The sequence below is a fragment of the Crassostrea angulata genome, chromosome 7 (genome assembly GCF_025612915.1).
Source record: "Crassostrea angulata isolate pt1a10 chromosome 7, ASM2561291v2, whole genome shotgun sequence".
Classification (NCBI taxonomy): domain Eukaryota; kingdom Metazoa; phylum Mollusca; class Bivalvia; order Ostreida; family Ostreidae; genus Magallana; species Magallana angulata.
In genome coordinates this window covers 53,514,674-53,658,852 of record NC_069117.1, presented here as the reverse complement: position 1 = coordinate 53,658,852, position 144,179 = coordinate 53,514,674, and the positions used below count along the sequence as shown (strand labels likewise).

At 32.3% G+C, this 144,179-nt stretch overlaps 8 protein-coding genes, 1 long non-coding RNA gene and 5 pseudogenes across 11 annotated transcripts; 6 read left to right on the top strand and 8 right to left on the bottom strand.

Annotated features, from left to right (window-relative positions):
- Positions 1-3,904: 3,904 nt before the first annotated feature.
- On the top strand, positions 3,905-6,128 carry LOC128192836 (uncharacterized). Of its 2 annotated transcripts, none has more exons than XM_052865820.1 (2): positions 3,905-4,078; positions 4,833-6,128. In XM_052865820.1, exon 2 carries the CDS (start codon positions 5,346-5,348, stop codon positions 6,036-6,038), a length of 693 nt encoding a protein of 230 aa, XP_052721780.1. In that variant the 5' UTR covers positions 3,905-4,078; positions 4,833-5,345; the 3' UTR covers positions 6,039-6,128. The 2 variants fall into 2 exon arrangements, with proteins under 2 accessions (XP_052721780.1, XP_052721779.1); XM_052865819.1 differs by lacking the exon at positions 3,905-4,078 and adding an exon at positions 4,485-4,681.
- A 1,118-nt stretch (positions 6,129-7,246) lies between these two features.
- On the bottom strand, positions 7,247-13,752 carry LOC128192837 (uncharacterized). The gene is made up of 4 exons (XM_052865821.1): positions 13,537-13,752; positions 13,272-13,369; positions 12,503-12,900; positions 7,247-9,962 (listed from the first exon to the last, which is right to left on the bottom strand). Exons 1-4 carry the CDS (start codon positions 13,655-13,657, stop codon positions 8,210-8,212), a joined length of 2,370 nt encoding a protein of 789 aa, XP_052721781.1. The 5' UTR covers positions 13,658-13,752; the 3' UTR covers positions 7,247-8,209.
- A 5,306-nt stretch (positions 13,753-19,058) lies between these two features.
- Positions 19,059-23,088, bottom strand: LOC128192833 (mesotocin receptor-like). 2 transcript variants are annotated; one of them, XM_052865817.1, is made up of 9 exons: positions 22,928-23,086; positions 22,151-22,283; positions 21,620-21,726; positions 21,130-21,226; positions 20,898-21,031; positions 20,454-20,565; positions 19,843-19,998; positions 19,568-19,739; positions 19,059-19,321 (listed from the first exon to the last, which is right to left on the bottom strand). In XM_052865817.1, exons 1-9 carry the CDS (start codon positions 23,018-23,020, stop codon positions 19,279-19,281), a joined length of 1,047 nt encoding a protein of 348 aa, XP_052721777.1. In that variant the 5' UTR covers positions 23,021-23,086; the 3' UTR covers positions 19,059-19,278. The 2 variants fall into 2 exon arrangements, with proteins under 2 accessions (XP_052721777.1, XP_052721778.1); XM_052865818.1 differs by lacking the exon at positions 20,898-21,031 and having other exon boundaries at positions 21,137-21,226; positions 22,928-23,088.
- Positions 23,089-35,098: 12,010 nt separating this feature from the next.
- Positions 35,099-36,043, top strand: LOC128191402 (C-C chemokine receptor type 8-like). The gene has a single exon (XM_052863463.1). It carries the CDS (start codon positions 35,099-35,101, stop codon positions 36,041-36,043), a length of 945 nt encoding a protein of 314 aa, XP_052719423.1.
- Positions 36,044-52,805: 16,762 nt separating this feature from the next.
- On the top strand, positions 52,806-53,957 carry LOC128192834 (somatostatin receptor type 2-like; annotated as a pseudogene).
- A 4,698-nt stretch (positions 53,958-58,655) lies between these two features.
- On the bottom strand, positions 58,656-67,031 carry LOC128192832 (mesotocin receptor-like). Its single transcript, XM_052865816.1, has 9 exons — positions 66,891-67,031; positions 65,790-65,922; positions 65,157-65,263; positions 64,831-64,927; positions 63,990-64,123; positions 63,682-63,790; positions 61,931-62,089; positions 61,637-61,808; positions 58,656-60,894 (listed from the first exon to the last, which is right to left on the bottom strand). The coding sequence occupies exons 1-9, from the start codon at positions 66,957-66,959 to the stop codon at positions 60,828-60,830; spliced, it is 1,047 nt and encodes a 348-aa protein (XP_052721776.1). The 5' UTR covers positions 66,960-67,031; the 3' UTR covers positions 58,656-60,827.
- Positions 67,032-86,700: 19,669 nt separating this feature from the next.
- Positions 86,701-90,116, bottom strand: LOC128192838 (uncharacterized). The gene is made up of 3 exons (XR_008244566.1): positions 89,812-90,116; positions 89,320-89,417; positions 86,701-88,928 (listed from the first exon to the last, which is right to left on the bottom strand). It is a non-coding gene; the product is annotated as an uncharacterized LOC128192838 (long non-coding RNA).
- A 2,963-nt stretch (positions 90,117-93,079) lies between these two features.
- On the bottom strand, positions 93,080-97,111 carry LOC128192831 (mesotocin receptor-like). Its single transcript, XM_052865815.1, has 9 exons — positions 96,959-97,111; positions 96,197-96,329; positions 95,665-95,771; positions 95,176-95,272; positions 94,944-95,077; positions 94,500-94,611; positions 93,904-94,059; positions 93,630-93,801; positions 93,080-93,377 (listed from the first exon to the last, which is right to left on the bottom strand). The coding sequence occupies exons 1-9, from the start codon at positions 97,049-97,051 to the stop codon at positions 93,335-93,337; spliced, it is 1,047 nt and encodes a 348-aa protein (XP_052721775.1). The 5' UTR covers positions 97,052-97,111; the 3' UTR covers positions 93,080-93,334.
- Positions 97,112-101,489: 4,378 nt separating this feature from the next.
- On the top strand, positions 101,490-102,737 carry LOC128191560 (type-1 angiotensin II receptor B-like; annotated as a pseudogene).
- A 3,037-nt stretch (positions 102,738-105,774) lies between these two features.
- LOC128156187 (uncharacterized) lies at positions 105,775-108,889 on the top strand (annotated as a pseudogene).
- Positions 108,890-113,882: 4,993 nt separating this feature from the next.
- Positions 113,883-116,558, top strand: LOC128156983 (trace amine-associated receptor 8-like; annotated as a pseudogene).
- Positions 116,559-128,292: 11,734 nt separating this feature from the next.
- On the bottom strand, positions 128,293-129,817 carry LOC128156329 (uncharacterized). Its single transcript, XM_052818428.1, has one exon. The coding sequence runs from the start codon at positions 129,356-129,358 to the stop codon at positions 128,357-128,359; it is 1,002 nt and encodes a 333-aa protein (XP_052674388.1). The 5' UTR covers positions 129,359-129,817; the 3' UTR covers positions 128,293-128,356.
- A 1,963-nt stretch (positions 129,818-131,780) lies between these two features.
- Positions 131,781-133,984, bottom strand: LOC128156330 (uncharacterized; annotated as a pseudogene).
- An 8,492-nt stretch (positions 133,985-142,476) lies between these two features.
- Positions 142,477-143,641, bottom strand: LOC128155522 (caprin-2-like). Its single transcript, XM_052817275.1, has 2 exons — positions 143,249-143,641; positions 142,477-142,969 (listed from the first exon to the last, which is right to left on the bottom strand). Exons 1-2 carry the CDS (start codon positions 143,613-143,615, stop codon positions 142,518-142,520), a joined length of 819 nt encoding a protein of 272 aa, XP_052673235.1. The 5' UTR covers positions 143,616-143,641; the 3' UTR covers positions 142,477-142,517.
- Between the last annotated feature and the right edge of the window lie 538 nt (positions 143,642-144,179).

Sequence of the window (144,179 nt, the reverse complement as noted above, 5' to 3'; positions counted from 1 at the left end):
TAAACGTACAAAAACACCATGTCATCACGTATTAAAATATTGCTTACATAATGTTACATACTTAAAAAGAGGAAATATTTATCAAATCTGATTCAGGTAAAATTATTTATAAAAATTCTGAGTTTTGAATGAACTTATTATCAATTCTTTTTGAATAATTCAAACTGCAAATCGTCTAACCTATTGAATTAACTGTACTTTTTGCAATCGTTTTATTTTTTATGGAATTAATTTGTAAATCACATGAAGCACTGTCTTTATTGGCCACATCTGAATACAAAAAAGACTTAACCTTAATTTTATTAATGTAGCAGTATTTTCTTTATGTTAGAAATAATACTGGTACTCCTGTGGCTCGGGTTCTATTCAATTTATTGGTTTCTAGTATAAATATGAACGATGAAAAATGTCAACAATAGTAATAAAATTCATTATAACAACAATCATATTATAATAATACAACGGCATTTCATAGAATTACACTTGAATTCATTTCTTGACAAAAGTTGACAATAGTACATTAAGCAAATACAAAGAACTACAAGAGTTTTTCCCCTTGCAACAAACCGATATACTTTTGTAGACTGATTTATGTTTTGGAAACTATGCGAGGAGTGGATGCATTTGAAATACTTTGAAATACAAATGACATTTGAAATAAAATCTATTTTTTTTTGGTAATATTAAAAAGACTTTGTATGAAGTGTTTACACTTTTGATTCTTATAATAATGCAATACATTTTTGCAAATAGTTCTAATATATGTTCTCAAATTGATGTTCAGTGAAAAAAGTAGAAAATATCATTAAAACGGAATATCTGCTAAAAATACATATTTTGTTAAAAAAAAAACCCTTAAGATTTTCAGAGTTCGATAGGCATTGGCAAAAATTGTGACTTAATTGAATGACAAATCATAATATAGATAGAAATGTCAGACTTGGAAGGTATTATGATATATAAGTACCCCCATCCTATTTATGAATCTGCTTGCTGCGAGTATTTCTATCTAATGTTTTATCTCTTTCTCACTATAAAGCTTATCATCCTTTCACAAGTAGGGTACATGTGTACATGTACGTGTGAGGGGACTGCACGTGTAGTATATTTTATGTGACAGAGTGGTTTTACGTTATATTTATTTAATTAAATATAAAAAAGCACCATCACATTAAAAAGCACCAGCTTCATATAAAAAAGCACCATCGACATATAATGAAACACAATCTTTGCATAAAAAGCAACATCTTCACATAATAAATCACCATTTAAATATAATAAAGTACCATCCTCACATAAAAAAGCACCAACCTCAAATAATAAAGCACCATCTTCTAATGAAATAGCCACATAAGGCAGAAATGGCGTTCCATACTGTCGTATTGAGTGTTACGATATTCATTCAATTGATCCTCGAGAACTTATTTCGAACATGCCCACACCTGGTAGGTGCATTCGCTAACTTGAAGGTTTTACTTTGGAAAGTCTCCTCCTCTACATGGGGAGTAGCCAGCGTACCAATCTGTATAAAAAGATGAAGCAGAAAGACAGCCTCCAAATGACTATTCTTTTATATAGATACAACATTTTAATGTGACATTTTAACAATAAATATCAATTGCAATGAAGTTTATCAACATATATTTACATTCCACATACTTTTTGCTTGTATAGTGTGTTCAAAGCTACGACAGTTATAACACTGTAATACACACAGGGTACTCAAATGTTAAAATGACGAGTTTTTTTAAAACGTCACAAACGTTGAACGCTGTAAACTGCAACATCACAAGCGAAAATGAAAGTTCACGCTGTTACTGTGGCTCTTCCATTAATATGAAATTACGCTTAGGATAACATAGGAATTTTAAGGTATAAATCAAATTTGCAGACAAGGCAAGAGGTTAAAAAATGTGAATATAAGCATTAAATCGTGATTTTTGAAAGTATACAGTCTCATAACTGCAGCGATGTGTGCATACAAATTTTCCTAACGCGCTTACTCGCGGTACTCAATTTGTATGCAAACACCGCTGCAGTTATGAAAATGTTTACTTTAAAAAATCACGATTCAATGCTATATTATATTTATTACAAAAATTTCGAAATATCAGTTGAACCCCCTGAATCTATTAACTTTACTTTTGAGAATGCGCGCAAGTCGAGTAATTTATCTTACCTGTATAAAAAGAGGAGACAGAAAGACATCTTCTGGATGACAACTGGATAGCTGTGTTTCCCGCACCCCTATTTTATACGCACGGACACTGCGCTACAGTATTATCGTCCAAATAAAAAAAAACGCGATCAAGTCCATGCTTACGATCTGACGCACCTTGGTCAGTAGTAGGTTTATAGCATTTTATTTATACTTCTGACTTGGCGTCAACAGGCTCATCACAGGACTTAATTACATATTTCTCCTTAAGCAAAAACTATTATTCGTTATCTATATAACGCATATACTTCAACCAGTTTCTGAAGAATTTTTGTTTTGATTATACACTTAGTCTATTCACGGCACATAAACACAAATATGAACGTCATCACGCGTTTGGAACATATTTTTGTAAAATTGAATAAAACATCCAAGCTTACATAACTAATTTATCTTTTTGTTAATAAAAAGATTTTTCTCTACAGAGTTTCTTACATTTCATTTTTAGTAGTGGACTAAATAACATGTTTACATGGCTGTTCCATGTATGTTGCATACATGTATATAAGAGCGTTTATGATGGCTCTAAAGCGGGGATGCACAAATACTTCTTATGAATAAACATCAATATGAACATGAATATAATTATATCTATATAAACATTCAGTTACAGATCGCTTAGATCACTAAAGGTGGCAGGGGACAGTTCTAAGATACACTTCACTGTAGCCAGGGGATATGTGTCTTCGGAACTCTGTAACTAGACGCGAACGCGTGGTATTTAATATTCAATCAGTCTTGGTGTTTTATAGGACCAATGACATCCAAAAATAAGCATTCAATACTTTAAAATTTAATCCTTATTATTTTATGCAATATTTGTAAGGGAAACACATCTAATTGATATCTAATAATACAACTGGAATATTTTTTTATATAAATCATTATTCCTACCTTATATTATGACAATTTATAAATACATTAAATAAATAAATACATGAAAACACCAAAGATAAGCTTAAGACAGGAGAACACAAACAGTTTGTGTTTTTTCTATACATATATATATGTATTTTATCGTGTAGCGTACTTAGTTCAGTCCCCGTGGATTCGGATATTGTGGGTCACAGCACTTGCACGTAAGCGCTGAAAAGGAAGCTGATCATATAGTAGCATTGTTCATATGAACCCCCCTACAAAACAAAAAATTAAGGGTAGTTTATAGAACATGAAAAAAGACCACAAAACACGAGGTCATTGTATCCGGCCTCAAAAGGAACGCGGTCATGTTTACGTTATATTATCAAAATAACATGTACGTATGCGTTCTTACTCATGTTAACCCCATAATCAAATAAAACATGCTGCAGTTTATCATTTTTTTTATGAATTTATGGATATCGTACAAGAACAACATATACAATGACAAAACATGATAGGTTTAGATAAATGACATCAATTTAAAAACTTTTATTATCTTAGTTAATAATTAAAACAAGAGGTCCATGAGTCACATTGCTCACCTAAGCTTCTACCTTTGTTAGCCAAAGATTTACAACCCATTCCTCCTTTTCAAAACATATGTTCACTGGTGCCATTCGATTTCCCTCGCATTAAATTAGTCTATTAATTCCTCTGGTTTTATCATTGTCGCTATATCAAATTCAAAGTCCAATAACTCAATTTTACGAAAGCCGAGAAGGATCATTCGAGATTCGAGATTCGAAATACGAGATTCGAGATTCGAAATACGAGATTCGAAATTCGAGATTCAATATCTATATAAACCAATCAGAAAAAAAGGTTACAAACAAATCAAATCCAAAGAGAAACAAGATAACACATTCATCGCGTTTAATTGTTAATTGTAAACGATTGCATTTAATCTGTTTCAAGGTTAGACTTTGGAGTACAGACAAGGTAAGTCAAATACATTGCTCTCTATACTTTTAACTTTTCATTTACAGTGTATGTTCAGTCAACGTCATTGATGTATGGTTTTGTAAAATCTACCCCGTGTTCTATTACAATACATATATAATATTAAAATACGTAGCCATTGTTGTCTTTATCAAAGATATATTTAGGGAGCCTACTGGTCGAAATAAAGTTAAACATAGTCCATTTTGGTAAATAAATTGAACAACTAATTCGCGTATAGAAAACTCAGTTTAGCCAGGCGCACTCTCTGTGTGGTTATACTATTAACTATTATAATTCAAGCTGTAGTGTTTGTCTCTTTTATTACATAACCCCCTTACATTACATTAATCCATTTGCGCAACTCGTTGCGAAAGTGATACAGCATTGCCGCGGTTGACATATTCAACACTATTAATGTTGTCTTGAAGTTAATCAGGTAAATGTTTATTAAAGTATCGTTAATTGTAAAAAGTTATTTTATGTACGACTTAACAACATTGACTTCCGGTTGACTATTGTGAATCAAAAAGTGAAAGTAAACATATGAAGTAAACATGAAATCAACACCTTGATAATTTTTTGTTGGTTTATACCTTTAAGGTGAGAAACAAACCTATTGTAGTGATATATAGTATAACATGTCCATGATTTAATAACTATATGTATGTAGTTGCATGAAAGGATTATTTAAATGTACAACAGATCAACATCATGAACATGCTTATTGAAATGCTTACATTTATATTTTCAGGCCAATATGGTTTTGCCAAGATACACACCTGCTCTAAATCCTGAAATTTTATCAAAAAATGAGCTAATTAACAGATACTTTCGACAAGGATACACCAACAAGGAGATTTCACAACTGTTGTTAGCAGTTCATAGAATAAGAATAAGCGAACCACATTTGAAAAGAATGTTCAGAAACCAAGGTTTGAAGCGACGCACTGACAACATTGACATTTATAATACCATAAATGCAATTTTAGATGTTACAGAAAACAGCGGGCAATGTCTTGGGTACCGAACAATTTGGAAACGTTTGATTACCGACTGTGGTTTAGTAATTCAACGGGATAAAGTCATGGAACTTATGCGTGTAATAGACCCAGATGGAGTAGAAAGACGGAAACAGAAACGATTACTTAGGCGTCAGTACGCTGCACCTGGACCAAATTTTGTTTAGCATATCGACGGATATGATAAATTAAAACCGTTCGGGTTTGCTATTCATGGAGCAATAGATGGATTTTCCAGGAGAATTATGTGGCTTGAAGTGGGACCTAGCAACAACAGCCCTAAAATTGTTTCAAGATATTTTTTAGAAACCATACAACAGTTAGGAGGCTGTCCAAATATATGTAGATGTGATCTCGGAACAGAAAACAAGGAGCTGGAAGAAATACAAGTATTACTACACACCCTTAATGACCAGGAATATGAAAACTGTTTCATATACGGGAGAAGCACCTCTAATCAACGAATTGAGGCTTGGTGGAGCATTTTACGCCGACAAGCTGCAGACTGGTGGATCACATTTTTTAAAGATTTACGAGATGCAAACCTCTTCAATGATGGTGACCTTTTGCAGATCGACTGTTTAAGGTACTGCTTTATGGACCTTCTGCAAGAGGAATTACATCGAATCGTAATACAGTGGAACCAACACAGAATACAGGTCAAAAAACAATGCTGCAGTCCTAAAGGAAAACCTGATGTCTTATTCTTCACCCCAGAACCATATGGGGCTCGAGATTTTAAAGTCAATTGCAGTGCCGATGATATACGGAACTGTTTTGAAAACTTTGGTGCCGAGAGACCAATACATGGTTGTTCTACAGATTTTTTAGAACTGGCAAACTTGATTCTGCCAAATCATCAAAGACCATCAAATGTAAATGAAGCATGTAATCTGTATGCCCAGTTTATAACAATGTTCAATCAATATGATGGCTAGTTCCTGTCATAATGGCAAATTTATTTCTGTCATGTGAATATGCTTAAATTCTGATACTCCTGCAGACAATACTATTAAAAATAATTTTGAGATACTTTTCTTCTACTGAAAATGATGTACCATTTAGCAGTTGGGTGCGACTGAAATCCATCATATTAAAATAACTGATTATTGTCATTTCTACTAACTACATAATGTACACATCTTTTTTTCTGTGGTACATATAACTTGTTCTCATCATGTTTCCATTCCCAAGTTAATTCTTCCAACCCAATTACTTTATAGTATTCTATCCTGCCATGGACTCTTATGTGTAGGGAAACACCTTGACCCACAGTTGAAACCAAAATATATTAGTGCACCCCGTAACACAAATGAGATGATTAAGTGCGTCCAGACTTACCAATTTATTTAAAAATGATGATTTCTAGTCATAAAACTGAACTTAATAATAACTGAAATTCATCATTTTTAGAATAAGGGTAAACAACAGTCATAAATATTTGGAGTTTAAAATATAGAGTGACCTTGGAAAAATGAATGACTGTATTTCATCATTTTTTTTTATCAAATTGGTAAGCCTGTAAGTTAGTAGAAAGGACAATAATCAGTTATTTTTCAATGTGATGAATATCAGTCGCACCCCTGACTGTTTAGAATGTCGATTAAAAATTGCTTTTTTAAATAGCTTTAGAAACAAATTTTGTTTCATATGGGCAATTTGTGGATCTTGGGAAAGGGTGATGTTCTGACACCCTCACTCTTTCCTCAAATTAAAATTTTCATATCTACGTAGTAAATAATCTCACTGAAAAGGGTACATATACGTATCAAACCCTTCGGCAAACAAACGACTAGTAAATCCTAAGTTTCACTCAATCCCTCAGGGCTGGTAAAATTTACTTGATTAATGAAGATAGGCTAATTTGAGGGGCACACTCGATACATTTGCACAGTTAAACCTCAAACAGTGGTAGTGAAATTTACCATGGTAAATAATATATACTTAATTGTGACCTCACTATGTTCCAACTACGGTATTGGCTATATAAATGTATAAAAAAGTGTTGGAGGAAATAATCAAAAGATGTATTTAAAATGTTCTCTATTTCAATCAACAATTTATTGTAATCAAACATCATGCAAACTCTTGGAATGTGGATATAAACAAGAGGCCCAAGGGCTCTAACAGTCACCTGAGTATTTCAAAAAACATGATAAAAAATTAGCATGTTTTTAAAATAATTGCTGTAAGTTTTTTTTAAAATATTTGGTAACATTCAATGTCTAGTAGATGGACAATTGTGACTCATTGGAGTAAGTATGACCTGAAAAACATGTATGACATAAACAATAGGCAGTTTAAAGGTTTTGAGATTAACGCTGTAAATCTCAAAATTAAAACAGTATTTTACCCTAGGGTCATGAATTTCACCAATCAAGAACAGCTCTTTGCTAACTTAAACTATGCACTTAGTTTTCCTATTATATGCCCAGTATCAGTAGTAGAAAGGATGATCTTTAATTAAAGAGTAAAATCCATGTCCAAAAGAGCCCCATCCTAATAACAGAACGTCTGACCCTGGGTTCATGATTTAATTTAAACAATTTATCTGGATGTTCAAATGTTAAAGGTCAATGTATGTCAATAGAAGAAAAACAAATAGCAGTACATCCTTTGATTGACTCAGGTGACCTACAAAAACCATAAAACAAATAAAAATAAAAATTAAAGTAACTAAAAAAGACACAATGTCATACATAACTCATACAATGCTAAAAGAGATATCCAGTAAAACTTGCATATGCAGCTTTGTAAAAAAAAAAATTGCACCATTTTCTGTAGTGATGAATCAACATGTACCTCTAGTGATAGAAAATCTCAACATTTTAACATATTAAAGGTATTTTCCTCTCAAAAATACAAACAATTAAAGAGTTCACTGTAATGAAATTAAGTACTTTTGAAACTAAAAAAGAAGATTCATAGACAGTAGATGCCCTACTGGATTTTTGAAAATTTCTGTATTGCTGACATTTTTTACCCAAAGCAATAGACAAAGTTCTTGATATACAAATTATAACAAAGGAATTCATATATGATTCAAACGAATTATTTTCCAACATTTTCAGTTCCAAGATACTTTCCTTCCAATTTGAAAGGGGCACATTTATACTGAAGACACACATTTTAAAACATCTTCAGCTGTTGGGCGTAACAATTTGTCATAGTTTACACAGAGTTTTATAGAGGTCATGACTTCTTCTGGTACACCTATGACATTAACATTTGGGATGGGGGGCTCTTTTTCTGTCATCTTCTTCTTAATGGCATCCACTGTATCCACCACATCATCTACTGACCAAGTATCTTCCTCAGTTGCAAATTCAATCAAGGTAATACCAAGGGACCAAATGTCTGAGCTTATCCTAGTTTTTTCGTTGTGAATCAAACACTCTGGGGCCATGTATGACGGTGTTCCACAGGCATTTCCAATTTGGGTAGTGCACATACTGGCTGCTCTGGCTGATTTTATGCGGCTAACTCCTAAGTCACAAAGCTTGGTAGTATGACAAACCTTTTTAATCATGATATTGCTGGGTTTAATATCTTGGTGAATTACGGGAGGAACTAGAGCATGCAAATATGCCACACCTTGTACACATTGACTAAGAATGAACAATTTGTCCCCAGGTTTTATATCCATCAGCTGCCTTGTTTCTTGATCAAAAATAGCATCTTCCATATTACAACCATCAATGTATTCATGAACAAGATAAATTGTGGTTGGTGCTCTAGCTACAGCCAGGAATAGAACAATGTTTGGGTGACGGATCCTAGAGCTGATGTTTATCTCTTTTTCTACCATATCAAGCATTATACTTCGATTCCTTTTGGTAACAGTGAGTGTCTTTACTGCAACAACTGATCCTGCCCATTTGCCTTTGTACACAGTTCCAAATGCCCCAGATCCTAATGCAGTTGAATAGTCTATGTGTAGGTCATCAACCTTTACTTCAGGAGCAGCAAAACACAAATTCTCTTTGACACATGAAGAATTCTTCTTTTCTAAATCATCTGGCTTTCTCACCAAATCAGAGTTTTCAATTCTAACCTTCTTTGAAACAGGAAAGTCTTTTACTACAGCTAAATCAGTTGAATTAGAATATGAATTTGGTTTGACAGATTCTGCTGGTTCAACTGAAGTCTCACATCCATTTATCTCAATAGAAATGATTTTGATTGGTTTGGACTTTTGCTGAAGATCTGCATATGAAACCAGGCACGTATATGTTCCAGGTTCGTTGACAATGTACAAGCTACATTCCCCATTATTTACTGGAATGTCATCTCTAAACCATTGATACTCGACATTTTCATCTGCATTAGGAACAACTCCAAGCACACATTTATCCCCATCATAACCCCAGATCTCAATTGGTTCATGAAGAATGATTCCTTCCATGTTTTCAGTTTTGAGGGATGACGGGAATTGGACAGTCTTTTCTAAAATACCATTATGAGTAGATCTTTCAAACTTGCAATCCAAAAAACACTTTTGACCTATTCTGATCCTGCTTATGAAAAATCCATGCAAACATGGATTGTAGTCTTCATCTTCATCCACTTGCTCAGTAAATGACGAAATATTTTGGCACTCTAAAATTGAATGACATTTTATCAAGTTACTCTCGCTATCATAGTTCGAAGTATTTTCACGTGCATATTGAATACTGATAGCTTGTTTTTCACAGACAGCACCAGATAAATCAACGGGCACAAGATGACGCTGAACAGAAAGGGATGCCAGATCAAGCTCTTCTACTTTAGAATCCTGTTTTCTGTCCGTCTTTATTCTACCCAAGGTTTTCTTGTCTGAAATTTCAGGATCACTAATGTCACTGGAAATATCAACTGAGGACCCTTACCAAAATATAAGGCCTCTGGCAAACAGTTGCCGCAAATATGCAGAGAGGTTGCTGCAAATTTGCGACAAACAGTTGCAGCAAATTTGCGGCAAGTTCAGAATTCGTATGCAAATTAGCTTCTGGCAAACTGTTTGTTGCAAAGTTGCGGCAAGTTCAGAATTCGTATGCAAATTAGCTTCTTGGAAACTGTTTGCGGCAAAGTTGCGGCAAGTTCAGAATTCATATGCAAATTAGCTTCTGGCAAACTGTTTGCGGCAAATTTGCCGCAAGTTCAGAATTCGTATGCAAATTAGCTTCCGGCAAACTGTTTGCGGCAAATTTGCCGCAAGCTTACAGATAGACATAGCAACTTTAAGATATTACAACATAAGAAAAACAATTAATAAACACTAATAATCATTTAATAATGAGTTACTAATACATGTAGTATGCTTTTCAATCAATTAACAAATAACTTCTACTGGTGATTGACAAAGATGTTGTTTAACTTTAACAGTTGCAGCAAAATTAAAGATAAAGGACACAAGTAATTAACTTAAAATTTTACACATTTTATAAATTTCAAAAATAAACACAAAACTGATGAACAAACCATATTGAAATTTGACAAATAGTACTCAACCGATAGGTGATGATTTGTTGCTGCAGATCGATAAACTTGAATGCAGTTTGATCACAACATGCATGCACAGATGGACTTGTCAAAAGTTCACAATGAGCAAAGTTCAAACCATATACCATATTTTTCGGAAATTAGGTCGATACTTTTACCGGTAGTTCACAATTAAGCCCTGCACGGTCACTGGTCATGTTACAATTAATCACGGATTCTTTAAGGCATTCTCGATGTCTTTTTTATGACGGTCTCCTGTACGTGCTCTCCGATTTAATTTCACACATAAACAATATCACACAAATAGCCGAATATCACAATAATACCCACAAAGGAATGTTCAGACTTCAGCACTGTTGTTTATATGCTTTTCTACGTAAGTCTTACACAAATTCTGTCTTCACTCTTTTTTGGTTGCATCATTTGATCATAAAATCAGTGGGTTTTTTTTTTTTGCATGGTTTTCTTTAGGTCTGTGTAACCCAGTCACCAGGGCAGACACCTACTGGGAAGATAAATGGATTTCATATAAGCACAATTGTTTTCAGATTAAAACAAGTTAGCCTATCATATACTTACTCAATCTATAAATCTATATAAAGCTACAAATTTGCACTAGGCCTACTCTAACTCTGACTATGCGAGTAGAACATGAATTCTTTTATTTAAGTAATAAAAATGTAAATCATATAAAATGTACTTTTACACTATGTAATGATAATTTCCTAAATTTGGCGTTGTTTAAATAAATTTTAATCATTTGTTCATGCATCACAACGATGTCAATAACGAGCGTTTTGCTCGATTCGACACCCCGCATTGTCAAAGGGACGGCCTTATACTGTTAAACTCATTATAAAAGATCACAGTCTTTCGTTTTATATTCCAATAACTGTTTAAACTGCCATTCAACGAATATGTTTTCATTACTTCACTTACTTTTTCAAAAACGTGCTCATGATCATGCAGTGGCCTTGGGTGTTGAGACTCGATTCATTCACTTATATTCGTCCTCTGTTTAGCCGTGGATTTTCCAAAAGTAAACACTCCATTGACAATGTTTCTTTTACCTTGTGCACAGCCTTATTCCCTTATTTTCATTCACTTTACCATCTCGGTGATGGCAGACAACATGGCAGCATCGAATGTGAAAATTGGCGGCTAGCTATTGATCGACCAATCAGCGCGCGCGTAGCTTAACATTGAAACAAAAGTAAAAGTAGAAACAAACACTGAACAGCATAACGTTACGGAAAACTCTTCAATCTACATGATTCAACATCAAGCGGTTTATATACTCAAATCCAAGTTGACTGATATTTGAAGGTAGGAAAAAAGAATATAGCATAACAAAAGAACAGACAGGTTGGTGTTCACGTAATACGTGGGGTCTGGGGGGGGGGTTCATTATGAAGCATCATGCGATTAAAGTTGATCTTATTTTCGTAATAATAAACATTTTAATCGGGACTATCTTAGAATAAAACTTAAATCCAAAAATAGATTTAATTTTTCTCTATAGCCTACACAAATTATAAAAGCAATTCATTATAATTGACAGTCTTAAATTTGTGCTGAATGTGTATATATGAAATTGTATAAGTCTTATTTCTGGTAAAGCTTTGGCAAGCTCATGAAGTAAAAAAAAAACAGAGAAAAAAGAAGAAATGTTTGCGATAAACTTCTGGCAAATTTTTAGGTGTTTGCCAAAAGTTTGCCACTTCTAGCGAAGAAGCTGCAAACATAATTGGGTGTCTGGTAAACTTTTGGCAAAATATAAGAGGTTTACCAGAAGTTCGCTACTACTGGCAAAGATCGGCAAACAAGTTTTAAAGTTTTCTGGTAAACTAATCAGTTTGCCGAAAATTTGCGGCAAGTTTGCTGCAAGTTTGCCGCAAACAATTCATTTTGGTAAGGGGAGGTAATCCTCTCTTGAGTCATTAAGTAAAATGTACATCTTGAAAGATGGAGCCCATGTGCTTGCAAATATTTTCCAAAGCATTGGTTGTCATCTCCCTGTATGTCAAAATTCTTCAATATCTTTCCTGCATAATCACCCAAACTCAGCTCCATCTGATTAACATCTCCGTATTTACATTCTCCTGTGTGAAAAATGACTTCCTTTGAATGGTGAATAACAGCTCTAATATCAATATCTAGGGATGGCAGAGGAACTTCTCTAACACCTCCTCCATCTTTGTAAAAAACCTGCTTAAAACTACCAGTATCATTCTTGAAGTGTCGCCAACCCACACGTATTCTTGGGTTCCGATTCCGTGTATACTTTTCATATGAGGAGAATGTAGATTCAATCTTTCTCTGTAAATAAATAAAGGAAGATAATTGAGACTCAGATCAATGAATATGCAGTGGATATATCATATTACATTTGGGATTTTTTTGAGTTAGTATAATATATTATTGCCTAAAAGTAAGGCCAAAAAATGTATATGCATTGGTCCATGATCAGGCACTGCTGCTTAAAACAATTGCTGTTGCATTACCTTAATAAATTTTCTTTTTTTGAGGGGGTCTGGACCCCCTCCCAAAACTAAGCATGCAGCCACCTGATGCACAATATTTATGAAATATTTTGCATGAATTGATGACCAACTCATTAATTTTTGGGGCCTTATTATTATGTTAAGTACACATATTGCTAATGGTCAATGCAGATAACACAACATTACCTTCTGTGGTTGTGCGCATGCTTTTTTCTGATCTCTAATTTTTTTCATGATATTAGCAATTCCTTCCTCTCTCAGACTAGTATTTTCAGCTTCTTTTCCTTTTAAAGTAAAAAAAACCACAAATAACAAATAAAATTTACAACAAAAAAAAAATTCAAAGCAATATACATGTATTAACATTAGCTTAATATTACTTGTATTAATCTTTCATTAACATTAAAATTTTGATAAAATTAAATGTAAAAAATGATGAATAATAACATACCTTTGACTACATGAAATGTTCGTCTTTGTTTGAACCACCCCCCTTCTGGTGTAACAAATAATCCATTTTTGGATGGAATTATTATTTTTTCTTTTTCTGCGATGTTATCTGCATATGCCATTGACGTGGCTCCAGGGAAAGCTTGAGCTGAAGAAAATTATAGAATATACAAAGATTATATTACATACCTTAAAATTCATTTAATCACTTGTTACATTGTAATTAAGAAATATCATTGTAAACATGCATGACTCTAGAACTGCAAGAACTAATATGAACTGTTCACTTAATTAATAAGGCTGAGTATGAAATATATTATCTTTAATTTAATTGTCTAAAAAATGCTAACATCAGAAATTTCTAAAAAAAAAAAAAAAAAAAAAAAAAAAAAAAAAGGATCACTTGTCTGTCATTGCATGGCTTTAAAACTGTGAAGACAATATTGATATTCTCTGCATAATATGTCAGATATGAAATATAGGTGTATCTATTTTTTTTTCTTTCTCAAAGACGTTTGATGATGTTATCTTTTAGGATTTTATACATCTACATGACTATCTTGAATCATTATATGTATTAAATGCACTGCCCTATCGGACACTCTCCAATCTTTGGTAAAAGATTAATTTAGGCTGCTTCTATTCTATTTATCCCTCAGGATAAATCTTGAGCAAGCGTGGACTTGATATGTCCTAATAAGCACTGACTCAAGATCATTGTTGCTCTTTCAGGTGATGGTCCATGCAGCATGTATCTCATGTCTTACAGTATTTTAGTATAACTCTTACTCAATTATATACATGAAGTCAATTTTGTGCACATTATCCATTGATCATTGCATTATATCATTCTACAAAACTGTCCTACTTGGTTCATCCCTCACAGACCTTGATAGAGCTTACCTTATTCAGTAAATACATGAAATGACACCCACAAATTCAATTTCAATTAAGTTGGGATGTATTATTATTCATTAAATTTGAACCCTGATCCCGATGTATAATGGAAAAAATGCATACTCGCTCCTAGTTTTTCAGGAAATTCAGAATTATGATCAAATTGACAGTTAACATCACAGGCAGAGAGAGAGAGAGAGAGAGAGAGAGAGAGAGATGGGGCCTCAAATTTGGGACCAAAATAGAGTATGTGCAGATACAGAATTTTTTCGGGGGGGGGGGGGGGGGGGCTGTTTAAAGTTTAAACAATGCAGACATCCCTCAACATTCCAGAGCTGACCTGTCCTGGAATGACTGAAATATTTCTTTTTTCTTTGCGCATCATTACTTGTAGGTTAATCAGCATTTTTTCTATATTCCAAACAAAATGTTGAAACCTTTTTAATTGCTTAATATCCTCCATGCTAATGACTCCTTTGATGTTTTTCCACCATAATTTCATTTCAGACGGAACTTAATTGGGGCAGAGGCAATTCAAAAGGAAACTCGTAATACACACAACTCTTGTACAACAATCATAAAATAAAATAGCTATATATCGTGTAATATTTAAAGAACTATATAAATTGGATAAAGAAAACATTTCTAAGCAAAGGTTGATAAAAATTCAGAGTAAATTCAGAGTAAATAATCATGATTGAGGTAAATAACATATAAACCTCTATGGAACCTCTTTCACAGGTTAATTCCCAGACTTGGTGTGTAATGTATTGACATTTGGGAAGAGGGACTCCCCACAAACCCTGTGCAGCTGAAACCAACGTAGGGGTGTAATTTTCTAGGTCTCTCTTGGCCTTCATTAACCAATCAATTGAGTTTGCCAGGGGGGTTTCCTAGGCATACATGTATTGTTTGGTAATTATAAATATTTGAATTTTGCAGGGGGTTGGCTAGACCCTACCTAATACCCCTTTCAAGATCAACCATGAGACAGTACCGAGTATAAATTGAAATGATTTACAGCCACAAGACTAGTTATGTATTCATAATGTGCACCTTGTTCTAACCAGCTCACCAGCAGATTTAATTTGTACGGCGGTTTAGGTAACGTTTCCTACCCCCCCCCCCCCCTTTACACACACCAGCTATTAAATTTCAATATACGGCATACACTTACTTATAACTTAGAATTAAGGATATATTGTGGTTGGGGTTCTACGAAAAGAATCAAAGATCTACTACGGGAAAAAAGTACAGCATGACAAGGTCGTAACACGTGCAGAAATTTCAAGTGCGCCAAGTAATTCTGGCAAATAGAAATGAGAACGTAAATTTGGGTAGGACCATCTTCACACATGCGATGGTGCATTTTGACTTACCTAGTTCATCTAGGCAAAATGTGTTCTGCCTTATGATAAAGCTGTATTCTTTGAGTCCATCTGTGATACTTATTTTATGAGGTTCCATGACTTTTATTTAAGGCGATCAATTTGCCGACGTTATAAGATACGGCATTTGATTGGATAATGCTTATACCTTCTGTTTGAAAACATTTCATTGGTTGGTACAGTTATTGAATCTCGAATCTCGAATTTCGAATCTCGTATTTCGAATCTCGTATTTCGAATCTCGAATCTCGAATGATCCTTCTCGGCTTTCGTACAATTTTGTTTACGACAACTAACACATTATCGCCGACAAATGACGTTTTTTCCTATCTAATGGCTATTGACAAAAGCAAGTTTATCATCTTGTGTATATGAGTTAGAAATCATAGCCTGTGTGTTAAGGTGCTTGAGTGAACACAGAAATAAAATTCAGAAATTGATCAAACATTTTTTTCTGTTGAAAATTGTGCTTTAAGGATGAAATAAAATTTTCCGAATTTTTTTGTGTCCATTTACTACGTTCGTTAGTAAAAAAAAAAAATGGAATTTTTGATTTCATCTTTTATGTACCTAATCTTTCATATATGTACCCTTTTATGATCTCCTCTCATCCGAGATAAAACAATCACATGAATAGTTTAAGTTTAAACAATATCTTATTTTATTATTTCAAATTGACATAGGATCGGACAGCAGGCATGGCCTATTTTTCCCTCTCTCTACAAACAAGATCAAGATATCGTTGTGAAATCAAATTGATAATACAAGTATGCTGCATGGGAAAAAATGTTTAAACAAAAGATGCATAGACAGCAAAAATCAAAGGATTAAAACGGAAAAATGCAATAAAAAAATAATAAAAAGAAGAAAAAATACACACGAAAAAACAAAAAACAAAGACAAAAAAAAAAAACCAACAACAAACAAACAAAAAAACCCCCAAAAAACAAAACACAAAAACAACAACTTAAGTAATGAAATAAATCTGCAATACAATCCACAGACTTATCTTATGCTAATCAAATACAGTTACATATCAATATTTTAATATTCTTATAACATCAAATATTTTTATTAACAGTTAACTTATATTGATAAGTACCATATAATAGAATTTCTACGGATATTGCTGTGACATAATTGTATATAGTACATAACATTTCACCCCTATCTATGGCATATTTTTGACATGAAAGAAAAAAATGTCCAGTATCTTCGTGTGAATTACCACAATACTGACAAGATGGGTCTTCATTCAAGAAATCTTCATATAAGTGTGCACTTAATTAAGTTACTTGCTTTGTTTCTGAGTTGACAGTGTATTATATTTTCCCTTCTGGTTCCATGGTCAAACAGTTTGTTTTTCTTTGGAAGATTTTTGTTGAGCTTTGATTTAAATTAGGCAACTGAAAAACAATCTTTAATGCCTTGTGGCAATTCATTCCAAGCTTTGATAGTTGATGGAAGAAAGCTATTAAAGTATGGTGTTGTTCTTAAAATAGGAATTCTTTATGATAAAACATTATTATTTGTAGGGATAGACTGTTTACATTCAATCCCAGTAGACTTTAAAGGGGCATGGTCACGATTTTTGTTAAGAAATATTTTCTTGTTTTACATGTTTACAAAGCTTCAGTATGATACATATAATAGTCAACCACAGTTTGAGCATAAGTAGACGAGATATAAATGAGATGCAGAATGCAAAATTCCTTGTAATGTGAACAAATTCTTGGAATTGTTTATTAATGTTCTAACTGATTCGTAGATAGAAAAGTCAGCTTAATAAAAAGTTTTTACCGGTATATTGAATTAATGTTAACAAAAACAAGGAACTAGCATTGTTTACATATCAAAGAATTGTGAGCACTGTGTTTTGCTTATAACTCTAATGCTAACACTAAAATGTTGATCGATCATTAGAAATGCATTACCAAAGCATTGTAAACAATAGATGAAAAAAAAAAAAAGAAAATTCTACCAAAAACGTGACCATGCCCCTTTAAGCTCCATATCCCACATTTGAAAGTCTTTAAAATACACGAGCACAATTAGGTACATTTTTCTCCTGCAGTTGGTCAATGTATTCTGTCAAATCTATATAATTAAAATGTAAAAGGAGAAAAATATACCCAAATGCTCTAAAATATAACATTTTAAAAATTCAAAAGTCCACTTGGCCTTCCCCATTATATACTGATGTTGTTTATTTCGTGTAAATTCGATTAACCTTTCCCAATTTTACATGTCTACACTACGTTTGTCACGTAGCATCCCTATCGGTAAGGGTGTTTGATGCGAATTTATATGCCATTCATATTCATTTATGCTAATGCATTATTTGTAAGCTATATTTTCAACATATGATATTTCTGAACGCTAAATTTCCCCTTAACTGGTAAGATTTTGGCAATAAACAATTTCACGTGACTTGAGTTTTGCCCGACTTGCTTGATTTATTCATATTCATATCATTTTTTGGTACTAGAACCTGCTCAAGATTAGGGCCACAAACCAAAACGAAATTCACTGTTAGTGGGTCTACAAAATCACCAATAATGTGTCAATTATTAAAATATAAGATTTATCACTTTATTCACACTTATTTGACAAAAATATCAAAATCATGCTAGATTGTTATATAAGTATACGACAAAAAGGGGCCGGTGACATTTGTCTAGGGATATCATCCTTAATTTGCGCCAATGTATAAGAATTTGCGTTTGCGCTAAAATATGTATGCGCCAATTTTTCTCCTTTTACAGTTTTTGGATGAATTCTAAACTATTTCTTCGGTATTTGTGTTGAGTAAATTCGTTTGATTCAGTTAAACAAAGAGAACATACTTTCGAAAAGCGTTTACTGAATAAAATTAACATGTTACAATATATTTGATTGAAATGGCGTTGCTTATAAAACAATCAAACGTTCTTTTGTTTGAAAAGAAATGCTGTAAGTATAACATAATGATCACGCAGACGAATTTCAAATAAAGCTTTTTAACCAATGGATCAAGCCCACACATTTTCAGGATAGGTTTTCTCAACAGCTGTAGTCTCGTGAGCTACCTAAATAGTTTTATTATTGTTTAGATGATAAACTTAAATTTTTTCATCTGAGTGGTAATGAAAGGCAAATCATAATAAGAAATATTTAAATATATAAGTAGTTTAAGCGCATAATGTGAAAGCTATGTATTTTGTTTTAATTTGATTACTCAACAATTTTACGCAGGAAACTAACATTGATTTTACTTCCTGTTAACAGCCACACAACATGTTTTTTTTTAATATTAGCATGCATATGCCATTGGTGTGATTACAAATTTCAGTTTGTCATATCTGTCTCCTTCCACCTATGGAATAATGGTTGACAAGTAGAGGTCTACCGAAGAAAATACAGGTCAAAATTGGAATAGAGGATTATCACTACTCAGTTACCAGAAATATGTTGTCCTCTCATGTCATTCTCGTGGTGCAAAGACGTCTGTTTATTTTCTTCCTTTAATTATAAGATGAAACCATCAGGTTAGGTTTGCATATGTAATATGTGTGTTTTTAATAATCTAAACACAACAGTGTTTTTGTAACAGTTAAGGCAGCTTTTCAAAACATTTTTCAGTGTTTTTAAATTTAATTTGCTGACCAATGAAAAGTTAAGCATACACGTGTAGGTATTACAATTCTCAAATTTAAAAACATTCTATAGTTTCTATAGCTATAGAAAAGAGGAATGAATAACACTTACCTGAATTTCTTGAGTAATCGTGAACTGAATGCTAGATAAATGAGTGGGTTAACAACTGAGTTCAAAGGCAGTAGACCATTGATAAAAATGTTGACTGGAGTTGAGATATGTACTAGGCCATGAATAACTAGTAGGGTGACGATCATATATGGAGCCCAGCAACAAAAATATGCTGAAAAAAATTGCAAAAAATTTGAAAACGTAAAGACGTCGGCGTCTTATACTTTTCTTTTAGCAAACAATCGAAAACTCTAAATAGAATAAAATCAACTCACCTACAACTATCAGGAAAGTCATCTTGATGGTCTTCGTCTGAGATTTCGACAACGTTGGTTCTCTTTGTTCTGAACCCGAGGAATGACTATTTCTTCTTGAACTAAGCAAAGATAATTGACGTCTATTGGAAGATGGTATTTCAGTTGATTCAATTCCTGGAATCAGTTGAAAACAAAGATATGAAACACCATGTGTCAAGCATTAGTATTTTTAATGTACAAAAGGTTCCGAAACTTATCTTCATTATTTCCAATACTATAAAAATTTCTTAGGTTCATTTACGATTCATTAGGTTGTGGTTTCAATATACGTCTCTAATGAAAAAAGGTATGTGGAAATTCTGCATTGCAAAAGACATGAAAGAACACGGATAATAACGTTGAAAATTGTGCGGAGATAATCCGAGAGACTTCAGAATGATTAAAATTGTAAAATTGTCTATTATTCATATCCCTTAAACATTCCCTGTGAATTTTCCAATAGAAAAGATGGTAATTCATTAAATAAATCTTTAAATCTTTTTACCTATTCCCCATTCCGTTTCAGTTGTACTATTTGACAGATTTCTTTAGGTATATATATTGTCTTATTTGCATATTGGTTTCTTTACCTGTGTCTCTCCTTGACACCCTACAGATTATGACGGCAATTACAGAATAAGAGATCATCAGGATCATCGTTGGGATGATGAAGACGACAACGAAGATCGTATGAAAGTAAATCTACAAAATTATTATACAACTAAAGTATATTTTCCTAAGTGTACATTATCTACATGTATTAATGTAAATTCCATACGTATAAATACCTGACATGTTATTTTCACATGATTTTCCATTATATTGTCTCGTAAAACAAAACAAAATTTAACGCACATGCATTAGAGATATTAAGCAACACTATTACTCAGTATCACAATTTTTGTGTCTTTTACTTTAGTACTGAACTACTTCTAAAAAGATATGTTAAATAATTATTCCAGCTCATTTAATTTTACATTAAAATCTCAATGAATGTAAATTGCGTTTATACATGTTTATAATTAACAAAAAACCTTGTATTCAGTTTCATCGAGATCTACGTAACAGTCTTTGTACTCATCATCGTATTCAAATACAACAGGTCCCATTATGGACACAACAAATGCAGTCACCCAACATGACAAGCATTGCAGAATTGGATATTTCCCTGAAATCAAAATAACATTCTATTCAGTTTACAAATGGCGCGTGTTTAATTATTATATTAAGAAGTTTTTGTAAATAGGTGATGGTATGATATTTAACCTCTCACTCGCTGGCTTCCAAAAGGTCTTAGAAGTAGGTGCAAACGGTCCAAGCTCAAGGCAACCATAACTGTGATGGATCCAAAAATACCAACATTCTGTCATGAAAAAATAAAAGCAATTCGGTTTTTTTTAATTTGGGATGAGACGAAACGTTTAATATGATCATTTTTTTCTTTATTTTAAAATATTTTTAAACGGATTTGTTTATTTCATAATAATAGGTCGAACGTAATATGACCTTCAGGGACGCTGTGACCTAATTTAATAAATTTAGCTTTTCATCCTACATGAATCTTTTTCCTAAACCCTTTGTGCGTTATTTCCGTAGATAAACGGACTTCCGAAACGTTCATACGGTAGGACGGAACATAAGATTAGTCATCATAATCATATTTTTTAGCAATATCTCATCAGGAAATTTTTATCCTTTATAAATATTAAACTACAGATTTTATAATGAATTACTAACAAAGATAAACAAAACTCACCGCTAAATATTCTTGTAGTTTACAAAGTGTGTCCCCTCCATAAAAACGTCCATCATTACAGTGTCTCACAATGCGTGGCACAATATAAAATATTCCACAGAGTAAATCTGTTAATAAAATAGTCGGCTCTGTTTTATCCAGTTTTACAAACTTCTCGGTCCTATAATGTTTCTCTAACTATATGAAAACGCGATATACGAGAGATATCTGTCATTTTTTACATTTACTGGTATTTATGATACATCACAGAGCAATTACATTATAAAAACAGAAATCTAAGATAGCATTATGATTTAAATAAGTTAATATAATCGATTTCTAAGGAAATAAGCGATGGACAAATGAATGAATGAGGAATATATTTTTGACTTTTGATTTTTTATCTAAATGAAAATGAAATGAAACGAAAAGATCTAAGATAACCAAATGTTGATATAACTTATGAGTTATTGTTAAAACAAAATTGATTTTTGAAGAAATTCAAAGAAAAAAACGAATCAGTATAAAGCTGTTTCAATTGTTAAATCATACCTGCAACTGCTAGATTTATAAAGTAAAAACTCATCCTTGACTTTTGAGCTACATTGATAATCACTACAAGAACAGTACTGTTTCCCACCAGAGTAAGGATCAAAAGGACCACATCAAACACCAAGTTATGTATCTGAAATTATGAATTAATTTTAAAATATAAAAAATTATGCTTTAAGAGTTTAAAACAAAACATGCCTTTTTAAATGTGTTTATAAAACCTACTGTAAATTGTGTCAACCTGATAATGTTTTTAATATAAAATTGCTTACCATTCTATTTTTATAATATTCCATTATTAACTTATGACACAAAGTTGAGAAGAAAGTAAAATTTTGATGAGTATATATTAAGAAATTTCATTTAAATAATCATATAACTTATAATAAGTTTCATACAAAATAATGTACAATGAAACTTTTTTTCAAATATGATATCTCACGAAAATAAATATATTTTCTGTAACAGAAAAAGTGGTTTCAAATAATTATTTGCGATTTACAAACCCTGGTATTTATTATAAAAAACTTTTTCAATGATCATTGATTACATGAAAAAGCTTCTTCGATCCTTACCTGAACTCAATATATTTGAATCACATGAATGTTTTTGCATCTTAAGCATAGTGCTAATACTATCTATGTTTAACTGATGCTAGCAAAAAAAAAAAAAGAATCAGATGTATTATGAAATTTATGTTCTTGGGAAAAGGTATTATTTATCATAAAACCATTATGAACACAAGCTTAACAAAATTGTTAATTTTAATAAACCTACTAAGTCAGGCTTTTCCTCTTCTTGTGTCCAATTCCCCCTCCAATATGTCCAATTGTAATACTCCAACTCATAGTTGTACTCTTCATATTCCATCGTCCTCGTTATGTGATACTAGTACTGAGATATCAGGAACAAGGTAATACACGCTACGCCATCTGTTTCCTGTATCGATACATAAATATTCAATTGCAGACACCCCCCCTCTCTCTTTCTCTCTCTCTCTCTCTCTCTCTCTCTCTCTCTCTCTCTGAGATTATTTTAAATCTTATACACTTGAAATAAACAAAGTTCGTTTTTCATTTTGTTTCCTCTAATATTACTGAACGATAATTTAGATAAATAACAAGTGTTTTACAAAATAATGTGCTTCGGCAAAAGTTATTTACATATCAGTGAAACGTGCTTATGATAAAATAAAAGATTCTTTATCATATCTACTAAGTCATATTACAATTATGTTTATTCAAATGTAGATTGAACAATAATGCACATTATCAAGCAATGAATAAACATATAAAGATTACTAGCACTTACATGCTTTCATCATTAAACCATTCATTTTACTGATTTGAAAATGGTGAAGCAAATAAGCGAAGATTTCTTGCTTCTTTTAGCTTTGTACAACAACTATTCTGGGAAAAAATTTTCCACGAGCAAGTGCTCGTTTTATGAGTAAAACCCTGAATACTTAAATTGTGGTATAGAATGTGCTTTACACAACACTACAATCATTTAACATACTGACTGCTGTTCATGCTTAACAGATGTAACGCTTGGCTATTGTTAAGTTCTTAAACCCATTCTCTAATCAAAATACTGAAGAACTGACGGAAGTTGATTTTGTCGATGTTTATTTATTTCAAAATTAATGATATGTTATTTTGCATGACAAGTACATGTAGTTTCTATTTTGTATTTGAATTACGCACATTTTTATAATATGGAGTTTTGGACTTTTTCGACAAGAATGTCCCCATATGAATCATGTTGAAAAATATTTAAAGATAAAATTAATTCAATCAAACTATGTATCAGTAATAGAAATATTTCTCGAAAATTGTATGGATCCAAGCAATATTGAACGCAAGAGAGACTCTCTGCTTTTCGGAGATTTACGGAGACAGCCGAGCGTCGAGTTGAACAAGACTATATTGAACTCTGGCATAGGAATACATACGACTACAAAAAATATCTAAATTGTTCGTACCATTTAAATTCTGACTATTTTCAAGGTATTTTAAAATAAGTTTCCTTGAAAAACAATGGTTTAGCATACATTACATCGAATTTATCAATTATTTAAAAGAACTAAGTCTTGTCAGCAGCGATGATTTGTGCTGAGGTCCAAACACTGTTTTACTTTTGGTTTGTCCGAGTAACTGCATAGGAGAGTTGATTAGAATTAACTCCCAAAAAGCAACTCATTACGGGCCGCCAGAAGGCGGGCCGTTATTTGATACACATTTAGATATTGTAACTGCGTTTCTGTGGGGTAGTTTTGTTTTCATAGAATTCATTTCATGCTTAAATTCTTGAATTAAAAGTAAATTTGCATCTAGAAATATGTTTTATGCCTTTAAAAATTATTACATGCTTTTTGTTTTACTCGTAAATGAAAAGTAGGCCATAGACTGTCGTTTTAGGCGCGTTTTTATCGAGACTTTAACTCTATTCGGAAAATTTCGGAGTTTTTTTTATTACATCCAGATCTGTATTAGGGACATACTAAAGACCTGAAACACCAAAGACCTAAATGACATGAAATTTTATGCAAATGATATATTTGAATTTCTATATTCTGCATCAAAAAAAAAATTACTTTGTGCGTGTATTTGTTATATTTCCATGTGAAATGTGGTAGAAAAATATCATGAAATGACACCCATTCCAATTATTTACGCAAAAATATGAAAGACCTGAAAAACTGAAATGACTTGAAAATTTGAGCTGACCTGATTTATATTTTTTTTCTTTTGAGAACCTCATGCAATTAAATAACCATGGTTATCTTCATAAAATGAAGTGTAGATAAGATTTATAATTCCATTTAGGAGAAAAATTATCCTGTTTTTTAATTACCTTTAAAATTGTGCAGTTTCTACCGGAAGAGCATATCTGATATGTACCTTAAAAATAACCTATTTCTTTTTTATTATATGGTCCCTTGAAATCATATAAACAAATGGATTAAGTTTTGCAACAAGAAATAAAAATGGTTTGAAATACAGAATCTCCAAGAGAATAATGACTAGTTGAACTTTGTATTTGAATAATATACAAATCAATGCGCTCCCCATTACTTCATAATATGGCAATGGTCATACAATAACCGTTGGAAATACAGACACGAACTCGATTCTAAAAGATGATAGTAAAATATTAAACTTCAAAACGTGTTGCTCAAAATGTATTAAAATTTACCATAAAATTAGTGCAACCAACTCGTTATTTTTATTTTTGTGGTGTGTTTTTCATGTGTAAACAGCCATGATGATTCAAACAACAATTATATTTTTTGCGGCCTATTTGACGCTTGCGTCAATATGCATATGTTTTCTTGTTGTTACTTTAAAACATTTGATTGCTTATTTAGATCTATTCAACTATAGTCGGTGTCTTATTTCAAAATGACAATCAATAAACTTTACCGTTTTTTACCAGAAACGAAATGGAATTGTCTTCTTAAATGTAACTTGAATCATTTAGCAGACGTTATTTCTATTTGGTTTCTCTTTCCTATCTCTGTTAACGCTGTCAGGACAGCCGTCGCGTGTGCTTAGTCAAATACAACAAAGACTATTTTATGTACAATTTTATTTGAGATAAAATATGCATGTATATCATATTTTTGCATATGTTAATATTGCATTCGCATTTTTTGCCTCGTATTCACAATATGTCTTTATTGCTCCGAAAATATGCACGTCTTTATCATAAGGCCCTTCGGTTATTCCCATTGTCTATCATGCAAAATTGTTTTTTCTTTAAAACAGGATAAATGAGGGTTTTTATTTCGAGTCAAGCGTTGAATATATATTATACACCACACAGAATTATAGCTTTGTTACACTTTAACAATCTGTTTTGTTTGAGCGCTATTTGAACTTGGTTTATCTTAAATGGCTATAAAGGTTGAAGCAAGGATTTTAATGTTTTTATCATTGTTTTTTTTTGTGTTTATTTCTGCTAATACTATCAGGTTATATTCTCGCAAATACAATCATAGATAAGTTTCTGTCAGTTTCTAGAAACATACAAATTTAAAGAAGAATGATTGTTACCGTACTATTCATTATTTGTGTTGTTTCTTGTGTTCAATATTACAAACTCAATTCATAAGTATACACAATTCAATCAATAATATGCTTTACGCACATTTTACGACAAGATACATCAATATTAAACGGGTTTTCTGATCTATTCTTGCAAATTATACATCTGATGTATTTGGGGGGGGGGGGGGGTTCTTGCGCGTCTAAAGAATAGTCGTATGTGATGGAATAGTTAAATGAAAAATAAATCAGTAGGTATTGAATAAAAAGGGTCTTAACATTTCTTGCAAAGTAAAACGAAAATTGCATTGTATGTGAAGCAAAGCTAGTCTTGAAATAAAAACAGTGTATTATTCAAATAGAATGACAATCGTTCTGTATTATTTTAATCAACTATTAATTATAAAAAAAAAAGTTTTATTAGATTGGGTTAAAATGTCATGTCCTATAGCCAAAATGACATAAAAGTACTAAATGAACATATATGGTTTAATCCTAATATTAAAATTAATAACTAATCAATTTTTATTAAGAATTATTTCAACTGTGGTTATAAATTTATTAAAGATTTGATGACAGAAGAAGGCAATTTTGTAAGCCTTGAAACTCTTGAAAACTCAAATGTTAAGGCCAATTTTCTAGAATATAAGAGTTTGATAGGAGCAGTTTTTGAAAGATTAAAAGCCTCAAATAATAATAAGGTAGAATATGGACCATTTATTCCAAATTCCCTCAGTATTTTTTTACAAACAAAGCAAAGGATGTAAGGATATGTATTATGTACTCATCGATACCAAAAAAGAATCAATTTGTTTAGTAAAGAAGTGGACAGAAAGTGGATTTGCTTATACAGAAATAGAAAGAAATAATATTTTTGAACTCCCATTTAAAACCTCGAAAGAATCCAAATTTCAATGATTTTGCCAACAAATGAGTACCTTTTCAAACTCAATATAATTGATTCGCCAGCCTGCTCCTTCTGTAATCAAGATATAAAAAGTATAGAACATTTATTTGTGGACTGTTTTCATGTCAAAGAAATATGGCTCTACTTTGAAGAATCATTAAGTTGCAAGTTTAATTTTGAATAACATTTGATAAAAAAAAACTATACTTTTTGGTAAATTCAAAAACAGAAATACGTATCGACTTCAAAACATATTGATTCTTACAGTAAAACAATTTATTTTTGCCAGTAAATATAAGAATGTATCAAACCTCTCTACGCTCATGTTAAATCGAACTGTCACTGATAGAATATATATTGAGAAACTACTGTTGCTGAATAATTGTAAATCTGCTGAGTATGAAAAGTATTGGCAAATACTTGTGATTTGTTATAAAAGGTGTTTATAATTGTAAGCAAATGGTGTTTATAATTGTAAGCAAATAATGGCAAAAGAAAATATAAGTCTACTATTATGTATCCTCTTGCATATGTATGACTTTTTGATAGATAGTGTTCGCCTTTTTTTCCACCCTCTTTCACCCCCCCCCCCCCACCTCATAACTAAAAATATTCAAACTTTCATGGTTGATAAAAGAAAGTATTCGAGATTGTTTGTGCATATATATGTCTGTTTGTCGGTGTATACACTTGTCTGTACATGTGCATTTTTATCTTCACTATGTGACAGTGTCTATATTATACTTATATCTTAAATGAAGTGAATATGTGATGTGTATGCACTGTAAACTAAATATATAAGAAGATGTGAATAATTTGTATATGAATGTTTTGAATAAAAAAAATTATTATAAATAATTCTTTTATTGGTTGATTTTCAGTTCTGAGAACTATATAGAAATTACACCATTGTGTCAAAATTTGAAGTCGCTTAAAGCAATATGAGCTGTATTTTTAAAAAAATTTATTTTGCTGCAAAAACTTGCCAGTATGATGAGTCTGCATGTAACTTTAAGTTCTATGATAAAAAAAAAAAGATTTGAAAATATCATTATCTTTTGTCAGAAGAAATATTTCTCTTCGAAGGAATATATAGCAGGTCAATATTTGTACAGGACGACAATAATTCAATTTTACCTCAATTAATATTACGTATTAGGTTTGTTACTGACTGTTTACAGATTTTTGGGGTCAATAAAGTCCATAGAAGGCGAGGCGGAGCCAAAACAAAGGCACTTAATGGCTTTTCCCAAAAAATAGGTCTAACATAAATTTAAAAACCGCGATATTTTTAGTCTTTTTAGTAGTGAATAACATTTTCGTTACACAACATTTCAGCATGAAAATTGCAGGTCATATTGCTTTAAATATTCGGAATAGACAAAATTTGTTCTAAAATGTTACTTTTATTAACACCCTGATACTTTGATATTTCTTGTATGCATATGAAATAGCTAATTCCAAAAAAGTATCTTGTTCAAGGAACTCTTTTTAAAGAACTTATCAATAATATTCATTGTCTGAGTAATGCTTCTTTTCAATATGAAGATCCCCATGTAGTAGTCCAGTAACCATTTTGCTTACTTCTAGGTCATATCAAATGTTGATTAGTTTAATGCAGTAGGATTGTTGTGCTGTTTCTTTTGCATTTTTCTTTTTTTTCATCTTTTATAAAGTATTTTCTTACCTTTTCTTACTATATCCTATATTGAGGATAACAACCTCTTGAATTTGTTTTAAATTTATTCACGGAGATCATATAGCGAGTTACATTGTAAATTTTAAATCACTTTACGGAATTCATATTTTATTAAAATTGATCGGAGGGTCACGTGACACGGAACAGGGTGGACATACTATCCCAGCTCTCGTGTTTTTTGACAGTTTTTGCGAATATCCTTTTTTCTGTGGATTTACTATCAACCCAGATGACACAGGAGGGTATTTGGAATGTGTATATATGTTTTTGAATTTTTGTTCTTCAGTTTATTTGTGAATTTCATTCATTTATTTAACGGCTTACCTAGTGAACACTTGGTGAACACCCTTCACCACGCAAAATTCCCCGACTGTCTCGCCTACATTGTGCATTCAAATTCCGTCATGGGTGAACAGGTAGAGAACCGTACGATCAAACCGTTATACCTAAAGGTGCTCTGACGAGGGAAGGGTAACGGATTTTGATCTAATTGACTGTGTCGCGAAAGTTGTCGGTAATTCTTTACACTGTCTACAGCTCGACCGTAATGTATGGCGGGTTTACCTGCGGGATGTGGCAAGCCGGGAAAAGCTGCTGACCGAAGGGATTCATATCCAAAATGTGTCTATATCATTCTTTGATACTAACCCATATTCATCGGGCAATCATAATACCTCAGAAAAATCTCTAAAGATTCGGCTTTGTGGTCTACCCTTATCTGTAGACGATTCTGCTGTCCTCGAGCTACTTGAAAAGCTTGAAGTAAAGCCCACAAGCAAAATATTATATGAGAAAATACGTCACCCCATTACAAACAAGATGACAAGTGTGTTGAATGGAAATCGCTTTCTATACATTGAACCCTTGAAAGAAGGAAAGCATTTACCCAGAATCAATTACTGTGCCGGCTTGCGCTGCAAACTTTTTCATTTTGGTCAGCCAAAATTCCAGCGACAACTGACATGCACAAAATGTTGGCCACAGACCACACTATGAAATTTTGCAAAAATAACCCGCGCTGCAAAGTTTGCAAGCTAGAAGGGCACAAACCCGGGGATAAAACTTGCCCCTCTTACGAATCGCAAAACATCGTCATTGCATTCAATGGATAGGACAACATCCTATCCAATTTTTTTCCGTGTGAGCTTAACATGTATGGTTTCACGCACAAATCAGCAGAGCATGCTTTTCAGTATACGAAAGCGGTAAGATGTGGGGATCTGGACACGGCGAAAACGATCCTAGAGGCCAAGGATGCTTTATCTGCAAAACGATTGGGAGACAAAATACGGCCCAATGAACAGTGGGCCGACACAAGGGAGTCCGTCATGACGGAAATCATTGAAAACAAATGTGTACAGGTTCAAAGATTCAGGGAAAAGTTGAGATCGGTTAAGAACGACACTATCTTTGCTGAATTAACTTATAACGATACCTGGGGCACAGGACTGAACAAGGAGGCCACGGAAAATAAAAAATTGAGGCATGGCCAGGGAAAAATCTTCTTGGTGAGATCATCAGCAAGATAAGCAAAAAGAATCCGTAAACGGAAAAAGAGCGACCAATGGAGCAAGCCCAGCCAAAAACAACAGTCGAAAGTCAACACCAAACAAAGAGACATCGCGCAGATGCTTCGTGAATTACGCTACCAGTCGGAATCGGAGTCGATGTCGGGATTCGATGCCTCCACGGAGTCCGACTCAGACGAGTCAACTTCTGCTAAAAACAAGGGCTAATCGCACGTTGCTAAGGCCAGCAACTCGGTCAATCAGGACACGGACTGTTTCAGGACTTTGGTCATGATCTATGGACTGGATTAGTATGCACGGTATATATATCTGTATATTGCAACTCTCTAATTAAATGTACTTAATTAAGTAGTTGAATGGAAAAATTAGAAATTATTTCAGTTAACGTAAGGGGGTTAAATACCCCCGAAAAGCGGACAAAAATTTACTCTTGGTTAAAAGAAAGTAATACTGATATTGTTTTATTACAAGAAACACATTATATAGAAAAGAATGAAAACTTATACAACTATAACTGGAAAGGCGAATCTTTTCACGCTTTTAGCGACTCAGCTTTTAGCAAAGGTGTGTCCGTATTATTCAACGATAAAATTAAAACAAATAAAATGAATGTTAGAAAATCTATAGATGGGAGAAGAATTTTAATCAATCTTGAAATCGACAGTAAAATTTTTACATTGGTAAATATTTATGCTCCAAATGATGCAAATAAAAGATGTGAATTCTTTAAAAAGCTAAAAGTGTTTATATCAAAAAACTGTATAAATGATAATATTATATTATGCGGTGATTTCAACTGTAATATGTCTAACAATGCTGATAAAAGTTTACGCCATTTACAAGATTTGAAAGAATACTTTAATTTAGATGATATGTGGACAAAACTTAATCCGGAAAAGACAGGAAATACTTGGTGTGATGCAAAAAATGACCCTAAAAGCCGAATTGATTACATATTAATAACTCATTCTATTATATTCCAACAGATTTCAAGGTTGGGAGAATCCCGGGTACTCATTCAAATGGGATTCGAATGACAGATCACAGATTTCTAAAACTCTATTATGATATAGATAAAACAAAAAAGGGACCCGGATATTGGAAGCTAAATGTTTCTTATCTCGAAAATGGTAACTACAAAAAGGGAATAAGCGATATCGTTCATAACATAGATCCATCCTTAAGCCCACTTACTACGTGGGAATTAATTAAAAGAAATGTAAGAGAATTTTCCATTAAATTTGCAAAAACTGAGCAAAAATCATTTAAACAGAAAATAAAGACAATAGAACATGAAATAGGTGAATTAGAAAATGAACACGCTGACAGTTTCAATTACAAAAAACAAAAAACATTAGAAGCGGAATTAGATTCCTTGTACGATAAAAAAGCCAAAGGGGCTTAAATAAGATCTAAAATCAAATGGATAGAAGAAGGGGAGAAAAAATCTAAATATTTTTTGGGCCTAGAAAAACATAATCAGGCGTCAAATGTAATTAAAGAAATAAAATCAGAGGAAGGATTAAAAATAAACAAAACGAATGCAATATTGGGGGAAATGCTTATGTTCTATCAAAATTTTTATACAAGTAAAAATATTCCAATTGAAAATATTAATACATATCTGTCGGAAATAAGCGAAAATCCTACGCTAAATAACGATGATAGAAATTTTTTAGATAATTTTCCCTCATATGAAGAATGTAGAGAGGCAGTAAATAACATGAAAAAAGAGAAATCACCTGGTTTAGATGGCTTACTTTGTGAGTTTTATCAATGTTTTTGGGACATAATCGGTCCTTTTTTCTACAAAGCTCTTAATGAAATATTTCAAAGAGGTGAAATGGCTTACTCTCAAAGACTTTCTGTGATATCTTTAATTTACAAAAAAGGGGAAAAAGATAGCTTAAAAAATTACCGACCAATTAGTTTAACAAATACAGACTATAAAATCATTGCTTTCATTTTTGCAAAAAGATTACAAACAATATTAACTAAACTAATTAGCGAACAACAAACTGCATACATTAAAGGGCGGTATATCGGAGAAAACGCTCGATTAATTCTAGATGTTTTTGAATACTGTGAAACAGAAAATCTTGATGGCATATTACTCTTCTTGGACTTTGAAAAAGCATTCGATTCCGTGGAGTGGAATTTTTTGTTTAAGGTTCTAGAAAAATTTAACATTAGCAATAACTTCATAAAATGGGCCAATATACTTTATACCAATCCAATATTTAAGATGAAAAATAACGGCTGGTTGTCAAAAACATGCACAATGACTCGTGGAATAAGACAGGGTTGTCCGCTTTATGCCTTGCTATATCTTTTTGTAGCTGAATTTTAGCTATTAAGATAAACAGTAATCAGAACATAAAAGGAATAACAATAAACAACAATGAAATAAAAAACATTCAACATGCAGATGATCTAAGTATAACCCTAAGAGATGAAATGTCAATGAAACATGCTTTAGACGTGCTTAACGAATTTTGTAATCACGCTGGATCTAAAATAAACATAAACAAAACAGAATGTATTCTATTAGGTACTCTAAAAATCTTTATGACGAGCTCTATGCTATAAAAACTACAAACAAAGCAGTAAGATGTCTGGGAATCTTCATTGGTCACGATAAAGTAGAATGTTATAATAAGAACTGTATGAAAATTTATCATGACGTGGAAAAGCTTTTTGACTCTTGGAAAAGAAGAAAATTAACTTTATCTGGTAAATCATGCATTATTAACACACTTGCTTTATCCAAACTCACATACGTTGCTTCAATACTTAATTCTCCCGAAAATGACTTTATTAAAAAAATTCAACGCTTAATCTATAACTTTATTTGGGATAAAACCGAAAGAATTAAACGTAATACTTTAATAGGTAATGTTTAAAAAGGTGGGCTGGCAGTTGTTGATATTGAATGTAAAATAAAGGCATTAAAAGCCTCATGGGTTCCTCGGCTCTTAAAAAACAAAAACATTCTGTACAAAATTTTTGATTCTTACTGTAAACAAATAAACATAGATGTAAATTACGCATTACAATTTTCAGAAAAAAAGATAGAAAATATGCAAAAATTTGGAAAATTACAAATGTTTTATCAACAAGTGTTATGTTCATTCAATGAATGTAATCCTAAAACTTAGAAAATATTTCATCAATTAAAATTGTACAACAACCGATATGGAACAACTGCAATTTTTTGTATAAGGGAAACTCCTTATTTTTTTAAAAATTGGATTACATGTGGAATTCTATATGTAAACGACCTGCTAAATGATGAAGGAAATTTCAAGTCGCTTTCAGACTTCAAAGACTGCATAAATAATAAATCAAACTGGATATGTGAATTCAAGATTCTTTTCTCTGTTTTCAAGCCTTTATGTAGGAAATTTGATTTTTCAAATTGTAAGTTTACTAATATACAAAATAATAATTATTTTCATTTTTATTCAGGTTATGAGAATGTATTAGGGCAAAGATGTAGTTTTTTCTATGAGAATTTAGTAAATAAGAAGTTTACTAAACCTTGTTATCAGACTGTTTTACAAAAGGAATATGATATTGGTTCTGTTGATTGTAAATATATCTACAAATGTTAATTATCATATATTTCTGATAAACGTCTAGAAGATTTCAATTACAAAGTATTAAATAATATTCTTTGTAACAATGTTTATTTAAGTAAATGGAATAAAGAAATCCACAGTCAATGTAAAATATGCCAGGAGAATGAAAATACAAAGCATCTTATTTTTGAATGTGATAATGTAACAATGTTTATTTAAGTAAATGGAATAAAGAAATCCACAGTCAATGTAAAATATGCCAGGAGAATGAAAATACAAAGCATCTTATTTTTGAATGTGATAATGTACTTGAAATATGGAATGTTTTAAATGTTTACACTAAAATTGATATTAAGTGGAAACATGTACTTTTAGGTTTTTTTCATGAACAAAATAGAAAAATTGTATCACTGAATACCCTCATTTCATTTATAGCATACAAAATTTATAAATATAAGATGTATTGTCGGGTACATTCCTTATAAGAAACAAATTACAATATTTTGAACCATGTAAAGGTATCTACTGTATTCTATGCTTCTGTTTTAAAAAGTCACAATTCATTCGTAGACTATAGAATTTTCCAAAATTTTGTAAAATCAATTTAGAGCATATGTACATTCTATATTTTGTTGATGTTATCTCTGTTTATTATATTTGATGTAAAACTGATATAATGAATAAATCTATAAAAAAAAAAAAAAAAAAAAAAAAATGATCGGAGGGATGGGGGGGGGGGGGGGTATTATCAAACATTTATTATATGAGTGATATCCTCTGCATTTCGAGGCAAACCTGAGAATAAAAGAAGCTATTGTATAATCTTCCGACATTTCAAACTTGCGTTTTGAACTTTCCCATATATATATACTATCTCCTTTTTTACTGATAGCTAGACAGGAAGTATTGAATCGATTATCATTTTCCGCTAAGTCTAACGTTGCTCATTGTTCAATTGTTCAAGAAACCCTTCACATATGAAACTCCGTATATAACTTTAAAGAAAGGCAGGCGATTGAAAGTGAGTAGCATTTTGGTGATTTTGAATATGCTGATTTATAAATGAAAGTTTATTTATTTAAAATTCCATTCATATTACTTCTTTACCTTTAGGTATCTTTTTTTAAATTTGAAAACATTTGGAAAGACTCAGGTACATTTATTGCAAACATTGACCAAAAACATGTCTTTGAATACTACTGAAAACAACAGAACACCTCCAATAAATGCTTTGGATATTATGGTCGATGATGGAACCGACAATACAACAAGAAAGATTGAAGTTCTCTATAATGATGACCGAAGCTTTACTCATTTTCAATTTCAATTTTATCTGAATGACACGGCAATTGACGTTGTTGTCATGTACATATGTGTAGTAATTTTTTTCTTGGGGATCATCGGAAATATTGTCACCATGGCTAAAATCATATGTGATTCCAAATACCATACACCGACATTTGCCGCCATTGGATACCTGGCACTACCAGACTTCTTTTCTGTTATATCTTACAGTGGTTTTTATTTCACAAATGTCTTGTTTATTCGTAAACTATCAAAATATTTTATTCTCTTTGATAACTTGTTATATTTTAGTTCTTCTGGTCATATGTTACTACTTTCTTTTGTAAGATATTTAATCACTGTTCATCCATTACAGAGTAGACAGCATTTAACAGTACTAGCAGTGTCTTTTTGTTCACTTTCAGTGTGGGTTTTAAGCGCGCTAAATGTATGTGTATTTTATTACACTTTTATTTACATGTCCCTAAAGTTTAAATTTTGGTTTCAAATAAGTGTTAATATAATCGTTGTATTATTTTTTTGTGCTATCACAATTACGTTGCATGCTCGTAAAATAAAAAAAATAAAGAACTCTTTGTCAGTAACAAGACAGTCACAAACCAGAATGAATGTAGTTGTCACCGTAATAGCCATGATTTTTGTGCTATTGCACATTTTCATTATCACAAAAACAGTTTTAGAGATTTTGTTTAACGTTACAAGATTTATTTTTATAACATTTCGACAATGTATGGTACTGACGGGATTTTTGAACTATTCTTGCAACCCGTACATCTTTTTCATTTCATTTACTTTACTTTCGCGTTTCAGAAAAAAAATCTAATTTTAAATTTTTTAAATAGCACTAATGAAAATAGTAATAATAATAATCAAATCAGTACATGTTGAGTTGATTTTTAAATAAAACAAAAAAGGATATTATTATTTATTGAAAAATAGTGGCGCTAAGTAAGCAAAGAAGAGACGATCAACGGATAACCTAAATACTAAGTCAAGCACTTTCTTTTGAATTTTTTATTCTAGTATATAGCTTCTCATGTAGCAGGTTAATAACCATTCATCTTAACTATTATTAAGATTTTCTGTTTACGTAGTATTATGTATTGGAATATCTCAGCTTATCAACACCTGTCACCGGCCCCATCTTTGACGCTGTTTTAACAATTTACATTTGTATCTTTTTATCAGGTAATTTTTGACTTGATTCTGGTATTAATTATGGTACTGTTATTTTAACCTTTGGACTGTTTAGGTTCTAAACAGTACTATGGTATATACATGTTTTTTGCTTGATGAGGTAGTATTTCTTATAACTACATTTCTTTTTGTGTATGTATTGTGCATACATGTATTTATTTTGTTTTAGGAGTGTAGCATTGTTAGTTGGTTACATTCCTTTGTTTAAATATACTTTGTCATTTATTTCCTCAATAAATAACCATTCTAATTCCTGAAAAATGTGTTGTGTTAATGTGTCAACAAGTATATGTCAAACGGAGCATCACCCTATCAGTTATCCATAAAATTTATTCACTAAGCACAATATATCTTCTGCTTTGATTAACATATCCATTTAGAATATTCGATGACTTTGTTACGCATTTCTTTATATGCTTCTATTCTCTAAATAGATAATCACACATTTTTTCTTGCAATAGTGTTGAAGATAGCAAATTTTTATTTGATGCCTATTCACAAACTCTATTATGCAAATTAATATACGGGAAAAACATTTTTAAATATTCAGTCATTAAACCTAAGAGAAAACATTGGATTGCTTGATGAATATTCTGTGATACAAACGTGTTTGAGGTAATATTTAAGAAATAATCAACGTTATTTGGTGAACATGGTGTTATGAATAGCAATTGCTCTGTTGGCATATTTCATGATGCGCGCTAGCGCATCATGGAAAATATGCCAGCAGGGCAGTTCTAATTCATAACGCCATGTTCCTTAAATGATCGTTGTTTATTACTTTTATTTGCATGTTACCACTCGCAAATACCCTGTATTAGCCTAGACCTTGGCATTTAGCTATTGCATCAAAAAGAAACATCCAGACTGTAATGTATCTTTTTAATTTACATAGATTTGTTAACAGAATCAATGATATATTATAACAGTAATTCCCTTAAAATGTTCTTATAAGAAATGTTTTAATTAGATACATCAATTTTATGGAGTTGGAGAAAAACACATGAAGTATCGTATAGTGGTTTAAATCTATAACGTCATGGAAAAATATTTGCATATGCATTGTTCTTTCCCACTGAAAGTCCATATGGAGGAACTGCAATTATTTTTCTATAATCACAATTGCTCCGTCTGTATACAATGACGTCATAAAGGTGTGACGTCATATTCTTTTCCATGACGTTTAAGATTTAAACCACTATACGATACATCATGTGTTTTTTTCCAACACCATAAAATTGATGTATTTTTCATTAAAACCTGTCTCATAATAACATTTTAAAAGAATTACTGTTAAAACATGTCATTGATTCTGTTAACAAATCTATGTGAATTAAAAAGATACATTACAGTCTGAATGTTTATTTTTGATGCAATAGCTAAATGTCAAGGTCTAAGCTAATACAGGGTATTTGCGAGTGGTAGAATGCAAATATACGTAATAAACAACGATTATTTAGTAAACATGGCGTTATGAATAGCAACTGCTCTGCTGGCATATTTTCCATGATGCGCTAGCGCGCATCATGGAATATGCCAACAGAGCAATTGCTATCATTGATATCATAAAGAAATTTGATTGCAAAAGAAAAAAAACATACCTATTTTACAGTAAATTTACATTATTCTTAGTTTATAAGATTTGTTATTTATTTATTTATAAGTATAACAATAGTTCAATCTCAGACATAATGTTGTTGAATAATAAAGATTTTAATATAAATGTTCATTGCACTCTATCTCCTCTTTTAAAGTGATTGTAACGTACGTCAGTTCATCCCCTTTTTTGCAGTAGACATTTTTTCTTAATCTTACATTCAAAAATTGACCTATCATAGAGCCCCCCTCCTCCCATTGTTAAAAAAAAATATTTTTTATATCAATTTACACATAGAAAACCGACCTATCATGGAGTTGCCCCCTCCATTTAAAAAAAATATATATTTTTTTTAATTTACGCTTAAAAAAAATTTGCTTATCATATTATGCAAAAAAAAAACGTTGCCCCCCCCCCCCCACTTTGGGATTGGGAGCATGTAATAAATGAAAGTGAAAATAAAGAAACCATTGAACTGCTAAAGAGCTGAAGGATTAGAATTTTCATGATTTTGAGAATTATTCTTTCTTTCTTTTTGCTTGTAAAGATTTTTTGGATGAGGCTGCCATCCACCCAACCACCCTCCTTTAAAAAAACAATGCTACATGTACATTCCTGGAAATTAACGTTACCGTAATTATACTGAATAAAATAAATGTTAGCATTCATCCAAATGAGTGCAAGTAATAACTGTTTCCTACATCTGAAGAAATGTCCTCATTTTTTAAGCTTTGCAAGATTTTGAGAGAATTTTCAGCAGATTTACAATAGCTTCAATTAGAGTAATTTCCCCTTATTGTGACGTCAAAGTTCACGTTGGCTAAGTGTCATCTGACTTTTTAAAACTCTTCTGAGAAATTAAAGTACGCGAAGTATACTGTTTAATTTACTTAAAAAGCATGATGTTCTTAAAATTACACATCTTATAGGCATTCAGAAGTTGGAGTTCTATTCGCTTTTCGCTATTCACTATTCGAATAGCGAATAGAATTCTCTGGTCGGTTTGCTATTCAATTTACCGTAAACATACTAATAAACGTAAATTAAAAATTTTATATAAACTTCCATTTTTAATTGAAAAAACAGTTTTATAGTAAAAAATGTTACTTGTTGACCTGACCTGAACATTGACATAATGAACACGACCAGTAAGAGGCTTAGCTAGCCTGGCGAAAATAGGACATTTCGTATAATACAATTATAATGGGACATCTTTCAGGGGGCTGGCTAACACTTTGTATCCCATATCTGGGCCTTCATATTTGGTGGGAATTGGGCCCCGGGATAGACCAGTCGACCCTCATAAGGAATTGTGTTTAAACGACCATTAACAGGCTTACCTAGCCTGGCGAACATAGGAAATTTCGTATAATACAATTATAATGGGATATCTTTCAAGGGGCTGGCTCAAACCCTGTATCCCATATCTTGACTTTGACCTTCATATTTGGTGGAGATGGGGCCCTGGGATAAACCAGTCGACCGTCAAAAGGAATTGGGTTTACACGGCCATTAACAGGCTTAATTAGCCTGCCGAAAAATGCGACATTTCGTATAATACAGTTATAATGGGATTTCTTTCAAGGGGCTGGCTAACACTCTGTATCCCATTTTGGGCCTTCATATTTGGTGAGGATGGGGCTCCGGGACAGCCCAGTTGACCCTCAAATGGAATTGGGTTTACACGACCAGTATGAGGCTAAGCTAGCTTGGCGAAAAGTGCGACATTTCGTACAATACAGTTATGATTGGATTTCTTTCAAGGAGCTTGCTAACACCCTGGATCTCATATTTGGGCCTTCATATTTGGTGAGGATGGGGCCCGGGGACAGCCCGGTCGACCCTCAAAAGGAGTTAGGTTTACACGACCAGAAAGAGGCTTAGCTAGCCTGGCGAAAAATGCGACAGTTCGTACAATTTAGTTATAATGGGATTTGTTTCAGGGTCCTGGCTAACACTCTGTATCCCATATGATTGCGCCCATGAGAAAAGGGTGCTTATGGTATTTTTTCCACATTTTTAGATTTTTACAAAATTGAATTAAACATATCTCAAAGTTGTCAAATCTAAAATTTTATGGCTATACGCTAATTCTAAGTAGATTTTTTCCCATTTAGAGTGATGCTATTTCATAAGGAACATGACGACGTGTTTCACATACGCAACGTCAACAGTTTTTAAAGTAAAGGTCACAATCATTACTGTGAATTAGTCATTTAATAAACGTAAAATACAGCACTTTGTTATCAGAAACTTATCACATTTGTTACATATAGTTATATGTTTGCATCTATGTTATTCATTTTTTTTTAAAACAAAGGTTTGTTTTAATCATAAATACCCTGGTAAAATGTTTCTACTGACAGCGTAGTTGTCTGCCAGTGAAAAGCGATTTTTCCAACAAAAAAAAAGAAACGGCGGTTGTTTAGTTTCAGTTTCTTTTGGGATATCAACGAGAAACCATTAAGTGGAGTAATCTATGTGGACATATTTCATATACATAAACAATGTCGTTTCCATATAAACAATGAATAGCTAAAACAGATTAGTCGCTTTTTTTTTAAAAATAAACAACATTTACGATTTCGTGACATTATTAAATATGTCATCTTTTAGACTTGAACTTTGAAAACAATATCAGAAGTCCCGTATCGTACAATTGTGTTTCATGATCCATTGTACAATTTAACATGTAGTAGCAGCATTGAACTATTCTTTTGAAGTTTTAGAAATTGTTCCAGAAGTAACTAGATTTAACCTGTGCATTCACAGATAAACACAATTAAAAAAGTAGTTAATTCTACCTCTGCCGGGATAATGCCCTTTGCAACACCCTTTCTGTTCAAAAGATTTTTCCATTTGACTTCATGCAGAATTTATGGAAAAGAGTGCCCTTTCCCTGGATCGGATGATATTCACCCCCTTCCAATACTGATAAATTTCACATAATGCAAAATGGTTTTGTGTGTATGTGGAATATTTTTACTTTCGATTCGATCACTTCTAGACACATTTTTTTCAAACTACCGTGATTGTTTTTCTACAACATTTAAGCCCCCCCCCCCCACGTCCTTACACATTACACATTTTGGGCGTGCCCACACGTGAAAAACAACATCCGGACACTTATCATCCGTGTGTGACTATTCCACGGCAAATATGTAGGTTTAGTATTATAGAGAAAAAATGCAGTTTGCAGAGAATGATTCCGTGTTTTGAATGTATATTTCACCTTTAGATTTAGATAACTCTCAACCGTTCATTACCCATAACCCACAGCTTATGCATGCATTTAAATACACCGTCAGTGCGCTGTAATTAGTCTCTATGTATCCTACATTCCAAAATCATATGTATATCTTACACAATTAAATCCGTAAAATAATTTTATGAATCCACTCCATCGACTAAAATAAATGTGAAAATAAAACTCAGGTTCGGACGGGATCGTGAAACTGTCTGAATACTCAAGTTCTTCAGTAATGGTCAGAAGAAAATGTCCGTCATCAAGTTTTAAGATTTGTCTTGACGATTGCAAAGTTATTGATTTATTAATGCTAATTGAATTAAAAAATAACTCCCGATATAAAACATGAGTTAGGTTCAACGTTTTTAATATTAAACATGTTTTTTCGATCATGATTTATCGGTATTAAAGTAGAAAGTAGCGAGTCGATAACTTTAAATATGGTAGTACAAATATGTTTTAATTATGATGTCAAACATTTTTTGCAATAAATTATCACTATACTCTGTCCCAAGATATTTTGGATTCACGTTTGGCTTAATTGTTTAATATTTATAAATACCTCAGGATCCAAACGATGTTCATTCAAAAGTATGAAAAATTTCCAAGATTTCTCAGTCAAAACGCCCTTGTTAGCTTATCAGGTTTCAATACAATGCTAAAAAATGTGATGTCTACGGAGATTTTGCATTGCAGTAAGCCCGGATGATAACGTTGAAATATTGCGCGATGTATTCCGAGTGTATTCCGAATGGAGAAAAGATGTAAACATTCCCCATTATAAATCTCCGTAAGGAATTTTTTTTCGTTCCTGTGAATTTTTCCGAGTGAAAGATGATAATGTGTCAATGAAATTATCTTGGAAAATATCCCTTTCAACTATTTCAATTGCACTTCTTTCACAGGTAAGTGTATTTTTATTAAAAATCGTCCAAACGTGAATCCAAAATATCTTGGGACAGAGTATAAATACTCATGTTTGGAAAAATATTCCGAACTCTTGTTTCACCGTAGGTACCGGCAAGAAAACAGCTCCTCACTTTTTTAAGCATACTGCTTGCGTCGTCGTAAAGAATCTTTTTTTTTTTTTTAATTTCTATTTAGAAATCAGGTCAATGTATAATTAGGCTTGAGTTTACCTGTAATTATATAATAGGAATCACGTTGGTACTATTCCTGACTATTTTGTTGTTCTGGCTCTTTATTTAAATTCATAACTTGAAATAGGAAGTTTTAATTTTCAGAAAAGAATAAGAGTATGATTACATCATTTCTGAATCATTCGACTGTTTAAGACCTTTTAAACATATACAACAATATTAAAAACAAAATCGACGTAATAAGGACAAAATTACAAGCAAAATTTAAATATTAAAATAGCAATTTTCAATAAAAAAAATAGAAGAAATCGTCTGTTTAAAACGTCCTTTTTAACACAAACACGGCCGATAGGAACATTAAATGGTGTTTTGATTAAGTTGTACAATGAGTTTACTTAACTTCTTTGTTTTTATTTACATCCACCAAGTATGATTCCCTCTATTTCTGAAGAAAATTAATTGTAATTCAAATCTCTGTAGAAACTGACAGGACTGAAATCTACATTCGTTTATCGATTGGTCGAAACATTAATCGACTAGCTTTAGAAAAATCCTCGACTTCATGAAAGATTCATGATGATTTTAGACTCAACCTCCCATTTAAGATGACTTAGCGTTTCATTATTGAACGTATTGATGTACATTAACAATGATAAAGTTAATTTTACTTTTTTTTACGACCAATCCATTAATTTGTAAAAAGAAGGATGTAAATATAAACAATAAAATACTTTCATTGATGATTCATGTGGGTTATGACGGTAGCGATCATCACAGAAAAAAATTACATAACCCGCTAGGGCGTGTTATGTTAATTTTTATTTATTTATTTATTGCAATGTTGCCATCTTCACATCGTGCATTAATTACCAGAGAAAGCATTTCATTGTTTGATTTGCGCTTATTACACATTCCCACTTTTGCCCCTCCAATTCATTAAAAAACCAGGGGTGAATCATACTTGTAGCTCTATAGAAACGTACAGAGCTGAAATCCTCACGATCTATTTCTAGACATTAAATCAATCGGTCGAAAAAAATCGTGGGCAGAGATACAAATCATATGCGGGAAAAATAAGATTTAGCGCCTTTTCAACAAATTCCCATAGGGACTTCAAAGAAAATTGATAACATTGATAAAAAATTGAAGGAAATCGGGGTCGCTTTCTTTTTTTTATTTAAAAATAATTGATATACCTGTAAAACTTCATGCAGGAAATTTCATCAATTAAAACATATAGGGTAGAGATAATTAGACCTGGTCTCGTTAAGAACTAAAACAAGGAATTGAGTTTTTTATGGGAACATCAGATTCATTTTGTACATGTAAATGCAGCGTTCCTAACATTAAGATTGTGCAAGGATACACAAACATGTTATCTAAACTTAGGACATATTAAACAATACTAGTGTTTACCGGATCGGTGAGATGGGCGCAGAACTGCAGACTTTAATCTCTCTTATTAGTCCCCTACCGGTTTCACCTGAGGAGACTATAGCTTTTTTCTAAATAGATTTTTTTAATGTGATCTTTTCAGCTGGTTCAACCAGAAATTTTTCTAGTTACTGCATTTGTGTAATCTATCAGGAAGATATGTTTATTGTACGTGCAGCATACATTAAAAAGTCGTATATCGTTAAAACAATACCGGCAACGGTACTTGCCGAATAAAGACGATACAAGTACATGTATTTGTTAGGTTTTTTTTTTTTGTTGTTTTTTTTTTGCTTTCTTAATCCACGCACTTTAAGCGTAGATTCCTATTTCAACACGAGGAATAAATATCCGTGTCAAATCGCGAGAAGTGCATCTCGCGAATTTTACAATTCCGCTTTTATTTCTGGACATATGTATTAACCTACATTAAACGTGTACTATGATAAAAATTCGGCATCCGCGATTTTATGTTCTAGCGATTTGATGGAAAACTGCTGAATCGCGGAATTAATTAAGAACCTGCGTAAAATAAGGAATCAACAGTATGTGGTCTGAATAATAATTTCCTATCTTTGAAATAAGATTTTTTTTAATTCGATGTAATTGGTGTAAATATGTTAATGCGCTATAAAAAAAAAAAGGTGAGGCAGACACCTAAAATTGATAACAAAATATTTCTATAAATCTTCTCCAAATCATAGCCAAGTTGGAGCATTTAGCTCAGATCGGGAAAAACAAAACTGCATGTAGTTAATAAAATTTGTGTTCAAATGAAGTATGATAAGAGATGATATATAATGATGTGAAAATTAGATTTTAAAAAAGGTATAAAAACTAAAAGCGATGAAAATGACGCGTTATAAAATTTACGCTTTTCAGACGACGTTATGACGTAACGTCATATGTTTGTGACGTTATTTCTCTGTTTTGTAAAAAATGCCATAAGCAGCCTTTTCTCATGGGCGCAATCATATTTGGGCCTTCATATTTTGTGGGAATGGGGCCCTCAAAAGGAATTGGGTTTACACGACCTGTAAGAGGCTTAGCTAGCCTGGCGAAAATGCGACATTTATTATAATACAGTTATAATTGGATTTCTTTCAAGGGGCTGGCTCACACCCTGTATCCCATATTTGGTCCTTCATATTTGGTGGAGATTGGGTTTCGGGACGGCCCAGTCGACCATAAAAAGGAATCGGGTTTACACGGCCATTAACAGGCTTAGCTAGCCTGGCAACAATAGGAAATTTCGTATAAAACAATTATAATGGGATATCTTTCAAGGGGCTGACTAACACCCTGATTCCCAATTCTGGGCCTTCATATTTGGTGAGGATGGGATCCCGGGAGTCCAGAGGGCGTTTATGATTTTCGTCTGATTATTTCCATGGAAACCAGGAATAAAATAAAGACCGACATTGGTTGGAGAAAGAATGAAATTATCTTTAATAATGCAAATACATGTACTTCCAACAAGCTTGATCATCTCTTAACAGAAAATAAAATGCTTTGATTGATCGCTGGTTCGGGAAAAACTTTCTTTTGTTTTAGATACCATAAATCTGTAACTAATATATTTCTTTCCTAGTTGAAAATTACTATTTACCAATTAGCTATAAAAAGAATAAGGCTTGAAAAACGGAATTTGTACGAGTGTAAAATTAAACCTGGTAGTTGCCGAGACCTGAGCTTTTCCTTGACATAAATGCATTTAATGGACATTTCCCCAAAGATCAGGTTGTATTTCTGAGTTAATGATAAGTTTTTCATCATGTGATAAATCATTAAATTTTGTATGTATTGTGGGCGTTAAATACATGTATATGTAAATATACTTACATGTATTAAGCATATAGATGTACATGAGTGCTAATGTTTATATCTGTAACCTTTCAATCATAGATCTTTTGGATGTGTTAATTGTACATTATGAACGTTTATTATACAATATTCTGCTACCCCTTTGAGGACCCTTAATGATCAATAAAGAATTGAAATTTACAGCTTTCAAGAATTGTTGAATTATCATGATAAGTTATAACTTTGAAGACTTTTATAATTTATTTTAAAAAAAAGTATTTGCTTTTCAAGATATCGGATAATACTGGCACTCAGTTTCATAAGTGCCTGAAACATGTACATACAGTTTAGAACTCATGCAGACTAGGAATATACTCAATATAGCGAGGACAGCGGACCAGTGTTGACTGAAATGCACGCAAATGCTTTGGATTCCCAAGCGAGGTGGTAGTGGTTGTAGAAGAGACATAGATTTATAACATAAATATTGATTCAAACAAATAGTGCAACATTAATTAAAATCAAGGTATAAATATTTGCACACCAATTATTTTTCTTTAAAATATGTTTTGGTATGTACAACAGGGAGAGGGGATGGGGCTGGGGCTGTAGTCAAGCAACAACTTTCCTGGATTGTCTTTTTTTCTTCAAACAATAAATCTATATACACATAAATGCATACATGTACTATTCTTTTATAGTTATACAATATCTGACATTTTGCTGCCGGACTTAGGTTCACTTCTCTTAAATCTATTACAATTTTGCAAGTCGATAAAGAGTGGGAACCGTCCTCTTCAAATATGAAGGCCCAAATATGGGATACAGGGTGTTAGCCAGCCCCTAGAAGGAAATCCCATTATAACTGTATTGTACGAAATGTCGCACTTTTCGCCAGGCTAGCTAAGCCTCTTACTGGTCGTGTAAACCCAATTCCTTTTGAGGGTTTACTGGGCTGTCCCGGGGCCCCATCCTCACCAAATATGAAGGCCCAAATATGGGAAACAGGGTGTTAGCCAGCCCCTTAAAAGAAATCCCATTTTAACTGTATTGTACGAAATGTCGCACTTTTCGCCAGGCTAGCTAAGCCTCTTACTGGTCGCGATCATTATGTCAATTTCCAGGGTTGGTCAGCAAGTAATAATTTTTATTATAAAACTATTTTTTCAAATAAAAAGGGAAGTTATTTTGAAATTTTGAATTTACGCTTATTAGCATGTTTACGGTAATTTTGAATAGCGAACCGACCACAGAATTATATTCGCTTTTCGAATAGTGAATAGCGAAAAGCGAATAAAACTCCAACTTCTTAATGCCCATCTTATATGCTTCTCAAAAGTTTCACTTTGATTCTTGCGAGAACGTGGGGTTGGAAACCATTGGTACTATAAATTATAGGTCAAAATTTACTGACGCCGAAAAAGTCTAACGGATCAATGTGTAAACCTTTGTGACGTCACTCGATTATTTTTGAGAGTGTACTAAGGTGAACTGTATCATTGTATGTCGTATACATCGCTATTGTTTTTATTGTCTCGCTGGTTCTCGTGAGCGTGTGAGATGATAAAAATTGCAATGAATACAGGGAACTACTGGGACGATTAAAACAATGCATTAGTGGTCCGATTTACTGACGCAAAAAAGTCCATTGAATGAATGTGCAACTATAGTCCAAATTTTCTATTCACACGCTTTGCGGATAGAGCCCGCTTCCTGTATCATTGTATGTCGTGTACATCGTTATTATTTTATTGTCTTGCTGGTTCTCGTGAGAATGTGAAGTGATAAAAATTGCAATGATTACAGGGAACTACTGGGACGATTAAAACAATGCATTAGTGGTCCGATTTACTGACGCAAAAAAGTCCGTTGAATGAATGTTCAACTATAGTCCGAATTTTCTATTCACACGCCTTGCCGGTATAGCCCGCTTCGCGCCGGCACTGCGCGCCGGCGAGCTGCGCTCGCTGTTAATTCGACATTGTCACAAATATATATTCCTTTAAAATACGTTCTTTGTTCGTGGTTTATTTGAAAAATAAAAAGTTTGCCTTTGTAATTCGTGTGTTTATAAAGTAAGCTAGTATTGTAAAAAAAAAAATGTAATTTTTTTTTCTGCACAATCAACTACCCTCATAGCCAAAAAGCACCAAAGCAAGCATTTCACTGTAGATATTTACATACATATTTTTCAATCCTTTAATCATTTTCCATTAAAATTGCAATTGAGAAAAATATGTAAATTATTATTATTGTCAATAAAACTGTTACACAAGCGTAACATGCAATTTACAAGATATATGAAGGTTACCATGGTAAGGACAGATTCCTGCGCAGGGGTGTTAAGCAAGCATATGGAATCTGAGTTGCATGTAATTCCGTGAAATCACAAATCTTAATTATCATGTACATATTCAAATATCTAAGCAACGAAATGTAGATCAAAAACAAATAAAAAATACTGAAGACATTTTTTTTTCCAGAAACTAGTTTGTGTTACGTAGATTTACACATTGATGACGTCATGACTAAAAGTTGAATGTCGTGTGAATTTGATCGGAAAGCATTGTAAACATATTCAAAATATAACTAATCTAAGAACTCTAATAAAGTATTGTTGTGTGATTTATTGAGAATTGAACATAAGAATACTGGGGTAGATGTTAGTTTTATCAATTATTCGCTAAAAGGTATGTAAATTTGCTTTTATTTCTCAGCCAGGCTTTCCTCTGTCGTTGTTTACGATGTAAAAATCCGACCAGAACAACACTACCCCTTATATATTGAACTTGAAATTTTATACGTATCGTTAGTTTGATCAATGCTTATATTATAAAGTGCTGCTAGAATCCCATGTTGTGTGTTGAATTGATGCAATTTGCCGTTTTCCGTGGAAACTATATAAAAGTTGGGAAGGTTTTACTAGAACCGGATAAATAACTTTTTAATAAGGACAAACATAGGATTCTAGCAGCAATTTTGATTAAACTAAGATGTTTTGCTTTCACTTGGTAGGCTTATTTTATTTTGGAAACCGCAATGTAGTGTTGTTCTATCTAATTTTATGTTAAGGAATATACGTAAGCTATTTATAGTCGTCACGTGATAATGTACCAATGTGGCAGTAAAGTACTACCCGAATTTTTTGCACTGACATCTATTTTAAAGGATAATACTAAGTTTTTGATCTTATTCGAAATAATTATTTAATTTCACGATTTTGAATAGAACAGTCAAAATAAGACGCTAAATTGCCCATATGCTTCCTTAACACCCCCGCGTGGAAGACTGTGATCAGTCCGTGGAAGTCCGTAGAGTTCATGCTCTCAATAAAGTTATAGTCTCGATCTTTAATCATCTCAAGTCTTTGTTAAAAAAATTCTTAGCCACCAGTGTTACTTTGATAGTTACATAGCGATGTTACACATTATTGCGTAATATTGGATATTATCCACATCCAAATACGAGGGCTCGGGAAATCTGTGCTAACTTGTGAGTCTAGCTTGATTATATTTGAAACTCTGATTTTTTGCTGTTCTTTTAATGCCAAAATATCCAATCTTTAACCTTTATAATTTATAAACAGAAAATGTTTAATAACGTTCGAAAGCTATCAAAAACAAACAAAGAAATAAAGCCCCCAAAAATCCTAACGTAAACCCTCTTTTGGAGTTTGATCAAAAGATACAATGACAGTGGGTAGAGATGTACACATCAACTACTTGAGTAGGTTGTAATATGTTATTGTCCAATTTCCGTTCTGCATTTCAAACTTGTGATAAAGCACGGTTATATTATAGACTTTCAATTGATAATTGGTTCGTCTGTATTTAACATAAAACTCGGTAGATACCAGGTGAAAACGGACAGTTGATTGAAAGTGAATAGCACTTTGGTCATTTTAAATATCTTGATTTACAAATGAAATTACATTACTTTCAAAAATTGTAGTTACATGCATTCATTTGAAAAAAAGAGATTCAAAAAGGCTCAGAGTAATTCATCATAAGAAATGAAATAATGTTTCCTTATTTAACTGCAAATGTCACAACATTTTAAAAAGACGTGTAGCACCTTTAGTCTTTAATGGAAATAAAAATTTAATAATTGGAAGGAATGTTGTCCTTTACTAAGATGAAGTGTCCCACGTCCGGTTTAAATTTTGATATGCTCTCCTTGACACAACAATGACAGATGCTGTTTTGAACATTTATTTAGTGATATTTGTGGGGGTATCATCGGAAATATAATCGTCACGGCTAGAATCGTGTGTGATCCTAAATACCTGACACCGACATTCGCTGGCATTGGAGAACTGGCTCTAGCAGACTTCTTTTCTATAAGTTTTGTCCTTTTTATTTTAAAAATATCATATTTATTTTCGTAAATTATCAAACTCGTTCATTATAGTTGTTACTCTCTTTATTTTAGCTGCTCGTATATTATGTTGCTACTTTCTATTGAAAAATATATAATCACTGTTCATCCATTACAGAGCAGACAATATTTAACAATAACAGCAGTGTCTTTTGTTCACTGTCAATGTGAGTTTCAAGCGCTGTGGAGTTGGTTCTTCTTACAGTTACATAACTTTGATTTCGCAATTGTTTAAAGTGTTAATAGCATTGTTGTGGTACTTGTTACTGCCATCACAATATTGCGTTGCATACTCGGAAAAGTATAGCCATAAAGAACACTCTGTTTAAAGTATCAGACAATCGCATATCAGAACGAATCTAGCTGTCACCTTGATAACCATGATTTTTTTGTTTCATTTTATTCGGGCAATTAAATATATAATATAAAAATAATACCAATAACTAAGATAAAAATGAAAAAAAGCTATTCCAAACATTTTAAAGATGAGAAACTTAAGTGGGTTTACTTGAAAGGAATGCACTTCATTCATTTAAATGCACGATCTCTTTTACCTAAAATGTTATTTCATTTGTTTAATATAATAAAAGACTTTTTTGAGTACATACAAAGATCCCAAGAGTATTTTTTTTAAAAAAAAATTCTACAACAAGGTGCGGCTTTTACAGTGTTTTTTATTTGCTCTTGCAACTTATTCAGCTTGTTGATTTCATTAAGTTTTTTTAATGGAATAAAAGGTAGTCGTATTTGATAAAATATATAATTGAATTACCAGTCATTAAACTTCATAACTTTAAAGAAAAAGGTAAAGAAATATATAAATCTTCTTTTATTTCTTGCAGAATTAAACGAGAACTAAACACTGTGTAACGCAAAACAATTCAAGAGGACACGACCAATATATAAAACACACTAGTACATCAGAACGCTTTTCTAAATTATTTTTACTATGATAAAACATGTCAAAACATTTCACATTTTACAATTTAAATAGTCTTTAATATTTTTGCTGCACCATTGTTTATTTTCAATGTTTTGATGATATTCAATTTTAAACATTCTCTCTCTCTTCTTTCTCTCGCTCTTTCTCTCTCTCGCTCTCCGCAGAGGGGTTAAAGCAAATCTAGACGCTGCCATTTGATTCTTCTCCTGTACAACAGAGTGACATCAATTTATCGCGCAACTACTCCAACTAAAAACTTATTTCAAAGGGCAACTGGTCTTTTAAAAAAAGTGATACTGAATGCGGTTTCTCATTAAATGATACGAAATGTCAATATATGTAGACGAAGCTTCAGTCATATTGCTAAAAATGAATTCAGACTAGACCGTCATAGAAACTTAGCTGGTAGCCATGTGCCTTGTTTAAACAATTGTGGCATTTTAGTTCGAGGAAAAACAATAACATGTATGGCGATTGTGCTGGGTTTTTTTTATATAAGTTACCCTACTTTCGAACTTCTTTTGAAGTTACCCTAATGTTGAACCCGAAAAAATTTGACTAAGTTATACACAGTTATTGTTTAAATTGCTGCTTCCTTCATTTCACATTTATGTTAAAGCAAAGTTCTGTAGTCATTGTTTATTTTCTACTGATCAATGGACATTCTGTATTGAATTAATTACTAATTTCCGTTCGGATTGTAAGCAGCAAAATACGTTGGTTCATTGTTAAACGTTTAAGAAATCCTTTACATATAAAACTCCATATATAACTATACAGAAAGACAGGTGATTGAAAGTGAGTAGCATGTTGATGATTTTGAATATCTTGATTTATAAATGAAATTTTATTCATTTAAAATTGAATTTATATTTATTCTTTAAAGGCCGAACATTTTACAAACGCCCCCTTTTTTACCTGTACAAACTTCAAAATGATGCCGCTTGTCAATCAAGTTTGAAACAATAGCACCCAGTTTGATTGACGTGATCGTCCGAGCGTGATCTTGCCAGGTCCGTGGATTTCTGTTTACTAGCAATTAACAACGTTATCTTTGATATCTTCCGTCATGTATTAAAAAGGGGAAATAGAAAATTGATTTTTAAACATTACAAGTATTAAAATTGATTATGAAAAATAATTATTCAGTGATTGAAAATACGCACAATTTATATTTGAATTATGTTGAATGTGGGTGAACTAATAAATTCCACGAAAATGCAAGGACAGCTCCAAAACATATAAAATTTTCTTTTTACAACAAACGTACACTGTGATAGTGCTACTAAAGCTTTATTTACTGGTAATTCACTCAGTTGGAAGTTGGTGCATGTAGACGTCACTCCATGGAAAACGAACACCATTAATTGTCGACGTTTTATGGCTGTCTTTATATGCCACATTCTTCCTGATCGTACGGTTTTCTTATACTATTATAATTGTTAAAATTAACTTTTTAAACAATGTCAAGTGCTAAACACAATGTACTGAGTTATGCTTTTATAGCAGAATTAATTTACTGCATTTTTTCAATTGTGCTTTACACACGTGTGCTTAGAGAAAATTCGGACGACACATACCATTTCCGCGTATAAAATCGCTTCGTATGGTCATTAGAACAATAAGATATTTAAACTAAGACCAATTCTGACTAATTCTTTATTTCCTGTGTATTAATTTGCCTCCTGTGTATAGCGATTAGCAGCGTTCACGACCACAGGTAGACTTCAAGCCCCAGAGGCTTTCACACCTCTAATAATTAAGCCCCGCCCTCACCTGAGATTTACCACCCGGTAAAAATGTTCGGCCTTTAACTCTAGATATAATTTTTAACTGAAAACTTTCGGAAAGACTGAAGTTCATTCATCGAAAAATAGACCAAACAACATGTGTATAAATACAACCGAAAGCAGCAGAACACTTTCAATAGATGATTGGCATCTAATGGTCGATGATGGAACCAACAATACTACAAGAAGTAACAGTGTCCCTCATTTAAATGACGAACGATACACCCATTTTGAATTTCAATTTCTCCTGAATGACACGACAAATGATGTTGTTGTCATGTACATTTGCGTAGTTATTACTTTCTTGGGGATCATTGAAAATATTGTCACAATGGCTAAAATCATATGTGAATCCAAATACCATACACCTACATTCGCTGCCATTGGATACCTGGCACTAGCAGACTTCTATTCTCTTAGTTTTGTCGGTATTTATCATTTTACAAATATCTTATATTTTCGTAAATTATCAACGTTTTTTATGGTAGTTGATAACTGTCTTTATTTTAGTTGTTCTGGTCATACATGTATGTTGTTACTTTCTATTGTAAGATATCTAATCACTGTTCATCCATTACACAGCAGACAACATTTAACGGTACAAGCAGTGTCTTTTTGTTCAATGTCAGTGTGGGTTTTTAGCGCTCTATTTGGAGTTGTTTCATCTTATATTTACATTACTTTAAACGTTGATTTCGAGATTGTTTTAAGTGTTAATATCATTTTTGTGGTACTTGTTTCTGCCATCACAATTGTGTTGCATACTCGGAAAATTAAAGCCATAAAAAACTCTATGTCTGTTAAAAGTATCAGGCAATCAAAAACCAGAATGAATCTAGTTGTCACCGTGATAATCATGATTTTTGTGTTATTTCATTTGATTACTATCGTAAAAAACATATTTATGTACATACATTGTATGTACATAAAAATGTCGTGTCATTCAGGAGAAATTGAAATTCAAAATGGGTGTATGATACAAACATCAGAAGAGTACATTTTTTTCAAATTTCTACAACAAGGTGCGGCTTTGACAGTGTTTTTGAACTATTCTTCCAATCCATACATCTTGTTTATTTCATTAAGTTTTCTTGCGCGTTTGAAAAGAAGTCGCTTTTTATAAAATATATGATTAAATTATCTATCAGTAATCTTGATAACTTAAAAGAAATATGTAAAGAAAAATATGAACCTTCTATTATTTCCTTCAGAATTAAATGAGAAAAAAAAACACTGTAACGCAAAGCAATTCAAGAGGACACGACAATGGGCGGTGGAATGCGTAAAAAGAAGTCAATCTAAAACGGACAACTAATTTTTAGAACATACTAAAATACGGAACTGGTCAGCTTAAAACGTAAGCAATAGAACTTTTGCAAAATCAACAGACACCAATAAAAAACAAAAATTTACCGATGCAAAACGAACGTGCAAAGAGATATCAGGAGAAATTCTAATCTGAAAAAAACGTAATCTGAATTAGATCCACGCATGTGTTTTCTATAAAAAGAAACTTTACCCAGGGATAATTATAATCAGAATGTAAAATAGTTATAAAAACTTATTGCAAAATCCTGTAAGGACATTTTTATCTATGTATTGGTTGATTATTTAAAGGGACGGGCACGATTTGAGCTGAAAATTTCTAAAATCTATTTCTCCAAATTTAATGTCGACTAGAACTAGATACAACAGTTAGAATTACTAATTTTTCCTTGTATCTCTTGGCAGGTCATCTAGCGTTAATTCAGTGAATGACTGTTTGTTTTGCACTTGAAATTGTTTGTTTTGCATCGGTGTCTTTTGATTTTGCAAGAGTTAGTTTATTTTGATTTTAGCTGGTCTGTTTTGTATTAAAGATATTTTTATGAATTAGTTGTTCGTTTTGCATTAACTTTTTTACACTATAAACGGCCCATACACGACCAATGTATAAAACACTAGTACACCAAGCATATGCTTCTAAATTATTCTAACTTGATATTACATAACAAAACATTTTACATTCTTTACATTAGTTAATTTTTAGTTCTGAAATCTATTTATGAATGGAAACTGTGGCCGTATATTTTTTTTTTGAGAAGGTGAAGTAATTGGAATATGATAAAAATTCTAAAATATTACTGTAAACGTATTTTATTTAGTGGTACAATATTTGGCGGAAAATAATCTTTTCAGCAAGTTTGAGTGGATTTAATTTAGCTTATTTCTAAATGTACTTATTCTCATAAATATAAGTATGGCATTTGGCGATGAACTTGATTTAGTGAAAGCGGTTTCCCGCCAAAAACGTCAAAAGAGAGTACACAGCCAAATGTAAAACAATTCCAATATACTTCAACCGCACAACAATACCTTAAAAAATATTTTCTTTATGCATATAAAATGAATTAATTATATTCTCAAGGAATGTGTCTTTAATTTAGGATAGATTTCTTTCATCAATGCTGGAAAGTCTTATAGCAATATGCTTTCTTTGAAATAACAATTTGGCCTTTCTAGTAATCGCATTGACCGTCAATGTAATATTATGTATCGTATTATTTTAATGAAATTGATTCATAAAACCACAAAACAGTGTGGTGGTTGCATTGTTTTAAATAAACATTTAAAAACTTTACAGCTTTTTACGCATTTCTTGATTTGTTTTTATTGTTTTATAAACGGCTTCTTATTTTGTTAAGTGTACTTTATATTGCAAATGACAGCCTCTTATATTGTTTCCTATTTATTAACATTCACAAAATACATTTCGCGAGTCGATATGCAGTTAAAGTAAGATTTTACAATATTAATCATTAGACCCCACAAAAAGTATTCTGGATCGTATGGTAAATTATCTGTAATATAAACTAATGTGTAGTTATTAATTGAAAACATACAGTATTCCCAAAGTTAATCAGTCTTAATAACAAGTCCTTTTAAGGAAGTTGGCTCCTGAAATATTAGTAATGTCAATCATCCGAAAACCACTTGGATATAAAGATGAGGACGTAAAATGTTCATTTAGTTTTTAGAGACCCATGTCACATGGCATTTTTTGAAAATATAGGGCCCTAAACAGAACTGATAATTTTCCTCAAAATGTTTATAAAATTTGACGTGGAAATTGATTATTTTTATAAATCAAACAAATATTTATGGTTTTAACTATTATTTAGTTATGATTTTGATACAGCATGAAGTTGAACACATGTAATGACTATAAAAGTAAAATATAAGTCAAAGTTTAAAATTTTTTGCTTAACTGGTGGCTTCAAAGGTCAGTATTTAATGAACACAGCAGATGTTACAAAATTTTGGAGCATTCAAATTATAACACAAATTAAAAAAATTAGTAATGTCATCTTTCCAAAACTTTGCATACAAATAGATATAATATCTCATTTAAAAGTAAAACAGGTAGGTGTCACATCTAAAAAAAAGAATTGAGATATAGTATGAAATGACCTGATTTGAGGCCAAAATTGAAGTGATTTTTTCTGAACTTCTATAAAATAGAAGCTAAATATGCCAAAATATATCGATATAAATATCAAAATATTGTTTAAATATCTTTTTAGAACATCATGAATATATCGTAACACACAAACTGTCAAGAAGGTTTGTCTGCGCTGAAAATTAGGAAGCTAAAGTAACAGTAGTCTAAATCTAGTGAGTTATGAAAATTGTTCATTTCTTTCTTGAAAACCTTCCGCCACAAAAATATAGTCCTTTACTAAACTCTGTAAAAATTAAAAACAATTTTGTTCAATAAAGTTAATTTTGCATCGTGAAATATAAATATACTACTAGAATTAATATGTGATGCAGAATTTTCAGACTAGAGGTGACCCAAAATGGCTACCCAAAACCTAAGGAGCGAACCTCTTTAAAAGGAAACATTGATAACGAGATTTCTTGAGTAAATTATACATTTACTACAATATGAGCGAAATTTGTTTGTTTTTTAAATAGATATATTATTCTAACATAAACCATTTTACAAGAAAAAATGATTATTATATGTAAGTGTTAGATTTCTAAATTTGTGTAACGTCAACGGTTTAAATGAAATATCATACATGTATACGTGTTCCTAGAGTGAATTCCATAGCAAGTATTTTTTAACCATATCAACATCAATCCAAGCTTTCTTACATCAGATGTTAATTTTTCTATTCCCAAATTACATGTAGCTTCCCTATTCTTCATTTTATTACATTATATACATATACATGTATTAGATTTGTTACCGACATACCGGGTTAATGAATTTCATAGACGGCGACGCGAAACCGAGTCACTAATGACTTTGGCCGAGGGATACATTTCCATAGTTAGTCGACTCTGAAATTAATAAATCCTATATTTTCCCGTAGTCGGTCAGTAACAAGACAATAGGTGTTTTGCTTTCCTGGGAACTAACAAGTGTGCTAATCATTTACAAGAAGTGATGATATACGCAAATCCATGTACAAAGATTTTAACATATCGTCGATATTTTATATACATAGTACTTTTCAAAATCTCATTATCAATTTCCATCTTTTAACTAGTCTTCTGGTATCTTTGCTGTTCACTTTCAGTGTTTTGATGCTAATTTAATCTCTCTATTTCTTTCTTTCTCTCATACGCTGCGATTTTATTCCCCACCTGACATAGCAATTTGACATAATTTCATGAGGCAACTTCTACAAGTACAACTTATTTCAACGGACAATTGCATTTTTTAAAAAGTTTTTCTTAACATGGTTTCCAATTTAATGATATGAAAGATCAGGATAAGTAGAGGTAGGCGTAGCGTCGCTCATATGCCGAAAATAAATTTAACCAGCCGGACATCTTACTTAAATCTATAAATATACTAGCCCTTGATTTGTCACTTTATAACTATTGATACAGTTCGCTCATCTGCGTCATCTATAATTTACTCCAATAACTCTCTCTCTCTCTCTCTCTCTCTCTCTCTCTCAAATTAAGCCACGAGCGGTAATGTCTCAACTCCGCCTTCTACGATCTGATTGGACAAAGGTCAGTCAAAACATTACGTAAAAACTTTTCTAGAGTTAACGCCTATCAAACGCTTCTATGTACTTCGCTGTATATGGCATATTTGAATTTTTCGATATTTGCACCTTAGACGGGTGCAAAAATGCCAACTTGGCAATGGCATTTTATCCGGCACAGTGCTAAGTTCTTCTTAGTATATATGAACATTTGTTGAATCAATACAACTTTGTTAAGGATTTGCACCATTTATATATTTTACAGAACTTTTTTTTAAACTTAACAGACATTTTCGTCTTTGATATTAAGGAAATGTTACATGCTAAATTTAGAATAATTTTTATGTAATACTTTCTGATCTGACTAGGAGCTTAAAAGATGAGACAACACATGTATTGCGAATTTAGTCATTTTATTAAAAGACTAGAAATTAACAAATATAAGGGGAAATTATTTTTCATTAACTTGCATAAAATTTACGAAAAAAGTATAAATATATAAAACTTATAGTTCTACACAATAAAACAATACAAAGCGGTTATAATTTAAATTCAATATTAATAAGTTCAATAAGTCTCAGTCTGTATAAAATAATTTGATACAGCAAGTAGATCCAATGACAGCTGTTAAATTCGATTATCATTTTTTCTATTTATTCAATGTACGGTAAAAAATGAATGTGTTTAAGTTGTTATAACAGCGACGGACAATATTGAATATGCACTCGTGAAACAACACAAACCTTTTGATATTTTCGATACATTGTTCAGATGCATCAAACTGATAGCACCATTATCAGACAGTTGAACTATTTACTGTTGAAAACATTCTTCCGAAACATACACTTCATAGCACTGTTCAATAAGAAGACAATGTAAAAGGAGGCAAATATCTTTCGTCATTACGTCGAGGATATTTACAATCAGTCATGCATATTGAATATAATATTGATATAGGACATTATACACAAATTTATTCTAAAATCAAAATTAATTTTACAATTGAAAATACATCCACGTGGAATCTTACATCTATTTTGCACAAACAATCTCTCTTCCAAACCATAAAAATGGGCAAAGACATAAATGACACAGCCTTCTATTTATGCTAAAGACAATACACTGTAAAACAAATGCTAATCAAATAGAATATGAATCATAAGCCATATAGCAAACTGTGATTTCTACTCACTTCCATGTAAGTGATGAATCAATTAATCATGATTAACAAGCGAAATAATTTATCAAATAGTCTGCGAAAAAAATGCTGTCTTATCTTCTTTAATTTGTTATTTGTTCTGAAAGAAAAAATAAAACTAAACGCATAATCATTTTTTTTATTGGAAGTTTTCAAGGATTCAGATGTCCTTCAAATGTCAATATTTAACGTTGATTATGATCAGAAACGTTTAATTAATAGACACATCAAAATGCACACTTTTTATAAAAAAAAAAATTTACTTTAAAAAAAAGATCCTAGTATTGAATTGAAAAAATATCTTTGTAGTTACACATTGTTCTTAAAAAGTTAAATCCAGTGGAATAACTTTCGGGTATACAGTGGTTTTTTTTTCATTTTAAGTAGTCCTTTCGACATAAGTTATGGATTTTTGAAGACTGCAAAATATCAATGCCTCAATATTTTTACCATGCTTTATAGTCATTTACATTTCTGCCGTTTTGGTAATATATTGATTTTTTTATAAAGTCCATTTTGCACCAAATAGTTTGGATAACCAATAAGATCATTAACATTAGGTCACATAACGGTTGATTTGTAAAGACTAATATTTAAGCCAACATAATATACACATTGTCCAACCTCTAAAAGAGTTTCGTCACATGCGGATTAGATTAATATTTTGTAAAGTTATACCAAAGTTATCTGGAATAAGCGGGTTATATTTGAATGGACACTAAAGACAACAGTTCTTCACCATCCATCCTATATGATTTTTAAATAGTTCTTTACAAAGTAGTAAAATCAATGTTTAAAAAGCCCCCCTCCCTCCCTCCGCCAATTTTCCGAATATGTTAACTAAATTAGAATGAGCCAAGACTTTCATGATTAAACATTCTTCATTGTATAGTTGGGAGAGTCCCCCCTCCCTTCTTTTTTTTTTTTTTTACATTTGTATTGCTCTCAAAACGTCTTCAAACAGTTTAAATCAGTGTTAATGCTTCACAGATTTAAAAAAAAACAACATGCAATTATGCTTTTCACAAGGGTCATTATCAGATATTCAAGAAAAAAGGGTCGCTTACCAAAAAAAACGTACCAAGCAATACTGAATAGTACTACTGGTAAAAAAAAAGTAGGTCATACATTGTGTATAATGTCAGGGTGACGAGATAGTCATGTACTGTGTTAAAAGATATGTAGTCTTCCCGGAATACTGTGGATTACCACATATGCTCGTGAGCGATAAAACGGAAGCTGATGATACAGTGGCATAGAATATGCGACCTTGTAGAGAAGAAGTGACCAGAATGTTTACCGTCTTTTTTTACCACATGTTTACTAACAGTTATGGGCTCACTGTAAATGTATATCTACAAAAGTTGTTAAACAAAGCAACTTCCTTAAAAGATCCAATAAAAATGATACATGTCTCATTAATAATTCATGATTCGGAGCAGTTTTTGTTTAGACAATATTATAGTAATTTACTTCTCAGTCCATCTTTTTTATTTATTGTCCTCATCACCATATTTCTCATTAGCTAACACAAATGATATCAATATTGAAGAATAAATCAATTCTTTTTTATTTAAATAATAGCCATATAATCTTTAAAACAGCAAACCTTTTTACTATTAAGCAACATGGATTAAATGCAAATATGTTATATTGACTATGTAGCTATCCTTTTCATATGATATAAGCGGTATTTAGTGCGAATGTTACACGAGGCCTGCTAGATTAGAGCATAGATATAAATTACTAACTTAACATTAAAAGTCAAACAATTGAAAATTACCAAACATATATGGATACTCGCTATTTCAAAATCGAATTCGTCGTACCCATGCATCCTATTACAAAGACAGTGCACTGGTCAACAGGAAGAAAGCGGCCTTTTGAACAACCAAACCTTGATATGCACTCTTAGTTAGAGTCAGAGGTGAGTTCACATCTTCCAATTCTCGGTTCTTCTGGATGTTCTCGTGGTTGACAGACGTCTTGTCAATTTATTCCTAGATATAGTCGCAAAAATAAAATCCATTGCTACATTTTGATTGAAGCACATTTCATCTTAAAATAGTTTAAAGGGGCATGGTCACGATTTTAGTCAAATTTTATTTTTCTTATTTTATTACTTGCAATTCTTTATGAATGCATTTTTAATTATCAAATGAAATTTGGATGCCAGTCGTTGAGTTTTAAGCAAGATACAGGGCTCACAATTCTTCGTCATGTAAACAAGGCTCGTGCCCTGTTTTTGTTTACATAGGTTCAATATACCAGTAAAAATCTTTTTATAGCTGGTTTGTCTATCTTATTATTCAGTTTAAGCATAATTATACAGTTCCTAACGATTAACACAATTTTTAAGGTCTAAAACTGGAATTTTCACTTCAACACTCGAAATGTAAACAACACTTTGTAACTCGCTAATAACTCATCAAATGACACTCAAATTTTGGTTGCCTATAAAATGCCTTACTGAAGCATTGTAAACATTAAAATCGAAAAAAAAAATTTGACCAAAATCGTGACCTTGCCCCTTTAATGATAAAGGCAAAACAGTTAGTAAGTTATACTAACATTTTTTTTTAGAATGAAATCACAGCAATTTAACGTTGATTTGTTAAGTAAGTATCAAAACTGATAAAACTAATTTTAAGTTAAAAACTGCAATAGTCGTGTAACTATATATCAAAAATACGTTAAAACCTATTTTTGGTCATGCGAGCTAATAGTAGAAACGTCAATAACCTGAATCGCTTGAAAACACGAGAACTGAATGCTGCATAGATGAGTGGATTAACGACCGAGTTCAAAGGCAAGAGGCCATTGATGAATATGCTGACCGGATATGGGATGATTAAAATGTGGAATATGATGAGTAGGTTGACTATCATATAGGGTGCCCAGCAGCAGAAAAAAGCTGCAAAGAATAATATTATATAACGTATCAAACAAAATAAAACTGAAACTGCTAACTGATACTATTATTTCAAAACCATCATAAAAAACTAACGCTTTATTATAGAAAAGATTTCCACTAACCTATGACTATCACAAACGTCATCTTGATTGTCTTTATCTGTGATTTTGAAATTGTTGTATCTCTTTGTTCAGAGCCGGAGGAGTGACTACTTTGTCTTGAATTCAGCAAAGTAGAATGCTGATGGCCAGAAGATGGGTTTTCTTTTAATTGTATTCCACCTGTAGTTAATTAAATGCTCCAAATATATGAACAACGAACCGTTTGTTACATTGCCAGATACGACAGCTCAAACACAAGTTGTTACAAAGAATACACTGTGGGTAAACGAAGTTTTTTGTCTTCTGCTCTTGCTTTTTTCACGATTCTTATCACTTATTGTTAACTTTACTTATGACTTATTAAGGAAAAGTAAAGATTTGCTTATAAGGGTTTTAAGTGTGTTTTCATCGCGTGACAACAAGAAACTATATCAATAGTAATCTCTATACTATTTCAACTATATTGATTAAGAGATTATATTTGCATATCCAATGTCCTTTTCCACTGTAATTCCATACGGAGGAACTACAATTATTTCTCATAATCGCAATTGTTCTGTCTGTATATTATGACGTCATATACTTTTCCATGACGGTATAGATTTAAACCATTATACGATACATCATGTGTTTTTCTCCAACTCCATAAAGTTGATGTATATGATTAAAACATGTCTTATAATAAAATTTTAAAGGAATTACTGTTAAAACATATCATTGATTTTGTTAACAAATCTATGTGAATTAGATTAATACATTACAGTCTGAATGTTTATTTTTGATGCGATAGCAAAATGTAAAGGTCTAACGTTAGGCTAATACAGTGTATTTGCGAGTGGTTAATGCAAATATAAGTAAAAAAACTGCTCTCCTGGCATATTTTCCATGATGCGCTAGCGCGCACCATGGAATATGCCAACAGAGCAATTGCTATTCATAACGCCATGTTCACTAAATAACGTTGTTTATTTATTTAACAATTTAAGAAATTGTAAAGACTTCTTTATTAGCAATTATTTTTTACAATTAAACTTATTGTCATTAGTTAATTATTTGAATGATTTTTAACATGAACCGAAAAGTGCATCTAACACACTTTGTATCCCAAAATGGTGTATTAATATATTTGTACTGAATCATTATATTTTGAAAGATACAGCCTCATAAGTTCAGCGGTGTGTGCATACAATAGAGTAACGTGGGTTTGCGCGTTGTGAAAATTTGTTGCGCATATCGCTGCAGGTATGAGACTATCTTTTAAAGGAAATCATGATTTAATGTTTGGCTACTGTAACAGCTACAAACGTGAATCTTTATTTTCGCTTTTGATGTTGCAGTTTACAGCCTTTAACGATTGTGACGTCATGACAAAAGTCGTCATTTTAACTTTTGAGTACTCTCTGTGTTATATTGTGTTATAACTGCCGTAGCTGTCAACACACTTTACAAGCAAAAAATATGGGGAATGTATATATTTTCAATTTAATAATTCTACCTGGCAAGGAGGTGAACAAATTACATGTAAAATGTTAATTGTTTTTTTCACATCAACTCCTTTACAAGAACTGATTTATCTGAAAAGTTTACAAATCAAATTGTAAATGTTTTAAGGCCACGTTGACCGTTATCGAAATTGTGTTTTCTGGTTAATATGAAAACACAAGTGACAATGACACTTTAGGTTTTAACGACAAAGATGTTGATGAACATGTTTTAATCATTAGATTTGATAGTTTTTTTTCTTATTAAACAATTTGTTAATTATTTAGTACCTTCTCTCTTTGACACCCTCCAGATAATGTAGGCAATGACCGTATAACAGACTGTCAGGATCGTCGTTGGGATGATGAAGACGACAACGAAGATCGTAGTAAAGTAAATCTGTAAACGTAGAATAGTTTAGCGTTAGTCTCTGTGCAGCTTCAGGAAAATAATTATAACTATTACCCACATAATTATGATATTTTTAGTTGTGTTTATCCTTTAGTTTTGAAGCAATAACTTGCTGGTAATAATGAGGACTTGAATGTCGGTCGGTTAACAGAGACATTCTGGGTACATTATTATGCATAAAAGTTACCTTTAATTCGGTTCCGTCGAGCCATGGCATGCATGATTTGTATTCATGGTTGTATTCAAAAACAATAGGACCTGTTACAGACACAATAGCTGCAATCACCCAGCACAGGATACAAGGCATCATTGCACTTCTCCCTAAAATCACAATACAACGCTACCAATTATTTTAAAAAAGGTAGACAATATTTCTGTCTACAAAAACATATGAAAGAAATAAAGCTCTATTTGGACAACTGAAAATTATCAATCTGTACAATTTCAATTGTTGCGTGCTTCATTTCAGTTTGTATGGTGTCGTAGTATAATTCTATCAACTCATAGAACAAGAACACAATCGTTTCGTCTTTCCAATTTATCAAGTGTATTCAAATGCTTTTTAACATAAGTCAATGTCCATCAATCTGAGTATTTTAATTACAATTATATTTCATTCCGAATAAACGTATATTTCATAAAACCATTGAGCTTATTGGTGCTTTATTTTCTGTTTTAGTAACAAGATGGATTATTCTAGTGAAATGCAAATGCAACGGTTGGTAACATATAAAAGATATAATAATATTTATTGTAGCAATGAATCATGATTTTTTTAAAGTATACATTCTCATAACTGCAACAATGTGTGCAAACAAATTGAGTAACGCGCTTGTGAAGTTGCAGTTTACAGCCTTCAACGTCTGTGACGTCATAACAAAACTCGCAATTTACACCTTTGAGTACCCTATGGGCATAACAGTCTTATAACTGCCGTAGCTTTGAACGCATTTTACAAGCAGAAAATATGTGGGATGTACGAATTTTATTGTTTTGTATATATGTCAACAATAAGAGCAGTAAATCACCTCTAACTGCTAAACTCCCCAAAGGTCTGAGAACCAGGTAGAAACGATCCAAGCTCAAGGCAACCACAATCGTGTTCGAACCAAGAATACCAACATTCTGTTTATGAATATAATATAAAGAGTCAAAATTTGTCATATTGCGTCTTTATTTTGTTCTGAATAAAATACTATTTCATTTAAAAAAGATAATAATATCCGAAAAAATTCCATCAAAACTTCTCTAAAACGCATTATCATCATACCTGTTAAAATTAAATTCAATCTTAACAAATGATATTGGTTTAGCACTACGTTGTTGCTGAATATTAACCTGACAACAAACTCACCCCAAAATATTCTTGCATTTTACAAATTGTGTTTCCTCCATAAAACTGTCCATTATTGACGTGCACCACGATACGAGGGACAATGTAGTATAGTCCGCAAAGTAAATCTGAAAATAATATGTCGTATTGGTTTGCACCCAGTTTATACACCTCTATATGACTATATCTTCACTTACGAAAACTACAGAAGATTTTTTGTTATAAGACATTGAATGGTAAATGAGATCAACTGTATTTTTATTGAGAACTTGTTTCAATAGAAAATCATTCATCTGAAAATAATCGATTTTGTCATAATTTGACACAATAAATGTATCATTCAGAAAACAAACAAAGAATGTTATTGATTACAGAAATTATGAGGTGTCGGATTCTAACAAGAATACAAAATACGCAAATACATATATATATGCAGAACAATGCCATATTCTACCTTGTAAACGTTAAATCACAAAATAATATATGGTTCACTCGTGTCTGAAATTTTTATATGAGATAAAAATTGCTACAGACATCTGTGCGTTTTGAGATGTAAGACGTTTAAATGTATTTTGGTTTATTCAATTAAAGTTGTTAGGGAATAATATGGCTTCACGCATGTTTTGATGGTGTAATTTAGTTATGCTATATTACCTGCAACAGCCAAATTCTTTATGTACACGTTCATTCTTGACTTTTGACCGTCATTGATAATGACTACTAGAACTGAGATGTTTCCAACCAGAATCAAAGTCAGAAGAAACGCGTCAAAGACTAACGTATGCATCTGAAAAAGATAAAACATAGCGCGATATTATACAGCAACGATGAAGCTGCATTATTTTTACCTTGAAATATACAATCAAATACGTTACTTTAAAAAAAATGTTCACAGGATATTTGGTTTAATTAATTTATTAATAATTTATTGATAACATTGCTGTGCCTTTGTTAGTAAATAACAAATAAAGATGTAAATAATATAATCAATACTGAGTGTCATGGTATGTCACATAGAAAGAAATACAGTGGGTATTTTGTGTCCCAAAGTGCAATGAGAAATACAGACTTTCTTTTTGTAGCAAACGGATGCAAAGTCACCATCAAAAATAAGTGTGGTTTTATCAATATTCGTTGAATATCAATTTTCGTGGATTTCGTTTTTGAGTTCATCCGCGAAATTAAATGTTCATTGAAATGAAACTTCTATTATCCTTGAAACTGTGATTTTCACTTTATCCACGAAAATTGATACCCTTGAATATTAATGAAACCATAGTAATTACATTTTACGTAAATGTATTATACTGTTACATTTTATATGTGTCACATTAATCGATTAATAGTTCATCTTCATTGAATGAAATATTTTGATGTCATTTATAACAATTCTAGTCACAAATATGTATTATCATCTTTTTCATAAACATCATTTCCGATCTTTTGTAGCATCTCTTTAAAATCCGAATAAAATTTGGTCTTTAGAATCAAATCTTAAGGAAATTATATTTCTTAAGAATTATTCTCGAAACTGAATTTGCAAGTGTACAAAGAGAACCGAAGAGTCTACATTTTAAATTGTAGCATAGCTTATACTGAAGGACTGCACTACCCAAAGATGTTCTTCTGAACAAAATTTTGTTTCCGTTCTTTGGTAACATACATTTTTAAACTTAGAGATTATACCTCTGAAATTGTTAAAAGGACATTTCCTCAAAAAAAAATTTCAAGATAAAATGAAGAAAATAAACTCACTTCATAAGGATTATCTTCTACATATGTCCCATTATCATTCGTAGACATAACTTCCATGTCAGATGCCATGGTTTTTAATTAGGACACTCGTTATGTGTTAACCTCGCTGGCTGTGCTCCGTGTAATACCTAGTGAGTAAACATCTGACTGCATCCTTACACGTCTGATATTACGAAGGAACAGTTCAGTCATAATATTAACTACAGATGAGAAGACAAAAGTCGCTATTTTTGAACCTTTAGAAAAAGAAAGTTTTTTTTTCTCTTTCTGGGTTTGCCTTTCGTAGAAGAAATGCTATTTGGCAAATTTCCGCAACAGTTTTTATCGCGTTGCGAGGATATATTTATTTTTTAAAAATGTAAGAATTTTTTCACCAATAACTATCATTTCCTTTTTTTAAGATCAGCGAAGTATCTCAAACAAATGAATTTATAGATTTTGAAAACCGTACCAGCTTTTTGTCTAGGTCAAACAACGCAGAAAAATATATTTAACTAAAATACATCTTTAACGAAGATAAAATGTATGACTTTTCTATTTATGTTGAATTTAAAAAAAATGATATAAGTGGGTTTTTTGCATCATTTTTCCTGAATATCAAAGGCCCAGATTATATCGTGTTCAAAGATTAATTGAACAAGGAAAGAATTTTGATATTTTTTAAAATAAAAACTCGTTCTTTACTGACAGGTGCTTTATTTAGTGTTACAAAATATACAAAATTTTCTGTAAGTTGCTAGAGTTTCTGTAAAATATGTTCTTACATTACAGAATGTTTTGTCAAGTGATGCTTCACGCACGTAGCAAAGATAAGTAGCTCAATTCACCCCTTATTTCAAGAATACACCAACGTCAGTGCTCGAATTTTTGTAAATTATTATATATTTTATACAAAAGCCTTATTCAACATATTAAGCACATCAAAGAATGCTTTGGTCAAATGATGCATCACCACGTAGCAAAGATAAGTAGCTCAATTTCCCCCTTATTTCAAGAATACCCCAAGTTCAGTGCTCGAAAATATTTTTGTGAAATATTATATATTTTATACAAAAGCCTTAATCAACATATTATCAGGTTGCTTTACAGCTGTAGCTTTACTTAAGGCACGCTCATAACGATTATTTATAAAACGGCACAGTGCTATCATCGATAAGTTGCTTACATACTTTGATGGGTGTTAGGGAATGCCCAATAACATATGTTGTAAATTGCACAAAATATTGATTTTATATACAAAAACAAAATTTCAAAAACTTATTACAAAATGCATTAAAGTACGAAAGCGCATCAATTATATAATCAAATAAAAGTCAAATAGTTGATAAACAGCTTTGGAATCATACTGGTTGCACATACAGTTGTACTAGTAAAATTGTTTAGTTTCACTTTTTGAAAGATATGATGGTAAGAGAACTCTACATTAAAATATACAAAGGTTTGCATAGGTAACAATCATAAAGATATCGTAGTTAACGTTTAAATCAAATCGAAATATTTTAATTAAGAAATTAAAAGAAAAAAATTGCAAAGAATGCTTGAATATTACATAAAGTTAAATACAGGTCATTTACATTTTGCAGCTTATAAGTTTTTAACAAAAAAATCAATTTTATTTTAATTCATTTTCTACAAAAACTATTTTCGTATCAACAATAACAGAAATTTTAATTTGAGATTGACACTGTAAGTGAACTTACGGTTAACTTCACTTTTACAAAGCAACAGAACAGCAAATAAAATTATTTCTTTCAGTTTCCGTGCTTTCAGACAAGATACAGATAAACACAAAAAAGCTACATGAATGTTAGGCTATTTATAACATAAATTGAATTTTGCATTTTTTTTACAGAAATGGACAAATCAACCTCTTTTAGTAGCGCTGCTTATTTTGGCGGTTTTTTTAACAATTTTGTTGATTTCACGACAAAACCAAACGAGCATCTGAACATTGCGTATATAATTCGAACATCAAAAACCAAATTAAAAAATCATTTAAACATCTGTACAGTTTGAATCTAAACAAGATGATAGTCAATCAAAAACATCGTAGCGGAAAAAAACTTGTGTGAAATTGAGGCGACGGTATTTTATACTAGCTGTGTTGTGTGCACATCATGTTATAAACATTCTTACTTATGCAGATTTCTTACAATATATCAAAATAACATTTTTTCTTTATGTGCTTGTTTGGACAGTTGATGGCAATTAAATCGATCGATGTATAAAATAGTTTCTGATCGTTGACTCTATAGGAACTGTAATATGTACTTTGTTAACTTTTCATTAATTCATTGTTCCTTTCGTTCAGAGCTGATTCCAACATTTCCATCCCACCCGGAAAATTGTTTTTGTTTTTTTGAAAAGAATAGTCACAACACTCAACCCCATTATTCTTTATAAGCATATACCCAAATACGAATGTTGCCTCGAGCTTATTTAAATCACAAACTTCAAAAGCTAAAAGCTTAGTTAAACTTTGTGTAGTCTCTATAAGAAGGAGACAGACATTAAAAAAATAAACTTGGAAAGATGGCGACAACAATTACAAGAGCCGAAAAAACAGTTGTTAGAAAACCCAATTGAGCATTCTGCTTAGGAAAGTCAAAAATACATTTCTGGAACTAATTTGTGCCTTATTACAGTAAATTGGCGACCTTGATCCCAGGTAGGTATAATTCTAAAAAGTGTAATTTTCCTTTGTTATTCTCTAGACTCTAAAGGATATTAGCACAATATTTGTTTAGTTTAATAACAGGAAAATTTGACAAATACCCTACCTTGATCAAGCCGTGTACCTAGTAGGCCTATATCTTTAAGAAATATAATAAAAATAGAACAGTTTTTCTACAAAACCGTAATTGATTAAGGGGGCTGAATGGTCAACGAACTAACAATCAGATTACAACGAACAGGAGATCCTATTAGTCAGTTTTTCTTTTAAGAATAAACAAGATGCGATTTCTCAAAAGAAAAACTGAAGTCAAGTACTAGACTTTAGCGTAAGGTTTTTCTCAATTACAGTAAATGATTTTTTTCTCAAATTTCAGGAAATTCGTCTTTATGTATTTCTGAGGAAAAAAGTCCCGTTTTTACTCAGTTTGTGAAAAAAAACCCCTAAAATAACATCCGTCGCGGACGTAAGTCAAAACAAAAACTTTAAATTAATGCGAAATCCGTGTAGTTTGATTCATGCTGAAGAGAAGACAGCAGTACACTTGGAACTAATATTGAGTGTTTTGGGGGCCTACAGGATATAATATATATCATCTAACAAGCAAATTTTATTAGTTGTATTACATGTGTAAGTGCAGTTTGATGAGAGAATACTTGTTATCATGAAGAGATAAAGACAAACTGGTTACGTTGATGATGAAAGAAAAACCAAATGTTCTGTTCTTTGTGACGCTCAAATAGCGACCAGTTTCATTTAACTTCTTTCAAAAATGTGTATTAATGCAAGAAACTGGAAACATTTTGACCGCAATCATTTTCTTTATATATGATTAAACACCATTGAAAACTTATATACGAATTGAAAAGTAAGAGGTTTTAAGTAGTTAATTAGTTTATATTTCTATTACAACTGACACATTGGAGGACAAATATATCACTCGTTAAGTGCTAGCACAATCATACATAAAAAGTCAGCGTGAAATTATGGGCGTAATCGGGTCTAATAATTGAATTAATTACATTCTGATTTATTAATACAAGAAAGCATTCTATTTTTCCCCTTTATAACATATATTATACTACATGGACGTATCTTTATATCATCTATCAATGAAATGTTTACTTTATCTGTATAAAACGATGTTGTACGGATTCAAAAAATTGCCAATGATGTCAATACAATGAACACTATCATTTTTCCATCCAATTATAAATGAAGATATGCATGAAGCAAATCGTGATTAATTATAAATGTAACGTGCCGCAATGCTCACATTGGTTTTCAGTAGAGTTATTGATTACATTAAGAATTCTTTAAAATTGGTTATTGTGCTATTTATATTCACTCATGTTAAAAAAATACACATAGATGAATGGTGCGACATATGCCATGCGCATTAAACTTTTCACTTTCAAAATTTTAAATCATAGAAGATTTGGGTATTTAACTGTAATGGCATTTGATCTGGGATAATCAGTTTGATATTTTCAAAGTGCAAACATAAATCAAGATAACATATGGGAATGCATAATGAAGACAATACATTTTCATTTCCAGTGGATTCACAACTATTCATATCCTTTATACTTTGTAAATTGATTAGCATCTGAATGATTTCATTCAATATCAACTGTTTCGCACAATCTTTTCATAAATAATGTTATGAAATTAAAGATATAAATCAGTAGATTTATTTCTTAAAATCAAGAATAAAAAACACAAATATTTCTTTTAAAATAGACACTTTTCAACTCTGCATCGGAAGACTTTTCTGTCGATGAAGTATACAGAGCATATTATTTTATTATTTTATATGCAATTAGCCATGTTTTGTGAATTTACTATCTTTTCTTATCTGGCACATCTCATCATCAAAACAAATATAACTAACCGAAACTTTCAATAACATTTTCCCTCAGATATATACATGTACATGTATACATTTAAGAAGACTAAGTGTCAACAAATTAACCATCAGATCTACCTTAAAATAAAAAAAATAATTTTTAGGATATAAACTTTCATCCAATAAAGAAAACTCCACATGTTTAAAGTTTAAAATTTTAATGTTCTTCTTAATATTTAAACAGAGGTCTTCTTCTGAAGGATATTTCTATAGTCTATAAACAGCCACAACCATCCAGTCCTTTAATTTAAACAACTAAGATTGTATAAAAGAATGCCCTGGATAGTAAGATAAACTATTTATGTACAGGGTGAGCAGAAATGTAATGGGGGAGTATCGGATGTAGTTGATTTCCACACCACTTGAGCGTAAGTGATAAAAAGGATGCTGATAGAATAGTGCATTTTTCTTTTTAATTTTATACTGAAGAATCTGACCTTAGATAGAACACAAAGACTTTTCATCTTTTTCATAAGCACACGCTGTTAGGGACACGGGTGAAATTGCTGGTGTATGAACTCGAAAACACTTGATATCAAGATGTTTGTTTTTAGAATATTAATATTAAAATTCCAAGATACTAAGTGAAATTTGAAATCAAATGCCCTGGATTTTTCTGGTGCGCTGGTCGAGAAAATGTCAAAAGTATGATTATTTTATAAATGATAACATATAAGGTACTTTGCCTATAAACAACTGCATCAACTTTGCATAAGACAGAATTTTAAACGTTAAAATTGTGCAAAAATGATGCAACTGCCAATTAATGAAATATTGCCTTTCATATATTTTTGTGCAAATATTAAATTAAATGAGTTCTCTAGATCAGCCATACATACAACCAACTAACTAGTAAACATTATCAGCCAAACAGTTGAAAATTAACAGGCATATGTAGATGCTCGTTATTTTAAAAATCGTTGTACCGATGTATCCCATTCAATGGATAAAATGCTTTTAATTGTATTCCCCCTGTAAATAATTAAATGATCCAAATGATTGATAGATACATGGCTTCAATGCATTTATTTCTTGAACTTTGTTTTGAGCGACTTATTACCAAATATATACCTTTGGTAAAGTTTTTTCTGTTGTTGATGTTTTCGGTTTTCTTATCCTATTTCGAATTTCCTTATGATAATGGTGTTTTGCGCAATTGAGTTAATTTTCCCTATTTTCCAGCAAGTTGAGGTTTCAACTTATATTGATTTTAAAGTTATCAATTGCTTTGATTTCTCAATTTATCACTATTTTAATTTAAAAGTTATGAATGTGAGGTTTTAAGTATTTTTTTAATTACTTTGTATTACCGTTATGAACAATGTTTTGCCTAATCTCTTACAAAACAGTTTGTTCTAAATACAGATCAAATATATCAAAACCGTTCAAAAGTTTAGAAATTCTACCATAACGTACATGTGTGAAAACTGGTGTAGTTAATTTGCTATCTTATATTTTGCAGGTGAATTTGAAGGCATACATCAATGTCGGCTTGACGTTTCTGTACAGTATTATATTTTTGATTCCGAGATCCCCATTAACGATAATTTTATCATAAATGTAGCGTTACTGCCGACACTCCCAGAATAAAAAAATGAATTTTTGATAGAGCGATACAATGCTTTCATCTTTGATTGCATGGCAGATGGCATACTTTGCCAAGTGGGAATTGATGCACAATGAAAGATGTTATGGGCTGCACAAACACAATTGATATCTACAAAAATAAATTGAAAAATTCATATGCGCAACTGAAGGCAAAAAGCACACAACAAAAGCGTATCAATGATATAAACTAGTGGGTTTGTTAAAATATGGCAAATAGGTGTTCTCTAATGTAGAAGTATTTTGATTCCACATAAATATATTTATTTTTATATTAATGTTGTGTTAAAGATATTTTTGAAGATAAAAATTGGAATTTGAGACTTGTTTTTTTTTTATAATAAAGCAACCATTGGTCAGTAGAAGAAAAAGTCTAGCGGTTACATTCCCCTAAACGATAAAAATCATGTGTAAAATAGTTTTTAAAATGCTCAAAATAATGCATCTTTTTTAACTAAACTTTTTTTAATCGACGAACAAGTGCACTCATTAGTCATTAACTATGTTTCTATTGGGAGGCGATGAGATCTTTGACAAGTTCTCACCACGTTTACGAAACTCCAAATTCAAAAGCAAGCAAAAAGTGCATCTGTAATAGAAATACTCATTATGAGAAAATGTTATAACAAGCTAGGGATTTCAAAGAACGTTTTCGAGGGGCTTAAATTAACATTATCCTTAAGTACAAAGATCTGAATCTGTTCCCTCATTTAACTTTACAGTTGCCTTAACAACATTCGGTGCAACCTTTTGGTGTCTTCTTTATTTATTAGTTATAATTTTCTTTACGTAGTTTCTAGAAGTAAAATATCTTCTTTCTTTTTTTCCTGATGATCTGATTATTGAATTAATGGATACTTTCATTCCCCGTCATCAGCGCAATAAATAAGGCGATGACAGAGTAAAAGAATGTTTATATCAACCAATTTAGGACCTGAACCCTTTTCCCAGGGGCCATGAATTTTGCAATATAGGTAAAATGTGTCCCCTTGTAAAATTATCATGACTTCATGGAAGTCATGATAATTCTTTCGTTTTTCTCAAATATATGTGGGAGTAGAGAACAGTGGGAGTAGAGAACATTTTTGCACGATGCATGACGAACGACGCACGACGACGAACGTAGACCAATTGCATGATTCAGGTGAACTAAAAATATCAAAATTTAAGTCAATATTTACAATTCTATATATACTTTAATTTAATAGGGCATGTAGTCCAAAAAAAATAATGAAAGTTTCTTTGTTGTTGTCGTTGTTGTTATAGCATTTCAGTCTATGTAAGAACTCGTTTTAGTACATAGTTTGGCCTTTCAAAACGTTTAACATACGTTTCATGAAAATGGAAATATCTTATTTGCAAACAAAGTTTTAAGGTCCGAATGCTTGAAAACAATATGACATCATTACAATAATCGGCAGTAAAGTATTATTGATGGTAATATGAATTCGCTTTTTTACCTTGCGTGTCAGGGATGAATCTCAAACTTATTATCAACAACGGCATATATAACAATCGATTCTTTATGATAAACCTCTCAACATGGTTTTGTTTTAGAATGTTTTTTTACTTTTTTGTGATCACAAGATTTAAGTGAGACATTTCCCCCATAAAAATATATGACATACATTGCCTTATTTATGAAATGTTACAGATAATACATTTGCCTTGGTATGAAAATCAACTGTAAAATCATTCAGATTTGATAAGAAATAACTACTTTGTGTTAGGCATTGGAATCTTTATGTTTATATATATCATTTTGTTTCATTTCGTCACTCTCAAGATTTATAAACATGGTACATAACAAAACGGCACAGAATTATGTGCAGTCAGCAGCCCGGTTAAGTTAAAAAAAAAAATCAGATGTTTCAATTTTCACTAACGTTGAAAACAAACTGTCATAACGTCTTTCTAACTCCCTGTATCCAGGTTATAATTGAAGAATCTATACCATTATCAATGAATGCAATACCCTATTGACACATGATAACAGATGATGCATATATAATAACTCACGGACATATACTTACATCAATTATTAATTTTAATGCTAACTTTTCTATAAGCATTTTAAAAAGTTCGATTTAATGGATGTTAAAACAATGTTAAATATCAAAAAGTAATCAAAATTATTGAAGGGTGCATGTATTAAATCAAGATAAATATCAAACGTATCACGATTGAACGACAACGCTATAAGAACTTGTTTATGTTTGAACTGTTTTGCAGTTATTTCTGTTAATTGTATTCACGCATGATGTTTACTCGATATACGTTAAGTGCGGCTAATGCCACAATAAAAAAATCAGTTTAAATTCAAGTTATAAATAATAAGTCATGAATACTTCATTACTTAACTGTTGTAACATTTGTATATTTTCAAGATCTCTATTAATATTCAAAGTGGAATGTTCAAGAATATCTGTATTCCCTATACATGTAATAATTTTTTTCTTATATTTATGTTTAATGTTCATGTACATGCACATGATTTTTTTTATAATGAAACGTTAAGATTCATTAAGTTATATCTGTTTAAATTATCTACTTATTATTCTAAGCAATTATTGTTGTATGACAACCATTTGTTTGATTTTTTTATTAAGTTTAATTAATTTTCTGATCACTATTTGTGCGGCTATCTTCTTTCTTTTCTTCTTTCCGTCCCTCCATCCTCAAGTTTGATAAAATGAAGGTACACGTCCTCTTTCAAGGGGACACAATAGAATCATTGAAAATTTGTTCGCATTTTTCAAAACTTCTATGAAAATTAGGCAAACCCCTGGGAGTTTCTTGAAGCATAATTTTTTAATTTTAATTCATGCTTTCTGTGAATAGGTTAGGGCCACAAGGAATAGGTTGGGCCACGCTTGTGGTTAGATATTGGCTTATGAATAAATAGACAAAAATCAATAAAATATTCTTCTAAAAAACCATTTGGTCAGAAAGAATGAAACTTATATGGATGCATCTTGAGTTAGCGTAAAGTCACGGTTGCTTTAATCACGAACCACGGGGGTAGCATGGGGTGACAAAACATTGCCAGCTCTAAAATAACCAACGTTTTCTGTTAGTTAATATATTTATGTAATTTTGTAGACGACATTTTTTTTCGTTTTAGCTGGATTCTTTTGGATAATTACATGACATGCAATGCAAATAAAACTTATAAATGAAAGAATAAATAGACAACATATCTTATTAAAAATGAATCATCGATTTTGTATAATTTTAATGCCTACAGAGTAAGATCAATATACGTAGTTTAAGACTATAATTGATTGTTGTTGATCATCAAGCAATAAATAGATTTATACAATTGATATAGGAGAGTTGGACATACAATAGAAAGTTCTTAATTATCATCATTTTAGTATATATGTATTCCATTCTGACTCATTTCTGAGTAAACGTCATTCTTAGTGTTTAAAGGGGCATAATCACAATGATTGTGTTTTTTTTCTATTTTTATTGATCACAAAGTTCTATGCTTTTTTAATACAATTATAATGATCAACCAAAACTAAAGTGTCGTTAAAAAGTTATAAGCAAGATACAGAGCTCACATTTCTTTGTTGTGTAACAAGGTTTGTGCCATGTTTTTGTTTACAATTGTTAAATATACTTGTAAAAAGTTCTTTTTCAATAAAAAGTGGGTTGGATGAGTGAGTGGCATGCTACGTGCTTGCTACATACCCATGACTTGGCAGACACCCAACGCGCCATTGTCTATATATATATATATATATATATATATATATATATATATATATATATATATATATATATATATATATATATATATATATATATATATATATATATATATTTATATATATAGTTTTGTAATTTGTAAACAACGTACGTAAGTATCTTTAAACGTACTCAAAAATCATGTCACCGATTTATAATTAATAAAATATTAAACTTTGACCCATGCATGCACTGGTTGGTATTGCATATATCGGACATTTACGAAATAGATACATCGACGCACCGTGTTGTTGACATGTACATAACCAAGCTTTAAGCCTACAATATTGCTGTTACAAATTTCACTACACTCTGCTTAGAATAATTTAACTGTCTCGAATTTAACTGTGTCTCGGGACAGGCCTTCACCACAGTTTAAATGCCATCATTATACAACTGATACATGTATATACCCGTAATGTAGCAGAAAATTGCAGGAATCGCTCCGTGACGATATTGGAGAAAATTAATGAAGTTGCATTGAAAATAACGGTCAAATTATTCATAACAAACCATTTTGAGGCTGTAAATACCGTTCATCTAAAAATTTAATTCATATTATTAAAGAATTCAACACTTTTTCAGCAACGTTTTTACTCGATTCAAGTTGGCATTCGGAACTCTCGGGATTTTTCCTAATAAATGCACTGTGTTAGAGTTATCTTCTGTATTTTCTTTGATGAACAGAATATATACATATAAAAAATTTCTAATGAAAATATACCCGTATTTGTATTATCGTTTCTGAGTTTATCCATGCAAACGTGATATTGTGAAAACATAAACTCTATACAGAGCATCCTGTGATTTAGCGTAAATGTAATGCGCATGCGCAAGATTGTAAATTCAAAAAAATCCAGACGATTTCCGGAATTATTTGAGGAATTTTCGTAAATTATTAATTAGCGAAGCTTGACTGAAAATAAATAAAAACAAATTGGTAATCTTCAAGTACTAATGATGTTTAAAATATATAAAACAAAAGACAGCACTCTCCCGATTTATAGGTATTAAAGCCCAACAATTCGGGTCTATTATTTTAATATAGTAGTATAGATACCAGATTGTATCGTATTTACTGTTTATTAACGTTACTTTTAATTAAAATAGTATGAATGTGTGAATGCGACCATTTATGTATCAGATTTAAATGGGCAAACTTACTTTACACTGGACGATTTCTTGTTAGAAATATGATCAAGAAGGTGTCCGCAAATACATTATATGGATCCAATCATTGGTCATTTTCCTATTTTTTAAATTGTTAGTTCTTAAACAAGTGAACACTTTCTCTTAAATTTAAGTTCTATAACATACATCGGTTGATTTTTTTCCAGTCTCAATACATAGCAGTCAATAATATTTGACATTAAATCATGTGGAAAACAAAATATTTTTTTAAACAATATCTACTGTTATAAATTCTCAATATATATTTTTTAATTTGATGCTGAATTGATCAGAGCTATGGTTATTATTGCTCGGATGAGCAAAGTAGCCTATATGCCTCCTTTATATTACACATTTTTGCTTTGGTTTGTCATGGAGCCCGGATAGATAGTTAGTCATGCGGTATTTGCTCAATTTTTCTTATACATTTATGGGCGTGTAATATTACATCAGCGTATACAAATATACTACTATATTGGCAGACACCTAAAGCGCAATTGTATATCATTTTGTGGTTTTATAATTAGTAAAAAACGTAAATATCCTGAAATATTCTATAATCATGTCACCGATTTATGATACATAAATTATTCCTGATTGTAATATATTTACTGTTTTGTATGTTACTCGGAATAAGAATGGTATTGATATACGAATGTGACACATTTATTTTTTTTCACGACCGCAAATTAATTATGCGAACCTAGGTTTGAGACAATTTACTTTATGTAGCAATGTTTCTGTTTGACAGTGAGTTATTGGATTTTTTTCTAACTATTGAATGCATCGATGCAATATAATTTTAGAAAGTAAGGTACATTGAAATTTGGAAAATTGGAAAGTAGACATTTATAAACTGGGAACGTGTATTGATTTTACTTCTCACAATGCATGTAAGCCAAAAAAAATCTAATATTAAAATGCATTTGCTATTACTGGATATTTCGAAGTTCAATTCCACGTCCTTTTAATTTCACACACAGTGGTGTGGTTAAAAGGAAGTGAATCGGAGTAGAACTACATAGTTCCAGTTGAACTATATGTTCCTTTATTCCCTAATGCAATAAGGGAAAAAAGAAACAGCATCACAATTAACACTGCAACACGTTGCCTGTTCTTGTTGGTTCATTTGGTGAAGAGCGATCTCTCAATTATCTTCTTGTAATCTGCCTTAAAAACTTTGGATTGTTCTGCAAACTTGTTAACAAAACATATTTTTCAAGTGATATCAACAGCAATTGAAGACTGATGTTGATAAAATCATTTATAAAACGAAACGGAAGTAATATAAAAATAGCACGCAAACGTACTTTCACCTAACGCATCTTCGAAAGCTCGTGAAATGTTTTATTTATTGAAATGAAGAAAAAAAATTCACTGACTTTTTTTTAAAAAAAAAAACATTATCTAACGCTTAATAAGTATATGTATTTATTTGTACTGGTTTGTCTTTTGTGGGTTATATTGTAATTTACATGGTATCAGAGAAGTTTTGTCCTTTTTAAAGTCCTTATAAATACAATCATATATGGAATTAAGGTCAAGGCATTCAATTTTTGCGATATATCAATGATAGGATCACTGTTGAAATACACAACAGGACGTAGCAGCTTAGGTATGACCTAGGGGTCTACGTGGAATCGAGCGTCTGGTTTAAATTTAATGATAATGTTGCAGTTTTTATCGGCTTCCGTTGAATTATTCCATTGAACTTTTTGAAGTTTTCCGATAAGAGAGTGCAAAGGAACCATTGTTTTATGCAATATATTCTTTAAGCAATTTAAATTTATTGATAAGGGACTCCAGCATATAAGCATACTAAACGTACAAAAACGCCATGTCACCACGTATTAAAATATTGCTTACATGGTGTTACATACTAAAAAAGAGAAAATATTTATCAAAACTGATTCAGGTAAAATTATTTATAAAAATTCTGAGTTTTGAATGAATTTATTATCAATTCTTTTTGAATAATTCAAACTGCAAATCGGCTAACCTATTGCATTAACTATACTTTTTGCAATCGTTTTATTTTTTATGGAATTAATTTGTAAATCACATGAAGCACTGTCTTTATTGGTTTCTAGTATAAATATGAACGATGAAAAATGTCAACAATAGTAATAAAATTCATTATAACAACAATCATATTATAATAATACAACGGCATTTTGATAGAATTACATCTTGACAAAAGTTGACAATAGTACATTTAGCAAATACAAAAGAACTATAAGAGTGTTTCCCCTTACAACAAACTGATATACTTTTGTAGACTGATTTATGTCTTGGAAACTATGCGAGGAGTGGATGCATTTGAAATACTTTGAAATACAAATGACATTTGAAATACAATCTATTCCTTTTGGTAAATATAAAAAAGACTTTGTATGAAGTGTGTACACTTTTGATTCTTATAATAATGCAATACATTTTTGCAAATAGTTCTAATATATGTTCTCAAATTGATGTTCAGTGACAAAAGTAGAAAATATCATTAAAACGGAATATCTGCTAAAAATACATATTTTGTTAAAAAAAAAACCTTCAGATTTTCAGAGTTCGAGAGGCATTGGCAAAAATTGTGACTTAATTGAATGACAAATCATTATATAGATAGAAATGTCAGACTTGGAAGGTATTATGATATATAAGTACCCCCATCCTATTTATGAATCTGCTTGCTGCGAGTATTTCTATCTAATGTTTTATCTCTTTCTCACTATAAAGCTTATCATCCTTTCACAAGTAGGGTACATGTGTACATGTACGTGTGAGGGGACTGCACGTGTAGTATATTTTATGTGACAGAGTGGTTTTACGTTATATTTATTTAATTAAATATAAAAAAGCATCATCACATTAAAAAGCACCAGCTTCATATAAAAAAGCACCATCGACATAAAATGAAACACAATCTTTGCATAAAAAGCAACATCTTCACATAATAAATCACCATTTAAATATAATAAAGTACCATCCTCACATAAAAAAGCACCAACCTCAAATAATAAAGCACCATCTTCTAATGAAATAGCCACATATGGCAGAAATGGCGTTCCATACTGTCGTATTGAGTGTTACGATATTCATTCAATTGATCCTCGAGAACTTATTTCGAACATGCCCACACCTGGTAGGTGCATTCGCTAACTTGAAGGTTTTACTTTGGAAAGTCTCCTCCTCTACATGGGGAGTAGCCAGCGTACCAATCTGTATAAAAAGATGAAGCAGAAAGACAGCCTCCAAATGACTATTCTTTTATATAGATACAACATTTTAATGTGACATTTTAACAATAAATATCAATTGCAATGAAGTTTATCAACATATATTTACATTCCACATATTTTTTGCTTGTATAGTGTGTTCAAAGCTACGACAGTTATAACACTGTAATACACACAGGGTACTCAAATGTTAAAATGACGAGTTTTTTTTAAAACGTCACAAACGTTGAACGCTGTAAACTGCAACATCACAAGCGAAAATGAAAGTTCACGCTGTTACTGTGGCTCTTCCATTAATATGAAATTACGCTTAGGATAACATAGGAATTTTAAGGTATAAATTAAATTTGCAGACAAGGCAAGAGGTTAAAAAATGTGAATATAAGCATTAAATCGTGATTTTTGAAAGTATACAGTCTCATAACTGCAGCGATGTGTGCATACAAATTTTCCTAACGCGCTTACTCGCGGTACTCAATTTGTATGCAAACACCGCTGCAGTTATGAGAATGTTTACTTTAAAAAATCACGATTCAATGCTATATTATATTTATTACAAAAATTTCCAAATATCAGTTGAACCCCCTGAATCTATTAACTTTACTTTTGAGAATGCGCGCAAGTCGAGTAATTTATCTTACCTGTATAAAAAGAGGAGACAGAAAGACATCTTCTGGATGACAACTGGATAGCTGTGTTTCCCGCACCCCTATTTTATACGCACGGAGACTGCGCTACAGTATTATCGTCCAAATAAAAAAAAATGCGATCAAGTCCATGCTTACGATCTGACGCACCTTGGTCAGTAGTAGCTTTATAGCATTTTATTTATACTTCTGACTTGGCGTCAACAGGCTCATCACAGGACTTAATTACATATTTCTCCTTAAGCAAAAACTATTATTCGTTATCTATATAACGCATATACTTCAACCAGTTTCTGAAGAATTTTTGTTTTGATTATACACTTAGTCTATTCACGGCACATAAACACAAATATGAACGTCATTACGCGTTTGGAACATATTTTTGTAAAATTGAATAAAATATCCAAGCTTACATAACTAATTTATCTTTTTGTTAATAAAAAGATTTTTCTCTACAGAGTTTCTTACATTTTATTTTTAGTAGTGGACTAAATAACATGTTTATATGGCTGTTCCATGTGTGTTGCATACATGTATATAAGAGCGTTTATGATTGCTCTAAAGCGGGGATGCACAAATACTTCTTATGAATAAACATCAATATGAACATGAATATAATTATATCTATATAAACATTCAGTTACAGATCGCTAAGATCACTAAAGGTGGCAGGGGACAGTTCTAAAATACACTTCACTGTAGCCAGGGGATATGTGTCTTCGGAACTCTGTAACTAGACGCGAACGCGTGGTATTTAATATTCAATCAGTCTTGCTGTTTTATAGGACCAATGATATCCAAAAATAAGCATTCAATACTTTAAAATTTAATCCTTATTATTTTATGCAATATTTGTAAGGGAAACACATCTAATTGATATCTAATAATACAACTGGAATATTTTTTTATATAAATCATTATTCCTACCTTATATTATGACAAGTTATAAATACATTAAATAAATAAATACATGAAAACACCAAAGATAAGCTTAAGACAGGAGAACACAAACAGTTTGTGTTTTTTCTATACATATATGTATGTATTTTATCGTGTAGCGTACTTAGTTCAGTCCCCGTGGATTCGGATATTGTGGGTCACAGCACTTGCACGTAAGCGCTGAAAAGGAAGCTGATCATATAGTAGCATTGTTCATATGAACCCCCCTACAAAACAAAAAATTAAGGGTAGTTTATAGAACATGAAAAAAGACCACAAAACACGAGGTCATTGTATCCGGCCTCAAAAGGAACGCGGTCATGTTTACGTTATATTATCAAAATAACATGTACGTATGCGTTCTTACTCATGTTAACCCCATAATCAAATAAAACATGCTGCAGTTTATCATTTTTTTATGAATTTATGGATATCATACAAGAACAACATATACAATGACAAAACATGAAAGGTTTAGATAAATGACATCAATTTAAAAACTTTTATTATCTTAGTTAATAATTAAAACAAGAGGTCCATCACCTAAGCAACAATAGCCAAAACTCTAATCAAATCAGCTTCTACCTTTGTTAGCCAAAGATTTACAACCCATTCCTCCTTTTCAAAACACATGTTCACTGGTGCCATTCGATTTCCCTCGCATTAAATTAGTCTATTAATTCCTCTGGTTTTATCATTGTCGCTATATCAAATTCAAAGTCCAATAACTCAATTTTGTTTACGACAACTAACACATTATCGCCGACAAATGACGTTTTTTCCTATCTAATGGCTATTGACAAAAGCAAGTTTATCATCTTGTGTATGTGAGTTAGAAATCATAGCCTGTGTTAAGGTGCTTGAGTGAACACAGAAATAAAATTCAGAAATTGATCAAACATTTTTTTCTGTTGAAAATTGTGCTTTAAGGATGAAATAAAAATTTTCCGAATTTGTTGGTGTCCATTTACTACGTTCGTCCGTAAATTGATACAAAAAAATTGGAATTTTTGTTTTCATCTTTTATGTACCTAATCTTTGATATATGTACCCTTTTATGATCTCTTCTCATCCGAGATAAAACATTCACATGAATAGTTTAAGTTTTAACATTATTTTATTTTATTATTTCAAATTGAAACAGGATCGGACAGCAGGCATGGCCTATTTTTGTCCTCTCTCTATAAACAAGATCAAGATAACATTGTGAAATCAAATTGATAATACAAGTATGGTGCATGGGAAAAATGTTTAAACAAAAATTGCATAGACAGCAAAAGATTAAAACGGAAAAATGCAAAAAAATAAAAATAAAAATAATAAAAAGAAGAAAAAATACACATGAAAAAACAAACACCAAAAAAACCCAACAACAAACAATCAAACAAATACCCCCCCCCCCCCAAAAAAAAAAAACCACAAAAACAACAACTTAAAGAAGTAATGAAATATATCTGCAATACAATCCACAGACTTATCTTATGCAAATTAAATACAGTTACATATCAATATTTTAATATTCTTATAATCTTTTGGATCTTTTTATAAAGATGTGCACAGCATCACATATTTTTTTTTTATTAACAGTTAACTTATATTGATTAGTACCATGTAATATAATTTCTACAGATATTGGTGCAACAAAATTGTATATAGTACATAACATTACATCCCTATCTATGCCATATTTTTGACATGAAAGAAAAAAGTGTTCAGTATCTTCAAATGAATTACCACAATACTGACAAGATAGGTCTTCATCTAGAAATCTTCATATAAGTGTGCATTTAAGTTACTTGCTTTGTTTCTCAGTTGACAGTGTTTAACATTTTCTCTTCTGGTTCAGTGGTCAAAGTTTGTTTTTCTTTGGAAAAGTTTTGTTGAGCTTTGATTTAAATTAGGCAACTGAAAAACAATCTTTAGTGCCTGGTGGCAATTCATTCCAAGCTTTGATAGTTGATGGTAGAAAGCTATTATAGTATGGTGTTGTTCTTAAAATAGGAATTCTTTATGATAAAACATTATTATTGGTAGGAATAGACTCTTTACATTCAATCCCCGTAGACTTTAAAGGGGCATGGTCACGGTTTTTGTCAAGAAATAATTTCTTGTTTTACATGTTCACAAAGCTTCAGTATGATACTTATAATAGTCAACCACAGTTTGAGCACAAGTAGACGAGGTATAATCGAGATGCAGAATGCACAATTTCTTGTAATGTGAACAAAGCTTTTGTTTACATATTGAATGTTAAAAAGAAAAACTCCAGGTTTTTTACCTAAAGTAAATGTCACAAATGCTTGGAATTGTTTTTTAATGTTCTAACCGATTGGTAGATAGAAAAAGTCAGCTTAATAAAAAGATTTTACCGGTATATTGAACCAATGTTAACAAAAACAAGGCACTAGCCTTGTTTACATATCAAAGAATTGTAGGAACTGTGTTCTGCTTATAACTCTAATGCTGACACTAAAATGTTGATCGATCATTAGAAATGCATTACCAAAGCATTGTAAACAATAAATAAAAAAAAAAACAAAAAAACGTGACCATGCCCCTTTAAGCTCCATATCCCACATTTGAAAGTCTTTAAAATACACGAGCACAATTAGGTACATTTTTGTCCTGCAGTTGGTCAATGTATTCTGTCAAATCTATATAATTATAATGTGAAAGGAGAAAAATATATCCAAATGCTCTAAAATATAACATTTAAAAAATTCAAAAGTCCACTTGGCCTTCCCCATTATATACTGATGTTGTTTATTTTGTGTAAACTCGATTATCCTTTCCCAAGTTTACATGTCTATACTACGTTTGTCACGTAACATCCCTATCGGTAAGGGTGTTTGATGCGAATTTATATGCCATTCATATTCATTTATGCTAATGCATTATTTGTAAGCTATATTTTCAGCATATGATATTTCTGAACGCTTTTTTAACTGGTAAGATTTTGGCAATAAACAATTTCACGTGACTTATAATAGAGTTTTGCCCGACTTGCTTGATTTCTTCATATTCATATTATTTTTTGGTACTAGAACCTGCTCAAAAACAGGGCCTCAAACCAAAACGAAATTCATTGTTAGTGGGTCTACAAAATTACCAATAATGTGTCAATTATTAAAATATAAGGCGATTCACACAAATCAAGATTTATCACTTTATTCACTCTTATTTGACAAAAATATCAAAACCATGGTAGATTGTATATAAGTATACGACAAAAAGGGGCCGGTGACATTTGTCTTGGGATATCGTCCTTAATTTGCGGCAATGTATAAGAATTTGCGTTTGCGCTGAAATATGTATGCGCCAAATTTTCTCCTTTTACAGTTTTGGATGAATTCTAAACTATTTCTTCTGTAATTGTGTTGAGTAAATTCGTTTGATTCAGTTAAACAAAGAGAACATACTTTCGAAATGCGTTTACTGAATAAAATTAACATCTTACTATATATTTCATTGGAATGGCGTTGCTTATAAAACAATCAAACGTTCTTTTGTTTGAAAAGAAATGCTGTAAGTATAACATCATGATCACGCAGACGAATTTCAAATAAAGCTTTTAAACCAATGGATCAAGCCCACACATTTTCAGGGTAGGTTTTCTCAACAGCTGTAATCTCGTGAGCTACCTAAATACAGTTTTATTATTGTTTAGATGATAAACTTTAATTTTTTCATCTGAGTGGTAATGAAAGGCAAATCATAATAAGAAATATTTAAATATATAAGTAGTTTAAGCGCATAATGCGAAAGCTATGTATCACTGGATGAAATATCTGGTTTCAGCGCTGCGGAAACCCTTTGGAAACTCTGCGGAAACTTAAGGTTACTTTAAGTTTCCGACAGGTTTCAGCACGGAAACTTCAAGTTTCATTAAGTTTCAGCAGTGCTGAAACTTAGGCTGTCCATGAATCCAAATGGTTTCCGCAACGGAAACTTACTGAAACTTGACGTTTCTGCATAGTTTCAATCTCCATATACGTTTGGGATACATATTGTTTACAAATGGTTTCCGCGACGGAAACTTACTGAAACTTGAAGTTTCTGCATAGTTTCAACCTCCATATACAATTGGGATACATATTGTTTACTAAGGGTTTCCGCAACTGAAACTTACTGAAACTTTTTATATTTTTGCTTTCACAAAAGCTAAGCAAGGTTTCTACTTTATGTAAAAACAAAACAATTTCAAACAGTTCCAAATTTATTTTGTTCAAAAATCTAAAATTGTTTCCAATAATAAATAAAATACAGCCAAGATACAATAATGGAGAAACATCCATATGGCAATTCCCTTATTAGGGACTTTTATCTAAAAATTATAAAATTGCACAAGAAAAAAAACTCCCATAGAAATCTTTACATTTGTTTTTTTTTTTTCATCTCGATTAAATGCCTATCAAATCTCCCTTTAAAAATGCAACAAAGATCTTACTTTTTTAAAAATATGAATGCAATTTACAAAATAACTGCACGTACATGAATAAACAAAGAAAACTTCACTGTTACATGAACATGATACACTTGTCTCAATTTCTTTCGAACTACAATGAATATGTACACCATAAAATATTTTTGAAAAGTCTAAAGTATCCATCTTTTAAAAAAAAACAAAAAAATACACTACAAGATAGTAGTTGACTATAGAGGTATGACCCAGATTTGATTTGAATATGTCAATAAATTCCAAAATGAGGTCAAAGTGACCAACTTACAAGTTGGGATAAACCTTTTCTTTGTTGGTAATATAATCTTATGTTTTACAAAAGAACAGGATTTGATATCATTTTTTTGATAATCCATTAAGTCCAAAGTGAACTTTTCATTTCCACCCATGATGTACCAACTCATCAGATTTTAATATCATAAGCCTGTCAGTATTTAATAGATGACCCAGAGGGAGATATGAAAAGCTTGTTGGCCAATAAAAAGCTTACAATGGAGCAGTCTGTCAAATCATGTGCAAAAATATGATGTACACATTTAATTAATTATGCAGATTGCAACACACTTCATTCCTGATGAATATTCTTCTTTACACACGGTTTACCTTCCTACATTTCACTACTTTACCTACATTATTATTTTTAAATCCAAGACATGAAGTAAAATATACATTGTTTATATATGACAAGTATTACTACATGTACATGTACTTGCTTTTTGTAGCATGAATGTATAAAATACAAAGTATCACACAGATCATTCACCTTACAATTCTCATCAATACCAGCATTTTACTTATGATATAAAAGCTAATTCCAATATTAGTTACATAACACAGATTAAAATAAAACCCACATGGAAACAACTTTCCATCCAAGTAATTTTGTTATATAAAAATTGTAATACATGGGGTATTTGTTGACTTTATATATTTTCATATACGACATAATTGAATATTGTTTGGTGTATTTTATCATTTCTATGTCCCATGCATTCATCTCCTAATGCAGTGTTTTTACATTTAAGATTGGTTTCTTAATTTTTCATATATTGCTTCAAATAAAAACTAAGTTCAATAAATGTTTAAACAAAGAAAATGGAAAAAAAAGTAGTTATCACTTATCAACTTGGAGGTGTGAGTATATATTACATGGAGTCTAATATTTTATGCAATATTTGCAAATATAACAAATTATTTAAGAAAATGAAAGTTAATATCTAATCAATCATTTAATAAGTCAAAACCATGTGATTTTCTAAGATTCTAGCTTAAAGACAGACATTGTAATATACTGGTATTTGATCATATAAAAAAGTACTTTTATAGTTTATAGGTTTTTTGAAATGAGAATACTTTACAGTTAAAAAGTCTTGTTCTGCAGAGGTTTAGTCGGGTCGTAGAGATGTGTCCATTCGAATCAATAAGGAGTGTCCTTGGCTGTTGTTGATGTAACCCGAGTCGTGGTTTATGGAAATAAGCCTTTTTGGGGGAACTTCGAGCATTGTCCAGACCGGTGAATCACTCATATGATCACATCATGGTTACAGCAGACTTAGTAGTTCTGGACAGTGGTAGCATTAAAATTCTTCTTCTTGCGATGAACTTGTTCCTTTCACTGGGCTGTACTTTATGTCTGTTCTATTTATCTTAAACAAGAATAATAAAGTTTCATTTAGATTTTTAAACAATAAACATTCAGCCTAACATGTAATAAAAGCATTCTGAATAAAATTCTGAATACAGAAGCTACTATGCAGTTGCCAGTTGCTGTTTAAACTATGTCATATAATGGCTACAGTAGTATCTGGTCTTAAATGTTTCATTTTATGTTTGAAGCTATGTTATTTTCATTTTGATTCAATTATTGTTTGTTGAACAATGGAAAAACTTATCAACAATAAGTGTGTTTCGCCCCCCCCCCATCAACCTCCTTTTCAAGAACTTAGACCTGGGTTTCCTAAAAATTACTACAGTAAATTATAAACATCCAACACATGTATAAGTTAATGGTGAAAATAATCAATTTCAAAGCAATACCTTGCGTTCACATCGTCCAGCTGGTCCAAATTTCACCCGAATCACCGAACAGAGGAGCAACTAATCACCGGAAACATTGACTTTGTATGCTGTTAATGCTAAAAAAGAAAAACGTGAAAGATTTCATTTTCCGGATTTAATTAATAAATTTTTTTCGTTACATTTAGAGTTTGTAAATTGTATAGTGTGCGAAAGATTCATTGTTCGTCTTGTTTACCAACCAAGCATTCATATATATTAGGGACGTTTATATAATTATATATGTGTATACCCTGGATAATCTTGATTATCATGCATATAAAGTTGGTTAATGGCTAACTTGGTCAAAACGTATATTTAAAAGAGATACGGTAATAAAATTTAAAACGCCGAACCAAGTTTGAAAAAATGACGCCATCTTGATTTGATGGCGCGAGATCTCGTTTACAAATGAGAGATAAATGAGGGCCTTGAAAATGTTTTTGGGGGTATCTATATTGTGAATTAAGTTACCTTGACATGAGTTCTTCCTTCCTGCATTATCTCCTTGTTGTAGAGGCTATTAATGCTTCTCAATTCTCCATTTTACAACAGCACCTTCTTGTCCATTTTAACCTTCGCTCGGAATCATAAAGTGCGCCAATACTGACCAATCAGAACCCCCTAAATCTTGGAAAAGTGCATCTTGGGATAGTTTAAAATAAATAATGTTTAATCAAAATTATCATTTTTTACCGAATAGTATACTTTTTACATGTATATTTATTTTAAATAAGAACTGTCGGAGTCAGTATTTCCTGGTTAAACACAACAAAGTATTGGCGTGTGTGTTGTTACAATTGTATTTGTAACACGTGATTAACCAAAAAAATGGCCGACCGTCTAATGAAATTAAACAAGTTTTAATGAGACATATGTATCAGATTTTGTCTTTAACTATATTTTATTTACATGTACTGATGATTTTGCCAAACTAAATATGATAGAGCCATATATAGTTTACTGACAAGTTAGTCTTGACTTGTCCAATTTTCACCGCGATTCTAAGCACGGTCATATTCTTATTCTAAATATAGAGGTGTGAAAATATTATGTTCATTACAGAGCAGGTTCTGCATGAACACACAGAAATCACAAATATAATTAGATGCCGATCAATTAACGGGGTCCGGTTAACAGCGTTCACCCGTACGGTGAATTTACAACTACGATGAATTGATGGCAATTATTTTACAGTTACACATTTGCACTGATTGGTCATACGATGAACAGTACGTTAAGAATACTTATGAAATTAAAATACAAACGCGTTAAACAAGCCGGGAAGTAAGACGTACACGTCGGGCTGATATATAAACAAAATATAATTTTAATTATTTCGTATACTTTCTACATCAAATGTATACGAATGTATAATCAAATTTTAAAAAATGGGATTAAAATCACGTGCACCACATGGCTAGTGCTGGATTTTAAACTGATTTTGTAATATAACGTATAACTTCAGTAAAATTATAAATAATGCTTAATAAGCATTATTTATAATTTTATATCTTATATTATATCTTATAACAGAAACATGTGCATGTTTCATAAACATGTATCAATATCTGTGTTTACAGTACAGAAAGTAAATACAAAGTATAGAAATGCACGAATCACATAGGCGTCGAACCGGGGGGGGGGGGGAGGGGGGGCTTAGTGCAAAGTTAGACTTAACAAATAGGCACATAGCCCCCCCCCCCCCCCACTTTTTCTCGCCGGAAATGTAATTGTTCCTAAATTTACCTTGAAAGATTGAGAAGTTGGAGTAATAGGCATACTAGCCCCCCCCCCCCCCCCCGACACGGATTAGGAATTTCATGATTTTGGGGAAAAAAATTTGTGTAGGGAAATATATTTTCGGAAGTATATAGTATAGATAGGTATACTTCCCCCCCCCCCCCCCAACCGATAAGGATTTTCATGATGATTTTGGCAATTAGGTTTTTTTTTTAGGGTTTTTCCTCAATAATTCTGAGGATTAGTCTTAGTGCAAAGTTAGACTTAACAAATAGGCACATAGCCCCCCCCCCCCCCCCACTTTTTCTCGCCGGAAATGTAATTGTTCCTAAATTTACCTTGAAAGATTGAGAAGTTGGAGGAATAGGCATACTAGCCCCCCCCCCCCCCCCCCCCCCGACACGGATTAGGAATTTCATGATTTTGGGGAAAAAAAATTGTGTAGGGAAATATATTTTCGGAAGTATATAGTATAGATAGGTATACTTCCCCCCCCCCCCCCCCCCCCCCCCGGATAAGGATTTTCATGATGATTTTGGCAATTAGGTTTTTTTTTTAGGGTTTTTCCTCAATAATTCTGAGGATTAGTCTAGCCCCCCCCAACCCCCCCCCCCCCCTCCACTTTCAATTTGCTTCCGACGCCAGTGAATCATGATACAGTTGTACATGTAGTAAAGTCTGAAATGCATGTAAATAATTAAACAATTATTATATTAGACTCAACCTCCAAGTGGGTTTTACTTGTTATTATCAACTGTAGAATTTGTAAAAAAAAAATTCCTGTGTACATCTGTTGGCGTGGTATTAAAAAAGAAATGAATTAGCTCTAAACTTCAGGTTGTACGAATATTTGGTACGATTTGTAAAAATTTACAACGACTTTACCTTAATTTGTTTGCTTAATTAGTTACTGTACCTCGAGGTTCATTCAAATGATAACTAAATGATTTAAGAAGGAGTCTTACAAAATAGGTATATTAATTTATTGAGTGTATTAAGTAAAATACTTCTTCATACACTGTTTGCGATATACAACTACCTAGATTTTGTTTACTAAATAATTATAATTCACTTATCAGTTTTACTAACTCAGGTACACACAAATTGAATAAAAATTCCCGCCGGGCTCCAGTTATAAACTCACGCTTCGTACTGTGTATATGTTATGTAACAGTCTTTTGTTCACTCCTGACAGAAAAAACCTTGCAATCCACACAGAATATACAGGAAAATCACAGAGGAGGTCACCTGGACAAAGAATGTATACACATGTATACACGTGCCCGAGTACCTAAGATTAATGATTTTATCATATGCATTAAACAAGATCAGACATCAGTTTTTCTTTTCAAATTCAATTAAAGTACTTAGTAAAGTTCTTAATCGCCTTATTTGCCACATTTGAAGATAGTTACATGTATACATATAGTTTCAGTCACGCTGAAACCTTACTATACGGATTCATTATCATTAAGCTAGAATTAAACTTAAATCTGTTGAAAATAAATGATATCACTATTAAACTCAAATCAATTTTAGTAATAGTTTCAGCAATGCGTAAACCATTTGGAATATTAACTTAAAGTTTCAGCATACTGAAACCTAGCGAAAATGTTCTGAAACTGATTGATATTTCCATAATAATTTACACAACTTTTCACATGATTCAAATTTAGTTTCCGCATTGCGGAAACCATCAGGAATCTTAACTTAAAGTTTCAGCATACTGAAACCTAGCGGAAATGTTCTGAAACTGATTGTTATTTCCATAATAATTTACACAACTTTTCACACGATTCAAATTTAGTTTCCGCATTGCGGAAACCATCAGGAATCTTAGACTAAAGTTTCTGCTGACTGAAACCTAACGGATACTTGCTGAATCGATATAATGGTTTCCGCATTGCGGAAACTATACATGAAACTTCAACTTCAAGTTTCAGCAAGGTTTCCATATAGTTTCAGTTTTGCTGAAACTTGATTTTTCATCCAGTGTATTTTGTTTTAAATTGACTACTCAACAATTTTACGCAGGAAACTAACATTGATTTTACTTCCTGTTAACAGACACACAACATGTTTTTGATATTAGCATGCATATGCCATTGATGTGATTATAAATTTCAGTTTGTCATATCTGTCTCCTTCCACCTATGGAATAATGGTTGACAAGTAGAGGTCTACCGAAGAAAATACAGGTCAAAATTGGAATAGAGGATTATCACTACTCAGTTACCAGAAATATGTTGTCCTCTCATGTCATTCTCGTGGTGCAAAGACGTCTGTTTATTTTCTTCCTTTAATTATAAAATAAAACCATCAGGTTAGGTGTGCATATGTAATATGTGTGTTTTTAATTATCTAAACACAACAGTTTAAGAATTTTTGTAACAGTTAAAGCAGCTTTTCAAAACATTTTTCAGTGTTTTCAAGTTTAATTTGCTGACCAATGAAAAGTTAAGCATACACGTGTAAGTATTACAATTCTCAAATTTAAAAACATTCTATAGTTTCTATAGCTATAAAAAAGAGGAATGAATAACACTTACCTGAATTTCTTGAGTAATCGTGAACTGAATGCTACATAGATGAGTGGATTAACAACTGAGTTCAAAGGCAGTAGACCATTGATAAAAATGTTGACTGGAGTTGAGATATATATTAGGCCATGAATAACTAGTAGGGTGACGATCATATATGGGGCCCAGCAACAAAAATATGCTGAAAAAAATTACAAAAAATTGAAAACGTAAAGACGTCGCCGTCTTATACTTTTCTTTTAGCAAACAATCGAAAACTCTAAATAGAATAAAATCAACTCACCTACAACTATCAGGAAAGTCATCTTGATGGTCTTCGTCTGAGATTTCGACAACGTTGGTTCTCTTTGTTCTGAACCCGAGGAATGACTATTTCTTCTTGAACTTAGCAAAGATAATTGACGTCTATTGGAAGATGGTATTTCAGTTGATTCAATTCCTGGAATCAGTTGAAAACAAAGATATGAAACACCATGTGTCAAGCATTAGTATTTTTAATGTACAAAAGGTTCCGAAAATTATCTTCATTATTTCCAATGCTATAAAAATTTCTTAGGTTTATTTACGATTCATTAGGTTGTGGTTTCAATATACGTCTCTAATGAAAAAAGGTATGTGCAAAAGACATGAAAGAACACGGATAATAACGTTGAAAATAGTGCGGAGATAATCCGAGAGACTTCAGAATGATTAAAATTGTAAAATTGTCTATTATTCATATCCCTTAAACATTCCCTGTGAATTTTCCAATAGAAAAGATGGTAATTCATTAAATAAATCTTTAAATCTTTTTCCTATTCCCCATTCCGTTTCAGTTGTACTATTTGACAGATTTTTTTAGGTATATATATTGTCTTATTTGCATATTGGTTTCTTTACCTGTGTCTCTCCTTGACACCTTACAGATTATGACGGCAATTACAGAATAACAGATCATCAGGATCATCGTTGGGATGATGAAGACGACAACGAAGATCGTATGGAAGTAAATCTACAAAATTATTATACAACTAAAGTATATTTTCCTAAGTGTACATTATCTACATGTATTAATGTAAATTCCATACGTATAAATACCTGATATGTTATTTTCACATGATTTTCCATTATATTGTCTCGTAAAACAAAACAAAATTTAACGCACATGCATTAGAGATATTAAGCAACACTATTACTCAGTATCATAATTTTTGTGTGTTTTACTATAGTACTGAACTACTTCTAAAAAGATATGTTAAATAATTATTCTAGCTCATTTAATTTTACATTAAAATCTCAATGAATGTAAATTGCGTTTATACATGTTTATAATTAACAAAAAACCTTGTATTCAGTTTCATCGAGATCTACGTAACAGTCTTTGTACTCATCATCGTATTCAAATACAACAGGTCCCATTATGGACACAACAAATGCAGTCACCCAACATGACAAGCATTGCAGAATTGGATATTTCCCTGAAATCAAAATAACATTCTATTCAGTTTACAAAAGGCGCGTGTTTAATTATTAAATTAAGAAGTTTTTGTAAATAGGTGATGGTATGATATTTAACCTCTCATTCGCTGGCTTCCAAAAGGTCTTAGAAGTAGGTGCAAACGGTCCAAGCTCAAGGCAACCATAACTGTGATGGATCCAAAAATACCAACATTCTGTCATGAAAAAATAAAAGCAATTCGGTTTTTTTATTTTGGGATGAGACGAAACGTTTAACATGATCATTTTTTTCTTTATTTTAAAATATTTTTAAACGGATTTGTTTATTTCATAATGATAGGTCGAAAGTAATATGACCTTCAGGGACGCTGTGACCTAATTTAATAAATTTAGCTTTACATCCTACATTAATCTTTTTCCTAAACCCTTTGTGCGTTATTTCCGTAGATAAACGGACTTCCGAAACGTTCATACGATAGGACGGAACATAAGATTAGTCATCATAATCATTTTTTTTAGCAATATCTCATCAGGAAATTTTTATCCTTTATAAATATTAAACTACAGATTTAATAATGAATTACTAACAAAGATAAACAAAACTCACCGCTAAATATTCTTGTAGTTTACAAAGTGTGTCCCCTCCATAAAAACGTCCATCATTACAGTGTCTCACAATGCGTGGCACAATATAAAATATTCCACAGAGTAAATCTGTTAATAAAATAGTCGGCTCTGTTTTATCCAGTTTTACAAACTTCTCGGTCCTATAATGTTTCTCTAACTATATGAAAACGCGATATACGAGAGATATCTGTCATTTTTTACATTTACTGGTATTTATGATACATCACAGAGCAATTACATTATAAAAACAGAAATCTAAGATAGCATTATGATTTTAAATAAGTTAATATAATCGATTTCTAAGGAAATAAGCGATGGACAAATGAATGAATGAGGAATATATTTTTGACTTTTGATTTTTTATCTAAATGAAAATGAAATGAAACGAAAAGATCTAAGATAACCAAATGTTGATATAACTTATGAGTTATTGTTAAAACAAAATTGATTTTTGAAGAAATTAAAAGAAAAAAACGAATCAGTATAAAGCTGTTTCAATTGTTAAATCATACCTGCAACTGCTAGATTTATAAAGTAAAAACTCATCCTTGACCTTTGAGCTACATTGATAATCACTACAAGAACAGTACTGTTTCCCACCAGAGTAAGGATCAAAAGGACCACATCAAACACCAAGTTATGTATCTGAAATTATAAAGTAATTTTAAAATATAAAAAATTATGCTTTAAGAGTTTAAAACAAAACATGCCTTTTTAAATGTGTTTATATAACCTACTGTAAATTGTGTCAACCTGATAATGTTTTTAATCTAAAATTGCTTACCATTCTATTTTTATAATATTCCATTATTAACTTATGACAAAAAGTTGAGAAGAAAGTAAAATTTTGATGAGTATATATTAAGAAATTTCATTTAAATAATCATATAACTTATAATAAGTTTCATACAAAATAATGTACAATGAAACTTTTTTTTCAAACATGATATCTCACGAAAATAAATATATTTTCTGTAACAGAAAAAGTGGTTTCAAATAATTATTTGCGATTTACAAATCCTGATATTTATTATAAAAAACTTTTTCAATGATCATTGATTACATGAAAAAGCTTCTTCGATCCTTACCTGAACTCAATATATTTGAATCACATGAATGTTTTTGCATCATAAGCATAGTGCTAATACTATCTATGTTTAACTGATGCTAGCAAAAAAAGAATCAGATGTATTATGAAATTTATGTCCCCGGTTATTATCATAAAACCATTATGAACACAAGCTTAACAAAATTGTTAATTTTAATAAACCTACTAAGTCAGGCTTTTCCTCTTCTTGTGTCCAATTCCCCCTCCAATATGTCCAATTGTAATACTCCAACTCATAGTAGTACTCTTCATATTCCATCGTCCTCGTTATGTGATACTAGTAATGAGATATCAGGAACAATGTAATACACGCTACGCCATCTGTTTCCTGTATCGATACATAAATATTCAATTGCAGACACCCCCCCCCCTCTCTCTCTCTCTCTCTCTCTCTCTCTCTCTCTCTCTCTCTGAGGTTATTTTAAATCTTATACACTTGAAATAAACATAGTTCGTTTTTCATTTTGTTTCCTCTAATATTACTGAACGATTATTTAGATAAATAACAAGTGTTTTACAAAATAAGTGCTTCGGCAAAAGTTATTTACATATCAGTGAAACGTGCTTATGATAAAATAAAAGATTCTTTATCATATCTACTAAGTCATTTTACAATTATGTTTATTCAAATGTAGATTGAACAATAATGCACATTATCAAGCAATGAATAAACATATACAGATTACTAGCACTTACATGCTTTCATCATCAAACCATTCATTTTACTGATTTGAAAATGGTGAAGCAAATAAGCGAAGATTTCTTGCTTCTTTTAGCTTTGTACAACAACTATTCTGGGAGAATTTTTCCACGAGCAGGTGCTCGTTTTATGAGCAAAACCCTGAATACTTAAATTGTGGTATAGAATGTGTTTTACACAACACTACAATCATTTTACATACTGACTGCTGTTCATGCTTAACAGATGTGACGCTTGGCTATTGTTAAGTTCTTAAACCCATTCTCTAATCAAAGTACTGAAGAACTGACGGAAGTTGATTTTGTCGATGTATTTATTTTAAAATTAATGACATGTTATTTTGCATGACAAGTACATGTAGTTTCTAATTTGTATTTGAATTACGCACATTTTTATAATATGGAGTTTTGGACTCTTTCGACAAGAATGTCGAGAAACCCCCATATGAATCATGTTAAAAAATGTTTAAAGATAAAATTAATTCAATCAAACTATGTATCAGTAATAGAAATATTTCTTGAAAATTTTATGGATCCAAGCAATATTGAACGCTAGTCTCGTTCAACCAAACGCTCGGCTGACACCGTAAATCTCCGACAAGCAAGAGAGACTCTCTGCTTTTCGGAGATTTACGGAGACAGCCGAGCGTCGAGTTGAACGAGACTATATTGAACTCTGGCGTAGGAATACATACGACTACAAAAAATATCTAAATTGTTCGTACCATTTAAATTCTGACTATTTTCAAGGTATTGTAAAATAAGTTTCCTCGAAAAACAATGGTTTAGCATACATTACATCGAATTTATCAATTATTTTCAAGAACTAAGTCTTGTCAGCAGCGATGATTTGTGCTGAGGTCCAAACACTGTTTTACTTTCGGTTTGTCCGAGTAACTGCATAGAAGAGTTGATTAAAATCAACTCCCAAAAAGCAACTCATTACGGGCCGCCAGAAGGCGGTCCGTTATTTGATACACATTTAGATATTGTAACTGCGTTTCTGTGGGGTAGTTTTGTTTTTATAGAATTCATTTCATGCCTAAATTCTTGAATTAAAAGTAAATTTGCATCTAGAAATATGTTTTATGCCTTTAAAAATTATTACATGCTTTTTGTTTTACTTGTAAATGAAAAGTAGGCCATAGACTGTCGTTTTAGGCGCGTTTTTATCGAGACTATAACTCTATTCGGAAAATTTCGGACTTTTTTATTACATCCAGATATGTATTAGGGGCATACTAAAGACCTGAAAGACCAAAGACCTAAATGACATGAAATTTTATGCAAATGATATATTTGAATTTCTATATTCTGCATCAAATAAAATGACTTTGTGCGTGTATTTATTATATTTCCATGTGAAATGTGGTAGAAAAATATCATGAAATGACACCCATTCCAATTATTTACGCAAAAATATGAAAGACCTGAAAAACTGAAATGACTTGAAAATTTGAGCTGACCTGATTCATATTTTTTTCTTTTGAGAACCTCATGCAATTAAATAACCATGGTTATCTTCATAAAATGAAGTGTAGATAAGATTTATAATTCCATTTAGGAGAAAAATTATCCTGTTTTTTAATTACCTTTAAAATTGTGCAGTTTCTACCGGAAGAGCATATCTTATATGTACCTTAAAAATAATCTATTTTTTTTTATTATATGGTCCCTTGAAATCATATAAACAAATGGATTAAGTTTTGCAACAAGAAATAAAAATGGTTTGAAATACAGAATCTCCAAGAGAATAATGACGAGTTGAACTTTGTATTTGAATAATATACAAATCAATGTGCTCCCCATTACTTCATAATATGGCAATGGTCATTCAATAACCGTTGGAAATACAAAAACGAACTCGATTCTTAAAGATAATAGTAAAATATTAAACTTCAAAACGTGTTGCTCAAAATGTATTAAAATTAACCATAAAATTAGTGCAACCAACTCGTTATTTTCATTTTTGTGGTGTGTTTTTCATGTGTAAACAGCCATGATGATTCAAACAACAATTATATTTTTTGCGGCCCATTTGACGCTTGCGTCAATATGTTTTCTTGTTGTTACTTTAAAACATTTGATTGCTTATTTAGATCTATTCAACTATAATCAGTCTCTTATTTCAAAATGACAATCAATAAACTTTTCCGTTTTTTACCAGAAACGAAATGGAATTGTCTTCTTATATGTAACTCGAATCATTTAGCAGACGTTATTTCTATTTGGTTTCTCTTTCCTATCTCTATTAACGCTGTCAGGACAGCCGTCGTGTGTGCTTAGTCAAATACAACAAAGACTATTTTGTGTACAATTTTATATAAGATAGAAGATGCATGTATATCATATTTGTGCTTATGTTTATATTGCATTTGCATTTTTTGCCTCGTATTCACAATATGTCTTTATTATTCTAAAAATTTGCTCGTCTTTATCATGAGGCCCTTCGGTTATTCCCATTGTCCATCATGCAAAATTTGTTTTTAAACAGGATAAATGAGGACTTTTATTTTGAATCAAGCGTAGAGTATATATTATACACTACACAGGGCTATAGATTTGTTACATTTTAACCAGCTTTGTTTTTTTAAAGTGCTATTTGAACTTGGTTTATCTTAAATGGCTATAAAAGTTGAAGCAAGGATTTTAATATTTTTATCATTGTTTTTTGTGTGTATTTCTGCTAATACTATCAGGTTATATTCTCGAAAATTTACAATAATATTATAGAGAAGTTTTTGTCAGTTACTAGAACCAGACAAACTCAAAGAAGAATGATTGTTACCGTAATAATCATGATTTGTGTTGTTTCTCGTGTTCAATATAACAAACTTAATTTATGATTATACACAATTCAATCATTAATATGCTTTACGCACAGTTTACGACAAGATACATCAATATAAAATGGGTTTTCTGAACTATTCTTGCAAACCATCCATCTGATGTAGTTTGGGTCTTTTATTCTTGTGCTTCTAATAAAAGTCGTATGTGGTCGAATTATTAAATCAAAAATAAATCATTCGGTATTGAATAAAAAGGGTCTTAACATTTCTTGCGAAGTAAAAAGAAAATTGTATTGTATGTGAAGCAAAGTTAGTCTTGAAATGAAAACAGTGCATTATTCAAATAGTATGGCAATCGTTCTGTATTATTTCAATCAACTATTCATTATAAAAAAAACTTCTTTTATTGGTTAATTTTCAGTTCTGCGAGCTATCTATAAATTACACCATTGTGTCCAAAATTCGGAATATCAAATTTGTTCTAAAATGTTATTTTATTAACACCCTGATACTTTGATATTTCTTGTATGCATATGAAATAGCTAATTCCAAAAAAGTATCTTGTTCAAGGAACTCTTTTTAAAGAACTTATCAATAACATTCATTGTCTGTTTGAGTTATGCATCTTTTCAATATGAAGATCCCCATGTAGCAGTCCAGTAACCATTTTGCTTACTTCTTGATCATATCAAATGATGAGTAATTTTATGCAGTAGGGCTGCTGTGCTGTTTCTTTTGCATTTTTCATTTTTTTCTTCTTTTATCACATATTTCCTGACCTTTTTTACTACTAGTATATCCTATATTGAGGATAACGACCTCTTGAATTTGTCTTAAATTTATTCACGGAGATCATATAGCGAGTTAGATTGTAAATTTTAAATATATTTCATTATGAATATTTCATGATGGAAAATAATGTACGGTTCTACTTTTTATCTCACCTAAACCGAATGAAACAATAATGATTGGAGAGGGCGGGGTACATGTATTTTCAAACATTTATTATATGAGTGATATCCTCTGCATTTTGAGGCAAACCTGAGAATAAAAGAAGATATTGTATAATCTTCCAACATTTTAAACTTGCGTTTTGAACTTTCCCATATATACTATCTCCTTTTTTACTGATAGCTAGACAGGAAGTATTGAATCAATTATCATTTTCTGCTCAGTCTAACGTTGTTCATTGCTCAATTGTTCAAGAAACCCTTCACATATGAAACTCTGTATATAACTTTAAAGAAAGACAGGCGATTGAAAGTGAGTAGCATTTTGATGATTTTGAATATGCTGATATATAAATGAAAGTTTATTTATTTAAAGTTCCATTCATATTACTTCTTTACTTCTAGGTATCTTTATTAAATTTGAAAACATTTGGAAAGACTCAGGTACATTTATTGCAAACATTGACCAAAAACATGTGTTTGAATACAACTGAAAACAACAGAACACCTCCAATGAATGCTTCGGATCTTATGGTCGATGATGGAATCGACAATACAACAAGAAAAATTGGTGTTCTCTATAATGATGACAGAAGCTTTACTCGTTTTCAATTTCAATTTTATCTGAATGACACGGCAATTGACGTTGTTGTTATGTACATATGTGTAGTAATTTTTTTCTTGGGGATCATCGGAAATATCGTCACCATGGCTAAAATCATATGTGATTCCAAATACCATACACCGACATTCGCTGCCATTGGATACCTGGCACTACCAGACTTCTTTTCTGTTATATCTCTCAGTGGTTTCTATTTTACAAATGTCTTGTTTATTCGTAAACTATTTATAGAATATTTTATTATCCTTGATAACTTTTTATATTTTAGTTGTTCTGGTCATATGTTACTACTTTCTTTTGTAAGATACTTAATCACTGTTCATCCATTACAGAGCAGACAGCATTTAACAGTACTAGCAGTGTCTTTTTGTTCACTTTCAGTGTGGTTTTTAAGCGCGCTATGTGGAGTTGGTTATTATAACACTTATATTTACATGTCCTTAAAATTTCAAATTTGTTTTGCAGTAAGTGTTAGTACCATCGTTGTGGTACTTGTTTGTGCTATCACAATTACGTTGCATGCTCGTAAAATAAAAACAATAAAGAACTCTTTGTCAGTTACCAGACAGTCACAAACCAGAATGAATTTAGTTGTCACCATAATAATCATGATTTTTGTGTTATTGCACATTTTTATTATCACAAAATACGTTTTATAGCATTTGCTTAACGTTAAAGGATTTATTTCGATAACATTTCTACGACAATGTGTTGCATTGACGGGATTTTTGAACTATTCTTGCAACCCGTACATCCTTTTCATTTCATTTACTTTACTTTCGCGCTTCAAAAGAAAATTTTAATTTTAATTTTTTCAAATAGCATTAATAAAAATAATAATAATCAAATCAGTACATGTTAGTTGATTTTAAAATAAAACATAAAAAAGGATATTATTATTTATTGAAAAATTCTTTATAAATAAATGAAAGATTATTAAAATTATTTGTTTTTCAAGAAATCCTTTATAATTAAATTTTCTTGTATCATTAATGAGTGATCTTGTAATTGTACGCTTCTTTTAAGTATATAGCTTCTCATACACCAGATTAACCATTCATCTTTACTATTATTAAGATTTTCTGTTTACGTACATGTAGTATTATGTATTGGAATTTCTCAATAAAATTTATTCACTAAGCAAATAAACCTTCTGTTTTGATTTACATATCCATTTAGAATATTCGATGGCTATGTTACGCATTTCTTCATATGCTTCTATTCCCTAAATACATGTAGATAACCACACATTTTGTTCTTGCAATTGTGTTGACGATAGCAATAAGTTCTTATTTGATGCTCAGTTATTCACAAACTCTATAATGCAAATTAATATACCGGAAAACATTTTTAAATATTCCGTCATTAAACCTTAAAAGAAAGCATTGGATTGTTTGATGAATATTCTGTGATACAAACGTGTTTGAGGTTATATAACAAAATATACGGCAATTTCTACAGGATCAATCAGGAGTCAACTAGTCTGAAAAACCAAATACTGTCTTTATCTAAACTGCCATATCCAAATTAGATACTTAAAACTACAATTTGTTTAGTATCAGCAATATTTCAATGATGTTGGTTTTTTTTTATTACAAAAAATATCATATTACAAAAATACATACTGATTTAAAATGAAATATTAGAATTGACAAAAGCCTTTTTTTTAGGTCAAAGAAGGAGTACATCAACTATAAATTTGACATTGTCACAAATAAATATTCCTTTTAAATACGTTCTTTGTTCGTTGTTTATTTGAAAAATAAAATGATTGCCTTTGTGCTTTGTGTGTTTATAAAGTTAGGTAGCATTGTAAAAAACATTATTTAATTTTTTCTGCAAAATTAACTACCCTCATAGCCAAAAAGCACCAAAACAAGCATTTCACTCTATATATTTACAAACATATTTTTGAATCCTTTAATCATTTTCCATTCAAATTGAGAAAAATATGTAAATTATTATTATTGTCAATAAAACTGTTACTCAAGCGTAACATGCAAATAGCGATATTACACGTTGCTTAATATTGGATATTATTCACATCCAGATACGAGGGTTTGGGGAAATTTGTGCTAACGTGTGAATCTAGCTTGATTATATTTGAAACTCTGATTTTATGTTGTTCATTTAATGTCTAAATATCTAATCTTTAACCTTTATAATTTATTATTATTAAAATTTTTAATAACGTTCAAAAGCTAACAAAAACAAAGAAATAAAGCCCCAAAAAATCCTAACGTAAACCCTCTTTTGGAGTTTGATAAAAAGATACAATGACAGTTGGTACAGATGAATACATCAACTACTTGAGTAGGTTGTAATATGTTATTGTCCAATTTTCGTTCTGCATTTCAAACTTGTGATAAAGCACGGTTTTATTATAAACTTTTAACTAATAATTGGTCAGTCTGTATTAAACATAATACTCGGTAGATACATGTACCAGGTGAAAACGGACAGTTGATTGAAAGTGAATAGCACTTAAGATATTTTAGATATCTTGATTTACAAATGAAATTATATTACTTTCAAAAATTGTATTTACATGCATTCATTTGAAAAAAAAAGTTTCAGAAAGCCTTAGAGTAATTCATCACTAGAAATGAAATAATGTCTCCTAATTCAACTGCATATGTCACAAAATTTTAAAAAGACGTGTGGGACCTTTAGTATTTAATGGAAATAAAAATTTATTAATTGGAAGGAATGTTGTCCTTTACTAAGATGAAGTGTTCCACGCCCAGTTTTAATTTTAATATGCTCTTCTTGACACAACAATGACAAATGCTCTTTTGTACATTAATTTAGTGATATTTTTGGGGGTATCATCAGAAATATAATCGTCACGGCTAGAATCGTGTGTGATTCTAAATATCAGACACCGACATTTGCTGGTATTGGAGACTTGGCTCCAGCATACTTCTTTTCTATTAGTTTTGTCGGTACTTTTTATTCTAAAAATATCATATATATTTTCGTAAATTATCAAACTCGTTCATTATAGTTTATAACTCTTTTATTTTAGTTGCTGGTATTGTGTTGCTACTTTCTATTGAAAAATATTTAATCACTGTTCATCCATTACAGAGCAGACAATATTTAACAGTAACAGCAGTGTCTTTTTGTTCACTGTCAGTGTGGGTTTCAAGTGATGTGGAGTTGGTTCTTCTTATACATGTAGTTATTTAAACGTTGATTTCGAGATTGTTTAAAGTGTTAATAGCATTGTTGTGGCACTTGTTTCTGCCATCACAATATTGCGTTGCATACTCGGAAAATTATAGCCATAAAGAACACTCTGTTAAAAGTATCAGACAATCGCATATCAGAACGAATCTAGCTGTCACCTTGATAACCATGATTTTTTTGTTTCATTTCATTTTATTCGGGCAATTAAATATATCACAGAATGCCATGACATTATCTCCTATATGAAACTTCGAAAGAAGAATCAATTTGTTTAATCATAATTATGTGGATTACATGACATACAAATGATAATTATTTCCTTAGCATAGCCCATAAAAGTTTTGATAAAAATCTTATTGTGTCCTTATATAACAATTAAGTTAATAACAAAAAGTACACAACTTAACACAATGGAATTTAGGCAGGGTACTAAAAAAGAATAAGGCATATTGCTTTGGAAAATGTCATGTTTCCTTAGTTATTCATTTATAACTAAAAAATAATACCAATAACTAAGATAAAAATGAAAAAAGTTATTCCAAACATTCTATTGATGAGAAACTTCAGTGGGTTTACTTGAAAGGAATGCACTTCATTCATTTAAATGCACGATCTCTTTTACATAAAATGTTATTTCATTTGTTTAATATATTAAAAGACATTTTTGAGTACATACAAAGATCCCAAGAGTAACAACAATTATGTTAATAATTGTATTTATGTGTTGAATGCTATAATTTTATTTGCTTATTTATTGTATTTTTCATGTTTATGTTTGATTAGATTAGTTGCATTTCTTTCCCAGGCCTTGTAGTGGTCGTTGGCCATATTATGTAATTTCCCTGCAGTGGTCACTGTCCATGTCTATTTTTAGCCCAAATTCTTAGTCTAAAAACCTCCCAGTGACCTATCATGTAATTGATAAAAATCCAATGGTGAAATTCTCCCCAAATTTAATTTAATAGCCAATCAAATTAAGCGATACGGTAACGTGGTTTGATGCGGTCAGTATCTGACCGGTGAGATTAGGGTCATTCTGTCTTCATCTCTGATAGTGTTAGCACGAGTAATGTTTTGATACAGTAAGTTTTGAAACGCAGTTTCTAGTTTTTTGTTGTATGCGATATCGCATGATTATTTGTGCTGGTTCCGGTTGGGGTACAATATGTAAACAATGAGTATTTTAAATGTGTGCGTGATTGGACATTCTTACATCAGAAGATTAAGAGATTATGGTATGCAGACAGAAACAGACAATCTAAATTTGGACCCTTAAGTGTTTAAAGTATCATTTAGAGGAAAAGGCGGTTTGAGATTAAGCAAGCGTGTCTTCAGGTCGGAGATTCTGCATTTTGACTCAATTCCCGATGTGGTGTTTTTACAGATTGGTGAAAATGATATCTGTGAAAATACAAACAGTGAGAAATTAGCTAGGGATATTATATCTGTGGGACAGTATTTAAGAGATGGTGTTGGAGTAAAGGTAGTGATAATAGGCCAGTTAATTCGCCGAATGCAGTTTGCATCATGCCAAAATTTTAACGTCCTTGTGGTTCAGACTAATGAACATTTGAACCGTTTTGCTGAGCCACTTGGTGGAATTTATTTCTGGGGACATCGGGGGTTTTGGAAGGATTTACATTATTTAGGCCCGGATGGTGTCCATCTGCTGTGTACCCCTGCCGAGGACCAGCCCATGAGGAAGTTTCGCCGCAGCATTAGGAATGCCTAGATCTTGCACTCATAAGTTTTGAGGCCAGTATGATTTTAGATCTTATGTGCTATCACTCTAGAATAATGATATTCAATAATATGTGAATGTATATATCCATATTTATATATATTTACATTTTATTTGTTTGAATTAAGACAGTGTAGGGGCACTTTATGTATTAAGTCCCTGAAATTTAAATGCGTGATTTTTCGTGTTGATGAGCATCAGTTCAAATTCTACCTTTCATTTTAATTAAGCGTTTTGGCTGGAACTGATACATTTTATGTTTGTTGAGTTTGCATACTAAAGAATGATGAAGGAATATTGGGTCTGTGTAACCCATATGGTCAGTGGGACATGTTCCTTACAATCATGAATTTAATGTTACCATGTAATTAAAAATCAGGTTGAGATTTTTTAGTTACATGAATGTTTGGATCTACATGTACTATTAATGATGAAGGAACATTGGGTCTGTGTTACCCATATGGTCAGTGGGGCATGTTCCTTACAATTATGAATTTAATGTTAATAACGTTATGTAATTAAAGTCATGTTGGGACTATTTAGTTACATAATGTTTGAATCTTCATGTACTAATAATGATGAAGGAACATTGGGTCTGTGTTACCCATATGGTCGGTGGGACATGTTCCTTACAATTATGAATTTCATGTTAATAACGTTATGTAATTAAAGTCATGTTCGGACTATTTAGTTACATGAATGTTTGAATCGACATGTACTAATAATGATGTAGGAACATAGGGTCTGTGTTACCCATATGGTCAGTGGGACATGTTCCTATTATTATGAATTTTATGTTAACATGTACATGTAGATCAAAATCTTGTTGGTATGCGCTTAACTGATCAGGTCAAAATACCAAGTACATGGTTGAAATCATCTGTTAATGCAAAAGTTGATTATGAAAAAAAATTTTTTATGGGTTAGGCTAATCATATATATGAAAGGATAGGATTCATACCTATTATTCTTATTATATATTTAGCCATTATGCCACCCAAAAAGAGAGCCAGGAGAGATGATGTGGCAACTGGAGGATTACCACCAACAACACCACCAACTGAAGTAAATAAGGGGGAAAAGGGCCAAAAAGAACCCGAAAACAGTCGGAGAATGACACTGTCAATGTGCTACCAAATATTGATTATGAACTTCTGGCAAAAGAAATTGTAAACCAACAAAAAGCTGATAGTGAGAGACAAAACATCAGTGAAAGTGTTGGGCAACCTCCGATGGTGAATTTTGTTGAGGATACTGCACCAGTAGTTGGGGAAGCTATACCGGCCGCTGCCACAATTCCTGCCTCTGCGGCTGCCACAATTCCTGCCTCTGCACTTGGAACATTACTGGATAATGTGTTCACAGGTGAGCCCGCAGGCAATTTATCTCGGAGAAATGGTAGTAGTTTTGCATGCTCTAGTAGCCCTCAAATTCACTTATCAGATTGTGTGCCTCTAGGGGCATCAGTTTCCTCAAAACTGAAACTTAAAATTTGGAACAATGAATTTGTTGACTTAAAAAATTTATTGCCGACCTCAGGAGATGAACCCCTTTCAATTGTGGTACAAGCGGGTAAAATTGAGCTACAACAAGCGGCTTCACATAAAACACCTATTACAATCCATCAATGGACAGATGCTTTTCTGGTATTCAGTACAATTTACTTACAGAAATTTCCCCATGAGGCATGCAATCTGTTAAAATACATGTTTACAATTAGGGAGATTCACAAGCTTCATGGGGACCTGGAGAATGGATGATGAGTCATTTAGGAAAATAAGAGAGACATCCCTCCTGCCGTGGGAGAGAGTAGTAACAGAGTTGCGACTTAAGGTAGCCTCTATGGGTTTAAAGTCTCCTACCCAATTTCAAGCTTATAAAGGTAAACGGCAGCCCTTTCGGGCAAAACAGTGCTACAATTATAACAATGGGCAAAAATGTCACTCCCTACCTTGTCGATTCGCCCATACTTGCCCAGCCTGTAGTGGACCCCACCCCCGATTTAAGTGTAGAAACATGTCATCCAAATCTTTCACTTCAAACAGGAATGGCGCTGGTTCTTCCAACTCCAGTAAACCCGTTAAGACTTCACAATGAACTATTAGGTTATGAGGCAGATGAATTGAAATTGTTAGGGAATGGCTTTACATTTGGGTTTAGATTAGGCTGTGTTAAGTCCCCTTCCATTCATCCTCCTCATAATCATTAGTCTACATATGAGCACCCAGAAGTTATTGAAGATTACATTCATACGGGTTTAAGTAAGCAGAGGATAGCTGGCCCATTCACAAGACCCCCTTTACCTCTTTTTAAAACTTCTCCTCTGGGGGTTGTACCAAAATCCGAGAAAAACAAGTTTCGAATCATTCATGATTTATCCTTTCCTGCTCAGGACTCAGTTAATTCTAATATACCTAGGGAATACTCTCAGGTTCATTATGATTCAATTGATACGGTACTCAGTTTGGTTCATCAATATGCATGGGATGGGTTCCCTTATGGCAAAAACAGATATAAAGGATGCCTTCAGAATAATCCCCGTGAACCCAAAGGATTATCATTTTTTGGGTTTTACTTGGAAAGGTCAATTCTACTATGAACGCTGTTTGCCAATGGGGGCAAGTAGCTCCTGTCAAATACTTGAGAAGTTAAGTACAGCTCTTCAATGGGTTATGTTAAACAAGCTAGAAGCAGGGGGTATGTCTCATATGTTGGATGATTTCTTTTTTATTGGGCCTCCTCAGTCTGAAAAATGTAAAAATGATTTGATGAATTTCTTGGATTTATGTGGAAGGATTAATATTCCAATTAATGATAAGAAAACTTTCTGGCCAGTAACATGCATCACCATTTATGGTATTGAGGTTGATTCTATTGATATGATGAGTCGGCTGCCACCAGACAAATTAGAAAAATGTAGGACTCTTGTATTTCAGTTTAGTAGGCGTAAAAAAGTTACTTTGCAGGAGCTTCAATCATTAATTGGAGTCTTAAATTTTGCTTGTTTGGTAGTAGTTCCTGGTAGGGCATTTTTACGTCGTCTGATTGACTTGACTATAGGTGTGAAAAAACCTTATTATCGAATGAAGTTTAATAATGAGGTAAGAGCTGATTTCAATGGAAAATCAGTTCTTCTTCCAGAGGAATGGGAATCTTCAGATGTCACGCGACTATTTACAGATGCTTCTGGTTTGTTAGGATTTGCTGCTGTTTTTTGTTCAAAATGGTTTGCTGATGAGTGGACACAAACTCTTCTACCTTTGCAAATTGCCGTAAAAGAATTGTTTCCAATTGTTTTGGCTTTGGAAATTTGGGGTTCAGAGATGGCAAATAGAAAAATCTTATTTATGTCAGATAATATGGCAGTGGTAGAAGTAATCAATAAACAGTCCAGTAAGGAAAAGTGCCTCATGCATCTACTTCGGCGTTTAGTATTGGTGTGTTTGTCAAAAAACATATTTTTAAGGCAAAGCATATTCCTGGAAAATATAATGTGGTAGCTGACTCCCTGTCACGTTTGCAATTTCAGAGAGCCAGGGAGGCAGCACCATATCTAGACCAACAACCAACTGCCATTCCCGAGCATCTATTGCAGATTTGTCCTCAACCACCCAAACAATCTTAGTACCAGCTTTGTCTCCCTCTGCACGTTTATCATACAGACGTTCATGGGAACTTTTTCTCACATTTCGAAATAATCCAGTGTCGTTACCTTTGTCTACCATTGATATTTGTAATTTTATTGGTTTCCTGTTTGAAAAACAATACAGTTCCAGCAGCATTGCCTCACATGTATCTGCTCTGAGTTATATACACAAAATTGTAAATGCGCCTGATCCAACACAAACATTTATTGTTCGAAAACTCCTTAAAGGATGTCACAAGCTTCTTCCTTCACAAGATGCTAGATTACCAATAACACTGAGTATAATGCACAAAATTCTCTCTGCATTAGTTTTCACTGTTCCAAATGCATCAAATCGGGTACTTTTGCAAAGTCTTTTTCTTCTTTGTTTTAACGCCTTTTTACGTTTAGGGGAAGTTGTCACAAAAAAGGTATCAGATAAAGACAGAGTACTTCAAGTTCAAGACATTACTTTTATGGGAGATAAGAACAATCCTTCAGCAGTTCAACTTGTTTTACGATATCATAAATCACAAAAGAAAAATGATCCTATAATCATATCTATAGAAACCAACCCTGTTTCCAATTTCTGTCCAGTTCAGTATCTCTATAGATATAGATCACATTTTCAACATGTTTCAGGCCCCTTTTTTCAATTGATCAATGGCTCTCCAGTCATATATTCTTATGTTAGCAGTGAGCTTTCGAAAGCCATAGCATTTGCGGGTCTTGACCCCAATAGATATAAAGGGCACAGTTTTCGGATAGGGGCAGCAACACATGCTGCACAGTTAGGCTATTCTGAGAGTTTTATTCAGCATTTAGGCCGCTGGGACTCCAATGCATTACACAGATATATTAGAATACAATCGTTTCAACTGTAATTATTTGTATCTACAATCTTTCTTACCCCTGCAGTTTATTTATAGCAGGCCAGTGAGTAACTGCTGCTATTGATCTGTACCAAAAAATGTCCTTATGTTTGTTACTTTTTCCATAAGAGAATCTTGTGCGTAAAATACGGAGGGTGTCTCAATTAATTTTTGATAGTTATAGTATGTTTACAGGTGTAGTAATGTGTAATGATAGGTCAGTGTTTAACTGCTATTTTGTAGTTGCACATTGTGTCTTTAGATATTGTTAGTACAACTTTTAAGTTAGTTTATTAGAGTGCCTGCGGGTTTCACCTTGGAATTGCCATTCATGTTACGTTTGTACGGGTTATAGTATAATGAATTATATGCATTTATTGCCAGGTCAGTGTGTAACTGCTGGTAACACTATGCCAAGTCAGTGTTTAACTGTTGGTACATTTGACTATAAACTGTGATTTGTGTATGTGTTCACATCAGCATCAACAAGTGCACAACTCACCTTGGATGGCACAATGGAATTGCCAATTGTCATTATGCAATTCACATTTGGTGGCATATTTTATTTTTGAGGTGCCATCTTTTTGCTGGTTTTGTATATATTGTATATAATTTTGAACAAAATATTGTTTTTCTGTATTTTAAGGGGATCAGCATATTGATAAGTTATTTAACATTTTGTGTGAACAGCTTTGGGTCTGATCCCCTACTATGTTGTTTATATTTTTCTTTACTTTCGTCATTTTTAATAAATGACATATTTCATCATGCACAAGTGTTGAGTTCATTTATCAGACAGCAAAAACTGAGCTGCGGTGGGGTTGTGCAGCATGAGAAAACATAAAACAACAATTATGTTAATAATTGTATTTATGTGTTGAGTGCTATAATTTTATTTGCTTATTTATTGTATTTTTCATGTTTATGTTTGATTAGATAAGTTGCATTTCTTTCCCAGGCCTTGTAGTGGTCGTTGGCCATATTATGTAATTTCCCTGCAGTGGTCACTGTCCATGTCTATTTTTAGCCCAAATTCTTAGTCTAAAAACCTCCCAGTGACCTATCATGTAATTGATAAAAATCCAATGGTGAAATTCTCCCCAAATTTAATTTAATAGCCAATCAAATTAAGCGATACGGTAACGTGGTTTGATGCGGTCAGTATCTGACCGGTGAGATTAGGGTCATTCTGTCTTCCTCTCTGATAGTGTTAGCACGAGTAATGTTTTGATACACCCACCACCATCCCCGTTTCACCACTCCAATATTCGAAAGTTGCATACATGTACAAAATATTGTTCTTTTGCATATGGCATATTTTATTTTTGAGGTGCCATCTTTTTGCTGGTTTTGTATATATTGTATATAATTTTGAACAAAATATTGTTTTTCTGTATTTTAAGGGGATCAGCATATTGATAAGTTATTTAACATTTTGTGTGAACAGCTTTGGGTCTGATCCCCTACTATGTTGTTTATATTTTTCTTTACTTTCGTCATTTTTAATAAATGACATATTTCATCATGCACAAGTGTTGAGTTCATTTATCAGACAGCAAAAACTGAGCTGCGGTGGGGTTGTGCAGCATGAGAAAACATGAATCATTTTTTTTTTTAAATTCTACAACAAGGTGCGGCTTTTACAGTGTTTTTATTTGCTCTTGCAACTCATTCAGCTTGTTAATTTCATTAAGTTTTTTAATGGAATTAAAGGTAGTCGTATTTGATAAAATATATAATTGAATTACCAGTCATTAAACTTCATGACTTTTAAGAAAAATGTAAAGAAAAATATATAGCTTCTTTTATTTCTTGCAGAATTAAACGAGAACTAAACACTGTGTAACGCAAAACAATTCAAGAGGACACGACCAATGTATAAAACACACTAGTACATCAGCACGCTTTTCTAAATTATTTTACTATGATAAAACATGTCAAAACATTCTACAATTTAAAAAGTCTTAAATATATTTGCTGCACCATTGATTATTTTCAATTTTTTGATGATATTTAATTTTAAACATCCTCTCTTTTCTTTCTCTCGCTCTTTCTCTCTCTCGCCCTTGCCAGAGGGGTTAAATACAACAGAGTGGCATCAATTTATCGCGCAACTATTCCAACTAAAAACTTATTTCAAAGGGCAACTGATCTTTAAAAAAAAGTGATACTGAATGCGGTTTCTCATTAAATGATACGAAATATCAATATACGTTGCGAAGCTTCGGTCAAATTGCTAAATATGAATTCAGACTAGACCGTCATAGAAACTTAACTGGTAGGCATGTGCCTTGTTTAAACAATTGTGGCATTTTAGTTCGAAGAAAAACAATAACATTTATGGCGATTGTGCTGTTTTGTGATAAAAGTTACCCCACTTTCGAACTTCTCTTGAAGTTACCTCATGTTGAACCCGAATAAATTTGACTATGTTATACACAGTTATTGTTTAAATTGCTTCCCTCATTTCATATTTGTGGTAAAGCAAAGGTCTGTGCTCAGTGTTTATTTTTTACTGATAAATGGACATTCTGTATTGAATAAAGTATTAATTTCCGTTCAGATTGTGAGCAGCAAAATACTTTTGTTCATTGTTAAACGTTTAAGAAACCCTTTACATATGAAACTCCATATATAACTATAAAGGAAGACAGGTGATTGAAAGTGAGTAGCATGTTGATGATTTTGAATATCTTGATTTATAAATGAAATTTTAACAATTTAGAATTGAATTTATATTTATTCTCTAACTGTAGATATAAATTATAACTGAAAACTTTCGGAAAGACTGAAGTTCATTCATCGAAAAATTGACCAAACAACATGTGTATAAATACAACTGAAAGCATCAGAACACTTTCAATAGATGATTCGCAGCTAATGGTCGATGATGGAACCAACAATACAACAAGAAGGAACAGTGTCTTCCATTTAAATGACGAACGCTACACCAATTTTGAATTGCAATTTCTCCTGAATGACACGACAAATGACGTTGTTGTCATGTACGTTTGCGTAGTTATTACTTTCCTTGGGATCATCGGAAATATTGTCACAATGGCTAAAATCCTGTGTGATTCCAAATACCATACACCGACATTCGCTGCCATTGGATACCTGGCAATAGCAGACTTCTTTTCTCTTAGTTGTGTCGGTATTTTTTATTTTACAAATATCTTATATTTTCGTAAATTATTTAAATTTTTTATGGTAGTTGATAATTGTCTTTATTTTAGTTGTTCTGGTCATATGTTGTTACTTTCTATTTTAAGATATCTAATCACTGTTCATCCATTACACAACAGACAACATTTAACAATACAAGCAGTGTCTTTTGTTCAATGTCAGTTTGGGTTTTTAGCGCTCTATTTGGAGTTGTTTCATCTTATATTTACATTACTTTAAACGTTGATTTCGAGATTGTTTTAAGTGTTAATATCATTGTTGTGGTACTTGTTTCTGCCATCACAATTGTGTTGCATACTCGGAAAATTAAGGCCATAAAAAACTCTATGTCTGTTAAAAGTATTAGGCAATCAAAAACCAGAATGAATCTAGTTGTCACCGTGATAATCACGATTTTTGTGTTATTTCATTTGATTACTATCGTAAAAAACATTTTTATGTACATACAAACATCAGAAGAATACATTTTTTTTAAATTTCTACAACAAGGTGCGGCTTTGACAGTGTTTTTGAACTATTCTTCCAATCCATACATCTTGTTTATTTCATTAAGTTTTCTTGCGCGTTTGAAAAGAAGTCGCTTTTTATAAAATATATGATTAAATTATCTATCAGTAATCTTGATAACTTATAAGAAATATGTAAAGAAAAATATGAAGCTTCTATTACTTCCTTTAGAATTAAATGAGAAAAAAAACACTGTAATGCAAAGCAATTCAAGAGGACACGACAATTGGCGGTGGAATGCGTAAAAAGACGTCAATCAAAAACGAACAACTAATTTTTAGAACATACTAAAATATGGAACAGGTCAGCTTAAAACGTAAGCAATAGACCTTTTGCAAAATCAACAGACACCGATAAAAAACAAAAATTTACCGATGCAAAACGAACGTGCAAAGAGATATCAGGAGCAATCCTAATCTGGAAAAAACGTAACCTGAATTAGATCCACGCATGCGTTTTCTCTTAGAGAAACCTTACCCAGGGAAAATCAGAACCAGAATGAAAAATAGTTATAAAAACTTTTTAATGCACGGAAATACAATGCTTTAATTATGAATTTGAGCAATAGTTTATTGCAAGATCCTGTAAGGAAATTTTTATCTATGTATTGGTTGATTATTTAGAGGGACGGGAACGAATTGAGCTGAAAATTTCTAAAATCTATTTCTCCAAATTTAATGTCGACTAGAACTAGATACAACAGTTAGAATTACTATTTTTTCCTTGCATCTCTTGGCAGGTCATCTAGCGTTAATTCAGTGAATGACTGTTTGTTTTGCACTTGAAATTGTTTGTTTTGCATCGGTGTCTTTTGATTTTGCAAGAGTTAGTTTATTTTAGTTTTAGCTGGTCTGTTTTGTATTTAAGATATTTTTATGAATTAGTTGTTCGTTTTGCATTAACTTTTTTTACACTATAAGCCGCCCATACACGACCAATGTATAAAACACACTAGTACACCAAGCACATGCTTCTAAATTATTCTAACTTGATATTACATAACAAAACATTTTACATTCTTTACATTAGTTAATTTTTAGTTCTAAAATCTATTTATGAATGGAAACTGTGGCCGTATTTTTTTCGAGAAGGTTAAGTAATTGGAATATAATAAAAATTCTAAAATATTACTGTAAACGTATTATATTTAGTGGTACAATATTTGGCGGAAAATCATCTTTTCAGCAAGTAAGAGTGGATTTGATTTAGCCTATTTCTAAATGTACCTATTCTCATAAATATAAGTATGGCATTTGGCGATGTACTTGATTTAGTGAAAGCGGTTTCCCGCCAAAAACATCAAAAAGAGTACACGGCCAAATGTAAAACAATTCCAATATAATTCAACCGCACAACAATACCTTAAAAATATTTTCTTTAGGCATAAAATAAATTAATTATATTCTCAAGGAATGTGTCTTTAGAATAGATTTCTTTCATCAATGCAGGAAAGTCGTATAGCAATATGCTTCCTTTGAAATAATATTTACAGTTGTTACACTTTGATAATAATTTGGCCCTCCTAGTAATCGCATTGACCGTCAATGTTATATTATGTATCGTATTATCTTAATGAAATTGATTCATAAAACCACAAAACAGTGTGTTGGTTGCATTGTTTTAAATAAACATTTAAAAACTTCATAGCTTTTTACGCATTTCTTTATTTGTTTTTATTGTTTTATAAACGGCTTCTTATTTTGTTACTTGTACTTTATAATGCAAATGACAGCCTCTTATATTGTTTCCTATTTATTAACATTCACAAAATACATATTGCAAGTCGATATGTAGTTAAAGTAAGATTTAAAAAAATAATCATTTGACCCCCAAAAAGTATTCTGGATTGTATGGTAAATATTCTGTGATATACACTAATGTGTAGTTATTTATTGAAGACATACGGTATTCCCAAAGTTAATCAGCCTTAAAAACAAGTCCTTTAAATGAGGTTGGCTCCTGAAATAATTGTAATGTCAATCATCCGAAAACCATCGGGATATAAAGATGAGGACATGAAATGTTCATTTATTTTATTTGTGACCCATGTCAAATGCCATTTTTTGGAAATATAGGGCCCTAAACAGAATTGATAATTTTCCTGAAAGTTTTGCTAAAATTTGACATGGAAATTGATAATTTGAAGAAATCAAACAAATATTTATGGTTTGATCCATTATTTAGTTATGATTTTAATACAGTATGAAGTTGAACACATGTAGTGACTATAAAAGTAAAATCTAGGCCAAAGTATATAACTTCTTGCTCAACTGGTGGCTTCAAATGTTAGTACATAATGAATACAACAACAGATTTTACAAAAATTTAACTTAGGAAATTCATAAGATAAGATTAGAATAGTGAAACGGATAAGTAATGAACTTAGGAAAAAGTTCTTTCCGAAGATACAACTAAGTTTTAAGTATGTTTTTTGAAACGGGCCCCAGTTCTTTACTAATCATTTATTTTCAACTGATAGATGGACTAACTGTTTTGAATTTGGTATTAATTTCCGTTCTGATTGTGACCAGAAAAATACTATTGTTTATTGTTAAATGGTTAAGAAACTCTTTACACATGGAACTCTGTATATCACCTTAAAGAAAAACAGAGGCCCGTTTTACAAAGATTTCCTAAGATGTTTCCTAAGATAGAACTTAAGATATGCCTAAGTTGTAACTTAGGAAGTTCCTAAGATTTGTCTTGGCTGTTTCACAAAACTTTCTTTGCGTAACAGTTGACTAAGTCTTATCTTAAGATGCATTGTAAACCACTTTCATATCATATTATTGATTCTAAATGAATACCGATCGTGTAAATTCTATTCAATATGACACGAATGTAAACTTATTATAATTGAATATATAAACTCATTCCCTTATTCACCGTGAGCAGGTTTTTAGAACGCAGTTCGCAGTTCGCATTTCGCAATTGAATAGTGAACTGCGTTCTATCTAGAACGCAGTTCACAATTCATATTTGGGGCCCGATTGCCTTATATGCAATTGAATAGTTAACTGCGTTCCATCTAGAACGCAGTTCGCAATTCAAAATTTAGAATTCATATTTGGGGCCCGATTGCCTTATATGCAATTGAATAGTAAACTGCGTTCCTTCTAGAACGCAGTTCGCAATTCAAAATTTAGAATTCACATTTAGGGCCCGATTGCCTAATATGCAATTGAATAGTGGACTGCGTACTATCTAGAACGCAGTTCGCAATTCAAAATTTAGAATTCATATTTGGGGCCCGATTGCCGTATATGTTCTTTCTAGAACGCAGTTCGCAATTCAAAATTTAAAATTCACATTTAGGGCCTGATTGCCTTATATGCAATTGAATAGTGAACTGCGTTCTATCTAGAACGCAGTTCGCAATTCAAAATTTAAAATTCATATTTGGGGCAAGATTGCCGTATATGCAATTGAATAGTGAACTGCGTTCTATATAGAACGCAGTTCGCAATTCAAAATTTAGAATTCATAATTGGGGCCCGATTGCCGTATATGCAATTGAATAGTGAACTGCGTTCTATCTAGAACGCAGTTCGCAATTCAAACTTTAGAATTCATATTTGGGGCCCGATTGCCGTATATGCAATTGAATAGTGAATTGCGTTCTATCTTGAACGCAGTTCGCAATTCAAAATTTAGAATTCATATTTGGGGCTCGAAATTTTCAGGGGCATCATTCTACTGGTGGTATACCACTGCCACCATGAAAATTTGGTGAGGTGGTCTTCTCTACTCTTTGAAATTTTGGCCTTTTCGCAATCGAATAGTGAACTGCGTTCTATAAAGCAGTTTGCAATTCAAAATTGAGAATTCATATGTGGGGCCCGAAATTTTCAGGGGCATCTACTAGTGGCATTTCACTACCACTCTGAAAATATGGTGATGCAGTTATCTATAGTTTCTGAGAATCGGGCTTATATGCAATTGAATAGAACGCAGTTCGCAATTCAAAATTTAGAATTCATGTTTCGGGCGTGAAATTTTCAGGGTCATTTAATAGTTGTTGACCACTTCTATCATAAATATACATGTATGGTGAAGTGGTGAAAATTTAGAATTCATATTTGGGGCCCGATTGCCGTATATGCAATTGAAAAGTGAACTGTGTTCTATCTAGAACGCAGTTTGCAATTCAAATTGTTGAATAGTTAACTATTGCAATATGCAATTCAAATTGTAGAATTCCTATTTGGGGCCTGATTGCCTTATATGCAATTGAATAGTGAACTGCGTTCTATCTAGAACGCAGTTCGCAATTCAAAATTTAGAATTCATATTTGGGGCCCGATTGCTTATATGCAATTGAATAGTGAACTGCATTCTATCTAGAAGGCAGTTCGCAATTCAAAATTTAGAATTCATCTTTGGGGCTCGAAATTTTCAGGGGCATCATTCTACTGGTGGTATACCACTGCCACCATGAAAATTTGGTGAGGTGGTCTTCTCTACTTTTTGAAATTTTGGCCTTTTCGCAATCGAATAGTGAACTGCGTTCTATAAAGCAGTTTGCAATTCAAAATTGAGAATTTTTATGTGGGGCCCGAAATTTTCAGGGGCATCTACTAGTGGCATTTCACTACCACTCTGAAAATATGGTGATGCAGTTATCTATAGTTTCTGAGAATTGGGCTTATATGCAATTGAATAGAACGCAGTTCGCAATTCAAAATTTAGAATTCATGTTTCGGGCGTGAAATGTTCAGGGTCATTTAATAGTTGTTGACCACTTCTATCATAAATATACATGTATGGTGAAGTGGTGATCTCTGATTTTGTGATATGGGGCCCTTTAAACTTTACTATTAATTATTTTGTGATTTTAAACATCGGGCTCAGAAACATCGAGGGCCCCTACCCTTGACCCTGAAAGTTTATTACGGGCCGCCGGAAGGCGGTCCGTTATTGCCTGACGTCATGACGTCAGGTATATATAAGGTTTAAAAGTTGCATTCTCCGAAACAGTGCAGACAATGGGACAAGCAATATCATGATATTTCACAAAAAAATTAACCGTTTTTTGTTTAGGATGTCAGCATTTACATTCACAATTGATGAAAATGTTATATGGCATGTAATAACAACAGCGAGCAAGAGTTTTGAAGTAAAAGGGACGTTCACCATTCAGTGCACGTGTATAATCCTGATTTAAAAATAGATCAGCATTCCACTATATTTAAACGGTGAAAAAGGGGGAGGGGGTCATCGCAACAAGTTGTAACATATTGTCTATAACGGTACAATGTAAGTTATAATTGGTGTTGGATTACCATTATTACAAGAGAGTCATCAGTTTGGATTAATATACAGCTGGAATGTTTACTGGAGGAACTAAATCGCCGAAGCGGGGTGTGACCCGATTTTTGTTCAGTTGGGCGATTTCATTAATCTTGAAAAGGGATCATAACTCGCGTGTCTTACTTAAATGTACATTACTACATTTAACAATTACTAATCAAGTGTGTGTCTTAATTCGTTAGATTTCTTCCAAAACATCCGATCCAAAGTATAATATACTTGTATTTAGGTGTTACAAAACAAATGTCAAAAAATTCATCTGACCCCCTCCCCAATGATCTTCTGCCAATGGATGAGTTCATTCGTTGCGTGAACAGTAATAGTAGGATTTCGCGCCATAATGTCTCATTCATAATTTTGCGCACTGATTAGTTGACGAGTGCGCTGGGATCATGCGAATACCCCAGAGCACACAATGTGTTTACATCACAGGCACGTATCATCAGGAGTTGGAGTGAGGGGGGGGGGGTGAGGGGGGCTGCTTCCCCCTCCCCACTTTTTTGGCAGCTGGCACTTTTCTTAACTTTATATGATAAATGGAAATATCATGGATTTGCCCCCATCCCCCCTCCACTTTTGTAGGAGCATGCAATGAATAAAACTGCAAATAAGGAATTCTAATTGAATTGAAGTTACAGTTAGGGTTTTTTTTTCATGAATTTGAGAATTCACCCTTTTTTAATTGCTTGTCAAGATGATTTTGATGAAGCTGCCACACACATTAAAAAACAATACGTATTTTTATACCCATATTTCAGACTATAATCCATTCGGAAAATTTCGGAGTTCGTCATTCTTTTCAAAGCAATGCATCGGGATCGGTATGCGGGACATACTATAGACCCGAAATACTAAAGACCTGAATGTTATTAAATTTTATATAAATGATATATTTGAATTTCTATGTGCTGTGTCAAATAAAATGAGTTTGTTTGAGCATTTAATATATTTCCATGTAAAATGTGGTAGAAATTATCATGAAATGACATCCATATCAAATAATTACGCAAAAATATGACAGAAATGAAAATTTGAATTGACTGGAAAATTTGAACTAAATCCATTACTATTTTATCATGTGGTCCCTTAAAATCATATAAACTAATGCAATAAGTTTTCTTTCAATACAATGCAACAAAAAATGGTTTGAAATACATAATCTCCAAGAGAAAAAATGATGAGTTGAACTTTGTATGAGAGTAATGTACAAATCAATGTGTTCTCCATTACTTCATACTGTGGCAATGACCATACAATTACCGTTAGAAATGCTTACAGTAATGAACACGATTCTTTGTGATGATAGTAAAAATGTTGAACTTCAAAACAATTAGTTGCTGAAAGAATATTAGAATTTTCCATAAAAATTAGTACAACCAATTTTTATTTTCTTCTTAGTGGTGTGTTTTTATGTAAACAACCAATGATTCATACAACAATTATATTTTTTGCGGCCCATTTGACGCTTGCGTCAATATGATTTCTTTTAAACTATTGATCTTACTGAAAATACACATACGCTAATACTGAATATTTCTCTCAACTTCTTTCAACTCTATTAAATCTCTCAATATATCAAATTTTGATTGTTATAAAGATCAATGTCATGAAAGGTAATTGCTCAAAACACAAAAATGAAATAAATTATTCTTGACATAACATTTGATATTTTTTTTTACTATATTATGGATTTAGGCTTAAACAAAAATGGACTTCAAGAAAAAGAGAGGAAATGTTGTTTAAATTTTGCAGATTTTGTTTTCTGCTAAAAAAATTTGACAGTACTTCACTTTTAAAAGTTAAACTTTTATATTTAAGTCAATGTATTCTTGCATGTGTTTTGTTGGTAATATCTCACTTAAAGGGTACCTGCAGTGCCGGTCAATTTTTTATATAATGGAGATCTATGTGTAAAAACATCATCCTGAAAATTTTACAGCGATCGCATAAGTAGTTTTCGAGATATTTGGGGAAAACCCGATTTCACACCTGAATGAGTTTTGAATCAAGCCGATTTGGCGCGAGATGAACTGTGACGTCACGGTGTCAACGCCGCTGTATGAGAAACAGGAATATCGTATGAAAACTGTTCGTTTTCATGCATTGTTTTATCGATATATGAACATTTTTTTCTGTTGTTTTATTACCTTATCAACCCTGGAAGACTAATTATACTGTTGTTTGAGTTTAACCCGTATTTTATCGAACAAAAATGCCGAATTCGGACAATTTTTTGCTTCATGAATTTCGTCAAATGTGTAACACATTTTACATATAAATGCACACCATATGTAGCAAAATGACAATTAATCAAAGCATTATTGTTATAAGAAACATATTTTGTTAATATTGTCATTCTTTCGAATGATTTCTCAGTGACATTATTAACTGATTAATAATATTGATAATACATAATGATATTTCGTAAAAGGTAACTCGGGGTCTATTCCTCGTATAAGGCATAAAATTACAAATGATGTCGCCCGATTATTCAATAATATTGATATCGGACCAATAACAATCAAAACAGTATGCATTCTTTAACAACCAAACACGGGATTATAAACGGATCAAGGCGAAAGTCCAAGATGGCTGCATGATTAAGTCTGTCTCGTATTCTTTTAAAAATACGATAATGGAATTTAATTTTACATTTATTTACATCCTTTGTCAAAATGTTCCAGTTTATTCAGATTTCATAATGATTCGTTGTCAGTATTACAATTTAAGCTATACGGAGTTATAAAGCGTTTAATTGCTGACCATAGCGCTCGAAACGTTGCACTTTATTAAATAAGAAATTATAAAGAACAACGTAATTACTTCCGAAATAATTACTTGATGACATAAAAAAGGTTTCAATTGCTCAATTAAAAATTTAGTCATTATGAAGTGATTAGATAAGTAACAATAAAGGCATTTACTTCGAACATTAGATTTACTATTTAATAGTATCATGCATGATTCTTTGATCACTGATTGAAGGACTATACACATGTTTTAGCTGACGAATGCTTGATTTTACACAGTCTAATTTATTTCTCTGTTTTATCTTTTAACAATTGAGTAGCTAATTATACACAAATCAATTTACCCGCTCACTCGTTCACCAGACTCGTGTACCTTGTGTATACATACCCCAGATACACCTGTGTCTGGAGCAGTGGCTTCGTTAGTTTACCTGTGTCATTGTCTCGGATCACTCGTGTGTGAAAGGATATTATGTAATCAAAAAATGAATAATGAACATGAATTTGTCTATGTAAGCGTTTTAAGATATCGTATTCATCGGTAAAAAGGCGACGAGAATAACAAATTTTAAAATCCTTTTAAAAGAAATCCGATTGTAATAAAATAATAACGGATACAAATTTCTAGATCTACAATACTTAAAATAACAAGATAAGTCAAAACATCAGACCAATATCAATCATTTTGGCTGAAAAATCGAATTTAATTTGTATAGCTTTGAAAGGAAATTTCCCTCCTGTTGACCTCGTGACGTCACTTCCGCTGAAGCCTCGTTATCGCCTAATTCTGTTTTCTCTTGATTAGATTTCCCAATGCAGGTAAAAATAGCCACTTTGAAGAGGCGTAACTCCGTTATTTTTGCACCGATTTCGATGCGGTTTTTTGCATTAGATTTTGGTAAATAAACATCGGCTGGGCTGCAGGTACCCTTTAAAGTCAACTGCGTTACGCTAAGAAAGTTTCGTGAAACAGCTATGACAAATCTTAAGAACTTCTCAAGTTATAACTTAGGCATATCTTAAGTTCTATCTTAGGAAACATCTTAGGAAATCTTTGTGAAACAGGCCCCTGATAATCTAAAAAAAAACTTTACCAAAGAAATTAATTTAAGAAATATTATGTATGTTTTGATAGTTCTAAAGTAATCAGTTTAGAGGTAAAGTGAAAAAGGTCTTAATGATACGTGTATTCTGGTATTCTTGTTCAACTTTAATGTGCATATAATTCACTTCAATATAAAACATAAACTGTTGTCGTGTTAAGTTTGTTCCTAAAACATCGATTTACCTGTCTGAAAGTTAAGACGTAACTTAGGAATTTCATAAGATAAGACTGGAATAGTGAAACGGATAAGTAATGAACTTAGGAAAAAGTTCTTTCCTAAGAAATAACTTAGTCCTAAGTATGCTTTGTGAAACGGGCCCCAGGTGATTGAAAGTGAATATCAATTTGATAATTTTGGATAACTTGTTTTAAAATTTAAATCAAAGTTATTAATTATACATTTGTATTTATTTATTTTCTTTCTACAGATATTTAAAAAAAATCAAATATATTTGAAAGGATTGCAAAAGATGACCGACATGAATTTTAATGCAACAGTAAATGACTCGATATTTCAAGGAGATATGTGGCCTTTTGTAATCTTAAATGAGAATAACAATATAACAACTGGAAGAAATGCTCTCTTTTTTCTTCAGGACACGACAATGGCAATTGTTCTCATGTGTATTTGTTTACTGATACTATTTTTCGGCATCATCGGAAATATCGTCACCATGACTTAGATCGTGTGATTCTAAATACCATGCACCGACATGTTGTTACTTTCATATTTTTAAGATATTAAATCATATAATTGTTCATCCATTACAGAGCAGATAATAATAATCAGTTTATCTTCGGAAACTCGCGAAGTTAAGTCGTCGCCAATAAAAAGATGATTTTACAGTATGTATACGATATTTGCATCTATTTGATACTTAGATCTAACACTAGCAGACTTCTCTTTTCTCTTGTTTGTCTCGTGGTCCTTTGTTTCACAAATAGTGTATTCATAACAATTTGAATTATCACAATATTATTACATCTGTAGTAAACTATCTTTATTTCAGCTCTTCTGGTCAAATATTTTTATTTTTTCTCTAAAATATCGCCATACAGGCCTTGTAGCTCGAAAAAGTAAAATTATCCCCTAGTTATTTAACTATAATCTCATTTGACTCTTTTTTTAAATTTATTACGACTCCTTTATAATCGCTATGCAAATGATTGACAGTTCAGTTGTAAGAAGTTAGCTTAGATCATGATTATTTCTGGAAGTTAAAACGGAAATAGAGCGGCAAGTGCTGGATATAAAAGCTTTTGTTTTGGAGTGGAGTTGTTCTTTAAGTTTCGTTTGGGGTTTTTTTTTTCCTGTTTTTGCCTTTGATGTTCAAATTATTAAAAACCTTTACATATTTACGGTTGCGTTGAAATCAGTGTTTAAACGAAATACAAAACGTATTGCAATTTCAATATTTATTGTCCGTTTATCACGTGTCAACAACTACAATTTTGAATTAGAATCTTTTGGTCACGTTCTGAAGATGATGATGTATATTTGTATAAAAATGTCTTACGTAAAATACTCTAAAATTTAAGACCAAATCTTAATTTAAATACATTTAATTATAGTTCTGTTGTAGAAACCATCTATTACGACAGTTTATCACCTAGAATGGCTGGTAATCTTGTTTACGAGAGGGTTGTTTTGTTCTGCTTTTGTTGTATTTGTTCTTGGTTATAATGCAAAAGTTTTAATGCATGTTTTCAGATTTTGTAAAGAAACTAATGCAATAGCTATCATAAGAAAGTTAATTCGCCGTGATAATTACCATGAATGTTTCCGTCTCCAGTATTAAGAGAATTGGCGCGCAAGAATACGAACGGTCTCTTTTCAAAACATGTGCAACAACAGTTCCTCTAACCAATCTATCGTCATTATTTTTTCGCTCGCCGGAAAGTAGTGCCAAGACTATCATTGTTGATTATTAGTTCCGTTAAATGTTCGACATGGTGCATTCTGATGACCCAATTGAAGACGCATATTCCTTCCCTTGGAGCAGCAAAGACACCTGTGAAACTGTTGTATCCGATTCCAACGTTTAATACATACTCCCTCGGAGATGGGAAATACAAAAAGTAGACATCTGTTGATTTTATCTGCAAGGTTAATGAATAATTGTACGAAGATCAAGTTGAACGCAATTTTTTATCCTAGTGAAAGCATTCGTGAAGGTTGTGCCTATTCGCCCAATAGGGTTATAATCGCCAGTTGGGAATATAAATTTGAATTGCAAAAAAAGAGAACTCTCTTTTGTTTTATACATTTTAAACATCATTGGTACTTGAAGATTACCAATTTGTTTTTATTTTTTCTCAATTAAGCTTCGGTAATTACATTGTAATAATCAACGAAAATTCCTTTAGAAAATCCGGAAATCATCTTGGTTTTTTTTTATTTTTACAATCTTGCGCATGCGTATTACATGCACGCATTCATTACAATCACGGCTTTTTAGTTTATGTTTCCACAATATCACATTTGCATGGATTAACGTTATTACAAAAACATGTAAATTTTCATTAAAAATTTGTCATATATTCTGTTCATCAAAGGAAATACGGGATATAACATTAACTCATGATCAGTGCATTTAATATGAAAAATCCTGAGAGTTTCGAATGTCAACATGGTGTGTGAATTCGAAGCAAGTAAAAAACGTGGGTGAAAAAGTGTTGAATTCTTCATTATTATGAATTAGATTTTTAGATGAAAGATATTTAAGGCCTCAAAATAGTTTGTTATGAATAATTTAACTGTTTTTTTTTTCAATTCAGCTTATTTAATTTTCTCAAAATCGTTTCGGAGCGATTCTACGTTTACGATCTACGCTATCGTCGGTTGTCAGGATATACTTATCTGTGTAGACAATTGATTCTGGATCGATGCAGTACTCGGTGGCAGATCAGAGGACATACAATTTTATACAATTCATTCAATTTGTGTACTGAATCCGAATAAAACATGCACAGAATGATAACCATTATTAAACGTTTGTGTATATTTCGTAAAATACAACAAATAAACATGTCACTTTTATCTACGAGCGAAATAGTTCCCATGCCATCTTCCCATGTTACATAGTCATCGAAATTAATCTCCGGTTTCATTTGATTTCCCGCTTTTTTACTCGGAATCCCTATGTATGATGACATATCTCTCCCCCTTGTATGCAAGTTATTTTTCTATCAAATATGTCGACTTGCGAGATAAATATGTTGACATGCAAGATAGTTAATTATGTCAACATGCAACATAACTGTGTTAACATGTAGGAAAATTGCAACCAAACGAAAATTATAAAAATCTCACATAACTAAGTTGCATGTCGACATGAATAAGTTGCATGTCAGCATACTTATCTTACATGTACATGTTAACATAAATAAGTTGTATTTCGATATATATATATAGGTAGATCTAGCATCTTGGATATCACATGTGGGCGATATTTGAGATTTTTTTGAACTTTTAATAATTCTCATTTGATTGCAATTGCGATTATTTACAAAAAAGATACATGCTTATTTGTTGTATTTTACATGAAAAATACAACAAACACAAACGTTAAATAATGGTTATTATTATATGCATGTTTTATTCGGATTCAGTACAGACACTAATGTTAACATATCCCCACTCTTACTATCTGACACAACACGCACCTCTGTTTATAGTATTGGGTATGAATTTAGACTCAGAAGATGCGTAGTATGTATCAGCTACATCTTTTCTCTTCTTTTTTTTTTTTTTTTCCGACCAGTTCGTCCGAACAGGTATAATTACTTATTTTACACCCTGCTTGTAGTACTTAGGTTTTATCACTCTGCAAATCGTCAAGTGATGGTGCTTCTTGTTATCAGCTATTCTCAGTGGGGATCTTAACATATCCCCACTCTTACTATCTGACACAACACGCACCTCTGTTTATAGTATTGGGTATGAATTTAGACTCAGAAATTGCGAGATACTTAAAATCAACATAGTGATTACGATTTGTAAATTAATGAACCAGGCTGAGTTTCAATGGCCTATCCCCAATACTCACTCAAAATAGTTATGTTTGTATTTTATTAAGACTTTTTAAATCTATGTAATCAATACCAATTTCAATGCCTGCTTCCAAAGGAGCAAGGCGTGTCCTAGAAAACAGATCGACATTCAAATACGCAAGTATATACATCTTTGCGTGCCAATATAAGAAACCGGGTGTCTTTAGATACTTGGCACAAATGCAGAATCTAGGGATGAGAAGTCTCCGTTGAGTTTGTAAAATTCTTCGACTTCATTTGAGTCTGCCGATAAGTTGGCAATATCTGCAGCTAATTTACTTGCATCGGTCAAAGTCTTTGTTCTACAATAGTAATGCGCCGGCCGTTCACTCGTCCAGCCAACATGATTCATTAGATCCTGTGGAGATGAGGCGGTACCCGAAACCGCCATCGTTACAGCAAAGCCGCCTCGGAGACTATGGGGGGTCTCCCCCTCGTAAATACCTAAAGATACCAGGTAATATCGCAGTCGTTCGTAAACGGCCGAATAACCTAACTGTTGGTCCAATACACGTCCCGACTCCGAAACAGGTCTAAAAAGGTACCCTAAACTAAGATCCACCTTATTTTCTTTAGACCAGTTGTAGTATTTCTCGAGGCCCACAACAGGACAGATAGCTTTATCATGAGATCTTTTCAGGACAAAGGTGTTTGATTTCCCATCTCCTCTCAATGTTTTCCCGTACGTGTGATTAAAGACAAAACCAGAATTGTCTTGTAATTTTTTCACTTCCTGTGATAGAATGTTGCACACATCACTGATCCTGTCACCCGCAAAGAATTGAATTTTAAATATCGCTTGATCCCGAATAAGGACAAACTTTTCTCTTAAAGATAAATCGGGACGCGAAAATTCTCTGTCAATGTACATTGTCATTGATTTTATTTTCCCAAAGAATATTGGTTTAGCCTGTTTTGGCAATACGTGAGATTTTGCCTGCTCCTCTTTACACTGCTTTATACAATTTTTAACTTCTATGGATAAACAGGGATTTCCTACTTTCAATTGAGCATCCCAAGAACGGCTTCGTCCATGGGTTCGCAAAATCTCCGTCATCTGTTGGATCATATTTTGAATAGTTCCCACTGCAAGCAGATTTCTTATTTTCTTCATTATATTGGAGCTTGTGTAACCTTTCGTCAATAGCAAGAAGGTCAAGTCCATAATTTGACGTCTACAAATAGAATTTCATTGATACTATAATTTCAGTCAAAGTTCATTCTGCATGCTCTAAGTTCCCATCTTAGCCCTATCTTGTCAGATATGTATCCCTTTTTTGATGGGATAAGCAATATTGTTTTATCACCCTTTTCACCCAACATTAAATAACTTTCACAATAATCAACTAGAAGTGACCACCATACCGGTCGAGGGTGAACAATAGGTACAATGATGGTACATCGTTTAACTTTTTGTTCTTTAAGAAGGCACAAGACAGGAAAAACGAGGTGAAACGGCGGAATACATATGGAGATTTTTCGATAGCTACGTCTTGTGCAAAAACGTTCACACCCGCTGTTTGTGGGGACGGATATTGAGTAAAATGTCGTAGTGGCAGCCCTGATGTGGACATCATAACATTTGCATCCGTTGCCATTAAATCTACTGTATGAGGGCCATACATTTCATCGACCACTTGCCAAATTGTTTCTTGTAACATACAATCTGTATAAGATATGTTCCTCGAAGGGGCATCTGCCAAATTTTCTGCTGACGGCACATAGTGTAGTTTTAATCTACATTCAATTTCCACACTATCTGAAATAATTTTTTTCATTAAGTCAGCTAACTGTCGATCTTTTGACCTTTGATTTTCCCATGCATACAAAACTGCAGTGTTGTCAACGTATACGTCTAATCTACGATCTTTGATTTTCGCTTCTAATGCTTGAAGAGCAATAATAACAGCTGAAGCTTCCTTCAGGTGAATAGGTCTATCATCTGTGTTTGACCAAAAATCCCCAAAAGATAGACCTTTCTCCTTTCCTGACAGGAGAGAAATACCATAGCGGAAAGAGGATGCATCTGTAGCAAGAGATAACTGTAAATGTTTCTCCTGTCTCCACGGAGCGTAGCCTAACCAATCGTCCATAAATCGCCAGTGTTCGAGCTCTTGTCGCAGCTCGTGAGAAATAGCTGCTCTTCTACTATTTTTTGTGCATTGCGAAATTTCAAAATTAACTTCTCGTGTATACAGTTTTGCACCTGGTATAGCGATTGCCATAGATACACATTTCTCTGCAAACCTCTGAAGCGTCTTTACGTCAACAGCATCCGCTTTTAAAATAGTTTCTCTTATTTCTGTAAATGTTTTCTTTTTATCCGATGGCAGTAAATAGGCTTGTTTAGAGGAATCCACAATGAAAGCTAGATATCGGACAACAGTAGTTGGAACCAGCTGACACTTGTTAATGGCTAGTGTGTATCCTAATGTTGTTAACTCCGTCACTATGAGACAAGCCATCTGTAACGGATCCCGCTGTGTGTGAGATTGCGTCTTTTCATCGGATTCGAAATTTGTACGTCGCGGACACACAGCAAATCTGTCATCGATGTATTGAACTATACTTAAACCTTTTCCTCGTAAGTATGTCACTTGCATCCCAATTGTTTGATATATATATATATATGGGGACGCCTTCCACCCAAACGGAAGAGTCGTGTATGTAAAAATCCATCCCCCAAACTGGATTCCGAAATAGGTTTCTGATTCCTTAGTAAGTTTGATATTGTCGTACCCAGATTTTTCATCGCAGCACACCATGTCGGCATTCTCCTCAACGAGCCTATGAACATCTTTAAGTGTATCTAAGGTAAACGGCAAGTCTTTTGTCCAGAGATTTAGGTAACGTTTGTCGTGACAAAGACGTGGTTTATTTGGTTCTATTGTTAGAGGTATAATAATATGGGGAAGACAAGATTCACCCATAATCTCAAAGACCCATTTCTTAGTCTCTCGCCGATTTCATCTCTAATGAAGGGAACAAAGTTTTTGCAATTTGTAAAGTTTTGAAAATAATGTTTAGGAGGAAGTTGGTTATTATACGACTTCCCTTTGAAATTGCCTTTAAATGGGCGTAAAAAGGATTTCACATCAATGCCGTTATTTATCCAATTTTGAATTGAACTTGACATATTGTCAGCATTGTCTTCAGTTATACGCAACCATTCCTTTTTGTGGTTATGAATTTCACCCGAAACAAACTGATCAGGGTTTCTTACTGGCAAATGTGTTAGATTTTCATATGATTTAACAAATCTTTGTGCATTTGTATGGATTGGTGGTTTGAAACCGTATTCCCCCAACGTTGTCCAGGTAGGATGCTCTTTCTTAAGTAAAACGATTTTCTCTGGATTAAAGTCGTCACTTCTTTCCCAGTCGTGGACATTAGTGTTTATGTCCTGTAAACATGAAACAATTTATCTTTAATTATTAATGATTCCGGTTTGAGCATCTACAAGGATAACACGGGAAATAGATCCCAAACCATCAATCCACGTGAGAGAACTCACTAGGGCTTCAGTGTCCCTGGATATCAGGTGTAGGAATAAATACAAAATAAAATAACACTCATAATGTGTAATATTTAATATGGACTTAAGCCCACCATATAAAGTTAATATCAAAGTTATCAGCATTTTGTTTCTTTTAAAATTCGTCAATTGTGCTATTCAACTCGTAATGTTATAAATTGTATAAAATGAGATATAGTATACCAAACACTCATTATTAACAGAAGTTATGAACGTAGATGGTCATAAAGTAAGTTATTTTCAAAATTTTAGAATCATTGAGAGTTCATTTTTCCTCGCGCAGCTTTCATTTTTGTGCATCCGCGCACATAATGATCACTCGCCCCACAAAACAGGCAGCCTGCAGATCTCGATTGTCTGTACGAGGGACGCTGATAACGTCGGTACCCATATGGGGCTCCCACTTGGTGTGTATTCGGTGCAAAGTTGAACTGGGGTTGCATATACCCCATGTAGTTTGGTTGGCCATACAAATTCAACAGTGGAGAGTGGGCTTGATTTTCAAAATTGATTTTCTCCATCTCTGTTGATTTCATCTCTGGTTTGATCTTGATGGCTTTAGATAGCGCTTTTCCCACAATATCAGACGCATTTCCACCCAAAACATTTAAGCAAAAACTTTGAATATCTATCTTTTCCTGATTAAGATTGGCCTGACGAGATAGCTCTTCATACATAGATGCTTCACTATGTCCCTTTCGGCGGGCTGTCCTGGCAAGTTCATCTAAAGTTACGAGAATAAGGGGGACACCGGGTTTTGTTTGTAGGGCAAACTCCTCACCTTTTCTTTCACGTTTTCTACATCTATGTCATCTATGGTAAGCTTTTCAGGGCTTGATGCCTTTGTTTTCTTCTTTGGAGGCTCTTGTGGTTCGCTCTCCTATAATTATAACACGTGAAAAAATCATTATTGATATTTCCTTCTTGTCTGATTTCATAACGCATCAAAAGTGAATCAATATTCATGAATTCTTATCGTCATTTACTGAGTACATATAATAAATCTATTACACTTGTAATGAATACCTGATCTTCAATGGTCTCCAGATTTTGACCATCTGGTTGGCCAAACTCGTTGGCGTGGATAATTGCCAAATGCAGCAAGCATTTAAGGTTTTCATCTGTGATCTCCCTCCCCGCCATCTCCAAGCAGTCTTTTTTCCGACTCCCCCGTCAGATCTCGAAAGGCGGACACCACCTGGCTTCTCTCCATTTCCTCCAGCGGTGTGTTGATTTTAAATCTTGCCAACTGGGGTACTGGCTGGTCCATCCCTCGCAGCTTTTTGATGACGGGGAGCAAATTCTTCCCCCGCAGAGTGTGTCTCCTCTTCAATATAGTTGGAGGAGGCATCTGATAATAAACAGATTTTTTATATTTACTTGTCAATTAATCAAACGGTTTTACAGACTTTACCCAGCGTTGTACCGCTTTAAGTAAAACATGAAATACATGGACTTAGAAGATATGAAGCATCTCAGTGGTTATCGCTTAACCTTAGCGACAGAAATACTTCAGCGGCCGAACAAATTTATAGAACTAATCGACCTTTTAAACTTCAGCTGCAAAAATTAATTTAATCAACGGCATTTAAAATATCTTGTAAGTTCTGTCTTCAGCGGCAAAAACAAACTATAAGCCCTTTACAACTTCACCAACAGAAAAATTCATATACGTACAGCCCTAAGCGGCTTTTAAATTTCCGTGCGTTAACTCTTAGTTCTATTCTCAGCGACAGAACGAACTTAATTATGGCCCTCATTAGCTTTCAAAAAATTTCATACATTAACTTAAAGCTCTGTCCTCAGCAACAGAAAGAAATTAATTTATATAGCCCTCATCGGCTTTTAAAAATTTCCCATGCATTAACTCTAAGTTCTGCCCTCAGCGACAGAACGAACTTATGGTCCTCATCGGCTTTTAAAAAATTTCATGCATGAACTTAAAGCTCTGTCCTCAGCGACAGAAAAGCCCTCAGCGGCTTTTAGATTTCAGTGTATTAACTCTTAAGTTCTGTCCTCAGCGACAGAAAGAACTTATGGCCCTCATCGGCTTTTTTTTTTTTTTTTTTTTTAAGCTCTGTCCTCAGCGACAGAAAAGCCCTCAGCGGCTTTTTCAAAATAAAATAGAGTTCTTATTACCTCTCCTTTAATGAATTCTCGTCTTCAGTGCACACTGGAAAAGTACGTGTTGTTTATCGCTCTGCAAATCGTCAAGTGATGGTGCTTCTTGTTATCAGCTATTCTCAGTGGGGATCTAATAGCCATCCTGAGAAAGATGGTTCGCCATGGATATCACTATAAATGTTTCCGTCCCCAGCATTATGAGAATGGATGCGCACGAATACGACATCTCCTTTTAAGACATGCGCAACAACAGTTCCGCTAACCGATCCATCGTCATTATTTTTCGCTCGAAGGAAAGTAGTGCCAAGACTATCGTTGTTGATCATTAGTTCTGTTGAATGTTCGGCTTGGTGCAATCTGATAACCCACGTAAAGACGTATATTCCTTCCTTTGGAGCAGTGAAGACACCTGTGAAACTGTTATATCCGAGTCCAACGTTAGTCCGTATTCTATCGAAGATAAGGGTGTGGTGGTTACCAGTAGTTACTTCTTGTACGGACATCTGCGCATAGAACGCAACGATGCTATCATATGACGTTGCAACGATGTGCCGCTTTGAATCTTGTTCTCTGCGATCTGATGGGAAATCTAAACAAATTAGACTTGTGTTGATTTAATAAACATGTATAATTGTCAGAATATTAACGTATTTTTTATCCTGGAGAAACAATACTTAAAGATTTTTGTCAAATTGAGCATATTGGTTTATAATAGCCCGTTACGGATATAGATTTGAATTGCAAAATTTGTTACTTTTTAATATAAATTTGATTTCATAGAAAGACTTTATTTAGTATAGTCAAATATCTGCCTTCAATGTTAATCAATTTTTAAATAGTATCGAATGAAAATGCGACACATGGTGCTTTGTTTCTATAAGGCTATTGTTAGTTTGATTGATTTCCAAGAAGATTAAATTATACTGAGGAGTAAACCTGCGTAATAGTGGGTTGACAGAATGTGTATTTACATTATGTTTTCCCAAATAAATAAACACTTACATTTTGCACTTTAAATTTATACATTAAACGGGCTTTATAACCCATTTAGGCATTTAGTTCCAAACTGTAGAATGGTTAGAGCGATCACTATATTTCCAAACTGATGTATCATCAAGGTTTTGTTGAATATCAGATATATATTACAATGTATAGTGTAGGGCCATAAGCGAGTCATCAGATTGGCCCCCCTTTTTTCATTTTTACAAATGTCTAAGTTGTTTTTTTAAGTTTTGGTCTTTATGACGAAGCCATAGAAAATCAAAATAAATCATAGCCTTTTAATAGAACTAATCTATACACTGGCGGATTTAAGGGGGGGGGGGGGGGTGGAGGGCGCACGCCCCCCTAAAATTTTCAAAGTATGCATGACTGTAGATGATTTAATAAATTTTACATAGTAAAGTTAGCATTTTGTGTTTCACTTTATTTATAATTATGCCTAACTCAATAACATCTGATCCTAATGCATGTTGACAGGTTCTGATAACAAACCAGTTAAACTGTTTTTAAAATAAGCAGTTTTGGTCATTTCATTATGGTGGCTGCATCTAATTCCCCAGGGCCCTGAACTTGGGGCTTCGACCAAGAATCGACTGGAAATCCCAGCAGTTTTGTTTCAAGTGTAGACTGCGCTGTCATTTCCCTATTGCGATGCAAGCAAAAATTTCTGAATATTTAAAAGCTGTTAGAAGGTAAAACCAGATGGATGTCCAATCATCGATTTATTACTGTATATTTTTTGAATTTTTTTCTACGTAAATAGACTATTTTAATATAAGAATATTGAAGATTTGATGCATCAGATATTTCTAACAGCTAATAGGGGATCGGATACCGTAACGTCATTAGAATGTTGTAACTTTGATAACCTGGTTAATTTTGGGAGTTCATAAATGCCTTAAATATAATACATTAGGTATAAGTAACAATAAGGGCCAATTCATCTTTACGATTTATCAAGAGTTATCTGCCCTTTAAGATGGGAGGAGAGCTATTTAATGTTCTTATGCTTTTGTTTATACATAAAGACATCAAGGTAGATGTCAGTAAAATCATTGACATGTTTGTTTCCAGAAATCCAAGACGGATGTTGCTTGAAAATCCAACTGGTGATTAAAAGAAATGAAAACTTTATCTTGTTTGTTTATTTTTATTGCTTATTTCATCTTTTAAAAGTGTACATAACTAAAAAAAAATACCACTATTTTGAGCCTGGTTTTTTCCTTCAAAACACACGAAAACCCAGGAGCTTCCGGGGGCTTCGCCCCCTGGGCCCCCACCAGGGCTTGCCCCCCAGACCCCCTGCCTCAATAATTTTATCCACGCCCCCCCCCAACTACAAATCCTGTAACCGCCCCTGCTATATTCATACATGACGTCAATTGTCCCTGACCTTTCTAACTGTAAACATCGTCTGCTAAAACATGACCGAAAAACGAAAGGAAATGTCAACACCACAGAAACAGTTGTTTATATCTGGACAGACGACAAACTTTAGCAGAAATTACCAATGAAGCAATCAATGTATTACCCACTTCTGTTTCTAGCCGAACTGTTAGTAGAAGATTGCGTTTTTCTGGCCATGCAAGGAGGAAAATTCGTAAAACATTAACAATTCGGAAAGAGAATAAAAGTCGTCGGATAAATTGGTGTAGATCAAAAATTGGATGGACTTTTTTAGTAATTTTTAGTGACGAAACACAAGTTGTGGTTGACCAAAATAAACGAGTTTATGTTTGGAGGAGAGCTGACGATGTCTGGTGACCGGAGTGCCTTGGGCTACGAGGCAACCTTAAGTTTTCTGCCATGTTTTGGGGTTGTCTTTCCTATTATTGGATCGGAACATTCACTCAAGTTGAGGGCAATATAAATTCTTGAAAATATATCGACATTTTAGATGAAAATTTGTGGCCCATTTTAGCCCGGCATTTCCCTAACAACGATTATTTGTTACAAGAAGACAATTCCCCCGTACATACTTCAAACGAAACAAAACGATGGAAAGAACAAAACAATATCAAATCTTTAAATTGGCCATCCCAATCACCGGCCCTTGATATTATAGAAAACGTATGGCGAATAATTAAAATCCGTTTGCAAAGAGAAATAAACAACATCAAAAACAGAGGAGATGTGATTGAAAAAGTGAGAGAAATATGGAGTTCACTTCCACGGCACTACATTCAAGGATTATATGCATCCATTCCAAAACATGTACGACAGGTCATTAGGTCAAAAGGTCATGCAACTAAATATTAAATTTGAGGTAAGTGACTTTGTTACTTTTTGAGATATTTTACTTATAAGTCAGGTAAGCGTGCACCGGTGGCTTATAACGGCGGCCATTTTGATGACTCACTTATGGCCATATACTGTAGTAATACAAGTATAATATGCCTTCAATAATTGTTTTTTAAGTAATAATTTAACTTGCTTGCCTATTCTTTCTTTATGTCCTCTATCAGAAGTCGTATGGTTAGATTCGGTAGTTGGAGCTGGCTCATTTTTAATAAAGTTTTCCAGTTTCCCACAACATTCGTCTTTATTCTTACTAGCAGTTTCTAAGTCTTGTATACGTTTCTCTTGTCGCTCGTTTTGTATTCGAAGGTCGCCAATCAGGTCGCGTTGACTTTCAAGAACGTCCTCCATCTTCGAAACCGCATTCTTTAACGCCGCCATTTCCTCCAACAAAATTGTAATCTCGACATTTCTAGTATCGGCACGACACGCAACAATAGTCGAAATGAAGAAGAAAAAGCAAACTCCTGTCATTGTTAAACTGAACAAGTGCAGACGTTTCTGAACAGATAACGTAATCTCGGATTAGAGATCACGACCGCAAATAGAACTTGCGCGCAAGCATAAGACTATCATTATTGTCCGTTATAAGATAGCCTTATAACTAACAAACTTAAACTTATAACTTATAAAGTACTTGTAACGATGCGTCTTTTTACCCCCAATGAACCATGATATCCCGATGAAACCAAATGATACCCCAATGAACGTTACGTCAGTTAAAACAAATGGTTTTTTTTCGAGGGGGTGTAGTTGTTTGGGTTTTTTCGGAGGGAGGGGGGGGGGGGGGTTAAATTCAGATTCGTTAATGAAATCGCATGCGTCTGAAGTAAGTCGAAGAACGTAAATGTTTTTATTTTTAGTCCACGTCGCGAAATAATATCGAAGAATTACAAATCTTTCACCGAATAAATTAATTATTCTTAATTCACACACACACACACACACACACACACACACACACACACACACACACACACACACACACACACACACACATGCAATCTTTGTTTTTCAGAACGTTATGTCGTCATAGTGTTGTTATAATATACACAATCTAAAAGATTTTATCAATTTTAAGATTCTTGTGTTTTTAGTTCCAGTTTAATATTGCAAATATAAATTCTCACCAGACGGACGAAGAGAGATATCCGGCCGAGGGAAAAATAAAATATCGTATATTGATACCTGATATATATTAGGTATTATAGTGTATCATACGATACCATAATTTATCATATGCTGATATTGTATTATATGATATACTATCTTATGATATTATATCATTTGACACAATATTATATTATATCATGTGATATGATACAATGTTGTATTAAAAATAAGTATAATAAAACTAGATACGATCTCGTTGCAAGCAACGAGGAGGTCTTCCGTCTGATTTTATAATTTAATATATATGTTCGATCTTGATTTTGCTTTTTAACAGCTAAACATGATTTAGAATAGGAAAACAGGGTCTTCATTCTAAGGGCCAGATACTATTTTGTTTCAGGGATTAGAGCTTTGTTCAACAAGTGTTTAGAAATTCGTCAACGTTCTTGAGATATCTGAGAAAAAAAATGTTTTAGGGGCCAGTCCCTTATAACTATCTCCTTATTGGAGCCGCTGAACTAAATTGTGAAGGTTGCATTTTGTTAAGTACATCATTTTGAGCATCTTTTCTTCTATACTGCATTTCAAAATCTTTTCCTTTTTGAGATAAAGGTGGTCATAGTTTATGGACTCCTGACCCCTAAAAAATCCTTATTACATAAAACATGAATAAATCATTGCATTACTACCAGCCCCTTTTTCTTGATATCAAATAAAAGGTCATTTAAATCTCAACACATTTTGTTCAACAACTGTTTAGAAATTCGTTACTGTTCTTGAGATATACGGGAAAGAACATTTTAGGGGCCGATCCCTTTACTCCTTATAGGGGCCGTTTAACAAAATTTTGAAAATTGCAATTTTTCTGTTGGAAAACGGAAGACCTTAATAATAGGGAAAAAGAAACCGAACGAAGACAATAAGGTCTTCCGTTGGAAAATGGAAGACCTTTATAAAATAAACATGCTCCAAAAAAACATAGAAAATAACTCAAAGCAATATGAGCTGCAGTTCTCACGTTGAAAATTTTATTTACGAAAATGTTATTTTCTGCTAGAATGACATAAAGTATCATGGTTTTAAATTTCTATTAGCTTTATTTTTGTGGTAAAAACTGTTAATAAGCCTTAATTGAAGCAAAATTGAATTATTGTCATTCCGTACAAAATTGATTTGCTTTATATTTTTTAGAAGAAAAATCTTTCTTCTGAAAAAAATAATGATTTTTTTTAAAAATCTTATTTTATCATAAAAGTTTAATTTACATGCAGACATATCATTCGAACAGGTTTTTGAACCAAAATAAAATTCAAACAGTACAGCTCATATTGCTTTAAAACGAGACTGTTGATAGTCCTGTTTTATCAACTTTTAAATCAGTAGTTTTCCTCGCCTTAGAAACTGTTCATACGAAGGGCAGGCCCTTGCGTATCGATATAACTGAGAGACAAAAACACAATATGCAGGTGATGAAGGTATATTGCTACATAAGTAGGGAAAGTTGAATATAGAAAAATTGAAGTCATCGCGTATATCATAAAGCTTTGTTATTATAATATGAATGCTAATTTAAAGCTATACAGTCACGCTATAATTTGCATGGGTCTGATAACGTATCTTAAAATTCTGATTTGCACACAGTCCACCAAATAATCAGCAAGTTCTGGCCGACCTGTGACTGTTACAGGTAAGGCAAATATCTCATTAGTTAGGAAAATGTTTAATAAATATTTCTTTTAAAGGAATGAAAATATGTTTTACGGTGCGACCGTTGGGGCGAGCGCAGCAGGTAATCAAATAACGAGTTATGATAAATCAATAAAAATAAAAGTAGCAACGTAACGTAAATGAAATTGAATGTAAAATAAAATAAAACATACGTATTTTTTCAGTAAATTTTCATTATTCATAATTTATAAGATTTTTTATTTATTTATGAGTAGAATTTATCTCAGATATAATGTTGTTGAATAATAAAGATTTAACATTGCAGTCTATTTCCTCTTTTCTTGCAGCAGACATTTTTTTCTTAAACTTGCATATGAAAAATTAACTTATCATAGAGCCCCCCCCCCGGTTTAAAAAAATAATTATTATTTTATTTTAATTTACGTATAACAAGATTTGCTGATCATATAAGAAAAAATGAAGCCCCCCCCCCCCTCCTTGGGAGCATGTAAGAAATGGAAGTGAAAATAAAGATACCATTGAGTGGCTAAAACTTATTTTTTTTCCCCTTATTGTGACGTCAAAGTTCACGCCGGTCAAGTGTTGTCGGTCTCTTAAAAAATTACCCTGAAAAAAAAATCTACGCGAAATATACTGTTTTATTTACTTAAAAAGCATGATGTCTTTGAAATCACACACTTAATCTGTTCCTCAAAAGTTTTACTTTGATTCTCGCGAGAAAGCCACATTTTTGGAATTGCATTGTGGGTCGAAATTTACTGACGCCAAAAAATCAATGCGTAAGAAATCCATAATAACGTCACTCGAAAGGACGATAATGGATTTACGTTGTGTCCCCAATTTACATTGAACATCGTCTTTTTACTGTAACTCTTTGTTTTCTTTGTACAGATATACATGTGATGTTTTTACATAATGTTCATTTTGATCCAAGTGCCCACAATTCAGAAATATGACATCGTAAAGACAATCTTTTCCCGCCATTTTTGCATTTTAAGCATAAAACAGCTTCTTTTCAAGCATTTTTTCTTTCAGAAAACATAGAGTGCATGCTTGAACAAACAAAATATTTTAATCAGAGATGTATCTAGCCAAAACTAACAAGTGACAAAAAAATTTTCCTTGTTCAAGCATGCGCTCTATATTTACCATTCGTAAATAGATAAGAAAAATGTAAATTTTTGACCGATTTTGATTGAATTGTAGTAATAGCGTCACTTCTGTGGTCATTTACTGCAAGTGAGTGTAAATAAATCACATAAATAGGTGAGAAATATATTTTTATATCAATTCTTCTAAAAAATAACAACATTTTAATGTACCCGAAAATTTACGAAAATTTATAAATTACGAAATATGGGGGCCAAATTAACTCTTATCATATATAGTTATTTGCCAAATGCCTCATATGGACACAACTGTGATCGACCGAAGCCGATCACAAATTGATGGCTGATAATCAATTTGTTATTGGCAAAGCTGTCGGCATGTCGTTATCGTGGATGCATTTAATTTTGAAGCGCATTTTTAATTTAAAGTATTTCTGCCAGATGAATACCGCATACATTGACAGATGACCGAAAACGGGTATGACTGCTCACTGCTAAGCAACTAATAAAAATGTTTTCTAAATTCAATCTAAGACAACATGCAAATATTCTTACTGGTGAAGATGTATGGATTTATTGTTTCGAACCTACAAGAATAATTTGAAACAAAATATGGCTCTTAACACGGCAAAAGTTCTGTAGTTGCCAAAAGAACCAAAAGGCACAAAAAGGTTCTTTATCGCATATTCTTCTCATTTGATGAAATAGCCTTACAAATGCTGGTGCCGACAGACAAAATGGTTACAGGTCGGTTTTACCGAGATGTTTTACTGAATAGGCTTAAGAAATATTACATACATTTGCGCTGGTGAAGAAATTTTTGAAATCGGAGAAGGTAACCGTCTTGTAACACGCATTATACTCTCCAGATCTAGTCCCATTACTTAAAATACCAAATTTTAAAAAAGTTCTTATCTAGTTGTCTTTAAAAGTCTATACCAGCTTTTTGCTCTGCAATCAGTCAGATCTACCTAAATCGGCGTATCGTGACGCATTTCAAAATGTACATTAAAATTGAAAATATCTATATCAAACCGGAGAGAATACGTTGAATGTTCTTTTCATTTTTTGAGTCAAATGTCATGTTGTAAATTTTGAATTTACTGGGTGGGTGTAAATACAAAATTTACAACATGACATGTTATAAATTTGTATTTACACTCACCCAGTAAATTCAAGATTTACAACATGACACAAATGCTTTTGAGATTTCTCACAAAACTACTTAAAATAAATGTACATATCGAAAAACTCTCGTAATTGTAATACAGTGCTCGAACAGCCTCGCAAAGTAATAAGGGGCAAAATTCTCCTCTTAATTAACTTGATACATTTGCTAATGAAAACATAAAAGAAACTGTGTTTTTCTTCTAGTTTTCGCTCCTGCTCCTAATCACATAGTCTGATTTGCAATGATTTTATAAAAAAAAAATTATTCACATCCAAGTGATAAACTAGTGCAGTAGCCATCCTGAGAAAGATGGCTGACCATGGAGATTGCTATGAATGTTCCCGTCACCAGCATAGGAAGAATGGGTGCGTACAAATACGACATCACCTCTTGTGACATGCGCAACAACAGTTCCGCTCACAGATCCATCGTCTCCATTCTTCGCTCGCAAAAAAGTAGCACCAAAAATATCGTCGTTGATCAATAATTCTGTTGAATGCTCGGCAGTAACCATTCTAATGACCCATGTAAAGACGTATATTCCTTCTCTTGGAGCAGTAAAAACACCTGTGCTATTGTTGTATCCAAGTCCAACATTAGTCCGTATTCTATCGAAGATAAGGGTGTGATGGGCACCGGGACTTGTTTCAACTGAGGTCATCTGAGCATAGAACGCAACAATGCCTTCATACGGTGGAACACCAATCAGTCGTTTTGAATGTAGATTTCTGCGTTCTGGATAATAAAAAACAAATAATATAAACTTATATGCAAGGTATATCTCACAACTGTTGGGGTGTGAAGGTTAATTTATTATCTTACAGAAAACATTCCAATTTATAGATAGAAAGTTTGATATATTTATAACTAAATTAAAATATTAGTCAAACCTGTATTATTTTTTTTGAATTTGAACATCAGATATGTTTTATAGAATGATAATCAAAGCAAATATATTTAAACCACATGAACAACTGAAAACACATCTATAATGTGAATAAAACAAAGGCTTGCCTATTCTTTCTTTTATTCCCGGAATGAAACTATGTCCTCCATAAGAAGTCGTATGTTTAGATTCGGTAAGTAGAGCTGGCTTATTTCTAATAAAGTTTTCCAGTTTCTCACAACACTCGTCTCGATTCTTCCTGGCAGTTTCTAAGTCTTGTATCCGTTTCTCCTGTCGCTGGTTTTGAATTTGAAGGTCGCCAATCAAGTCGCGTTGACTTTTAAGAACGTCTTCCATCGTCGATACCGCCTTTTTTAACGTCGCCATTTCTTCCAACAAAAATTTTAACTGAACATTTTCAGTTTCGGCACGACAGGCAAAGATAGCCGAAATGAAGAAGAGAATACAGGATTCGTTCATTGTTTTACTGATCATGAACTAGCGCATATCTTTCTTTACAGATGATATCGTAATCTCGAATAAAAGATAACGGCCAAAAATAGAACTTATAATTGTCACGAAATGAATAATACATGACCTTATAATATACAAAATATTTTACATGGGAAAATAAAAATTAAAAAAAAATTATTCCAAAACTTTACAAATGTTTTATTTTTGATAGAAACATTTGATGAACTTTACATAGATTTAGAATGAGATTTTCGCGATATTCAGATGTTTAACTTTTACATAACCTTACATAAGTTACCTGGTTCCAAAATGATACAACTAAGCATACAATTTGGCTGTTTTCAAACTCTACCATTCCATTAACCTATATGGAAAGTCGAAACAATTTGGTCTCCTTGCTCATTTTAAAAGAATATTCAAGAATGATTATTTGGGACTCTAGTGTAATTGGACAGTTGAATAACTTCCAGTATTTGTCTACCAGTACCAGTTCTAATTTTATAAATTAAAAAGACTTGACATAATAATGCTCCTTATCTCTTCCATGGTTTCATGTGTATCTTAAAGGACATGTGACACAATCAC

What these genes read in the sequence shown, in the direction of transcription:
- LOC128191402 (XM_052863463.1), top strand. Translation starts at nt 35,099, where the DNA reads ATGTCTTTGAATACTACTGAAAACAACAGAACACCTCCAATAAATGCT.
- LOC128192837 (XM_052865821.1), bottom strand. Translation starts at nt 13,657, where the DNA reads ATGGCATATGCAGATAACATCGCAGAAAAAGAAAAAATAATAATTCCA. An exon ending in AACATTTCATGTAGTCAAAG is followed by an intron (nt 13,370 to 13,536) that starts GTATGTTATTAT and finishes TTACTTTAAAAG; the next exon opens with GAAAAGAAGCTGAAAATACT. An exon ending in CATGCGCACAACCACAGAAG is followed by an intron (nt 12,901 to 13,271) that starts GTAATGTTGTGT and finishes ATTTATTTACAG; the next exon opens with AGAAAGATTGAATCTACATT.
- LOC128156329 (XM_052818428.1), bottom strand. Translation starts at nt 129,358, where the DNA reads ATGGACTTGACCTTCTTGCTATTGACGAAAGGTTACACAAGCTCCAAT.
- LOC128192831 (XM_052865815.1), bottom strand. Translation starts at nt 97,051, where the DNA reads ATGGAATATGAAGAGTACTACTATGAGTTGGAGTATTACAATTGGACA. An exon ending in GGTGTCAAGGAGAGACACAG is followed by an intron (nt 94,060 to 94,499) that starts GTAAAGAAACCA and finishes AACTGATTCCAG; the next exon opens with GAATTGAATCAACTGAAATA. An exon ending in GACTTTCCTGATAGTTGTAG is followed by an intron (nt 93,802 to 93,903) that starts GTGAGTTGATTT and finishes AATTTTTTTCAG; the next exon opens with CATATTTTTGTTGCTGGGCC.
- LOC128192836 (XM_052865820.1), top strand. Translation starts at nt 5,346, where the DNA reads ATGTGGCTTGAAGTGGGACCTAGCAACAACAGCCCTAAAATTGTTTCA.
- LOC128192832 (XM_052865816.1), bottom strand. Translation starts at nt 66,959, where the DNA reads ATGGCATCTGACATGGAAGTTATGTCTACGAATGATAATGGGACATAT. An exon ending in AAATGCAAGAATATTTTGGG is followed by an intron (nt 64,928 to 65,156) that starts GTGAGTTTGTTG and finishes ATTCATAAACAG; the next exon opens with AATGTTGGTATTCTTGGTTC. An exon ending in GACGTTTGTGATAGTCATAG is followed by an intron (nt 61,809 to 61,930) that starts GTTAGTGGAAAT and finishes TATTCTTTGCAG; the next exon opens with CTTTTTTCTGCTGCTGGGCA.
- LOC128155522 (XM_052817275.1), bottom strand. Translation starts at nt 143,615, where the DNA reads ATGATCAGTAAAACAATGAACGAATCCTGTATTCTCTTCTTCATTTCG. An exon ending in GGGAATAAAAGAAAGAATAG is followed by an intron (nt 142,970 to 143,248) that starts GCAAGCCTTTGT and finishes TTTATTATCCAG; the next exon opens with AACGCAGAAATCTACATTCA.
- LOC128192833 (XM_052865817.1), bottom strand. Translation starts at nt 23,020, where the DNA reads ATGGAATATGAAGAGTACAACTATGAGTTGGAGTATTACAATTGGACA. An exon ending in GACTTTCCTGATAGTTGTAG is followed by an intron (nt 19,740 to 19,842) that starts GTGAGTTGATTT and finishes AATTTTTTTCAG; the next exon opens with CATATTTTTGTTGCTGGGCT. An exon ending in CGATTACTCAAGAAATTCAG is followed by an intron (nt 19,322 to 19,567) that starts GTAAGTGTTATT and finishes TTATAATTAAAG; the next exon opens with GAAGAAAATAAACAGACGTC.